This window comes from Neolamprologus multifasciatus, chromosome 4 (genome assembly GCF_963576455.1).
Source record: "Neolamprologus multifasciatus chromosome 4, fNeoMul1.2, whole genome shotgun sequence".
Taxonomy (NCBI): Eukaryota; Metazoa; Chordata; class Actinopteri; order Cichliformes; family Cichlidae; genus Neolamprologus; species Neolamprologus multifasciatus.
In genome coordinates, this window is record NC_140442.1 from 20360313 (window position 1) to 20482208 (window position 121896).

Here is a 121896-nt window from a genome sequence, read left to right on the forward strand (position 1 = left end):
CTCTCATCTCTGTCCCCTGGGATTCTTGCTCTTCCCTCGTCTCAGCCACACTCAGTTTCCTCCCATGTTCATCCTCTTTACTTGCTTCTTCTTCACTTGCCTTGTTCTCTACCTCCCTAGTTTCCACTTTTTTTCCAAGTAAAGAAGAATTGGGGACTTTAGCGGCCCCAGTCAAAGTCTGTGTTTCACTGTGTGCCGTACCTAATGTAGCATCACTTGAGCTGTAATTTATGTGTGCAGGACCGGTGCCAGTGGCGGGAGAATTTAGACTACTTGTGTGTGCAAAATTAATGTGATCCGCTATCATCCCCTGGCCACGAGAAGCCATGTGGTCAAAAACAGGCTCGTTAAAAAGCGAGTCGCTACATTCATAATACTCTTCAGAGGTGGTGGAGAGAGCTGAGTCCTCTCGTGAGGAGATATAACCATCAAAAATGTCTGGCGATAGAGAATCCAAGGCTGGCGTGCGTGGAGAAAATCCATCAGGAGTGGGAGTGTGTGCTTTAAGCGACTGTGATTGGTGCACAGGTGTTTGTGAACGGAAGTCCGGCAGGTGTGTTTCGGTGAGGTGTAGACGCAGGGCTTTTTCGGGCGTGTGTGTGCCAACACGTCCTGTAGAAGTTTGTTCTTGAAAGGTGCTGTGCGTGTTGTGATTTGCAGTATTTCGCATATTAACCTCATTGTCTACATGTGTGAGTCTTACTAGTTCACCTTGCTGACTGTAGGTGTCTGCAGCAGATGTGTGTGCGCCATCGGCGTTATGAGGTTGCAGACATGAGGTCGAGAACACTGGCGCTGTCAAAGAATTCAGAGCCTCCATCTGATCCATGTCCTGTGGTTTAGAAAATGATATCCTCTGGGGTTCATGTACTCTTGCGAGAAATGTTCTGCACTGTGTCATATTTTCACCTTTTTTGTCTGACACATCACCAGATTCAGAGCCTGTCAGAGTCCTTTCAGGGCTCGCTGTAGCTGCCTGCGCTGTGGCTACACAGCGTGCGTCCATCTTCCCAATAATCCTGCAATCTTCGGAAGTTTCGAGGTCAACATCTTTTGGAATGATTTCTTGAATTTTCAATGCAGCTGCCTTTGGTGCATCATTAATCAAAGCGTCTGACTTGTGCAGCTCGCTTCCAGCGACCGTCTGGGATGCTGCTCCGTCATCGTCTTGCTCATCTGCTTCCACACTTGTCTCTTTAGATTCTTGCTTTGAAGTTTCTTCAGGATTCCCTGTGTTCTCTGTGTCTTTTTGTGCCCCTGCCTTACTGGTACTGCCGTCCTGCAGCTCAGGGACAGTTTGACACTCTTTTACCAGAGATGTCTGCTCAACAGCTGCCACATCAAACGCACTGTGGGCCACGAGTGGCCCTGTGCTGGCCTCGGGCCTCCTAACAAGACGGATCTCCGGCAGTTTCTGCCCATTGCTGGTGCTGCTGTCACTCATAACTATCTGTATGGTACGAGGTTTAGGGATAGGGGGAGCTGGGGTCAAAGAAGAGGATGCAGGGAGGGGTGGATTTGGTGTTGTAACGGAAGAAGTAAGAGGGGGAAGGGCAGAGGAGCTGGTGGAGGGAACAGAAGCACTAGAAGATGTGCTTGAGTGCACTGTAGTAATAGGAATGTGGTTATTTTTAGACTGTGTGGCAGAAACCAGGGAGGTGGAAATGTTGCTGTGGACAGTTGGAGTCTGGATGCTAGAAGCCACTTCAGTAGAGATTTGCAGTTGCTTGTGAACAGCTCGTGTTTGTGAATCCGCCTGTGGTGGTGCGGTCTCTTCTTTCGAATCTTGTTCTGTGTTTAATTCTGGGGAGTCGGGAATCTGAGGGATGTGTGCACCGTTTGGTGTTGGGGTGTGTGTCCTGTGCACAGCAGAACTTTGTGTGCTCAATCTACTTGTAGGTTCTGCTTCCTTTTCTGTGTTTAATTCTGGGAGCGAGCCTGACTCAGCGTGACTGTTTGATGAGACGGGTTGTTCTGCGTGGGAAATCTTCCCCTCGTCAGAAGCGGGTGCTTCGCTGCTGGATTGGGGAAATGTTTGTGCACTGAAGGGAGTCTCAAGGCGTGCCTCTTGGTTAGTGGTTGTGCTTAAATCAAATTTATTCTTGGCGCTGACAGAATTAGCGGCGTCTGACTGCAGGTCAGACTTTTCCACAGATGCAGGTGATTTCTGTTCAGATGCCTCTTTGTTATGTGTGACATCACTGAGTTGTGCTTGCTGTGCTTTTTCTACAGCATCATCAACCATGCATTTAGCCTGTGCTGGTTGGAGTGCATTCACCTCCTCTTGTTTAGAAGTCGCCTGTGTGGGCTTGGCGACTTCTTCCTTGGATTCCTTTGTGCTGCTGAACGGACTGCTAAACCTGATCGCCTGGCTGGTTTCAAACATCTCTGAACGCTGCAAGTGGACTTGAGTTGGTTTTTTGGCATCCCGAACGTTAATGAACCCTATGACATCACTGGGGGGGTCAGGTTCTGGCCATGTGGGCAGGTATGTGACTAAGCATGCTTTTTCTAGATTTATTAATCCAGGATGGAGAGGATGAGATTCTTTTGTCAATTCTTCACTAGCCTTGCCTCGCCTCTTCTTCTTGGAGTTCTCTGGATTTTGGGGTTCTTTGGGGCTTTCTTGGTTAACAGAGGTGGTGGGGCCGGGGTTGGTCAAAGCAACCAGGGCATATTTTGGGCTGTACAACTTCCTCGCAATGTCAGCAGAAGGGGGTATGACAGGGGCGGGCTGTGGGAGGGGTTCCGGCTCAGGTTCAGGCTCTGTGATGGTCTGCCGGAGGTCAACAGAACTGGAGGACAGATAGAGGAAGCGAAACAGTCGGTCGAAGCCATCCACAGCCTGCCCTGTAACCACGGTGATGAGATTCCTATCCAGACGTGAGGCCATCCAAGTGAAGCTGCACAAAAAACAAATATGAACAAATAAAAAAATGCAAATTCAGACTTATTTAAACTGCACCACGATACCACAAAACAAACTACACTACACTGCAAGCATAATGAAGTAATCAGAAATGACTGCAAACGTAAAAGTATAATGATCCAGTCACTTAGGAACTGCACGGTTACTATGGTAGATTGGATACATTTACAACCTGTTTGTCTGCTATGTCGACAAGGCATTGTTTATTTATCTCTCATGCCAAGTTGGCAGTTTCAAAAGCAGGTGGAGCACAAGGCGATAATCTTTTTCTGACACATTCTCCCTCTTTCTCACACACGTAATGCGCACTGACCTGTACGACCCAGACACAGCTTTGTCTCCATCAACGAACATGAATCTGTGACCCATTCGCCCTCTGACCTTGGTGCAGGACCTCGTGTAGAACTCCGCTCCTTCTGAGCAGCGGACACGAAGGTGCTGAAACACAAACAAACACGCAATTTTTGTACATATTAAAGACCCAAAACTGCCTTCATAACCTGTGACCTGCATTACAGAATAAAAGGCTGCCAACAATGTGAGTAGAGACCGTGAGTCACACTACGTCAGCTAAAGAACAATAACATCCACAAATAATAGTAATATCAAACATTTACAACTCAAATGTAGCCAATGTAGAATTTTCTTTTTTTGCTAACAAACAACTGTTTGCCTGGCATTTTGGTACTTCTTAATAATAATCCCTAAAACATAGATACAGAAGTCCTTAGCAGTCATTTTCCACTTACTGCCTTAATCTAAGGTAATTGCTCCATGTGTTCAAACATCTGAGCAATTACACAAACTACAGCCAGTGTAAACACTCTGCTTAAAACTTACACAACCCACATTATGATGTCTGGCTTGTCTTTACTTGATTTGAAAGCCTATATTCCCCACCTTTGTTGGAAACTGTCTGTTTTTTCATGCCTCTTAAAAGCACAGCATATGTGTTATAAAATAAGCCTTCTGAGTCAATTTTCCTGCACCTGCTTTTGCCTATAATGTGTTAAGGCTCAAAGCCTATAATGAAAATAATTATTCCTTTCAACAGAAAACATGTTTTCCTTCCATCTGTCCATTGTCATTAGCCATTTCTGGGTCCAATAACTTCTTCTGATCTCAAAATCAAACAAATGTTGAAATACCACTTAGGCTATGTTCACACTGCAGGTCTTAATGCTCAATTCCGAATTTTTGGATCAAATCCAAATTTTTGGTCTGCTTGTTCACACTACAAATAAAATGTGACAGCAAAGGCGCTCTAGTCTGAATACTCAAAGCGGCCCGCATGCGCAAAAGACGACGTCTCACACACTGCACTCTGTTTAGATCCAGACCAAGCACTATGGTTTGACTGATGGCCGTTAATATAAAGACTTGTTTTGGACTTTACGTTTCCCAATTTTTGCTTTAAGTTATTTTGTAAAATCTAATAATTATCTTTATTGCTGTTTTAGAGAGGAGCAGTGCTTCAAAGGATTATACAGTACAAAATAAAATTAAAATTTTCACGTTTCTCCAACGTTTCTCCAACGTCGTCTTCTCACCAGTTTCACTAACATCTACACTGGATAACCAGGAAGAGTTTGCGATGTCTTCTTGGTGCTTGTCCAGAGCTGATAATTGGTGTCTGTCTTGTGTCCGTGACGTAAAAGATGGATTTAATGCGACATGACCGTTCAAACAGCAGTCGCTTTCTAAAACATCGGATATGTATCGGATTCAGTACCACATACGAAAGTGACCCAGATCGGATTTAAAAATATCAGATTTGTGCCATTCACACTGTCATAGCATGATCGGATATGGGTCGCATAGGGTCAAAAAAGTCGTATTTGATGCGCTTTCGCCTGCAGTGTGAATGTAGCCTTAGTGTTAAAAAAACAGTCTGTACTGTTTTTAGGTTAAAACAAAATGATCCATGCGTTTATTCTCCCAGATGTTACAATAAAGTTTAACGTTCAGGTATCCATGACAAGAGGATTTATAAGGTTAGCTCTGTTATAAGCTAGCACAACATTAGCTAGCTAGTTTCTAAAGATGTTCGACCATGTTTTGACAGAGACAGAAAACTAAATAGTAGCAACATTTGGAGGGTTAGTGAAGTTGTGCTAGTTGGCACACAATTATGTCCTACCTTTGTGGCTAGCTACAGTGAAGAGGATTAGGCCCACAGGGGGGGCGGGAGTGGCCACATCTTTTTCTTTTCTTTTCCAGAATTCTGAGATTAAAGTCAGAATTCTGGAAAAGAAAAAAAAAAAATACATGTCCACTTTTTTTTCTTTGTTTCTCCTGTGGCCCTAATCCTCTTCCATACTACAGAGTTATGGTTAGGATAATATAAAACATTAGCACAGGGAAGATGGAGGATGAGAGTTAAACTGTTTTCAGTAAAAGTTCACGGTTCCAGTTAGTAGAGACAAACATCATAATATGGCAAATAGAAGATGACGAAAATTAATGAAATTATTCATCCCCAACAAGAGGTTAGCCGTTAATATCCCAAACACATTGAATAGCCATCAACTTTTTCTCAGCAGCTAGTGGTGGCTGAAAATAAAATAAAAAATTCCAAAATAAAAGTTGAACTGATGCCTTGGTTTAAGGTGCTTCTTAAACAATATCTGGATGTCCTTGTTAGACTTTCTATCAACAGTAATTTTGTGTTCAAGGATAGTTTTCTAAAACCTCTTTATCAATTAAAATTAAATTAACAAAATTAAAAAATGAAATGAATGAGAACTATATATATTTACACAGACTGCTGTGGTGACTGAAACCTGTGACCTCATCACTTATCCTACTAGCTAAATGGCACATTTGAATAATATCATTCCTGACTGTATGATGCTAACATCGTGGAAAGAGCCTGATGTTAGGTTCACCATGCAACAAATGAAATACAACAGAGGTATACAAAACTGTGACTACCTTAAAAGTGTCTATTTCTTAAAAACAGGTTGCGGTAATACTAGTTTGTGTACATGGAGAAGACCAAGTTGCATTAAAGTCTCTTCACAATCATGTACTAAAAAAAACAAAACAGAGACAAATGCCTTTCATTTCTTCTTTGCAGTAATCTGATCTACATTTCTCACTTTGTAAGAGATGGGCTGACGCAACAACTATTCTACGTGACACAACATCAACATCCATATATGTACGGTTCAGTTTCTGGCATCAATCATTGACAAGTTTTGACCAAGGAGATGACGCCGCAGTTTCAATCATGTTTGATGGGTGTTGCTGCACGGTTTGGATTACTCACTAAAACAAATGTCTGATCCTGAGCTTACTTTCACTTTGAAATTGTGTTCAGACTGAAAGTGATTCATTTCTGAAATGTTCAAATATTTGGAGTCTGGGACACCGTGAAGCCTGTGAGCTTTTAGAAACAGCTTAAAAACATGCTGTACATGAACAGTGCTAACAGAAAAACTGGAGCGCTTGAAAGTAACCACAGTAACTGAATCCTCACATCATCATCTAACCCAATGCACTTTCAGAAAGCAAAAGACAAATAGATACCAACTAAGCCTATGCAGTCATTGTGCATATGCATGTGCAAACATGACCTCTGTGAAAAGCCTGTTCTCAACTATACCCCAAACATATAAAATAATGTATGTTGCAATGCTAACATTTAACCACTGTAAGGTTCATAATAACTGAATGGTGCAATATCATTGTTGCAATCATAAACTGATATTAGAAAGTCTGACTCAGTCAAACTTTTTAGAGTTAAATGTTGCAAATATTTTTTATCGTAATACTTGCGTGGTGATATTGTATCAATACGGGAACACTAAATATTGATATTTTATTAAAGAAATTAAAATATGGTGGAAACGCTGTGAACAAAAGGCACATGCACCACTACCACCCTAAAAACACCCCAAAAGGTGCATTTAGGGTGTTTTTCTTCATTGTCTGTAGTGTTTAAGAGCTAAAAGTCTGTATAAAACTAGTTTAAAAAACATGGTTTCCTTCCATCACTTTTCTATATCACTAGCTGCTTGCCAACTCTGTTGTCATTGACCATTTATAGGTCCAATCAATCTCCTTGCATCTACAAAAAAAGGGGGGAAAAGTGTGGCTTCCTGGTGACAATATTGAATTTTTTCACATTTTGCGACCGAGTGCAACTCGTGGTGACTCAGTGGTTGCCCAGAGATTGAGGGTGTTGCACTCATGACCACGTGGACTGACTGAAGTCACTCTCAGAGAGATTGTTGGAGGTTTGCAAAGAATTGCTGTCTAATTTATAAATGCAGACAGATTGCCAGCATGTTGCCATCAGTCTGATTGAGTTTTTGTCAATGAGCGCAACTTGAGGGACTCGACTCAACAGGCTGCCAGCTGGTTGTATTCTGGTTATATTCATGTAGAAGAAGAAATGTTCATGTAATAGTTAAATGTGAATTTCAATCTATGTAGACAGCAACACATATATATTCATGGATGATTTATCACGGTTAATTGTTGCATTATCCAAAAAAGAATGCATGGAAGTATTAGACTAACAATATAATTTTACAAACATAATACAGTAACGTTGGAGAGAGAAAAAAAAATCACACCATTACACCATATTGACCGTAGGTTGTGTGGTTCTTGTTGTCGTTACTCAGCATTACATAAATAAGCTCCATAAGCCCAGAGAGGTGTGTAACAGACCCTCAAGTCACCTTGACACACTAGTCCTTTGGTTTGTTGTAAGTGTAGACTTACACTGTCTGACCTGGGGATTTTCAGCCTGCCCTTCCGGATGCCTTGACACAACTTTGAGTGCTAAGTCTGTCTGAAAGTGACATGATGCAGCCAAAACATTATGCAGTCAGTCTTCTTGTTTCAGCTCCTCCTCTTTTCTTTTTTTCTGGCATGCTTTGTCTCACAGTAGAAACACTTGTTTTCCTCCTTCGTTTAGGCACACCCTAAACTTTCTCCTTCCCCCAGTGCATTCCTTTGGTTAACCGATTCGATAAATTGCATTGCATGCTCCAAGTTCATGACGACGAGCACTTGAGCTGTTGTTCAATGCATTTTATGCGGAAATAAAACCACCTCCGAGTGCACTGTGGTTTCAACAGTCTCTACAGTCAATGTGCACACTTTGCTAAACTACTTAAATTAAGCTCTGTCAGCTTGAAGTGTGGCAGTTGGATATTTTCCTAGAAAACCTTCCTGAATAACTGATGAGTAAGAAGAATTTGGTACCTTATTGCCCACTCAGGTGCCAGATTCCACTTACTCTCACTCACTTGGCAACTCATCTCACCACTCATCTGCTCCTCCTCCCATCCCTCCCTTCCAGCCGCTCTATCTCGTCACTTACGGCTTGTGGTAAATTCCCAAACTATCACCTGTTTCCTGCAAGTCATCCTCTCATTGTCTTTCTTGACAGACTTGTCACTTTTAGAGATGTTTGTGTTAGCTGCTCATCGTCGTCACGTACTCCTGTCTCCTGGCTCTTCCGATTTTCCACATAGATGAGCATCTATTGGTGCACAGAGGGCTGTTAATGTCATAAATGGCTATGTAGTTTTACTTGGTAAAATAGGCCCCACGCCAAAGGTTGCCTGCCAGTATAACAAAGCAGCAGTATATGACACATCAGGGAGCAAGCCCCTCCAGTGCACTTCATAGGAGAACCTAACAGAGTCGCAGTGTATGACTAAGAGAAAGGAAGCACGCTGGCTGTCAAACAAACAAGATTGTGTCTTACTACACTGGATCCATCTCTTAACAGCGTTGTTTTACTTGCTGCAGAGCCACCGTGGATTAAACAGAATAGCAGCTTTGCATGTCATTTTAAAACTCTCTCTCAGGTGTACAGTGTACGCTGCTGTTGGCTAAACCCAGAGAGTGACCTACCTGAAGGAGATACACTTGTCTCTCCATAAATATTAGAAGAAACTGTGGCACAGAATGTTTTTTCTTCATACAGAGCCACTGTGCTATCAAATATTTAATTTACTTCAGCCTGTGTGTCTACTGTGAAGCAAGTAGGAGTAAATCTGTTAAAGACAGATTCTCAGTGCTTATGAATCTAAAGCAAGAAAAAGGTCTGGGATGTCTTAGTAGGAACTAATAACGTGGCATTTAATTCAAAAGGCAAATGCAGCGAGTATGAATCGCATATGAAAAACTCATTAAACCGAGCAACCGCTTTCACTTATCATGTATCATGTCATGTGCCACACAAACATGTGCTTTTGTCGACAAAGCAAACACTGCTGCTATTGAATTTCTTGTTGTTTTGTTGGCAAATTTGATCCAGATGGTACTGAAAGACTGTCAAGCCTGTTTAACTTTAGTTACTCTGAGGCATAAAGTGACAAGTGTGAGTGTTTGTGCATCTTTTCTTATCTGCATGATCTGCACGCATGCATGCTACTTTAGATATTTTGAAATATTTCTGCAGTATTACAGGGACCACTAAGCACACAGGTCAAGCCAATGAGGTACGGCTAATGCTGCAGACGGTAGGCATGATCAAAACATAGCTCAAGTAAATACCCTAAAAAAAAATTATTCTTCAATTTCAATTTCAAATTATTCTTTCAATTTTGACCAAAATGTAAGTGAAATACATGAAATCAAAGGTTTATTCGATCAAATAAAGAGCTGTTGAGGACAATGTGCTTGGTGTAAACTGTAAGAATCAGGTAAATTTCATTTTGCCAATTTCATGGAAAATTTCCATTAATTTTTCTTCTGTACTCATGGAAAATTTCAATCCTTTACAGTTGAACCAAACACTCCAACTGGAAACACCTTGCGTTGGATGATTTCAGCTCCTTCTTCCACCTGTCAAGCAAAACTGTGTCCAAGTGAAACAAGCAGACCTTGTGAGAGGCCCCATCTAATGCTGACTAAGCCATTAAAAAACACTACACAGTGAACTAATATGTGAGAACATTAATCCTGCACAGCGACAGTTTAACCAGTAATCTATCCTAAACTGTTCTTGGGAAATGATCACACCTAACAGAAAGAGATTGCTTCTTTTGGTTGACTTGAGTTAAAGTGACTGTGTTTGCTTTGGCAGCTTTCTATTAAAGATTTATACCCCAAGAAAACAGTTCAATGAAAACGCATTTTTATATTCCATGCAACTCCCTTTTAACATGTCCCGGCATGAGAAAGATCTGTTTCATATCTGTGTTTTGATCGTAGCTAGCTATTTACAATATGTAACAATAAAGGTAGGCAGAGTGGGATTTATCTGCGTTGCAGTACCAGCTGGGTGGATCTACTGGTGGTTGTGTGGACTCTAGCATGTGTGCGTGTGAGGGAGACAGCGAGAGACAAAAGAGAGAGGGGAAGCCGGCATGTGCTTCTGTTTATCCGTGCATAACAGAAGTCTCTTGACTTCAGTTGCTTATTTTGCGAGATAATCTGTCCTTGTTTTCTACATCAACGGCCTTACAAAGTTATTTCAGGCTCAAAAACACGGCAAGACTTTCCGTTTTGTCCCAAAGGTTTCAATGCACGTGCGTTTGGAGCCAAAAAGCAAAGACACTCAACTTGTCAGTGAAACATTTACCCTGTAACACTTTGACCTCACATGTCACACAATGAAATTTCACTTTCTATCTCATTATCATTTGAGTCGTAATCACCTTTTATTGCCTAAGACGGCGCTTTGAATGGCGACGTCTGTCCAACAGCGTGCTGTGGGAAAACTGAACGGCTGACTTTTATGACTGTTTTCAGCTTTACTTAGAATTTGGACTCACTCTTTGATGATAAGATTCAAATTGCTATGCAAAATGACAAAGTGGGTGGTTCCGCCTCACCTTGAGGTGTCCGGCGTGCATGTTGGCCCTCCGACACATGGCCAAGAAATGAGGCAGTGTTGCGCGTTCCAGCAGGATGTAAACAGAAACTCTCTTTTTGAAACCAGCACCAAGCAAATCTCTGAAGATGTCGACATCAGTGAAGACGTCCATCACCACTGCGATTACCTGGAGACGCAGAAGCACAGGCACAGGCACAGAACCTAGATCAACCTCAGATGCTCTTATGTAGTTCATGCATGAAAATGAAAACAAAATTCATTACAGAGCAGAAGGATAAAAGCCTCAGCCTTAAGGTTACTGTGCGAACACATTTTTATGCCAAAACAAATAACACTCAAGTTGTTTTTCAGGTTTAAGTAAAATATGTGTTTCCTATGCAGAGGGAAAGTTCTCCCAGCTCTCACAGCTACTTATACAACCGATAACTCGTTTTCCGTCTGAAGCTCTTGAGGAAAATGATCCAGCGAGCTCGTTTCAGGCAAATAACACGACACAGAGAAGTGATGCTAAGAAATAAGACATGTCATAAATTTCTACCTCCAGATGACTCAGCCGCATAAACAGACACAAACACTGACTGATAGGCATAAGCGCTGCAATATACCCATGCAAATACCCCACCTAGCACACATAGTCCACTGTTAGTGGCATAGCTGATAATGGCCATAAATCAAGCTGCACTTTACTCATTTGGTCAGCAGTCTATAGTCTGACCATACTGACTCCTTTAGACTTTATGCCAGCACTGTGGGTAATTTCTGGACTATGCACAGCTGATTAAAGAAAAAAAAGTTAGGATGGCTAGAAATCAATATTTTCGGATTTTTATTCAGTCATTGAATGAACTCAGAAGAGTAAACATTAGCATGCTTTGAAGATGAACCAACACACAAGTCATCCAGGAAGCTTAAACACACATAAATATTGATGAGAAAACAAAGTTTTCATCCGCACTTAAACATGGTTATTTTTATATATTATTTAATGCACAATGTGATGATGAATAGTGCCATTTAAAATTATCATAACTGTATTGGCCCACCTACCTTTTGCGCCTGTGCGATCATTTTTCTGACAACCTCTTTGATGTGAGCGTGACCATCCAGCGGCGGCTGCGTGTACACCGTAGTACGCGTCACCCCCCGGTACGCATCGCTGTCGGGCCAGCCCAGGTCCATCTGCGGGATGGATGTGTCCGACAGCTCTGGCCAGTAGTGAAGCGACAGCGGGGTCTGCACGTCTTCGGCATCCCCCGAGAACAGCTCCAAGCCCGGGTCATAGGGTTCGACGGCGCCGGTGAGAGCTTCCAGCTCCGGGTCTGAGAGGAAACCCCGGAGGCCGCGAGCCTCCAGGTATTTAAAGAACGCCTCGCGACCATCCCGCAGGAGAGCCTCCAGCGCGAGCCGCTGGTCCTCACAGTAGAAGAACTCGGGCTTGGACTCGTGCGTCCGCGGGTTCACGTGGTTATCATCCAGGCACTGAAGCTGGGATAGAGCCATGTCGCGAGCCCGAAATAGTTAACTGAAAAATAGCAATACAACTTTCATGAACCACCCAGTTCTACGAGGCAGTTCTCCAAAACGTCTCCAGACTTTGGCTGAAGACAGACGCACCTGTGTGCTTTAATTCCTCGCGTTTCTTTAAAAGAGCTGAGCAGCTTAGCTCGAGGTCTGGTAAATATCTTTCATCTTGTCGCCTGCTTCGGTCAGCGCTATAATTCCGCTGGTCAGCCATAATGCATTAACACTGAGCCATTGTTACTACCAAGCTGAAAGGCTACCCGGCAAGAGAGAAAGTAAATAATGAGCGACATGCTGCCTGCGGCACCGCCCGACAGGTGTGACCCTAACAGGCAAAACACACCTACCCACACGCTTTCAGAAAAAGGCAGACCTTTATCACGTGACCTTCAGGGCTTCCCAGTTTTATGAAGTGTTGCAGCGCTGGCAGCAGGAAGATGTCCATCCCTCGATTTGTCCATTAAATCATTTAGATGGCACCTCATGTGAAAACCATCAGCGGATCATCATCTGTTTTACCTGTTCTGTCATGTTTTTTTTTTCTTTTCTTATTTAACTTCCTGCCAGGATGGAAAAGCCCCAGCTTGTGTTTTGTAAAGATCAAATTGAAGCACATAATTACTTCAAAGAAAGACTAAAATATGACGGTGAGATCAAATAATAATAAGATGGGATAGGGATTAATAAGATGTAAAATATTACCTGGGGGGCGGGGCGGGGCGGCAATAGGTACATGCACCATTAAGTTTTTGTTTTTGGTTTGTTTGGGGTTTTTTCTCCTGATGTCTGTGTTTTTAACCACAAACTTCAGCGTCTCCTGCCTTGTGCACTATGTTTCTGACCTCTGACCTGCACAGAACATGTTGAATAAGAGTTGCAAATTAATTCCCGCATACGATAATTAAAACATTTAGATTTACGCAACCCTTTACAAAACAAAGAACAAGTCTTCACAACCACCGCCAATCAAATGTGTTGCCTCAAGACTTTTATGATCATTATATCTCTTTTATCAAATAATAACCTAATTTGAACTGCATCTAATACCAGAAACATAGTACCTCGTTGTCAGTAGATTATAGTGACAGGGCAGCCCAGTTACATCTATAAGCATGCATGTGATGTTATTAGTGTGTAAGAACAAAGAGATTGCAGTCAAGGCTGAAATTTACTTTTCAGCAGGGAGGTGTTCTCGCCTACAGCTCACTGTTTCTGTTTTTAATGCAGAGCAGGCCTGATGCAGGTGCTCAAACTAGAAGTCTACAGATTGCCACCCAAAGAACAATGACGCTAAGAATCAGGCAATGGCGGTATCGCAACATTTCTGGGCCCGAAATTGAAACCACTGCTTGTGGTTTTGGGAGGGGCTATACCGTGAGAAATTTAGCAATGATTTGTTGATAGCGCTCAGATTCCACACACACAACTTTACTCCAACTCTGGCTAATGATAAGTTCTCAAACCTCTAAAGGCTTTATTATTTTAGTGAGCTAAAATGAAATAAAATTGAAAGATTGGACAGATGGATAAACTAAACAGTGTTTTTCACGCCTAGTTTTAGTTTTTAGTTTGGTTAACTGCAATAACATCGATGCAGTCAGAAAAAGAAAGTACACCCTCTGTCAATTTTAGTATCAGGACACAATAAAGTCAAGAGTTAATTTTTTTTTTTTAAACGGATCTAAAATGTTGCAATAATGTGTGAAAAAACAAATGCGCCCCACGATTCAGTAGCTTCTATAACCAAATTCAGCAATAACTTGAAATAATGGTTTCCTGTATGATTTTATCAGTGTCTTGCTGTGCAAGTCCACTTTTGTTTACAGCATTGCTTCAATTCAGTAACCTCATGTTGACATTTGAACTTTGAGTGGGTCATTGCAACACTGTAAGTAGAGAAATAGCCTCATTTGACTCTAGAATACCCTGGTATACAAACAAGTTCATGGAGTTCATGGTCTGCAACGTCCCAAATCATCACCCCTCCACCACCATGCTTGACACAGTTCATTTGTGCTGTTTGTGCTGATATGCTATGTTTACTTTTCTCCATACACAATGCTGTGTATTACAGTCAAACAGCTTCATTTTAATCATGTTGTGATTTCTAACTTTGCAAACCTAAGCTGCACTGCCATGTTGATTTTAGAGAAAAGAGGCTTTCTTTTGGCATCTCTTCCAAACAAGTCATACTTTTTCAGTCTTTTTCTAATTGTCCTGTCATGAACTTTAACATTTAACATGCTAACTGAGGCCAGTAGAGTCTGAGTGGTACTCTTAGGCTTTTTTGCAGTTTCTCTGAGCATTGCATGGTTTGACCTTGGGGTGAACATGTTGGGATGTGCACTCCTGAGAAGACTGGCAATGCTCTTGAATGATTTCCACTTGTGAATAATCTTTCTCACTGTAGACTTCAAATTGGAACCCTTTCCCGATTGATGTCTAAGATCATCACTGATGTGTCAGTGCAGCACCTGAAAAACTGCCCGAACTTCTGCTTTCATAGGTGGGCTCACACTTGCTGGCGATCAGTCGATCAAAAGTGTATTTTAAGACCTTTAAGGACAGGATGATTATTAATTATTTCCTACATTGGATTTTGCTCTGAATTGCAGTAATTTTAACTGACATGGACTCTCCAGGTGTGTATAAAGCCTGACATTATCCCTGCGTGATTTGGCTTTTCCAAAGAGCTCTGAGTCATCCACTGTGAAACGCCCGTCTGTCTTCTGGTTCATTGTGGCTGAGGTCACGTGACTATGGAGGAAAATCAGCAACAGTCAGCACTCCTTGGTCTTCGTTGGTCTCAAAGTTGGAGTGCAAACCAGGCATTAGAGCATGTCTCAGAAGAATGGACAGCTACTTCTTCTGGGTCAAATTTCAGAGTATAGTACAAAAAAACCTGCAGACTTGAATATCATTCACTGCAGAGTAGATATGCTTCATTCTCTCCCCTTTACCGATCCATCAGTCAATACAACATTACAACATCCACTGTGAAACGCTTGCCTGCTTATCATTCCTTCCTTTCTTACTTCATGAGATAAATATTACATTGCATTCACACTTCTATCAGTGTTTTCATATAAAGACGGTCTCACAGGTTTTTTTATTCTTTTCAGAGGTGGGATTTAATCCTGGACAGCATTTTAAAAAGGCAATTTGTAGCAGAACAGCTGTGTTACGGCTTGGTTGGGTCACTAAAGAAACCTTATACGGTATAATCCAAGCTTTCTTTATGCCTGAATGTCAGGTGGATGTCAGGTGTAAAGGTGAGTATAGTGAGTGATGACTCATCTCATCTTTCACTCCCAGACTGGCTGCATTTGACCCATTAATTTAGTAAATAGTTTTTCTGGTTCGCAGGATGTTTGACCAGTTTCCCTTCACTCCGTGGTCTAACCAGCCAGGGGCCAGTAAGTCAGTCAAACTGGTTCCTCTGTTTCAGTGTTTTTACTGTTCACACCTGTAAATAGCTTTGATGTAAGAGCTCACACGCCTTCCTCAGCCGTTTGCTGTTTAACCATCAACCTCGACTGAGAGACCGACACACTTTCCCCTCACACTGCCTCCTCATCTTTCATCAGTAATCTGGTTCATCCTGGGTTCTTTTCTACCATCTATCTTGTCCCGTTTCACCGCCGTCTCATAAGGTTTTGCATTTTTATTCTGTGTCACCGTGACACAAATATGTCATTATAGAAATCTTGGCATCTCTCTCACACACGCATACACACAAACCTTATCCCTTCATCCACAACTCAGACACTTCAAAGTGACTCAGCAGTTTTAAAAAAGATCAGAGGGAAAAAACAGCAGTGCTATTTCTGGTACACCTTTAACTCCTTTTCTTCTTTCCCCCCATTGGATTGCGGTAGCTTATTGACTAACTGTCAGTGACAAGCCGGAGGTGACTCTGTCAGGAAGAATGAAAATAGTGTTTTTTTTAGAACAAAAGCAGAGACAAGAGAGTGAAAGGCAACAGAAGTGATTGAGAGCAGGGGAATGGTCAAACGTAACCCAGTTTACCAGCTTCATGTCAAACATTACAGTGTGGTGAGAGAAGCGGCTCTGCATTCCTCACATAACAGCGGCCAAATGTCAGCGCAAAACTGTCCTCAATATCGGTGACGTGATGCGTTATCGCACAGATCTATTATTATGTTGACAGAATTACATGCCAGTGAGGCGTCTCCTGGCACAGGATACAATAAGACCATAAAATGAGCAAGTGTTGTAAAACTCTAATTACCATATAAGTAACATGTACATATTTGTTGACACTTTTATAAAATACACCTAAAAGACAAGTGACAACTCTTTTAACTTGACTAGAATTTTGTGTTTAGGTTGTGTGGATATATACATGGATATGTTTTCCTCTTTAAGAGAGTTTTAGACACGTCTAAATTCTAGCCCAAAGAAAAACTAAAGTGTTTGTGTTTTTTAGTTCCCTTTTGTTAACCAGGGTTTGATTTACTCAATCATAATACAGAATTTTTGTTTAATCAGAGAGATCAAGCTTTATTGTATTTGCCCGTTGTGCTCAGTGTTCACTCAAAAATGTATTAAGATCCATGAAAAACTAGTAGATTGGCACGCTACAGTAGCTTTTCCTGTTGAGCATTTCCATAATTTTTAAGTGTGGAGGCACAGGGCAGACCAACAATGGTGCTTGGAGGTAGCAGGGAGGATCCAAATGCTTAGTATTTAATATTGTTTAGAAGAAGTTTAGAAAATTTGTGTACAAACCACAGTTTTCAAGCTCATATGTGGCCTTGCCTCCAGATTTATTATGTAAAAAGTGGAGCTGCATCAGAATTTAAACCTAATCTTTTGATGGATAGCTGAAAAAAAAAAGTTATAAAATTATAATTTTACTTGCATGGCATAATAATTCACTGGTTACATATTCAAACATGTTTAAAGTACCTAATACCTAAAGTCATGTGAAATAAAAACAAATCAGAATCATATACATGATATTATTAGATTTTAATTATTGATTTATTCATGTGTATGTTCCTTTAATGTTGCTCAGCAGCTTGGGCTATAAAACTGAAGTTAATCTGTAAAATAATAAGTAACTAAAACTTTAAATTATATAGTGTTGGGTACAAAGTGCAATAATTGCATTCAAAATATGGAGTAATCTGAAGTAAAAGCCGAAAGTAGCATAACATGGAAATACTCAAAGTACAAGTACATTAAATCTGTTAAATTTAATTGACCATTTAATTAAATGGTTTGGGGGATTGTAAGCTTAGCAGTGCTCCAATGGCTTTGGTACAGGGAACTTCAGGATAAAACTGATTATATTAAAAAAAAAAAAAGGGGGGGGGGGGGGGGGGAATAGCACCAACAAAACTCAAGATCACAGCAAATTATGGCACATGTGACCTTTTCATTAAAAAGAACACAAGATCATTGTAAAATACACACTAAAAGCAGATACAGTAAATACCAAATAAAGTCCAAGCTTCAGGGCTCAAAGATGTAAATGTATCACTTTATTTCAAAGATTTTGTTACAGGATAAGGAAGACCGATCCAAGTTCTTGCTGTCAGTCACATGAAGTTTGTTCCCCTTAAGCAACTGCAACAGTTTCAACAGAAGCAAAACGTTTATACAATGTTTAAATTCACTTGCAGTATATGTATTTAAGATCACACGTGGATAAGAATAAATACTCAGGAACAAACAAATGATCAGTAAATTGAGTTGAGCATGTTACATTTTAAGCAGCGCGTTTTTCTTTTTTTGTATTAACAAAGCGATGTCTGGGCAGTGTTCGTCTTACTGTCACACTGTAACACAGTAACTCCTTTCACTGGTCCACTGAGCACGCTCAAACACTCACACGCAGACACACACACATATATACGCGCACACAGATACAATCAACACAATCAACACACTTCTCACTCCCTCATCGTCACACAACATGCATATATGTATGTAAAGACTGCAGCTTTACATCTGCACAGACCCCCCCCCCCCCACACACACACACACACACCAGCTCAGCGAGAGAGGGATCTGCTGTGTCAGTATCGTCTAAGTGTTCACACTCACAATGACTTTCTGTGTCTTTCTTTCCAGCTTCCGGTGAAAAGGATGGCAAAATACTGGAGTAAATGACCCAGAGAGCAAGCCTGCCCTTCCTTCAGGAGTTTTCATGGGCCACACACTTTTCCCCTCAGTTTAGTGTTTATGTGTGTTACTTTTATACTAGAGCTGGTAAGCTGTAATAAATGATTATAACTGGGAGTATGTATGACTTTGAATATATGTGAGAGTTCTCCACAGTGTAAAGGTCCATGTCTGGATCGGAGGAGAAAGTGGAGACTTCAGGATCAGATGATCAGATGAGCCTGCAGCAAAGGCTGATTTGAAGGGCGACATCACAGGGGGGCATTGGGAGGAATCAGTTTAGGGAACGGGTCGTTCGGTGGTAGCTCCGTCGTTTGCTCCAGGAAGTTGACGGGCGAGTGCAGAGCGGGGGAGCAGCGTGAGTGTCTTTCAGGATGGCTCGTCGGTGAACCCGAAGGAATGGCCGTGCGCTTGTTTGACACGAGGTCAGGTCACTGGCAGTGATAAATGGGCTGGACGTACTCTGGAGGGAAGTAGCCCACGCGTCCATGGCAACGGCCCCTCCAGCGCACCGAATCAGAGCAGTCAATGAGTTCAATGACATCACCACGCAGGAAGCGTAGCTGGGACGGGTGGTGCGGGGTGAAGTCGAAGACAGCTTGGGCATGATGGGAACGCTGTGGGTCAGGAGGGAGAGAGGGAACAGGAGGGAGGGGAGGAGGAAAAGAAAAGAGAGTTAATCACACATTTTCATCACAACAGTAAGTTAATACCCAGTTAATAGCGTCAAAGAAAATACTAAAAGTAACCCACCCCTGTGATGGAGACAGCTATCAAGCTATATAAGATTTACATATTAGTCCAGGGAAGTGAACCTTAAAGCCAGAATTGGCCCAACAAAGACTCCAGTATAAAGTATAAATGCAAATATTATAAAAAAATTTAAAATGAAAGAATTTCGGTATTCTGAATTTTTTAAAGATTTTTTTGTATATTTTTCTTCAACCACACATTTGCCATTTACAGAAGCATTTGTTAAAAAACAGGTAGAAAATTACTGGGTTTTTTTTTGTTGTTTTGTTGTTGTTTTTTTTACATTTTTTATAGTATGGACAAGTGTGTGAGCTACCAGAACTCTTTCTGTCAGTTTACACTTTAAAGTCCAAAGAGTCATAATGACAGTGTTCTTTCACTGAAATAACAAACTATTATGACTGAACTTCTTTTTCTTAAATTAAAATATCTCTAGGATTAAATGTGCAGTTAAACTTCTGTACAGTCACAGAAAGGGGAGTTTCACTGGCCTGCTTAAGTAGGCTGCATGTGGCCCACGATGTAAAATGAGTTTGACATCCCTGTATTAGAAAATGAGAGATGAGGCCTTTTCATCGCACAATATAAAGACATCACATGTCAAATGTCAATGAAGCTCTTTTTTACCATTTCAATCCAGAAACAAAGCACATGAATGCTACTTTTCTTTTTTTTAAAAACTGGAAAGGAGGCAGTAAGCTTCTGTAATCCAACATCTCCCACATAAAATGAGTCATAACGCACCGGTGCAATGTGTGTAGTATTCAGTGGGGTTACGCTGTAGCAGCATGGTGTTATTTGCATGTGACGGTCAAATATGTTACTCGTCAAATCAGGGGGTTGTAGAGTTATTAACATGTTTATCTCGCTACGTTTAGATGGCTGCAGAAACCAAATCAACTTAATATCCTGCAAAAGACAGATTTTTCATGCTGATTTAATATCACAGCCAGTTTTGGGTTACTTTTGTTTTTTTTATCAGTGACTCCCAAAAATATGTCTTTCTTTATGTTCAAGTAATATTTATACATACCAGTGCGTTTTCTGCTTATCATCAGGATATAAGATTATAGAAATTAATTTTGCACTTTTTTCCAGTCACTGAATACTCATTAAAAAAAATAGAGCACACAGTTTGCAAGGGCTAGCTTGGAAATTTCTCCTTAAAATGAATGTTGGTCAATAAGGTTCGCTGGTCTTATCTCCTAAAGGCTTTGAGAGGTATTATTTAATTCATCAGCCACAATCTAGACGGTGAATTTTTAAAGTGAGCGCACTTTCTTTGAAGCAGGAGGCCAAACAAAACAAGAAAAAGAATACGAGCTCCAAAGAGATTAAATAAGTCTTGGTCAATATGAAAAAGCAGTCTATGTATTCACACATTCATACAGAGCACGCACTTGGTGACAGCAGGAAGGAAAAACTCCCTTTTAACAGGAGAAACCTCCACCAGAAGAAGGCTAAGGGAGGGACAGCCATCTGCTACGACCGGCTGGTGTTGAGGGGTGAGAGATTAATAATAACTAATGATTACATGTACAGTAGTGTGTAAGCACCTAGAGAGTGAAAAGAATTGAATGAAGAAGAAACACTGTCCATCATGGGAAGTACCCATCAACCTAGGCCTATTGCAGTGTATCTAAGTGAGGATTAAGGGGTAGCTGAGCCAGCCCTGATTATGAGAGCTTTGTATCCTGAATCCAATCTGGGAGCTGAATTCTCTGCTCCCCATTCTACTTTTAAGTATCCTAGAAGCTGTTAGTAAGCCTGCAGTACTATCAGGACCAGGGAAACAACTAGATCTGTCCAAGAGTAGCATATGCTAATGGACAGATACTTATATAGCACCTTCCACTACAGCTACAACTACACTACAACAACTCACCCAATCACACACACTACTTCTGGTACTTCAGCTTCCTCCCACAGTCCAAAGATATGCATGGGGTTAGGATAAATGGCTAAATTGGACATATGCGTGAATGTGATGTGACTTGTTGACTTGTTGTTTGTCTCTCAGTGTTGTTCCTGTGTTAGACTGGAGTACAGTCCAAGGTGTACTCCCTCTCTTGTCCTATGATAGCTGGGATAGGACGGTGAACTGAAGGTGAAACTGATGAAAATGAATGGGTGGCTGGTTTTGTTTCGAGGGCTTCAAGGACTTGTGATACTGAGAAAGTGATGGAATCTGTAAAGAAAACCATGCGTGTAGAGCATATTTTCAAGGGGAGAGCGAGTACAGACACACAGCGATGTTAGAAAGGACCTAACAGACAGAAAAACAAAGAACATGCTGCTTACTCCCACTCCAGACACACCCCTAATCTGGCCCTGTTGGGTTTAAAGTTACCATTCTGACACATTCCACTTTCTTTACCCTTCGATTCTCAGACTGTCCTTACCTGACAGCAGCTTAAAGTAAATATCAATGAGGCAAGATATTTTAGATTGCTGTGACACTTTTATGGTGATGAACATCATGTGCTTTGCATAAAATTCTCCTTATGTGCACCTTCGTGAAGCATGAAAATCACCTCGCGCCACTCTTCTCCTCAAAAGCCTTGTTTAGCGTTGGGTTTTATCCAATATTTAAATCGAGTAAATGGTAGATTTTAGTTTTTCTTGGTCATAAAAGAGAAACACAGAGGGATGGGTATGCAACGGAGAGGTGCTATAAGTCCAGAATGATGAGTGTAATAAACACACATGCCCACTAAAAATAACAACCACAAACAACGCTTATAATGCTTGTCGCTGTGATGTTTGATGGGAATCCAGGGCAAGTGGGGCCGCTTTAAATTCAGCCCTCAGATTCTGCTCTCTCTTCCTGACTATGTTTTTCTTTGAGTTCACAAAAGTACTGTTTTTCTTCTCCCTCGATCGCCGGCCTCCTCTGATCGCTGCTGACTCGTGAAGTAAAAGCAGTTTAAGAGTGGCAGAACAAAAGTGGCTATTTTAAGGAGAGAGGCTCGAACTTAACTAACCCGGCTGTCACTGGCGCTCCCACAGAAGAAGGTGGATGTGATGTGAACTGCGAGGGAGCGGGGAGGCTGCAATGAATACCAATATTGTTTTTTATATGTAGGTGCGTAGATATCTATGTTGCAATTCTGGGATTTATTATTCTGGACTGCTTTATCTTAGAGTAAGGCCCAATAAAATGGCATCCAAGTAGTGGTAGGCACACAAAACATGTACACAGTTACAAACAAGTACATGCACTAACTAGACAGCAGGATTAGGATCAAGAAACCCAGACAGAATCCATCAGGCCTGCAAATCTATAAAATCCTCACAGTCTTATGATTTATTGTTTCACTGATCTAGTTGAGACTTCTAGTTTGTGTGGGTTGCACAAGAAGAACCCTTTCATTCTTGTTCTCTCTTGTAAAGACAAATACAATCTATGTATCCTTGTGATTAGGGTTGACTCTACCGCCTAAGAGAGCACTGACAGTACAGCTTTTTGCTAGTTCCCTTGTACACAGAATGCAACGAAAATTCCTCCAATACTGCTTGTTTGCCCCTTTGCACAAGGTCCAAGTTTTCCAGGGTAAAAGGGAAGGCTTTGCAACACAAGGACATGAGGATATTAAGGGATGTGTTAGGAGAATTATTTCCTATTCTGCCATACTGAGATAAGAAGCTATCAAGAGCCATGTAATGAGCTGATGTGGAATTAGTTTGGGAAGACAAACCAAACAATAGGAGGGTCAACACACACACACACACACACACACACACACACACACACACACACACACACATACATACAAAAAAAACACCATGGTGCAACATGATTCAAGGACTCACAAGTGCTCAACACACTTGGTTCACGTCTGTGAAACTGACCTATTTAGTCAAACACAAAAAGTAAGAGAAACACTGAACACAGTCTTTTCATAACCTCGTCTTTCTTTATAATCTAAATGGTTAAATCGAGGGATTGAACAGTTTTTTTCTTTGTATTCTTATTTCTTTTATGAAAGAAAAAGAAGTGATGCTGTGAAGAAGTGGATACTGAATACTGTTAATATTTCAGAGCTTTGAGCGTGCACATCAAGCTCACAAAGAAGAAAGAGCTGCTGAGCAAATACACAAGAGTGTAGTGCCAGACTGTTTATTTGCCAGTTTGCCATAGTGTTGTCTGGTTAAGTGGTCTTTAGGGCAAATTTCTTTCATTTAGTATTTCTTTGGGGGTTTTTTCTTCTCCAAAAATGGCACAGAGGATTTTGTAGCTCACACAATTCTGTCCACAGTGGCACCTCGGAGATGCTTAAGAGTCCTTCTCATGATCAAAACCCAAATAGAAGCCCTAAATATGGTTTTGCCATAACCAGGTTAAGTCATTCATCAAACAATCTTTTCTCCAAGAGAAGTAAAGCGCGAGTTGTATGACCGTGTGCAAACGCTGCCAGTGGAAGACGCTGGGTGTTGGAGCTTTGTTGATGCCCAAGGCCAAGACAAAACCCCGCAGACGCGAAGACCAGCTGATTGTGATTTTATATAGCTTGACGGTGAAAAAGCCAGATGGGTCCAAAGCTAATATCAATGTTTCATGTGTGCTTTTAATCTGCGCATCTACCTACTGGGAAACCAAGCCCACTGATGTGAATTGAAGATAACTGGATACGCATGGAGCCAGTGCAGAAATGATCAGCTGGTGTTTACATGATTGCATCTCTCATTTTTTTCCCCACCTTTGATCCTCTCCCAGATTAAATTGTAAAGCAGTAGAAGGCTGTAGAAATACATTATGTTTATGGAGATTCAATGCTAAGGAAAGCTCTCAACAGACAGGCACAGAAAATACACCTTAAAGCTCAAATTAAAACAGTAAACACATATGGAGACATAAAGAACTGACTAAGCTGCTGTGATCTCATGTGGAAAGACAGAAAGGCTGCATAGCCATGTAAGGAAAGCACGGCACCTTCGGCTCTGGGGCATGATGTGATTCAGATTCAAAGTGACCTACAGTGCAACAACATCACAGCCAGTGTGCTAAACACAGAATGATACAAAGATACTGTATATGACCAGCAGCTGACACTTCACTGTAGTTAATTTCACTTATTTTTTCTCAAAACAAAGTCACACTGTTGCTGTATGTGGGCGAAACTCCACAGCAATGGATATAGAATTAATTTGTCATGTCTTAAAGGTACAGTGTGTAAAAGATGTCTAGATGTCTGTGGACTGCAGACAACGGAAGTTTGTTTTCTTACTCTTCCTAATTCAAGTGCATAATCCTAGCTAAGTGGCCACTATAGGATAAACAACTCTATTTATATCTATCTATATTTATCTGTAGTGAGCATAGGTTTGCTGTTTAAGTCAGCTGGTGTCTACGTCTGTTTACTCTGGAGGAGGCTGTAAAACATTCTGATAAGTGAATGAAACTTACTTCTGTCAGATGACAGAGGAGGAAAGCATAATGAGAAACAGATCATGAAAATATACATGTACAAATGTTCAATAGTCATATGAGTACAACATATTTTTCTATTACATATGTTAAAAAACAAGTGACTGTATTTTTAAGGTTAGCCATATATGTAAACAACCAACACATGCCACATTTTATATACATTTTATTATTATTATTATGATCACATGTTTCAGGAAGATAATTACATAACACTGTCCTAGTGGACCCTTAATAAGCTTGCTTCTGATGGGGCAACTTTCTGACCTGAGACTAATGATGCTGCGTAATATAAAGACAATCAGAATTTGGTTCTGTGCCTGGGACTCATGTCACTGATGAATGGAACAGATATGATATAATATCATAGAACCAGGAAATTAAGCAGAACCAAATGAAAGAAAAAACAAAATTAAACAAAACAACAACAACAGTATTTGGTAAAACAGAAACAGTCTTTTATGGTACTTGAGGACCATAAAAGCCATATTTAGTTTTTCTTTTTTTATTCTAATGCACGTATGTGAGCAAATTTAAAATACACTTTAAGTAATATTGAAGGTCCTGCTAAATGCTGATAGCAGAGTGGAAGTGGCCTGAAGATAAGAGCTGAAATAATCGATCATGAGTAAATGAATCTGCAGCGACTTTAATCATGTCCATCACTGTAAAATGAATTTCTTTTGGGTGTTGAACCATTAAATTAGAGCTTGTAGATGCATTTTCAAAACTATGGGAATTTTACATTTGCTTCTTTTGTTTTTAAAGAACAATTTTCTTAATTTCCTTAAATCGGCTCTGTGGCGTTGTGATTAACACATTTGCTTTACATGCAAATGATTGATGGTGGAAGGGTAAGAAGAGTTAGGGTTAGGATTATCTTAAAGTGCTTTTACAGATCCTTAAATGTACAATATGTAGAAACTCCACTGATCATGAAAGTAATGCTGCTCTACTAATACTTAGACGCTGGGTGAACAGTGGCGGTTTCCATAAGCCCTATTATTTCTTAAGTTTAACCATATTCTTAAAAGTAACAGAAGAGTCACAGCTGACCTCTAATACCTGCATATTCATTGAGAATTCAGGGCAAATTTCCTGTGTCATCATAGTAAAATATGAGACAGAATAAATGGGGTGTAAAAAGCAATGAAATTAACAACCATAAACATCTTGTTAAAGCCTCCAGGCTGTTTTCTAGCAGTAAGTGCCAATAAAAGAATACAAGAATGCAGCATCTGTCCTAGTTTTGTTTCTCCTGTGTTCGTATTCCACTTCAGCTTGAGTTTGTCAGAAGTCACTGCACACAAGTAGATCCAAAAGTGTGTTTTTGAATGAGCCGTTTGAGCAGATGGAGAGAGGACAGTCATCCTTTTTGTGCTATTTCTGCCCAAACCACAAAGCCAGAAGTCATAACATAACACCACCTCCTCTGTAGTGGTGTCGTTGGTGTAGCCTTAAGCTTCCTGTGCATGAGCATGAGAAATTCTCAAAAAACTGAAATATTCAGAAACAAAACCTGGTGTTGTTTTCATGTGCTATTCACTCGCATTAAAGATAATTCAATTATCACAGTATTTAGGTCACACAGTTTATTAGTCTCCCGCGGGATGGCTGTAGCCATCTTCCGTTTAAGTAGCTGCCTAAAGCTAAATTCATCACTTCACACCTGCTCCAGCTGCATTTGCACAGAGAGACGAATGCACTGCGCATCATAACGAGTGATTTGGAGCATGCTCTGAACGGTTTTATGACCAGCCATGATGCAACTAATCAGGAGCTAAATTTGCAAAAAAAATACTTTTTTTTAGGATGAAAAAAAAATCCACTGAAGGTTTCCTGTTCCACGAAACAAACTACAACACCAGCCTGCTTGCTCTGCAAACCCTTTCTAAACAAGTAAGATCAACGGTACTTTTTTTCTTAACAAATTTGACGAAAAGTGTCAATCTAGAAGCAGCTACTCCAAAAGCACATCATCACAACGATCAAATGCATCATCTTCATGACTCAGATATGCTTACATTTTGTAAATTTTGGCTTTTTGTTTGCGCTTTTTTGCCTGTGTTAAATGGTTCATTCAGAAGGATTTTGGATTACATAATTTTTCTACTGAATGCCCAGCTGCTTTCCTGTTGGGTGATGTCAGCTGCTCTTGCTAAATGTCTTTAATAAAATGCCCCACAATTGGACAATGGACATCCACTTTTTAACCTTTTGTTAAACAGTAAGTAAGTCAAAGTATTATTCTTTATCAGAGCAAATAGCCCTTACAGGTTACCCTAGCCTATTAAAAAAATCTTTCCTTGGAGCTTGCTGTCCAGGCAGCTAAAGTCATGTTAACAAGTGCCACGATCAATAGGGGAGCTACCGTTAGCATGTGGGACTGATAGGACACTCAGGTTTCTTCATATCAGAGTAAGCATGGCAGACACCTGGATGATTCTGAGGTAGTACTGGGCGGGTCCTCTCATCCACATCGGCTCCAAATTTGGAGGGGTGGCCATGCACATGAGCTCAGTTAACCTTCGTATAGCTAAGGCACTGAGTCTGAGTTAGCTTTTACACAGAAGTCAGTGCATTTTAGTGTCAATCCTGTAAGTTATAAGTGCAAAGGTTTATTTTATTCTTTAGTAAACAGACATTTCCTTTTTTTAAAGTTGGTTTAAAATAATTTAGTGACGATTCTGGTGGTTTTACTTTGGGTTAAGGCTAATAATCGTTTTTCCTCTTTTTATATATATTACTATATGTATATTACTGCAGGCGTTCTTCTCCGGGCTGGATCAGTAAGGATGCTTTTATTACTTCAAGCAGAACATAAAAGGAACGTGGAGAAAGGAGGGCGAGAACTACAATGTGCTGCTACCTTGCCTGAAATACATTCGTGCATGTGTGTCTGTTTATTCCTTGCCTCCCTTTAGCTGTAATAACAGCACTGACTCATTGGCCACTAACATCACTTCTTCTCTGATCATCTGCAAAACACCACAGAGCAGCAGTGACTGGCTATCTGCAGGCCACCACCTCGGATGTCAGCGCCTCTCTGCTTCTTTTTTGGCACTTCAGAGAGCTGATTGTTAGGCGAAAGGTTTGATTCCAAAGGTGAACCGAACCAAGGCAGTGGTCGCAAACAGATCCCATCTGCAAGGGTGCTTTGAAAACAGATGGCAGCATTAAGGATGAAGCTTGGATGTAATTCTAAGCTGCTCCAGAGTTGCTTTAGGATCATATCTTCTTATTTTGGGGTATTAAAAACATTATTAAGTCAATAAAGAAAACATGAGACAGCTCTATGGCAAACTTTGTCTGTGCATGTACTGTAAACACAGAGTACGAGGGAGCTCTTGCATTTTCTAACATAAAAACTGCATCCCACAATTAAACCTTCATCACCACTATCATCTACAATCAAAAGAAAACATGCAGCGAGTGTCTGATAACTGAAAAATCCAACTTCTTCAGGTTAAACGATCCAAACTTCAACATCATCTGTAGGCAATTTGAAGCACTGATTCTTAACTGATACTCAGTTGAGCTGTGGGCTAAGTAATCACATATGATGAGATCCATTTCAATGAGTGATGTGAGCAAAATTTACCCTGTCACATTCTGTTAATCCTCGACTCAAAGCGATCCCAAAATGAGAAAAGTGTAAAGTGCTCATGTTAATGACTTAAGATCAAGCCCATCTTGATTGTGACTCTTTTATTTTAAATATATAGGATCTGGAAATTACACTGCGCTGATATTACTCTTATGATGTTACGGCTCCCTAGCTGGAATAAGTAAGAAAGTCTGTGCTAAAAATCCAGCTGAGAAATTTATTCAGGGCACCTTAAGCTTCTCCCTTTGGCTTCTTCTGTGCTTCATATGATTGTAAAATTCGGACTCCATTCAGAAGTCTGAGTGAGTTACATGTTATGCATTTTGCAGGACTTTTTGTGTAACATAATTTTGCACAAATTAAGAAAAACAGCAAACCCTATTTATTTAAAATAACATATAGTACTGCGCAAAAGTCTCAAACTAGCCCTCATTTCTTCAGAGTTTATTAGGAAAATGACAAATAGGTGCAGGCATTTAATTAAAACATGCGACATGCACGATAATACAACATAAAACACCAAATTCTGACATTGTCTTAAGCAGCTTAACAAGCAAATGAAAATGATAAGATACAAGACTTTTGCACAGTACTGTAAATGATTTTTTGTTTGTTTAAAAGAAACCGGGGACTTTGTGATGTACAATAACAGCCACCTGCCAGCGTAGCAGGAGTAAACCATGAAGACAGGAGGCTGACTAAAAGAACGACTTAAGACAAAAACCACGCGATCCAGCAATGCCAGACATTCCTCGGTTTCATTTTGAGAATTATAATTTTTGTCAGTGTAGTAAATGAAACATGATCTCCATGTGACAGCTAACACTGGCAGATGACTGCACTCCATTGATCGTTCTGTTCCCCGATGAATCGAGGTCAAATCTCGGGGCTGAAACCACAGAATTGAATATGATGTTATATGAATTATTAGCTTGTGGTTTGTGTTACAGTGACACAAACATGCTGTCACGTCGGGATTGCTGTGGATCAAATCCCTTCGGTGCAACTGGGTTCGCCTGCAGGTGCGGCACTGCCTGCCGCTCCCAGGAGTAGTTACTGTGCAATACGAGCTTGTCTACATAATGACAACAACAACAGCAGCTTTTCCCATGATGACGCCTTTTCAGGAACTAACTGTCATTTCTCGTACTAAAAATCAAATAAAGTACTACTAATGCTTGGGCTATGCTTCTGGTTTACAGCTGTAGTATATTACTATCGTGTGCAGTCTTTTGGAGTCTACATATCACACTCTACATAGAGTGTGATCCACCTAAGACTGATCAGGTGATTGAATTATGGAGTAAAGTAATCATATGCCCAAATGTGATATGTAGCTACCTCATGACTAATGCGTAGAATTGCCTTTTAGAAAATCAGTTTCCTTTAACACTGCTGTGCTCAGTCCGTCTGGCACGCTGTCTAAGATGACTGATTTGATTTTGCTCCAAACTGGCGGCTGCTCTGTGATGTTTCATTACAAGCTGCACCTCTACGTCAAACGTCAAACTCCGCCGACACAGTTGCAGCTCCAGAAATTCCACATATGGAGTTTTTCCCATAGTTATCAGCTACATTAGATTGACAGGTTATGCCTTCGAGTCAAATGAAAAATGAATACTCGGCTTGTTATGTCTGTCTAGGCGTACTGATTTGATAAGCACCGGATAATTTACTGTGTCTCGCCTGATAGTTAACATGATGTATGGGAGTACGGCGGAGGGAAGAGGAACGAGACAGAGACAGATGACAGCAAGAGCAGATGTGTCTTAAATGGTTTGGTGAGGACACTCATAAGGATAATGGGATTAAAAAATGCATAGGGATTTTTTTATAAAAAAGATGAGGATTTAGGTGATTTAGGTACATTTAATTGTTTTTAATTTGATATATTCCATTTCAAATAAATTATATTCAGGTTGCTTTTAAAAACTGGAGTTTAAAGGGAGACTTTTGTGTACATTTTTACTTCTACTGTATATTTTGGTCCTAGGACTCCACTGGAACACATTTGCATTAGACACAGTTTTAGCTCCTGCCTCTTTAAGGCCACCCCTCCCTTAAAGCACAGTTTAATCTGATTGGTAGCTCCTCACCTGGCTTTCACAAACAGAATCCAGTGCTAGCAAGCTAGACCTCCTTATCTCACCTGAAATGACCATAGAAGGAGACCTACAATGAGCAGATTGAGCTGAAACTTGATTGATTAGATCAGTTTAGAGGGTTTACTTTGTTACAGTACAAATACGAAAGAAAAAAAAATCAGGTTAAAGCTTCCCCCAATGTTATTTTAGATTGCTTTAAGAAAACCATGAAATCAAAAGAAACTCACCCTGGCGAAGTGCTCGGGGTCTCTCAGAAAGACCGTCCTCTCCTTGGCGATGCTGTTGCTATGGTAGAAGTCCACCAGCTCGTTCAGAGAGGAGAACGCCTCGTCCCACACGTAGTACTGACTACAGCGATCCTGCAGTACCTTGAAATGCTGAACATGATCCCCATAACTGCAAAGCAGGTAAACAAAGAGACGCAAACAATCATAAAACTGAGTATCTATGAGGATATGTGCTTCCTCGCAGTAGCATAACTTAACTAATGAGTTCCATTTTTTTGCCATTTTGTTAGCTAACAATAAAAAAATACAAAATCATGAGAAAATCCTTATTTTGTTCCTCTTGATAAATCTTAATTTTGCTCATTTCTTTCTCCCCTAGTCATCCACAACACCACCCTGCAGTGGCTCCATGCTCACAAACACTGAGAATCACTGCCACAGCCAGTTTCCCTTTATTGGATTAAACTTCATGGAAATGAAATCTATAAAACACACTGGGCAAAATTCCCAAATCTCATTAAAAGTTTGAATATTTACTATTGTTTATATGGGACAAATTGCATATATATATATATATATATATATCTGCAACAACACAGATCATTTACTCTCAGAAATAATTTGGAAACAAAACGATGACTTGTTAACTGTGTTGACGGTGCTTGGGCTCAATTTAAGGTCTATTGTAGGAATCATGGCTGAATAATCCTGCTTTTTAATCATGTACTCTATTGTCAATCTCAAGGTCTCTTTATTTTTCATTTAGTTTATTTCTTTATGTCTTACAGTACATCTGGACCAACTATTTCTTAATAGTCTTAATGTTTAGCCTGCAAAGCCTCCTCCCAGATGTCAGCTGCTGATTGGACAATGGATTTAGTGCATTTCAATTTGCCTCTAAAATCAGTGCAGTGACCTCTGCTTGGTGTTATACTTATTGAAGTTTTATTTTTGGTCAGACTTTATTTAACGAGCAAGAGAAACGCTTGAGATTACAAGTCTCTTCCGTAAGAGTATCGTGTCCTCGCACAGGCAGAATTAACCTGGTGTGTTTTTCATTTTGAGCCGGAAGCTGTGCCCGAGTCCAAACCCAGGACCCTGGGTTGACTTAAAGCTGTTGAAATAATGTGAAAACAGACAAGCTGTTACAAAGAGAAACCCAAACTACTGTGGAAATATCTAACACAGTCAGTTTCTCAGAATTCATAAAAGCAGACAATGACATTTTCACAGACTGCTCTGTGGGTCTCATGTCAAACAAACCCAATACCCTTTAAATTTAAATAAATGTGGTTTAGATGCTTTGTAGCACAAAATCAGCAACATTTTTAGACAGATTCTGATCAAAGCCAAGCAAAGCAAATGACAAATAATAATAAAATAAAGCCATAAGTGGCACGAACAAAAATAGCCTAGGTGTTGAAGAGCTTTGCCTTGTTGTTATAATTAGAAGAGTTTGGCCAGCATTCATTGACAATCATACCTGCTCCCCTTGTCCTGGTCTGCGGTGGTTGCTAAGTAACTTCCCAGCTTATCTTTAGAAATCTGGACATCTCACTGTGATTACATGGTTACATAACTGCATCTAACATGCAGCGGAAATCAGTGCAACACCCCCATATTTCTAAACACATCGCAGAGTAGGTGTGTGTGTTAATGTTATGTTAATGATTGCTAAAATATCATGTCGGTGGTTAAAGAGAGAGCCAAAATTCTCTCTCCCGTTTCTCTTCTAGCGCAACGTCATCAGTGCGGATGGAAATACCGCCATTGAATGATGCATCCTAATAAGCGAAAAAGCACAATGTGGGATCTCTTTTTGGGGGGATTTGTGGTTTAACCTTGCTCGGCTCCTTCTGAATCGCGTCTGATTGGCTGTGCTCCAGGCTCGCGGAAAGTAAATGAGCATCGGCTTTTTTTCACCCAGAATTCCTTTCTCTATTCAGACACTGTGCTCCTGTGAACAAGCAGAGCTGGCTCCCTTATGACTGGATGGCATTCAGCTACACCTCCACCCTGCCCTTCTTTCTCTGCCTTCTCTTTTTCTCCAGCCTGTGTGTCCTTGTTTCTCTCCTCTCACAATCTGACACCCAAAACTGAGGATTTTATTTTGCAGGAATATTAAATTAATCAAATGTATCTTTCTAAAATGACAGCCTACCAGCATGTGAATATTAACTCGTTCTGTATGACCAACTTTTATTTTGCCCACAGGTCTGGCTGGCTTCAGCTATTTTGGTACCCTGTGCGAGGGTTTGAGGTTTGGTGAATAAACTCTGAGGAAAATTTCCGAACAGCCAGAAGCAACAAACACAACTTCACCTTGAATTAATGTTTAATTAGGTCTTAATTACATTTAATTTACAAACAGATCTGTCTGTGCCCCTCTGGTAACACACGAACACTGTGTTTTATGCTGTAGTGTTCCTAGACCAATGCTGGGGTGGTAATGTTCATGAATTGCTACTTAAAGGCCACAATTTTTTTATTATTGTCATATTGTTGCCATATCATTGCTGTCAGTGCAGACAATCACCTCTTAATCTCAGTTCTTTCTAACTTTTCTCTCTTTATCTCACTTTGTATCCATTGCCTCTCTTAATTCAGCTTTACACACACACACACACGCACACACACACACACACACAAAGCACAAAAACTGTGGTCTTCTGTCAGAGTAATCTTCATCGGCCCCAATTATCTCCCAAGGTGTCTGGCGCCCTCTGCTGCACCCTACTGGTGGGGCTCTGTAACTGCCACCAGCTCTGCAACTGTGCAGCAGCTGCTTGTCTGAGGGAGCAAATCACACAATAAGCCCCTGCTGGATAACGAAGTCAAAATAAGTAAGGGGTGCTGTGAGAGGTGAAAAGAGACGAGAAGATTTTAAAACAGGATGTGAGCTCAACACGGACTTTCCCTCGAGGGGATTCACAACAATGTAAAGCACAATTAAACACATAAAACAGATGGAAGAAAATAAGAAAATAAGGTAATATTTGAAGTTATTCTGCACCCTCTACATCCTTCTCAGTGGTAGTTTGAAATTTGAAAGAGAACATTTATTTTCAGGAAATTTTAAAAAAAAAGTATTTTCAGGAAAAAGAAATCAATAGAAAACGAAAAAAAAAAAAAAACTAATTTCAGTTTAGCTTTGGAATATTAATGTGAAACTGGCATCTATCATTAATGTTTGACATGCCCAGCCCCCACCGGAAAAAGTGCCCATGCAAGTGACCAGAAGCTAGCTAAATACTGGCTGAACATTAAACCACGCTTGATGCTAAATTTACCCTGCCATGCAAAACACAACCATACATCAGTATCAGGAAAGAGGTAAAAATAATAATAACGCAGTTTGAGACCTACTTTGAACACAAATCATGAGAAAACTAGCCTTAAAAACTATTTAAATACTATTTTTTGCTGTATCGCAATGGCAACACACCTTATTCAGAATGAAATAAACCATAATCTAGAGTTAAATACTTGTATGTAATCAAGAGGAGAATGCATGAGTAATGTACAATATTCGGCGATGCCATACTGATGGTTTTATCAATTATGACGGTGAAGTAGAGACAGTAGGGAAGCAGTTTGCTGTAAGAGCGCAGACAGCATCTGTCTCAGCTGGATCGCTCTCTCGCACACACACATACACAAAGCAGTCTCTCCAAGTGCCCTCTCATCTCTCTGATCCAGTGTAATTAAGGCCCACAGCGATTGAGAGATTATGCTCTGTTTCCGAGTAAAAGGAAATGAGAACGAGAGCAAGAATCTAAGAATGAGAGTGAGAAAGATTGAAAGACAGAAAATGAAATAGATTTAGAGACAGAACTCAGAGTCAGATATACTGTAGATGAGGACAGCAGTTACATTTCAGACTTTTGCTCTGCGCCAGCGCTATTGTGGGTGCTCAAAGGTCGTCCGACCATCTTTCTCTCAACTTCCCCATCAATCTATTCTCACTTCCTTGTTCTTGCTGTCTCTCTCATTCTGCCAGCCCCCTTGTCTAATCTGCTGTTCAGTTTCTAAACCGCTGCAGATGTCTGGACTACTTTACACAGTCACACTAACACCTCCGGTCGACAGTTTTTAACTCTGTGTGTGTTTGTGTGTCCATGTGATGCAAATTGCTGATTATATCATGTTTTTGTGCCAGCTAGCGTGCATAACCGTCTGCCGTATTACATGCGTTGTAGGCCGCCATGCACACACATTTTGACCACCAGTGCGTGCACGTTTTAAAGGAGCGTCCTTGCATGTCAACCAGGCATGTCAGTGAGTGTGTGTGTGTGTGTGGGGGGGGGGGGGTGTCAAACCGCTTGTGGCATTAATAAAGCATAGCCAGTTTTGATAGATGGCTGAGGAGATAGGAAGGAAGTGTGACCGTCTGTGCTCTGAGGGTGCAGAGCGAGAGATGTGATGAAGCAGAGAGGGGGAGGAATGATAAAATATGTTTTGATGGAGGCACTTTAATCAAAACTGTGTTGACTTAGTGGGCTGAATATTTCTGCTGCATATTTAAGTCATTCGCGTCCACCTGAAACTTTGGGAAAGCGCTCATACCCATGACTTCAATCAATTTTTTAAAAATCAAGTTCAAACTGTTTACTTTCAATTTTTTTTGTCTGTGTGCAAAGTGGAACAATGCAAGCATACAAAATAAAATCAGGATTGTTGGAAAAGCAGCGCTAAAAATTCCATGCTATGCCTAAAAGCAGTTGGGCAATACTAACGATGCTTTTCTCATTTTGGATGTTTGTTAAACGTGTATTCTTTTTTTGGCTTCCTTTTTTGTTTTGACCTTCTACATGAATAATTAAAAACAGCAGAACTTGCCATCCTAAGGTGACAGAAACTGTCAGCAAGCACTTCTGCTGAATGAGTCATGTTGGTCACAGGAAAAGTCTCCAACGAGCAGGCCTCTTTAAGCAGAAAGCTCAAATGACACCACTGTCATGATGCAGTCAATAGATTTACAGATCTATGTCATGTCTTCACTTTTCATTAACTTTGTTCACCTTAAATTCAATAACATTTTAAAATTCTTAAGTAATGAAACTTTTACGATGCTCTGTGATTTCTTGAGTTCAAGCTTTTTTGTGGTACATTTATGTTATGATTTAAAATCTTTTCAATTGGAGTGTTTGGAACTTGGGGAATAAATTTAATCTAACTTTTTGTATCTGCTTTTTCTCAGAGTAAACTCGGTCTAAGCCTTGAGAGAGAGTGAGAGACAGAGCGAGTTTGGATTAATTAAAATGAGAAACAAATGAATACATAAATAAGGAGGAGGAGACCCTCTGGAGCTTCTATCTCACAGAGCACATGATGGTCGTACTTGACCGTGAGAAAACACAACAGAAGGAAATATAAAGTCCTGTCCTTCTCTGACACTGTTCTTGCTTTGCCTCTTTCTCTCTTCCCCGTGTTTACGTTCACTGAACTGTGGTATTAAACTGTGCCAGTATGAGTTATGGTTTAGGCTATGAAAACCTGACTTTCTACTGAAAATTTATGAGAAGCTCTTACTTGGGTTTGAATACAATATCCTCTCTCTAACCAGGCTGCGGTTTTTGGTATCTGACAATGTTTTCCTGGTCTCAGTCATGTTGGCTGTGGAACTCTTGACCAAACATGTCTATCAATGCCAGGTTTACACATATATATTGCAAGTAAACAACCTAAAGGAGAATTTCACAGAACAAACATTATTGTGCCGTGCACCACACATACAATCGCCAGTTACTTTATTAGGTACATCTGTACTTTTGCAACAGAGGTGGCAAAAGTACAGACATTCTGTACTTAAGTAGAAGTACAGATACTAGTGTACTCTACGCAGACAGTTTACTGTTTAGGCTGTCCCTATATTAGACAGTATAAAGTTAGTATGAAGGTGGAATTCAGTCAGCAGATCAAAGCATCATCAGCTTAACTTAAAATTCATCTCTGCTACACCCAATGTAACCTAACTCTGACCATGAGAACCACAGCCACTGTGCACCAGCCCAACACAGTGCTTTACTTTAAATCAACCACATTATTTATCCTGCACAAACTTGCAGAGTATTTTCATGCAACCTTTAAATAACAGTTAGTCTACCTCAGGTTTTTTGTTGTTTTTTTTTGCAGCACGTTTCACAACATGGAAAAAACTTATTGTCACATGTACAGGCACAATATATGATTTAAAAACATGAGGTTTATCAAACACCACTGAGCAGTCTTTACCTTTACATCTAACCTCTCTTCCTCCTCTCCTGCCCTGTCTTTCTTATCTTTCTCCATCTCTGAGTAAAGTTAGCTCTCTTTCTTTTCTCTCCTTGTTAAATACAGCAGCTGGACCTTTAGTTAGCAACACACTGTGTGACAAACTGCACACAAACAGTTTGCTTCTTGACACATGAATAGGATTGCCTTTCGTGCATTAATGCTGAGCCTCAAATCGGTTTCATGTTTGAAGGCAGTGATAATAACTCCCCTCAAATGCGTTAAACCAAAAGTAAAAACCCTGTTTTGAAACCGTAAGGAGTAGAAAGTACAGATATTCGTTTCAAAATGTAGGAAGTAAAAATTAAAAAATTGTCAGAAAAATAAATACTCAAGTAAAGATACCTGAAAATTCTACTGAAGTACAGTAACAAAGTATTCGTACTTCGTTGCTTCCCACCTCTGCTCATTAATGTAACAAACAGCCAATCACGTGGCAGCAACTCAGGGCACTTAGATATGCAGACATGGATGTCCTGCTGAAGTGCAAACTGAGCATCACAATGGAAAGAAAGTTGATTGAGGTGATTTTGAAGGTGGCATGTTAAACTTGTCTGACTTGTACTTACATAGTGCTTTTCTACTCTATTTGAGCATCTGAAGCACTTTCTTACCTCACACACAAATTCACACAAGCACTCTTTTCTGGATCAAAGTGTGTTTACATTCACAAACTCACATTCTGATGGATACATCGGGGGCAACTCAGGATACTAAAAGCAGACTAAAAGAGCTGGAGATCGAACCATCAACCTTCCGATTAGTAGACAACTGTCCATCAGCTGGTTGTTGATGACAGACTGATCTGAGTATTTTAGAAACTGCTAATCTACTGGGATTTTCCCACGCAGCCATCTCGAGGGATTACAGCAGCAGCTGTCGGAGTAAAAATGCTCCGTAGATTCCAGAGATCAGATGAGAATCCCGAGACTACTTTGAGATGACTCAAATAACCACTCATTACATGTCAGTACAACACACTGAACCTAAGGCAGATGGGCTAGAGCAGCAGAAGACTGTACCAGGTGTCACTGCTGTAATCTCAGAACAGGAAACTGAGGCTGCAATTTGGACAGACTCGCCAAAATTGGGCAACAGCAAATTGGAAAAAAGTTCATCTGATGAGACTCAGTTTCTGTTGCGACATTCAGATTACAGGATAAGAATTTGTTGTAAACAGCATAGAAACCTTGGTCCATTCTGCCTTGTATGGATGGTTCACAGTAGTGGTGGTGTACCCAATATACCACAGCCTACATGAGTGTTATTGCTAATTATGTCCAACCCTTTATGACCAAAGAACAAACACCTTAAAAATGACAGTTCACTGAGTTTGCTGCATTCAAATGGCCTACACAATCACCAGATCTCAATCCAACAGAGCACATTTAGGATGTGGTGGAACAGGATATTCACATCATGAAAGTGCAGTTGAGAAATCTGAAGGATATGTGTGACCCCGTCACCTCAATATGGACCAAAATCTCTCAGGAATGCTTTCAGCACCTAGTTGAGTCGACACCATGAAGATATTTCTGAAGGCAAAAGGAGTTTGTCCAAGTAGTAGCAGGTATACCAAATAACGTGATGGCCTAATTAATATTTTAGAGTCATGTTACATAACTTTACTGAGTCACTTCTTCATTTTGGCAGGCGTTTTTTGACACACTCTTTTTTATTGTATCAAATAAACTAAAGCACGTTTTTTTTCCTGATGTTCACGAAGTGTGAAATTGTCCCCCAAATGATGACATTCACAGGACACTGAACCCACTCTGCGTTACTTAAATCTCTGAGCGGATTATGTAGCTGTAAAATAAGCATCACCCACAGGGTTAGTTCCCTTTAATGGTTTCCCTTTGTAGAAATGTCCCTGAAAAGAGGCTGATGATAAATGATGACTAGGAAGCCGAATGAACAGCCAGAATCAGCGATTACTGTATGAGCCATCAGTCAGTGTAGCGTGAGTCAGTGATACGTGAGGCCGTGTCAAAAACAACAGCATCCACACTGAAATGGTAGCGCAGTGGGCAAATTGCCTAGTTGCCCTGTCTATATAATTTTCATCTACCGTTAATGGTATTTACAGTCTCCATGGAAGGCGAGTTAATCACTATAGATGTCCATGTTAAAAATGAGCAACTTTACAGAAGCACTGCATTTTAATCTAACCTATGCTTTTTAAACTTTCTTGAAGCAGATTTTGTTTTTAAGTAAACCCAAATTTTACTATATTATTTACATGTTGGTACTAATTCACAGGCATCTGTTTCTATGTACTCTTTGATGAGTCAAGCTAGAGAAACTAGCAAAGTTAGCTGAAAACTGTGAAAAAAAAGCCATCATAATTCAAGCTTCGAGTTAATAAGTCAAAATTTTGAGCAAATACCTAAATTTTCAAGCTGGATCAGACAATCAGGGGCTCTGTGAAGTTATGCCATTACCTTGTCACCTGAAAGTAGATTGCAGAAGACATCAGCTGTCCAACAATTCCACATGAACACCTTTTATGAATTATCATTATCATTCGCTAGAAGGCATTTAAGTGGAAATGAGGTCCTTCAGGGCCCTTTCTGAATACCAGAGCTAACTGAAACTTTCAACTTACTAACTCAAATTTTCTAGTTTTTTGATGTCCTTAAAACAAGGACATAAAATGCTAAACTCAAGGCTTCAAAAACATCCGAGCCCACAAATCAAAGAGTGAAATCAGATAGCCAACCCTTTTTCAGGGTGGTGATCGCTCTTGGCAAGACATGCAATAGACCTCAGTCCTTATTGTTCAGAGCACAACGCAATTGACAAATCATTATCTTGAGACTATGAGTCATCTTCTGAGTGGGGTGGGTGGGCGTTCTGAGGCTGAGAATGTGGATTCACTGGTCAAGAAGACATAAGGCTAGACAAGTTGTTGGTGAGCTTCTATCAGACTGTTACATCAAAGAAATGGTGTTTGTATGACCTCCAGGTGATACGGGACAGATGCAACAGGAAAACCAACTGTGTACGTGTCTTTGTGCACGTGTGCGTCTGCGTGCAACACCAGACTATAGTCTAAACAAACACTGGGTCAAGCAGAAAGAAAATATCTAATGGAACAGATTTAGGTCTTTTCAAAAGAAAAAGGAAGGAAGTGATGTTGACTCTTTGGATGTGGGAAACATGTTAAACAAAACCTTGATAACCACAACCACAATGCTACTCCTGCCTGTCTAAAAAATTTCAAGTGAACTGCACCTTCGAGACAGGTGTAGCTACTTTTGCTAAGGCACTCAATCAAATTTTTGCTTCAATTACTCATTTCCTGAAGTGTCTTTTGGTGACTGCGCACACTTTTTTTTAGTTTGAGGGAGTTTGGGAGTTGGCCGCAAGGACTTGCAGTTATAGCAGCTGTTGAAAAGTCTGAAAAAGGAAGTGAGATTTTCCACCAGACTGTGAGAAAAGTGATGTTGTCTCCCTGCAAGCATCTAAAAAGTAAACTATAGAACTGGATTAGGTATTGCTGAAAGTATTAAATCTAAGTTGTGCCACTGTAGCGCTGCAGGAGAAGACCAAATATATCCTTTGGGTGCATCTGCTGCTGAGTCAAAGAGAACTGTGAAACCACCCGGCATGGCAAAATAGATTTCTCTCTGTCTCTCTGTGTCTAAAGTCTATCTTGGCATCACTTTATATTCCAAAAATAAGCTACTAAATAACCCACCGGGATAGTTTTGCTGGCGTAGTCTGAAACTACAGTCTTCTGCCACATATTTTGCCTGTTCAAAGAAATTTTGAAGCAATTACTGTTTTAAAAAAGGTCCCTTGCATTATGGCTGGAGTCATTAAATTACTGATTTTAGGCCATAAAAACGCTTTTAAGACTGATTTTATGGTGAAGAACGATAGCGAACAGGACGCTGAGATCACGTCAGTTCTTTATTCCCCTCTGCAGATGTTTGTGTTCCACATTTGTGGCTATTTTACACTTTTGTGCACAGTTTCATTCACTTGGCATCTTATATTAAGCACAATTTTAGTTCTCTAGCTGTACCAAACTACCAGCACATTCTTTTAATGTTGTTTTTTATATTTGCTTACATCTTGCTTTTACGGAAGTCCTTCATGTCAGAATCCTTACTATATTTTAAGATTGAGACGTTTTTTCCCCCGACAGTTCAGATTAACTCTGACACAGTTTTGGTTTATGTGTTTGGTTTACTGTAGGTTGACATGGGTATAACTGTGGCTCACTTCTGACTCAGATCTGTTGGTCATTGGCACAGTATATTTGCTTAATGAAAATGTCAGGATTTTTGATCAATTTAAAAATCCTCCTCACATACAAGGCCTTGAATATTCAGGCCCCATCTTAACTTAAAGACCTCATAGTACCATAATACCCCAATAAGGCACTATCAGAGGCTTTCTTGTGGTTCCTAGGATATTTAAAAGTGGGGAGACATTAGCCTTCAGCTTTCAGGCCCCTTTTCTGTGGTGCCAGCTACTAGTTTGGAGTTGGGAGACAGTCAACCTCTGTACTTTTAAATATAGACTTTTCTTCATTTTAAAAAGGAGTTTTTCCTCCCCACTGTCTCCAAGTGCTTGTTCATAGGGGGCCATTTGATTGTTGGGTTTTTCTCATATTATTGTGAGGTGTTTACCTTATAATATAAAGCTTTAGAGGCAACTATTGTTGTGATTTGATGCTATATAAATCCCATTTTTAGATATTGTACATTGTTGTTTGCGATATAAAATCTAATGACTGCAATATTTGATAACAAAGCAATGCATGTTTTGTTGTTTGATTTTTTTGCGGAAACAAGAACAAAGATAGTAACATTGTTTGCATTTATCAAGTACAACAGGGACAGATGTAGATGACCAACAAATTAGAGGATAAAGAACTAACCACTTTATGTTGGTTTTTCCTTTAGTAGGTCACCCACATATATTTATGTTAGAATTACTTACCACAAGACCAATATTTCAAAGAGATCAACACAGTGGAAATATTTATATTCACATCTTTACACATGACTTTAACTATTTTCATAATGGACTAAAGTGGTTTTAAAGTTAGATTTAGATCTGCCATCCCTGCCTTCCTAAAACAAAGTTGCTAATTAGCCAATTTTATCGTACATCACACTTGGAGGATTTCTGTCTCCACCAGAATTTTTTTTTTATGACAAAAAGAGCCACAACGTCTCTTCTAGGATTCATTCATGGCTGTGAAAGTGGATCGGATTTTTCACAGACTGACGTCAAAGCTGGACCGAGCTAAACTGAGACTGAAGTCTCTGCAGTTACTGATGTCCTGTCTCCTCTGACAGGAGCGGTGTCGGCACACAAGAACCACACACGCACACTGGCAAACTCACACAAACACCTGACCCACTTTTCAAGCTGGTACACCATCCAGCAACAACAGCCAGAAAGACATCAATAAACAGCCAAAAAAAACAAAAAAACAAGAAGCATCAGATTCCACTCTGTCCCCTCTTGGCAAATCTATTTTACACGCAGCGTATCGCTTCTCTTCCATCCCTTGTGTCTAATTTTGTATTTTAGCTTTTTTTTAAACACAGGCAACCTAATTTTTTCCTTTCCCTTCCAAAGGACTATCCTAAGACAAATCCACTGAGAGTGACATTGTGCCCAGGCGATTTAACAGCCAAACACAAAACAATCCCCAGATCTAATTCTTAACCCCTGTCTTGAGTTAAGTAGGAGCACAGTGAAGGGCCAAACCTCCATTCCAGGTCTGTCCTTTATCAGCACCAAAACTCAGACCCCAGACCTCCCACACTCCAATATCCACACAGCCCCTCAAGGCACAACACCAAGTCTCAGCTGCACCCTTCACCGCCACGCACTGACAAGACAACCCATCAGCCCCATCAGCAGCTCCAGATGCCGTGGTGTGCTAGACAGGATTAACTCACATCAGGCCAGAGGGCCCGCAGATCCCCCCCTCACCCCTCTTAGCCTCCACCCCATACCTTATCCTCTAACCCTCCTTCTCTGCCTGCTTCTCTAATCCCCAGCCAGCATGACAAATATATCGAGCACACGCACGCTCGCACGCTCGCCCGCTCGCCCGCGCGCATCCAAAATACATTAATGAAGAGATACAGGGAAATAATGTAGCGTTTTCAGAGGTGTGTACTTATAGGTCTGCTAATTCAATTCTGTGGCATTAGATGAGATGCAATGAAACTTCAGTTATGGCTGTGGAGCAACCCTGCAGCTGCAGTAATGAGAAGTTACGCAGGGTAATATGAAGAAATACATATGAGATCAGAGAGGTGTATGAAATCCCACTGCAAGGAGCACGACAAAAAAAGCAACTGTGCAGAATATAGTGCAAATCTTTAGTAATTTTCTCCTACCTGACAGACATGGAAAACTCGCCAGGAGCACTCTCGCTCTCTCTGACCAGGAAGGCGCCGCACTCTCTGTTTCTGAGTCGACTTTCTGCCACGCCACGAGATATGCGACCGGCGAACCAGCTGCAGGCCAGTCAAGCAAAAACAAAAACAGACAAAAGAAAGCAAGTGAGCAAACAAAGAAAGAAAGGGGTCACCGGTGTTACCGCTTTATGCAGGTGAACTCTCCTGATCTGAGCATCTCCTCCAGACGTTTGCACACACACTCAAATTTAAGAAAAGAAGTTTGTGGATATCTGCTAACTCTGAAAGAAACTGAGAAGAGAGCAGCTCACAAAAGCACGGATCAAAGAGCTGAGAGAGAGAATGAAAGAAGTGAATTTTCCACACGCTGCTAAGTTTGCACATGAAACAAATCCCACAAATCCAGCAATTCAGTTGTCAGCTGTGGAGCGGAAGTAAAGGTGTCATTATTCATTTCTTTTCTCTTTCTTTTTTTTTGCACTTGCTTAGTAGTGCGCTTTGCTTGGAGGCTGTGAGCACAGTCAGTTTGATGACTCATGAATAGTGAGCATCTATCCAATATGGTGGAGAAACTAGGACCCTCGTGGATAACTTCATGCAGTCAGATTTCAGGGATTTTTAAAAAAAAAAAAATCAAAGCCACGCAAAGAAATTTGGAGGAAAAAAGACACACACATATATACACACACATATCCTACACTCCCAGGGGTATCCACAGACTTAACTAGGCAATTCCAACTGGGCTGTACATCAGGGTTCATTAATGAGCCAGAGCTGCTGTAACGTCTGTGTTGTCAGTTTAGAGTTTGTCACAGCAAACCAGCTGGTGCATGACCATCTGATGGAGATACAGGGTGTACCAGCAGCTTCACTGTAAACACACACACACACACACACACACACACACACACACACACACACACACACACACACACAGGGCTGTATCATGTGTGATTACATAAGTTAGCGAATGAGTGTGTCCCTTTGGGTAGACCGCCTTATGCCAGAGTGCAGATGTCCAAAGCAGAGCAGAAAATGCCCGGGGCAGCAAACTGCTCACATCCTCGCTGATGAGATGTTTAAATGGACCGGTGGTAGGTAGATGTGTGAAACGCTTTATACAGATGAGCTAAAGATGCACATGTGTGCGTGAGTGTGCGCATACTTACGCGTGTGGACGCAGGTTGATGTAGTTTTTCGGCACGAACCCTTTTCGGTTGTGGAGTTCGGCCGTGTACCAGTTAGGATCATCCTCCATGTTGGTGATCTAAGAGCAAGCGCACACAAAAACACAGAGTGAGATGAAAAGCTGCCCGTAATGATGTTGGTGCTGGATTTTGTCCTCACACTGTTTTATCAACCTCCTCACAGGCATCTCTGCTTCTACTATCCGCAACCGTCAACTCGCACAAGTTTGAAAAGATTACTGGGCGAGTTTTAAATGCCACATGAAGCCTTTCGCAATTTCACCATGGCTGGCAAATCTACATATTTCTTCAAAATTGATCATCCTCGAGTTAGCTGACGTGAGTCAGTCGGTCTGCGCGTGTCATCACGCCGAATGCGGAAACCACCATACATCACAGATGTGTAGCGGAGATAAAAATGAAGTTTGATGGTATTTGCCAAATGCTTGTTGCCCTTTACTGCCCTTTATCGCACTTTAATATGTAATGTATTCCTAACACCCCATAATAGGTGTCTTTTTCCATCAGTAAAGCCCAAAAGATCAAAGTAATTAAAAAGAATAAATACTGTAAACTTAATTCTTCTTAAAAAAAACATTTTTTCTTATTAATTCAGATTTTCTGTCACATTTTCATCCCTATAGTATAGTCAGAATAACTACAGTCTATTCAGTGCTATATTCTGCATTATGGAGTACAAAACATGTGTGTAAGGGAGGCTCTGTGTTTACACTAATTATAGGTAAAATATAATGCATGCGCTATAATGTTGAGTGATTTGTTTGTTTCTATTACACTTACAGGTCAGATGATCAGGTTGTGTTTTATAGCAGAGCTGTAACACCATGAGCAAAGTGGGTAGTGTAATGGAAATCATGACGACACCAGGTTTTACCTTGCACAGATGCTCCAGGCGATCCAGAGGAATAATATTAAATATACATATATTTACTGTGGAATTTCACATGATATCGACAAGTAAAGATGAGCGCGTCTCAGCAGGCGTTGTCATTACAATCCGAAGTTGTAATCTCACACTGAGTTTCATCTACCTGCTCCTGCGTGTACTCTATAGATAAGGAAACACAGCTTGTCACAACAAGCAGCCAGACTGCCCTCGCAGCCCGTTACAGAGCCAAAACACCCACCCCACCGACACCAGCCTTTTTCCATAAACACAGACATCTCACCAAAAATACAGGAAACGCCAAAAGAAAAATCCTGTGCAGGTGATACACTTGGAATGAGCTTTTTTGCAAGAGAAGATTACATTTATATATCAGTAATTTGACTTTTTTTCTCCTCTTTACATTTAGTGACAAATGTTGATCTCAGTATCAACACAGACAGACAGAAACCACTGGGCTCAGAAAAGAGCTTCTAGGAGCCTTTTAAGGGGCAAAGAGTTAATAATCAAAATTACACCGCTTTGGTGTAAGTAAAAACAAATTAATTACATAAATAAAATAAATTGAACCCTTGTTTTTTTATCGCTTGATAAATAAGCCATAACTGAAAATATTTCAGTTGACTTTTTAAAGACTATAGATACTATAGTTAGTCGCTTGCCTTAAGAAAGTCTGAAATGTCACACAAGAGCCTGCTATCAAGTTCACATTAGCTGGCGTCATTAGCATTCGCAGGATGTGTAATCTGACAGTGGGGTGTGCAAAGTAAAATGAAAAGAAATTCAAGCACAAATGATATTAATGATAGTCATTTAAAAACTCTTGCAAACATGTCTTATTTCTGCTGGCTACAGTAGGTAATAAACAAGGCCAGAGCTCCATCATGATGATGATAATAAAGGACAGTCTGTTATTTTGACTCCTGATATGTTCCTGCTTTAAACCTTATCTGTTTTATCCCGTCCCCTTTCATTGCTTCATCTCTGTTCATGCTCTTTTTCAAAATCTTTTTTACATTCAGTCTCCTAACCCAGCTGTGACATGGCTTGTCATTTTGATATTTTAAGATGATTTTTATTTTGCTCTGCCTGCCTCGCACTGCCACATTTCTTCCTTATCTCCCTTACAGCTTGGGTTTATCACTTTTTGGGCTTTCGTCACGTTGCCTCTGTGTTTGATCAGCGGCTGTACCCAGCAAAGTACCGCGTGTCATGTACTGTAGTTAAAACATCCTCCCTCACCTCAAGTTTCACGCGACATCCTGCCAGCAAGGACTTGAAGGCCACTGTGATGAAGAACACCTTGGGCAGTAATGCCCATCTGCCAGGAAATAGATAAATAAAAAAAAGTTGCCCTGTCCCCTCACTGCCTTTAGAAACTTCATTTCATGCATCAGCTGCTTGTAATGGCTACAGTGCACATTTGTACGTGCATTTTTTAAATGCGTCGCAGGCTACGAAATGATTTACTGCTCATAGCGTCAGTCATTCATCGAGCTGAAAGCTTGCCCTTTCAAGAGGCTGGAGGTTTCGGTGTCCCTCCTAAACAACCTCTTCCTATATTTCCCACAGTTTAAAACAACACGCCGGACTGTCTCTCATGAAACCCAGTGAGCCATCTCTGCATCAGTCTGACTCAGAGACTAACCCCCCCCCCCCCCCCCCACCACCACCACCACCACCACAATTTCAATCAAAAAGTTTCCACTTCCTGTACAGCTTCACCTGTTAATTTAATTTTTCCTGCTTGTACATCATAATAACGAGTAACTACAGGAGTTCTGTGGAGAAACCAAATCTTTTTTTTGTCATATGTATTGTGTTCATAAAGCCTCTTAAGAGGTAACACTGGCAGTTTAAGAACTTTTCCTTATTTCTATTTCATAGATCGCTACTTTAATTTTATTAATAATGCAACAATGCCAGTAAGTACTAGCACATCAATACAAATATCAACAGTATTAATATAGTAAAGTTCAACATGCAGCCCATATTGTTGTTGTTGTGTTTTGGAAAGGAAAATACACACCTCAAACACGCACTATGAAAATATTTATAGCCTGTAGCACATTTAAACAGAAGCTGACACAAAAAGACGAGCGTATCTACATCCCAGGTCTCCAAACAACCCCACTTTCAAATTACATGAAATGCTCAAATGTGTGCTTTGTTGGGTTAACTAATGACTGTGGAAAGTAAAAGTAAGTTATTTGGTTCAGCTCATAAGTCATAAAGGCTGCCTTTACTAATCAAAAGTATCAGTATTAGTATTAGTAACTCTGGCCCTGTTTTTACTTGGTATCACATGCATACCAAAATTTGCATTATCACTCACCACTAGTAGCTACTAAGTAAGTAAACAATTGTACTGAATGTTGACCGTGTACAGCAGCGGTTTCCAACCCCCGGGCCATGGACCGGTACCATGGCCCGTACCCGGGCGGGCCATGCGGGGGTCCATCGCCCGGGGGGATCATTTGGTACCCGAGCCTAAGAGATTAGACTCGGGTGTGAAATTTATGGTTTTCAGGGTTTTTATCGTTAACGCTGTCTTTTTCCGTGCTGTAGTTGTGTGTCTTATTTTGAAAGAAATATTTACGTGTTAACATAGCAATCTGAGAGGATTAAGGGGCAGAGAGGAGGATGTTACTCTCAATATTGTTGGCGCATTTCAAGAGGACGCTGCTAATAAAGTTACACAATTACACAGTGAATTTGTGTTTATTATTATATTTACAAAATACCACAGTTTTTGTCTTTGTCTGTATCATTTTATTTTGTTGTATTTATCCACGACACCTTAAAGGCCGGTCCGTGAAAGTATTGTCTGACATTAAACCGGTCAGTGGCGCAAAAAAGGTTGGGGACCGCTGATGTACAGTGTTTATCATATATATATGTAGAGAGAGACCATATATAGCCAATAATAGCTGATTATCTAGCTAGACCCTGTTAATTCAGCTGTGACTAACAGCTCCTTCCAGACCACTCCAGAGAGTTTACTCATTACATAATTAACCCTTAACAAAAGAGCATTAAACAAACAAAATCCGACAACGTGAACATCTGACATGGCAGTAGACTGAAAAGACCGCACACAAAGCTCTTAATGAGGCTTAAAAACAGGTCAGGTATGGTTGACCGCACCTGACTGCTGTGGTCAGACACACGAAACTGTTGGAGAAATGAAGCAAATAAATACAGCAATATTTTTATTTCCAAGGATAGTTAACTATTTTCTAAAGAAATGAAGTTATTTCATTTTGTGATTAGAATGTAGTGCGTACTCTCTGGGTGCTTTGGAGGTTTTCAGTTCCAGCCAGAGTTGTTGCATTTTTTGTGACGGTATCTGGAGAACTAAAGCACGGCTTTTGTGTCCCTCGTGTTAAACTTGGCAGCACGGTCTCCCAGCTTTACACATAATGCCAGAGCCACTTCTTTTTTTTACAAATTTTTCTATGAAGCTATTTTTATAACTTCTTTATGAGTCAACACTCTGCTCAGCTCAATCGATCCAGTTCCACATGGAAAACGCACAATGCGTTCGCATTGGCAACAAGGTGTGAAAAGAAGCAGAAGTAGGCTTTAAAGCAGCATAAGGGCAATAAATGAGCACCAGTGAGCAGCTGTGGGGAAAGCAACTATCTCGTTGGTATTTTTGTAACTAAATTATAGAGTTTCTTTTTTCTTTTTCCGCACAAATTGTCTTGATGTTGTAAAGCTCAGGCCATCTGGTGCATCATGCAGAAACGAACAAATGTGGAGAATTATTTAAAAGTACTGCTTGACCCGAGTGTGAACCAAAGCTTTTTGGCAAAGACAAGACAGTCGCTTAGCCCTGCACAAGTAAAGAAACAAACTCAACAGTGGTTTAAGTGATGGTGCTGTTTTAGCTACTGTAAATTCATCACTGTGGCCAGACAACACGAGTACGCATCAAAGACTGCTGTAACTATCTGTCATAGTGTCGGAACTAAATGCCATTGCATCTTAGCTGCAACATGCTGTGACACTCGACTTCTAACAAATGACTTTAAAGACAGCAGGAATAAGAGGCCTTTTTATTCATGTTTAGTACTGGAATGAAGTCAGTATGGGAAGAATAGTACACCAACTATCTTCAAGCAACAAAATTCACCCTCAAAGAAAAGCCTCAAATTGGCAGAGAAATATTCCAGTGAAAGGAAAAAATAAAGGATTTAACTAGTAAGAAAAGTTGGACCTGCAGCACCGACGCCCACTGGTTAACTGAGACAAAATCCAGAAGACAAATTGATCTCACTGTGTCTTCCATCTTGCCTGATTTGCCTGCGTCTGAGTGTCAAACAGATGGTGCCAAAGCACCAGTGTTAGAAAGAAGCACTTGGCTCTTTAATTCTGAGGTTTGCTGTTGATGTCTTAGAGGGACGATTTTCTACTACACTAATTTCCAGCTGTGCCGGAGCTATTTCAGCATGGTGTTTGACACAAATAAAAAGCTGCAGATTAAAAAAAAGATTGTTAGGCAACCTAGAGCAAAATTAAATTAGAGGAGTAGAATTTAATATGCCTATTTACTTTCTGTAAAATGATAAGAAGATTCAGCATTCCCATTTTATACTGTAAATATTAAGTTGTAGCCTGTGACGTTAGCTTAGCTTGGAAAAAAAAAGGTTTAAAATAGCGGGAACCTGTTAGCCATGTAGCCATGTGAAAATAACAACTTCCCATTTTAAAATGTGAAGATTTAGACTACACAGCCACCTGTGCTACCACTCATTAGTTTGTAAAGCTACATTTTAAAGCATTTTGTTTGTTGCCATGTTCCTTTTTTTGCAAAAACTCAAATCATTTGTTGAGACAGTGGAGTGCTAAGTTCTGAGCTAATGTTAGCAAACATGACTGTACGGTACACAGATAGCATATGTGCCTTTTTACTAATAAAAATATAACTAAAAATCTATATTTCACTCACAAAACTGAAACACAAACTTCTTAAATGGGCTGTTTGTACAATAAATAGTCTGTATAATTAGCTAACAGCAGAAAGAACACTGTTGTGAGGTCTAGCTCTGTAACTTTATACATGCTACAGCATTTTAGTGTCCAGCTCTCAAAGTGGCCAAACCACTTTCTTTAGTCCTTAAGGAAAATTTGCACAGTTATCAAATATGTGTTTAGCTTCATAGACATAAAAAATGTTTTATCTTGAGTTTTTCTGCTGTTAAGTAAGCCTTTTCAATAAATAAACACGATAGGGAGTGACTTTATTGGTGGCCACTGAGGAAGTACAGATTTGGCACTTCTACAAGCTAAGGACTATTTGCCCTGTAGTCAGCAGACGCTCCAGGAAACCACTGGTTCAAGCCAAAAAAGTCCTCTAGCATACTCTACATGATTGTTTTGACACTTTTGTGTAAAGATTAACAAATTAAATATAAAAAATAAGTAACTTTTTGCTCTTTTTAAGAACCAGGCTAGCTACTTCAAACTGTTTCCTGCCTTTATGGTAAGCTAAGCTAACTCAATGCTGTCTAGCACATTACCACACATACAGGTGAGTGCTATCATCCAAAACAGGTTTTAGCCACTTCTAATACTTTATCTTTCTTTATACTATTCTTTCTTTAGGAAGCACCTGCAGCACTTGAAATATAATTTCAATGGCTTCTGACAGTAAAGTTTTAATTGCTGTAATTATCACAGTGTAGGCAGACGGAACGAGAGAGAAGACAGAGGTGCTGTGCCAGTTTTACTCTTCAGACAGACAAAGATGAAAAATTCTTTTTCTTACCTTGAGCAAGTCTCCCTTGTTGAAACTGAGCTCATCACCCTCTGTGGCACGAAACGTGTACAATGCCACCGCTTCCATGCTGAAAACAGTACCAGCACGCTCTCACATAAACACACGCACACACACACACACACAGTCAAAAAGACACGCCGGGACCCCCACTAATGCCCCTGGCACCCAGGTGGTAGTGGTAGTGGGCAGGGGGGCAGACAGGGATGAAGAAGAAATGTGATGAAGAAACAGATAAAAGAAGAGGATAGAGCAGACTTAAGGGGTAGCAGAAGAGAAGAAGAAGTGGAGAGGAGAGGTCTGGTCTGTTCACTGAGCAACAGAGCGTTTGAGAGCCGGAGCAGAGGATGAGAGAGAGAGTGAGCTCAGCGAGGGGAAAAACACGACTGGCTGCTGCTCAGCAACACACTGCCATCAGAAACATTCAGAGAGAAAGAGAGAGAGAGAGAGCAAGTGACTAGGGGCAAAGGAGTGGGAGGCACTTCCTGTGTATATATTTGTCTTACACACTCAGTGCGGCTTCTGTGGAGTGTGTGTGTGCTTCAGCTTTTTCCATTATGTTCCGTGTGGTTTGTCGTTGCACTTCTGTCATCGTGCGAATTCAGCTTTAGTTTCACACCTTTGAAGTGAAAGGTGAGCTCACGTTTGCCGTTCCTATATTTAATATCTGTGAATGCTGAAAACTTCCGGATGGTCCAGTCAAGTCAGGCATTTCAAAACGTGAAAAAAAAGAGTTATCACACTATGCCACAGAACAAGCTGAGAGATTACCGCATCGACACCCTCTTCCTTTCATCCTACTGACCATACACATACACCATGTGCTACATTTCAATTCTTGAGTAGCTTTGGTTGAGATTTCCAAAGCATCTGCGTGACAGTGAAGGTGTGTCTGATGCAACATCTGTGCCAAAAATGATAACTGGGCAGCTGAGTGAACCTTTTCAAGATTTATTATTAAAGAAAAAAAAAAGATTATAGCATGGATGATAAAACCAGCTATGAGGTTTTACATCATATCGTAGGTATTCATCATCTATGGACTGACAGCAGCAGCGGGCTGCCAGCTTCATCTGTCTCAATTTATGTCACATACTGAGTTAAATTCATTGTTCCAGCAACTTCTCTGGATTGATGCTAGAAATAGTGGACGGTTAAAAGCAATAGCTTTTTAATTCTGGAGGCCTGTTCTAGGGGTTTGCTCAGATTCGTATGTGGTGGATCAGAAGCCCTGTATACACTGTATGCTTTGGGCTACACTGTAGGAAATAAAACATTGGGAATCAGTGGCTGTGGAGATCTCAGCTTGATTTGCCTATTCAGGACGATTTTGTAATTAATTACTAATAAAGATCACTTGTTTGCCTTGAGAAACTCTTGGGTTGCTTTTGCAGTTTGCTTTGGGTTATTATCCATTTGCACTGCAAAGCTCTGTCTAATTCATTTTGCAGCGTTTGGACGAATATGAGCAGACAGTGTAGCCCTGCACACTTCACAGATCACCCTGCTATTTCTATCAGCGGTCACATCATCAGTAAACAATAATGACCCGACTCCACCATACAAATACTTTTAATCATGACTTTTCTCAGTAAGTAAATCTTGGTTTCATGCATCCAAGATGTGTCTTTAAACCGTGCAGGCCCTTTAAAATGTTTTCTGGCTAATCTGGCCTTCGTGGTCTCAAGTGTAATCAGTGGTTTGCACTTTGTTGTAGACTCCCCCCAACCACCCCCCAACCATACATGACATATGGTCATGAAGGCATCTCTTGATTGTAGACCTTGACAAAGTTACTGCTACCTTCCTGAAAGTGTTAATGGTTTGGTTGGATGGTGTGAAGTTGTTTTTTGTAACCATGTAAATAATTCTGTCATCATCTATGTTAGTTGTCTTTTGTGGAGGTTTTTTTTTTTTTTTTTTTTTTTTGGGGGGGGGGGGGGGGGGGGGGGGGGGGTTGTGTCGCTGAGATGGCCAGTGCAGTCATTTTATCTTTCTAAGAATGATCAGATTATATGTTTAGCCACTCCTAACGTTTTTATTGTCACTCTGAGAGCACTATGCAAGTGGAGAAGAAGTGGCCTCCTTTACTTGCATTGACATTTCTTTGAATCTCACATTGGGAGTTCAAATGAAAATCTACCAAATGCATATTCAATACTTGGAATCAACTCAGGATATTTTTAGCTGCTTAGTTTGTCATAGAATAACCAATAACATGCCTCCTCAGCCCATAAAACTGCCTGTCAGTCAATTGGCATCTTATTTTACACAACACATTTCATTACACGTAAACATCATGTGCATTACATAAACAATGTAAACATTAAAAAACTAAACCTACAATACACACACACACACACACACAGAGTTATTAACTGCAGGCCTGCAAGAACAAAAAGGTTTTGTGTCTGTTTTTGAATGCAGACAGATTTGATTGACCTCAGGTCAGCAGACAGCTTGGATCAGAGATCAGGAGCGCAGTAACTGAAAGCACCCTTAGCACACTTAGATCTAATTCTGGGGACAGTTAAAAGATCTGAACCTTATAGCCCGAGACGTCTGATTGGGTTATACACACTGAGCAAGTCAGAGATGTATTGAGAGGCCAAGCCATTGAGAGCTTTATGAACTAGTAGGAGGATTTTAAAGGTAATTTTGTATTGAACTTGTAGACAGTGTCTGTGTACTTGTAAGGATCTTCACCGTATTTTGTATTATCAAGTCCTCTTTCTGATGCTTTTGGATAACCCTTCAAATAGAGCATTACAGTAGTCTAACCTTAATATGAATTTTCTAACTTTTAGGGGTTTTTTATGGTAGAAAGGAGCCCTGGTGACCTTATTGGTATGATTATCAGTTATCAATTGAGACCACGGTCCACAAGAGTTCTGAGATTCCTGCCTTGCTCTAGACCAGGGGTGTCGAACTCAAGGCCTCAAGGGCTGGTGTCCTGCAGGTTTTAGATCTCACCTTGGGTCAACATACCTGAATCAAATGATTAGTTCATTACTAGGCCTCTGGAGAACTTCATGACATGTTGAGGGGGTCATTAAGCCATTTAAATCAGCTGTGTTCAAGGACACATCTAAAACCTGCAGGACACTGGCACTCAAGGCCTGGAGTTCAATACCTGTGCTCTAGACTCTCTAGACTGTGTGGACCAACAACAAGTATTTCTGGCTCATCTCTGTTTGGCTCTAAAAAGTTTGTAGACATACAGCAGTTAATGTCATTGTTTACAAAATACAGAATTGAACTCAAGATTTTAACTGATAAATGACTTCTTCAGGATTTCATCTGGACATTGACCTCATGGCAGTAGTTTGGTAAGAATGTGAGGCAATGCTAGATAAAATAATCAAAGATATTACTTTTAATAAAAGAAATTCAGAGGGAATGGTTTTGGAAGCATTGGGTAGTTTATCAATGGCTGGGAATAAAAGAAGTGGAATTACCCTGAGTATTGTTAGTCAGTTTGGAGATATAGGATTGCCTGCCTAATTTTATTCCATTGTTGCAGTAACAAAGTGTGTTTTTAATGATTTCAAAGACTCTTTTTGCCATATTTACATTCTCACTGTAGACTGCATACATTAACAGTTCTGACAGGTGCGATATGATCGATAAACTGAGAAATGTCATCACATGACAACAGTACCAGTAATGTGTATTTTGAAAATTCACTACTAAATGCACTTGCACTGATGTAACGGCTGTTGATAAATCAGTTGGTGTTAGTTTTGTCAGACGACCAAAACACTTCTGGAAATATGCAATAACGACCCGAGACAGTAACAGCCAGAACATTTGTCACTGTGACATCAAGACCTCTGGAACCAATTAGATCAAACATGTGACCTTTAGTATGAGTGGGTGGCGTCGCATGTTGTTAAACATTAACATTAAAATAAGCTGATGAAATATTTTGAATCAGAGTTGCGGCTGATATCAGTGTGAATATGAAATGAATTAAAATAAAGAATAATGCATTAAAAAAAATTATAATTTCAGAAAAAAAGTTCATTAATTCTTTCCATAAAATCACATCTCAGTTTAGTCAGTTGGCATTTATTAAGGAGTAATCCAGCCGGAGATACGGAATTATTTACTAAAAATAAATATTCAAAACTTAGATAACTGACAGAGATTTACAACTAAAAATGTTTTTATATATAACAGCGACCAGATCGCCTCTCTGTGTGGTGTAAAGGTTCAAAGCTGTAATTACTGGGCGATGTTTCAGCCAGCTCTGTGTTAGCAGTATTATCAAGCCAGGTTTCAGTTAGAATCACAAAATCCAGTTTATTACCATTATCCATCCATCCTCTTCCGCTTATCCTTTTAGAGCCAATCCCAGTTGTCTTAGGGCAAAATGCAGGGCACACCCTGGACGAGTCGCCAGTCTGTCTAACACATAGACACAGACAACCAATTTAGAGTTCCCAATTAATCTATTCCCACTAACTGCATGTCTTTAGACTCTGGGAGGAAGCCAGAGTACCCGGAGAACCCATGCAAACACGGGAAGAACATGCAAACTCAACACAGAAAGACGCCGGCCTGATGGTGGAGTTGAACTCAGGACCTTGCTTTAAGGCGACAGTGCTGCCCAGTTTATCACTAATAATGATATAACTAATAATCAAAGTCTTATTTGGAAAGTCCTTTTTGCCGCATTCTACAAGCAGCCAATCAAACTCCCTCCCAAATGAGCCTCCAAGCTTCATGATCTGTAGATATCGTCTGGATGGACTTAGAAAGAAGAAGAGACAGAGAGTAAAACATAAAAGAGGAAATGCAAAGTAAAAATACAAACGGCTCTAACTACAATGAGATACAACAACAGGGAAGTTGTAGCTGTTTCTTTAGCGTGACCTGTCCAGGAAATCCCCGGTCAGCTGCGTCACTTGACTGTGCCACCAGAAGGAGGAGTGCGGGATGTGAAGGCTAGATGTGAGGTGATGGAAGAATAGAAGAGGAAGAGAAGGAGAGGAAGTGGAACTGCCTGCTGCTCTAGGGCCGTAGCAACACCCTTGTTCTTAAGTCTACCTTCCTGTGTGATGATGTCTTGTGCGTTTGAAATGCTGGAGGTGAATTAAAAAAATTTAAGGATCAACATAGTCTACAGCCAGACATTTTTTTCCTATATTTTAATGTGTGGTACACCCCGCTGTGTTTCTGTGTACAGCTCTCTGGCCTCACTCATCACATAAACGTTGTGGGTGATCCTATTTTTTTTATTTTTTTTTTTTGCATTTTTTTTCTGTTGGTTGAGTTTGTGTGTCCGTAGGTGGTTCTCTTCTTTGTCTCAGGCACTGTGCTGTTCACTGCTCTTTTCTTTTGTTTAGGCCCCTCAGCTGACACAATGACATCACTTCCTGTGTCCTTTTCCAGGAAAGCGCCGGATGTTTTAAACACCAAGTTAAAACTTACATAAACAGCTGCCCGTACACAGTGGTGTGTTTTCTGTTAACAGTGATGAATCCTTCATGCAATGTGACTGATAGGCCATTTTTAACAGCCCTGCAGTACACTGTGTATGTGTTACCCACAACACAGGCAGCACGTAGTATGTACACCCAGTGCTTTTCTGCTTGGGTGACGTTTTCATCATTTTCATCAACATTTTTATCCTGCCGGGGGCACTAATGCAGGGGGGCTTGAAATGGGTGAACAGGTTTGCGTGTTTGAGTGAGCTGGCGGAAGTCAGTGGGCAATGGCGGAAAAAGCAGGTGGGCACAAAATCACTCAACTTCCCCTCAAACAAATAAACAATGCCTCTCAGGATCTGTGCATTCTCAGGCCACATTTGTCTACAGCTCGTTCCTACCCTCAATTTTCTTTTGCACCTATATGCTTGTAATCCCCCCTCCCCCACCCACCCACCTGCAATAGCTGTCATTATATTGTACTGCATTGTCCCCACGATGCTTTTTAATCTCTGTTCCTCTCTTAGCCCCCACCCCCACTCCCATTCTCTCGCTTGCTTTTTTTTTTTTGTCTCTACCTTGCTTCCTCTCTCACACACTTACTGAACAACATGTGGCAGGAAGGGCATCTGAGCTCAAGTTTTGTGAAGCCAATTAGAGAACTGCCTCCTTTATTTGCTGCCCAGGGTCAACATTACTCTACACTTTCTGTCAGTGTAAATTTGTGTCATTGCCCAAACTGTCCTGTGAATGTTTATATGAAAAAAAAAGTTTTTGTTCATTTAGAAGAAAATTATCTTTTTTAACTTAGAAATTTCTTAATTAGATAGTGAAAAAACAGGCACTTTTCTGGCATTTAATTGTTTAGTTATCACTTAAATACATTGGGGAGGTGTTCATCATCAGAACAAAGTCGCAAAACCTGTGAAAATACAGTGAAAAGTTCAAAATGTACACCCTCCTTCACATTTTCCGAAGCAGCCCAACAGGCCGGATTTGACTATGCCTGGTTGTTCTGGCCCTCTGGCCTTATGTTTGACCCTTCTGACTTAAAGGGCACGTGTAACTAAAGTGGTTAGGTTTGTAAGAGTGAAAACATGATTCACCTCTGTCTGCAGGAGTGGTTTCACAAGGATATGTCTGTAGGAATGTGTGAACAGGTGGGTGAAAAGTGAATTTTTCAGCCACAATGGTCAAGAAAATGTCAAACTGGTAAGAGGTCATGTATGGATTTGCATCTCTGCAGCTGAGGAAGGCTGACTATATGGATTAAAAAGTTGCCTTTATAATGAAGGGGGTTTTTTTTTGTTTATTTTTTTACTAAAAAGAAAAAAAGTCTGCTCTCACAGTAGAGGAGTTGATCAGGTAAGTTCTTTATGCTAAAAATGTGTAAATAACAACTGCTGGGGCTGTTTTTCTTCCACTTACCTTCCTTCTCCAGGTATAATCTACAAGAGCTCCTCACAAGCACTCTACCATTTGCATATGAAAAGATTTAGCTAATAAGCTGGCAGGAGTGGCAAAAATTATACGCTATCCTGTTTCATGCTTTCTGCCCCCCCTTTCTGCTGATTTAGGCTCCATCTGGAACCAAGTGCGCTACTTCAGGCCAAAAACTGACTCCTGCCAGTCTTTCCTCCTTTCCCTCCACGTTACATAAGTTTTGCAGGCTTCTCAAAGTGATGCACCAGTTATATTCATGCTTGAGCTTCCTTAGGTGAACCTCGTGTGTTTGCACATCCTGCTGAATAAAATTCAAATTAATATGACTCACATGCACCGCTTGCCTTTGTAACTGAGATTTACTGCATTTGGTGGCTGAATTTCTGGTGTGTGATAAACACCGCTCGGTTATATAATAATGGTGTAAGATATGGTAAGCTGCTAACAACTAATGATCATCATGAGCTTCACCTGACTGTTGTTCATGTGTCACGCATGGTGGCATCTAGACTCAACGAATCATGTGTTAGTGACTGCAATACTCATTCTGCATGAGTAAAACTATGCTGGGTCAGTGCATCTGACCATGGATGGTGCAAGACAAGCTAATGGCCCAGTGAGTCTCTAATACGGCATGAGTGTTGAGAATGAGGGTGATTATTTTGTGGAGGGTGATTTTGTAGGGGGTCACATATGGTGATTACATATTAAAGGTCACACATGTCTGCAGGGGGTTCTAGACAGCCCTCCCAAGTTTAGTTTGTGCTCACATTACAGACACGCTCTCTGACTGTTTTAAAAATGGGACGCTCCTGACCTCTACTGGCTGACACTGGACCTGCATGTACTTTAAAAGGGCACATGCTCAACACATAGCACACTTCACTTTTTTGTTTGCACAGACTGACCAATCAGAATTTAGTTTAACTTTCAAAGTTTGGCTGATAAGAGGAGATAGTAAATGCCAAGGTGACATTTTCTTGTTGTTTGTTTGCAAAATAACTGCTTGAGGTAGCTTTCTCACCCGACCGTGAATGTCACCTTCAAGCTTCTCTTTGATACCTGTTGCAGAAGAACAAATGATTTGCCACAGTTGCCACAATTACACCTATTTTGCACAAAGGTTTTGCATTTTTGTGTTGGATTATGGAGAAATACAGCCATGGTTAAACTAAAAGAAAGTACATCCTCTTTCAATTATGAGGTTTTAAAATAATATAGTCTTAAACTTCAGTAAAAACAACCTCAGGATAAACAACAACACATGACATATTACACCGTGTCATTATTTATTTAAGCAAAACTGAGCCAAAATGCAGAAGCAGGGTGCAAAAAAAGTGAACCTTTATTACTTCCATAGGAATTCAGAGAGTAGCAGCCAGATGCTGATAATCAAATGCACTCCATTAACTGATCCTCACCAAGTGTGAGCACGCCTATAACAAGCAGAGGTTTTGGCAGTTTGCTGGTCTGGTGTGCTCAGGTCTGTGTGTGGCCATCAGTCCTGAGAAGAAAAGGCATCAGGTATGAGCTTGTTACTGCCCGCCAATCTGACAAGAGTTAAGGCCATTTCCAAACAATTTGAAAGTCCATTCTGCAGTAGCTGAGGTCGCCAGTCTGTGGCAGGGCTAACAAATCGAGACAGACAATCTTTCACACTCACTTTCTGATCTATGGTTTGTTTAGAATCAGCAATTAACCTTACTCCCTGTGTGAAGATGAACTATTTGGAGAGAACATTAAAGTCGGCACAAGAAGGTTTCAGACTAGAATTGAAGCCGGGACCTCCTAGTGAGGCGACAGCACTAACCACCACGCCTCCAAGCTCCCCTCAAAGACAGCATAACAACACAAATGCCTCATATCATCTGTCAGTGGTCGTGGTTTGGGCTCATTTTGCAGTTGCAGGACCTTGCAGTCATTAACTTGACCATGAACTCCTTGGTATACCAAAGTATACCTAAGGACAGCAGTAAACTGAAAACCTAAAACTGATCAAAATGTTACAGTGGGACATTAAGAGAGCTGTGTATACAAAAAAACCAACAATCTTCAATGAACTGTAGGAACATTATAAAGAAGAGTGGGCCAAAAGTCCTCCACAACAATGTGGATGACTGATAAAGTCACAAGGGAAACCATTTCTTCATGTTATTGCTGCTAAAGGTGGTTCTACAAGCTAGTGAATCATGGTAGCTTCTGCATTTTGGCTTAGTTTAGTTTATGACACGGTATAATATGTCATGAGGTTGTACTTTGTGAATTTTAAGACCTGGTGAGGATTAAATCATGTATATTTGAGTAACACAAAGATATCTCTTTGACAAGATACCTCTTGCCATGTACCAAACCTTCTTTGGTACACAATCCTCTTGTTAGCAGGCTCCCATCAGGAGGGGCTTTGCTTTATATAGTGGATGTTGGCAGTCTAGTAAGATGAATCATCAACTTGAAATACTCCCCTAAAAACACCAACATAGGTCTTCTTGTTAAAGGTCTTGAGTTAGTAAGTAGTGTGTAGTACAATTTGTTTTTCTCGCACTCTGACTTGCTCTGTTCTGTTCAGGCAATAGCTTTAGAGCAGGCCAATTACACAATTTAAAAAACCTGTTTGCACAAAGAGTCTATTTTTTTTTTTATCACTCTCTCAAGCAGAGAGCAGCGAGTGCCAAAAACATCTCAATCAGCTTGGCTTGGGCTTCATTTAATTGGCTTATCCTTTCCGCTGAATATGCAGCAGGAGGACACAAAAGCATCAGTGAACTTTAAAGGTGGCACTCCCAGCCAGATTTAGCACTTTACTAGAAAGCAGAGCCGGGTGGCTCGATTCAAATATCGACAGTATCGATACCAATGCTGGCATCTGTATTGGATCGATACTAGCGTGATAGGATCAATACTTTATTTCTATCCCCAAAGTTCACTATCTATCTGACTGAACTGTGTCTTATATTTAAGAACTGAAAAATAATCTCAGACGTACTATGAAAAAATGTCTTAAACTTTTTGTGTTGACTGTCACGTCTATTTTATTTATAGCCTAAAGCACATTTAATAATCGAAGTTCACAAGTTCACAAGTTTAGAGACAGGTGCATTTACATTCTAGGTCCCCAAAAAACCCAGTTACAAAAAGCTAAAAGATGTGCTTTTTTGAGAAAGTAAAAGAAAAACATCACAGTAATTTGGTGGTCATTAAAATGTGTTCAGAATTTGCAAATTGATGATAATTTTAAATGTCATGACACACCGCTCTCCCATACATTAGCTGTCCTTATAAGTTAAAAATACCGATATTGGTATCGGGATGCTGGCCCTGTATTTATTTGGTATAACAAAATTTGCAGTGCGGCACAGCACTAAAAACAGCCAAAGGACATCACATCGGTCATACTGACGTTTGGCTGTTGTCAGCGTTGCAGATTCGTGGCATTTTGATCCCTTTCTATTTTTAACTTTAAGATCTCGGTTTGAAAAAAAAGATAAAGCGTGTTGTGCCACGTGTGTCTGGGACGTGTGACGTGTTGTCCCCCTCCCTCTATTTAAATACCTGTGAAAGAAAACGCGGTTGCGCAGAGACTGTGGGGTGGAAAAAATTAGAGCGATGGAATGCGGTCCTACAAAGTTTGCGCTTTGTAATGACACACCTGCAGCGGACAATCCCTGGCAGTGACAAATCATGACATGCACGTACTTGTGCATACTCCGTTTATTTCCTTTTGGCTGCTAACTTTCTTTGACGAAATTGGAAAATGGCTCCTCAAAACTAGATTTACCAGAGAGGACTGTTCGGTTACTAAAACAAAAAAGCTATCCCACAAAAAAAATAAAATAAAATAAAAGTAGTCCAGCACTTTAATATAACCATTCTTATAGTCACGCATGTCCACGATGTTGTAAATCGTTCATGTGAAAACTTGAAAATTATAATTATCACTTTACAGTCACTTGCTCAGGGACGCGCCTTTTCCCCCTCGAGGGTTTTCACGAGGGATGAAGGGTCTGTCTCTATCCCTGCCAAGTCAAGCCCACTTGGTCACACCCTTCCCGGCCAACCCCCAACCCCTACACCCCACCTCCTGCTCTGCCCGCCATGTTCTGTAGGAGGAGGAGATACGTGTAGTCCTGGCTTTAGCTGGTTTAGCACTAGCAGCATATAGCTAGGCGGAGGCGCAACAAGCTCCTTGAACGCCCAAATAAGTACTCCTGTCTCGGTTTCCCCCTTCTCTTTTTGGAATTAGCTACGTTTGTTTATTGGTTTGACCTCCACTTGGAGTGACACGAGTACCTAAAGTATCCCTCTCAAAAATTCTGGTAAGTTACCTTCGGTTTTCAACACAGTCGCGTTGTTTTGTTTTTCTGGGGTGTCCTGTAATCCAGTTTGCTATGGTGATGTCTCCACTGAGCTCCCGTCTTGGATGCTAGCTTGAAGGATCGCTAACTAGCTTTACATGCTAGTTGATTGTCCTAACATAGAAAGTACTTTATGAAGCTAACGCGAACGATTGTGCGTTACAGTATAGAAGTGGTCATAAAACCGGTAAATAGTAAATTGTGTTACATCTAGATGGTGAGTGATCAACAGTTGTGTTGTTAGTAGGGTGCTGGAGGGGATGGTGTGTGAACTGGCTGTTCTAACACAAGCTCTGCTAGCTTTGATTCAACTTTTCTCAAAACCAGGATTTGAAATCGTCTTGTAAATTGACGCTAGGCGGTGGTTGGTATCTCGGGTGCAAATAGCTGTAAGTGGAAAAAGTGATTGCTGCAGTGTATTTTTAAGCTACAGCAAACTTTTCCGGGTTATGTACTTTTCCAGTGAGCTGAAATGTGTAGTCACCGCTAACTCAATCAATGCTAAGGACTAGAACTTGCCGCAAGTTTGCACTCAACTAGCTGCAAACCCCTTAGTAGCAAGTGTGGTCGCTATTCTATGTTAGAGTAAGCTCGCACTATTTTATATACATACTGATTTCACCTCTATCACCTGGATTTTTTGACTGAACGGATTATGAATAACATTAAGGTAGTTTACTAGCACCAAACGAATGTTAGCTAAAGCTACTTTAGCTTATGTGCTAACTATCAATCACGTCAGTTCAAGGAGGCGCCGTGATTTAAAAAAAAAAAAGAGCCACTTAAATTATTTTTATTTTCTCTACCGAAACGCATGTGCTTTTATAGAGGCGAGGGCTAGACGAGAGCTTACTACAGTGACTCAGCAGTCCAAAACTTAACGTACTTATTGATATTTTTAGGGAGACTCGTTACGACGTGGGCGCTGTCTGTTTACTCGCTTGGTTTCCGACAAGCAGCGAGTAAAGTGTTTGGTTTTTAGATCATTAATACTGGCAAGGTTTTCTTTTCTATTTTCAACATAGTCAAAGATGTTTGAGTAAAACCTCTCTTTTCATAGTTGCACTGAACCCGTATTGATGTGGCCTGAGAAGAGGGGCAGCGCTTCCTTTATTGTCAGGATGGGCAGTCAGTTACGGGGGTGACAGATGCATCATCACGGTCCTCCTCCCGTCCCTGTCTTGGCTGGCTTTGTCTCTCTCGGCTAGCAAGATAGGACAAAAGGTGGGGTGATGCGTCGATCAGATGGTGGCCTCTCCTCCTGTCTCACTGTCTCAGAGTGCACGGTTGTAATAGCTCACTTAAACCCACTTTAGTACTGTTTGAACAAGTGTTAGTGCTTATTTGACGCGAGTTTGGCTTTTGGGAGCTTAATCCTTGTGTCTAGGAGAAGATGATGATTAATTACTTATGAATGTTGCTCTTGGTTGTACCAGACTTTAAAGGGATGGTTAAGGAACTGGCTAGATGCCATTACACAGCCTATTATACACAATGTCATTCTGAACAGACAAACATAGTCTTGTCACATTCACACACAGGCGCCCGGTTGTGCAAGCCTACTATCTCGAGATCAGCTTTACTCATTCTGTGTGACAAGGTGGACCTGTTCTCAATGCGCTGCTTCTGAGCCCTTAATGCTAATCACAGTTTACCTAGCTTTTGCCAAAACACACACAAGATAAGTTGAACTTGTTATGATCTAAGGTGACTCACTTAAGTCAAGTGTTCTACGTGTTTCTTTGGGATATATTCATTCAGATATTTTTTAGGACATGAAAAACCCATTCACCTTCACCAGGCAATATGAACAGGTTTGGCTGAAAAACATGAATCATTCTTTGATCTAATGATTGGGGTGATTTTGTAAAACAAGGGTTAATTTTTTACCCTCTTACAGTTAAATCCTATACATGTGGTTTGAGAAGATACCTTAGTGGGTTCTCTCTTGATGCACAATGACATTCAGATTCTGTGAAATCTGGTGAAGTGGAGCCCCTGGGTGATGTGAATGAAGCTGAAAAATTAAGTTCGCATGAAGCGGGATTGCCCTGTACATTGTGGATTCTTCTTCAGGTGAAAGTGAGAATCAGAAATGAAGGACAGGTGTATTGATGCTGTTTGAGGGCTACAGGGCCTCTTTGCTTCTATGTCACTTTTATGTAGAGAAAGGGGGGGTAGAACACGTGGAGAAAAGTGAGTGAAAATGTAAGTTAGGAAATTATATTTCTGTAACTTGATTCCAACTGTCAATTATACACATCTATATCCTATTGCCGGGCAGGAGTGAACATTTATGGGTTTCCTCATGCAAGCAACATGAGGCAGAACTTCTCATTGCGTTTGATGTGAACTAACCGTAATGAAGGGGACATCATTCTTGTTCCCTTATTTGGTTATTTCCTTGTCCGGGGTAGATTTCTCTCTAGAGATAATAGCAGTGCACAGAAGCTTGTTGAAAGCTATAGCTGAACTCTAACCTCAGGAACAGATTGGGCTTGGGTCTATAATGTTGTATCTCCTCCATGATTTTGTTCTGTTCTCCTCTGCTTCATCCTGCACCAGGAGTAATTTGTGTGCACACAGTGTAGGATGATTTTAAAAATTGCCCAATTGCCCTCTTTGCCGTACCCATGACTGACTTCCTGCCTGCCTCGTCCACCACCCATTGTTTAACTTCCATCGTCTCGCTACATTAGTGGACGAAAGAACTGCTCCTGAAATGTGCTGTGGTGCATCTAGTGGAATTGCCTTAAGTTGCTGTGACGTGTGGCATGAGTGGCTGTGATATGGGCACCCCAGTGGGAATTGAAGGGTAGTGTTTGGCCATTACTCATCGTCTGCCTAAACGGGGGAGGAAGGAGCTTAAGAGACGCACCCACTCTGGGTTGCAATCTTTCCGTTGAGAGCGGGCACACTGGTGCACGGAGAGAAGATGGACCCATTCATAGAGCAAGGCATGCTGGGATGTTTCTGCTACTAGTGTCACCTGGTTTTGGGAGACCTGCACCACAAACTGGAGTGTAAAAGAACTCCTGTCTTATGGAGGTTCCCTGACTGCCTGTTCTAAATGAATGAATTGATGTAACTCTTTGGTCCTTTGCGTGTGCTGTGTGCACTAATATATACAGGACTCGTTAGTTGTGGGTAAATTATCTCAAACTTCCCTTTCAGTTTATTCACAGAAAAGTCAGAAAGGTGCAGTTTGTTTTTTTTCTGTGGTCTGAAAGAGAAAGAAAGTTGTAGTTGTGTTCAGCCTAATGTGTCTTACTTCATGCTGATGATGTTGATACTGAAACGACATATTGCGCATTCCTGCACTGCCGGCACAGCAACAACTTCTGAGCATTTCCTGCCAAGCCAAGATTAAAGCTTTTGTAATGATGGACCTCTGGTGCACAGAGATTAATGTCTCAGTCACACGTTTCTTTCCCCGTCTGTATCTTTAGATATTCGTAGTTTGGCGATACTGATTGTCAAATACATGACAAATAATTTCATTTTATTTAAGATGAACACTCATTGCGCGCAGGTCGTTTGTTTACAGTTGGTCAAAGCCGGAAGATTTTATAAGTAAGCGGCATTACAGTATTATTATTAAATACTGTTGATGGAATTCATAGAAAGTTGTAGGTATCTGTGACTTGATTTGCAATTCAAAAAGGGAATTTCTCATGATGCGCTACTACATCACTGCTGCTAGTTCATGCTGTCGAGACCAATCGTTATTCCTGTCAGGTGATACACATATTTATTTATTTATTTTTTGGGGGAAATTTATCACAACTGTTCTGTGTATATTAGTCCATCAGTTCACTGGTATCTTATTTGGATTTTTAAAAAACTGTTTTCCACAGTAAGGCCTCCTTTGTTTTTTTGTTTTTTCTGCTTTTGACCTTTGCATGTAACAGTAAATGGCACTTTGTCCCATTTGACTATGATGGTAGTGCGGTTCAGTGTTTTTCTCAGCCTGTATTTAATGGGTTATTTCTGTTCCTCTTCCTCCTTCAAAATTAGTCCAACTCTATGGCCATAATAAATGCATATTTGGTCTGTTGTTTGGCTGCAGGGCACAAGCACTCTTTTGCCTTTGCCTTCTGTCGCATTCTAAGGAATGATCGCTGGGTATTTTTACTTATTTACTTCATTTATTACTTTGTCTTCCAAAAGCGAAAATCGCCAAGGATTAGACAATTGTTGCATGAAAAACCAGGCGATATTAAAACATCACATATTTAAATATATTATAAATGGCTTTGTGTTGAAATAGAGAACAGGGTGGACTAACAGCTCATCTTTAATGTGTGGGAGTCAGATACAGACAGGCCAGAAAGAAAAGACGGAAGAGACTGAATGGGCGGCGACAGATGTGTTCGAGTTCATCTGGTGCGGTTAAAAAGCACACCCTGGACTCAATTATTTCACGCTTAAACTGCTACCCCGCATTGTGTGCTGGCAGTTTGATGGGATGATGACATGCTTAATGATTTTTGACATATAACCTGCACTGTCAGCATGGACACATATTTCTTTAGACACGAACACAAACACAAGTCTTGTGTGCAGTCTTCTTTTGGGATTGGCGTGAACTAAGCACAGAAGGACTGAGTGAAGGCAGGCTGGGGATATCTACTGGCTCTTGTGTGTCAAGGGTGGGGTGGGGGGTTTGTTCCGGGATGTGAATGGGGGTTGCAGGAGGGTGGGATGGACAAGACAGACTCTCCTCTCTTCCTCCTGTCTGCTACGGGTGAATAGGTGATTATAGCAGCAGATGTGTCATTAGGTCTGAGCAGTATTCATGCGGATGCAGAGTGAGGAGGAGGGTGAGGAGGGAATGTTCAGAGTGTGTGTGTGTGTGTGTGTGTGTGTGTGTGTGTGTGTGTGTGTGTGTGTGTGTGTGTGTGTGTGTGTGTGTGTGTGTGTGTGTGTGTGTGTGTGTGTGTGTGTCGGAGTCATGCTCTACAGGAATCACGTTTCATTGGCGTTAAGTGAATTTATGGGATGTGCCAAGTTGTTTTCTTATGCTCGTTTCTTCACCCCCGTCCCCTCCAGCTGTCTTTCCATGACATTGCTAGACAGGAAGCTCCCTGAAACAGATGCATGCACAAGTTGTCTGTATTTAACTTCTACATACATTGAAAAAAAACGCATTCTTGTGCTTAATAAAGTCCACAAAGACTTGCACTTATGTCTATGAAAGAACTTTGTTGAGCTTGCCTGCGCACGCCTGGCATTGAGCTCTGATCAATGAAGAGGATAAGTCATCATAGGTTTGCCTAGAAGGCATCGAGGCAGGCAAAATAATGGGCACGACATCCCAAACTGCAGTTTATTACTGATAACAGTAATAACTGCATTTGCAGTCCAAGCACAACTTTGTTAATGGGGGCTTGCTGTTCTTTTCCAGCACCAGCAGCAGATTTAAACGTGTTATGTAAGCCTTAGGTGTTGCATACTTAAGCGAGTTTTCACGGTCAAGAGTTTTTCACATGGCACTTGGGTGTGTACGTTACGCCGCTGTGAGTCTCCGCCCACTATCCATACTTGTCTCTGTGTCAGGCAGGAAGTGATTAGTGGCTGCTTTGCTGATCTTTTAGAAACAAGTACTGAGGCATCATCAGTCACTTCTGTGGTATTCATCTGACTGGAAATGGATTATCTCCCCTGCCACCCACCAGAGGGTGGAAACTCATTCTTACTGTTAATGCTGTGAAGATAAAGGCGTCTCATTCTCAGACTTGTTAGAGAATTGTGCTTGAATATATTGGGGAATTAAAAAAGCAAAGCTCTTATTTTATATATACAGTGCTTATTAGACCACCTGTTGTTTAAAAAAAAAATGTTTTAAAAAATGTCACAAACTAAATGTTATTGAATTTAAGTTTTTATTCCCAGAATTTAAGCCGACACCCTGGACTTTTCTGAGAACTCAGAAATTACTGCTTTTTCTGCTCAGCTGTAATTTGGCATCCTAATCAAAAAATAATAATATGCTTCAATATTTTTTTCTGCTTTTGAAAAACGGTAAATTCCAAAACAATAATTTTATATTTTAGCATTAAAAATCAAAATTTGATTAAAGAGCTTGTGCACACTGATGGATTAACCATTCAGTGATTGCCAATACTGTTAATTTAAATCTTTGCAAATAAAGTTTAAAAAAAAAACAACAACCCAAAAAGCATAAAAGCAAAACTTAAAATTCAGCTCTGCTAAAAATTAGTTAACTGTTTTGTGCCTGCTGTGGTCAAGTTACTGCTGGTCAGCTGCTATCAAAGTGAATTAGCTTGATAACTTCTATGATCTTAGAGCAATATTATACATACACGCTGCTCGCTGTGTTATATTTACACCTTATCAGGTTTTTAAAAAAAATCCCTGAACAATATTTTAAGGATTTATTTGTACCTGGTGCTCAAGATTAAAATGTTAGATCATTGCAGAGCTCTTTATATGGCATGTTGTTTCAATGTAATTGTCTTCACATTGTCCTCCAAGCTCACACAAAGAATATGCACCTGAAGCAGTCTTGGAAGTGCTTGGGAATGGTGTGACCACACAGATTTGTGTTTAGTTTAACAAAAATCTCCACCATCCGTCCTAGTAATTTGCCATCGTGTCAAAGTTACTGTAAACTTAAGTGAAATGATAAAAGTGGAAACAATTCTTGTTCACAGCACCGTGACTTTGTATGATATGGAGGGGGCATGCATGGAAATTGCTTATCTAAGTGTGAAAGTATGAAACATGTTTGTCTAGTTTCAAAAGGCGCTTACAGCTGCTCTTGTGATTACACATTGATGTGAGCTCACTGTTTAGCTGTGGATCTTCATGAAAGACATTCAGATTAGCGTGTGACTTCAGCTGTTCAGAAATCTGAAATATAGCAACGCGTAGGTTTTTCTTGGGCTATTGAGGTTTTGATTTGTTATTGCTGGCATGTGACATTACTTTAGGGGTGTGAAACTTATTAAAGAAGATGCATATTAAGCTGATGTTGTGTTTAAGACACTCTGAGTGATTGCAAGTATTGTAGAGTGTGCTTGGTTTTTTTTGGTTTCTGGCCCTTGCCTATATTTGTTTTTCATATTGTTCTGTAAACTAACCTGTTATTTGTCGTCTTGGTCTAGGTGATGGCATGGTCATGTGTTCAGCCGGCACTGTGGGTGTGGAAATGGTTTTAACAGACGCTGTGTTGGAGGACTCGGGAACACTGCACTGGCCTGGAGGAGCCTCATAAACAACCGCGTACATCCACAAATCACTTTGTTACACGAAAACATTAACAAAACACCGCCGTGACAAAGGACACAGAAACGCGGGCAAACAACACAAGCTTCACCTGAAGGGCACGTTTGTAACTTCTGGGTGTGTGTAACCCAAATATTGTTGGTGTCCCAGCTGCTCTCCTTGTGTGAGAGTGTACGTTTGATTTCTTCTCGTCTGTCCCATCTTAACCGCCACCATGCCAAGCACCATCCGCCGGCAGATGAAGAACATGGTTAACAACTACTCCGAAGCGGAGAAGAAAGTCAGAGAGGCCACGTCCAACGACCCCTGGGGGCCGTCATCTTCACTCATGTCGGACATCGCCGACCTCACTTACAACGTGGTGGCCTTCAGCGAGATCATGAACATGATCTGGAAACGACTCAACGACCACGGCAAGAACTGGCGCCACGTCTACAAGGCGCTCACCTTGCTCGACTACCTGATCAAGACGGGCTCAGAGAGAGTAGCGCTGCAGTGCAAAGAAAACATCTTCGCTATCCAGACTCTGAAGGACTTCCAGTACATCGACAGAGATGGCAAGGACCAGGGCATCAACGTCAGGGAGAAGAGCAAGCAGCTAGTGGTCCTACTCAAAGACGAAGACCGCCTCAAAGGAGAGAGGTGAGACCTTTTTTTTTTTTTTAATTATTATTTTCTTGCAGCAGAGTGTATCGCCATCCTTTCTGCACTTCTGCTCTTCTGCTTGCAGCACAGTCATCAAATCTTAGAGAGGTCAAACTAACCACGACCTTTAATACAGAGGAAGCAACAAAGTTCAAAAGGCTTTCTTAGTCTATGTGACTAGATCAAAACATCTGTATTACGCGAGAGATTCTTATGTGTAGTTTGAGAGCTCCATGCCTTCTTACTAAAACAGTTAATCCTTGGAAATAACTCTGTAACACTTCTTATCTTTATCACTTGTAATGTGTGCAAAGAATGTTGCTGGCTACAGATTTAATACATTTCCTGTCTTAACAGTCTGGCATGACTTTGTTCTTTCAGTGATTTTTATTTTATTTATTTTTCCCCCCCTTCCTCCACTTCAACTCAGTGGCGTATTTAGAAATATGTGATCATTCCAAGACTTGCAGTTTTGACACCTGCCTTTTCATCACACTCTCTCTCTCTCTCTCACACACACACACACACACACACACACACACACACACACACACACACACACACACACAGTCTCAAACTGTACACAGAACAGAGAAAATGTTTTGGTTGCAACTGTAGTGTTTCCAGTATTATCTTAATTGGTCTGTGGGGATTTGTTTGACAGCATGTTTAATCTAAAATAATCATTTTGGCACTTTAGGATTGAAACCACTTGAAACCCTGATTCTCGTAATAATTCTGCTATTAGATGTTCTCGCTTTGTTTGGTTTCATGGCTCCATCGTCGTGTCACCCTAGTATCTCATTCTTATTCGTTCTGTTAGACCTAAAACTAGAGTTTCTTAGCTTAAGTCAAGATGATTGATCACAGATATTGATCATATATTATCCCTTTTGTCCTGCTAGGTCTCAGGCTTTGAAGACCAAAGAGCGTATGGCCCAGGTGTCCACAGGGAGCAGTCATATGGGATTTGGCCGAGGCTCATCTCAACCCAACCTCTCCACTTCCTACAGTGAAGAGTATGGCAGATCAGAGGGATCACCTGCTTCCTACCATGGCTGTGAGTACTGGATTATAATTACCAGTCGGCTTAACACATAGAAAGGTGTCACGCCATATGTTTAAGCCAAAAAAAAAAAATCATGCAGTGTACTCGATTATGGTTACTGTATCACAGTTGGTGTAACTTTGGCCTACATCCTGAAATCTGCCCCTCCCCCTGTCCTATCTCTGGCTAGCGCTCCTGCATTCCTTAATTCTCTCTTTCCCACACACACACACACACACACACACAGAGAAGAGGAAGAAGACCCCCCAATCATCTTTTATCCACATGGCAAAGGAATCTGCTTCCCTTTATAGTGATGCACTCGTTTCTCTAGAGACGCATGACAGTGACAATGTAGCAGAGTGCATGGAAACCACTAAGGGTCAGTTTTATAATATTTCAGACCTCTTGTCAAAGCATGAAATAATATCCCTTTCATTCCGTGATGTAGAGTAAATACAATACAGGGTTGTTCATACTTGGTGACATCTTTAGGTGATTTTGCTGGAGTTTCTAAACTGAACTCTTTTCCTTTCACACTCTGACCTCCCACCCAGTTCTTTGTACACAGCAGGATGACTTTGTGTCTGTGTGTGTGCGTGTACACCTATGGATGTGGGTTTGTTGCCATGGATTTGGTTTCAGGCTGCCCAGACTTGTCTAGCATCCTTATGGAGTGTACACCAAGCTCTCATTTATGATCCACATTCCTGTGTGTACATTGTGTTTGAGTGCGTGGCTCAGAGGCGGAAGCTACAGCAGCTGAGTCATCAGTGCAGAAACTGATGGAGGATCTGGCCAATAGGCGTTAGGCTGTGGGAGTTGCTAGGGGAGATTTTTGGGATTCCAGCCGAACTTTCCGAGTATTGTTATCCAGACAGGGTGTGAATAAATGGCCGTGTGAGACTGTAGGTGTAAAGCCGGCCCCCAGTTACCAAAATTGACCTCACCCTGGGCCTAAAAATCTCTACATTTTATCTTTTATCTTCTGTGGTTGATTCTTATACATTTGGATAATGGCTGCCTTTTTGTTTCAGCATTTTAACAAGTAAAATGCATAAAAATAATCGGAAAATATCTAATCTAAAACATCTAGTAATTACTGTCCAGTAATTAAAACAAAAAAATATTTGGAAGATTTTATAGAAATAGTTTTATAGTGTCACATACAGCCAGGTTGGAAACCTTGTCTCTTTTGCCACTTATCTAGGTCACAGAAGCAGTCTAATGGGTCAAATTTTGGTTAAGTGAAGGTAGCGCGTAGGCAGCTGCATAGAGCATCTATTGTCAGATGGGGTTGGTATCAGAAATAAGTGGCACAACTGGTTTGTGGGCTACTCTGTGTCGTTGCTGGTCCATCAGCCAGCTACAGAGAAGAGTGTAGTTCTAGCATACAAGTTCAACAGTGTGTTTAAAAACATGCTGGATGCCAGTACACGTTTCAACCAGTATGCATTTGACTAACACACAGCATCATCCACATTGCACACTGCACATGTGGATGCATACAAAAACACCAAAAAAAGAGGTCATATGTACGCACCATATGTTTGATACCCCTGATGTACAAAGACAAGAGACTGTGTCTGCAAGAATGGTGGCTGCTCATGGTTCTCACACATGAAAAAAATCTCGTGTGCCATTAGCACCACATAAATCCACGCAAGATGACATAAGTGGCCATCGGCCCATTTCAGCACAAAAACCCAGCCTCCTTCTCTTCATAGCTGGAATTGCATGGTGCTCATGCAGCCTTAATGTACTTGGATGCCTTAGCTTTTGTGGAATTGGAATATCATTAAAGACAGCATGAACCAAAGTGGAGATGCCAAGATAAGAAATTATTTAACTAGCGTCTTATCAGCTCTTTAAAGATTGAAAACTAAAGATGTTGAAATGTTTTCTGAAACCAGGCAGAGATATGTCTGTAACATGTGCCAGAAGACTTGATTATCCATATATGGTTCATTCCCACACTGGTGGGTAAGGAACTGGTGTGTTTTAGTTGGCTTTCAGTTTTTGTTTATTTGCCTTTCTGTTTTGTGGCAGCTCAGTATGTCTTCAGGCTCAGTGGTCTCTTTAAATCTAACAAGAGTATTTTTCTTCTGCTAGATGACTGCATAGCGTGTGTGTGTGTTTATGACATAATGGTAAATTTACTAGGGAGTCAGCACGTGTTCTTCAAGAGCCAAAGCTTTTTTTTCCCCCCTCTGATTTGTCAGACATAATTGTGTTTGTATGGTTACACTGCGCCTGTTTTAGCTTTAGTACAGTTCAGTACAGTTTAGTACAGTTCAAGGCAGGCATAGATGAGGTTGAAGCCATAGCTCACTGTTCCAGCTAAACAAACACACCTTTTACCTCAGTTACTTTCTCAGGAAATGCATAGTCTGGAGTCGGAGCAGCAGAGACATGGGTTTGATTAGGAGCAAGGAAAGGAAGAATATCAGAAATATGGAGACAAATCTAAAGCTAGCGCTGCCACAAACGATTATTTTGGTAGTCGACTAGTCACTGATTGTTTTTGCGATTAGTTGACTAATCAGATCATGCATCATTGGACGTAAAATGTACAGCTTATTCCACTATTCCACATGCATCTGCTTTTATATAACTATCATTGGCTTACAGCTTGAAGTGTTTAAGGTATGTGCTAACTAAAAATAAAGACAAAGATCACAGTTTATTAAACTTTTAATGAAATTTGCAGATTGTCTCGGTGGAGTTTAATAAACTCAGCCGTCTGCTCCTTGCTATCTAAAATATAACAGGACACTGGAGTAAACTCTCGACCATCTCACACTTCTGTTTAATCAGTTGTCTGCTTGACGTTTATTCAGCTGCATGAAAACTATAACTTTAATCTCAGCCAAACCGATTTACTCAGGAACAAATAAAACGCTGAAAAAGCCAAATAATAACATTTTTAAATTATCTAAGTGACTTGTATATCATGTTAAACCTGAGTAGCGAAAGACCGCGGGGGGTTTGAAAACAATGTGCCGGGAGTTGAACCTTGACCTCACGGCCAGCTCATCTCCAAAAATGTTGGAGCACTTTTGTAAATATGTGATGTCTTGATAAATCAACCAGATATTTGATGTTTACACAGCTACATTCCCGCCTAAAAATATCCGAAAACTTTATTTTGTGACCCAAAAAGAGTAATATTAAAACTAAGTAGCTGCCGCCATCGTTGGAAACTGGAATTGGCTGAGCCACGCTATGAATTCTGGGATAGGTTGGGTCACGAAGTATACACCCGACCCATACTTCAAATCTGGGGAAATTAAGGACGCATTTGTCAGCTGCATTTGGAGAAGTCTTCGAGTTTGGACAGCCTTCATCGCGTCGCTGTAACGTAATCGGCCTACAAATGCAGCCCCTGAATTTGGACACAGCTACGATACCGGACACAGCTTCTTCTTCTACTGTGTTTAACAGCAGCTGGCATCCTTGTAGATGTAGTGCTGCCATCTTCTGTTTCAGTCCGTTATTACACTTTTAAATCCTAATGTTTATTCCTGCGTCTTTCAGGATCTTACAAAGCTTCAAACGACACGTCGACTATTGAATTAGTTGTCCACGATTTTGATAGTCACTGTAATCGTGACTAGTCGACGAATCGTGGCAGCCCTATCTGAAGCCAATGCCTAGAAAACCTGCACAGGTGTGGTTGTTGCTGTCGTTGTTTACAACACTTTTTGTACTTGCATTTTGAATATGCACATTTCTCTGAGTCTGCAGACTTTAACTGAAGACTTTTGACTGTTTTTTGGCTAAACAAAAACCTGTTTTCGTTTTTTGACTAACCTAAAACGGTAAAGGTACAGTAAGCAGTGGAAAGAAATGTAGTTCTGCAGTTTATTGTTATGTGACAGTATCTGCTCTTGTGGTCATTTATTGCATGGTTTTAGAGTTTCACTCAAATAAAACACATGCTTGACTTTTGGTACTCTCTTGAATGAAACGATTTGACTTTTGCGACCATTCATCGGATTATTTCTTGAAGCATCCAGAGTTGACAGTGGTGAAGCTTTTTAGACACTTTTGTTAATGGTGATCTTCTATGTAATGGATAAATGAGGCTTTTGTTTCTGCAGAGCACGGGCTACATATGAGCTGTTTTTGTGTTACTGGCTATCAGGTTTCTTTAACCATTTCAAAGAAGGCCGGGCCTCTTCATTTTAAGGGAAATGTCTTTATTTGTACCATCTTCTTATAACGGAAACATTTAATCGGGCAAATTGTCTGTGTACGTTTACAGATAACTTGCTGATGTAATATGTATTTTCAAAAATGTCTTTTCAGGGTAGGAGGATGTTAGTCAAAGTGAAGTTTCAAAGTTAGTCGCCTCAAAGAGTGAAACTAACATTTAGTCTTTCCGCACGTCATATTTGTGTTACTTGGGTTTTTTGGCCTTGGGATTCTACAGCTGCTCAGGGTTAGACGTATATTTAAAAAGAAATGAAGCATGATTATGATCATGAAAAAATAAGTGTGCATATTTGTAGCCAAATTGGCAGTAGAAAAAAAATAATGGCTGGCGTGTTTGTGTGAAAGAGAGAGGCGAACAAACGAAAAACAAAAGTACCCCAAAGGAAAAATTTGATCAGTACTTCCTCTTTTTTTAGTAAAAAAAGAAAAGAAAAACAAGTAACAGGTTAAAAGAAAAAAAAATGTGTGTGTGTGTGTATATGTATATGAAAAACTATCATTCCATAGAAAAGCACACGTTAAGTAGAAAATCCAGGTCATTATACATATATTCTTTGCACACCCACAACATTCACAGAGAAATAAAGTTGAAAGAATGACATGGCAAGAAAAGACAAAGATGATGATGGCCTCTGTTTCCCATGGAAATGAGTTTCTGTTTCCACACTGAGACACAGTCACACTTTCAGTTCAGTTGAAGCCGCCATAGTGAGTGTCTCTCTACGCTCTTTCTTATTATGTTCAAGCCAGCTGGCGTGTATGTTTGTTTGTTTGCCACGTGCGATGTCTGCGTGTTTTGTGCTGCCACATGGCCCGACTTAATCCAATAAGCTGAACGGACCTATCGTCTCCCACGGGCCTGCAGTGAAGACCTATGATCACACACACACACACACACACACACACACACACACTGTGCTTTCTGTGCAGGCTAATAAAATACTAAATGTGTCTTGCATTACTACTGGATATTGTGTGATTGCATCTGTTGTGACAGAAGTTGTCTTAAAGTACCAGTTAGTGTATAATGAACTGTGACGTCTTGCCCTGTGGCAGTAACATTAACATACATTCTGAATTTGCTGCTTAGCTACGTCTCCTAACGCCGGTTCAGAACTGGAACAGGCCAGACCTCAGACCAGCGGAGAGGAAGAACTGCAGCTGCAACTTGCCTTGGCCATGAGCAGAGAGGCCGCAGAGCAGGTATGCACACTTTGTCGCACATGCGTATGCTAACATCCAGACATGGCTGTTTCAAGTCGAGGTGGGCAGATTGATTTGAATATCGAATATATGTCAGAATACTTTAATAATCCCTAAGGAAACTGGATAGCAGCATTGGTGTCAGTATCAGTTTCTATCATTAAAGTTGTTTTTTTTTTTTTTTTTTTTTTTTTTTTTAATGAAAAGGAGGGGAAAAATACCTTAAACTTCCACTAAAAATGTCTGAAACCTTTTGTTTAACTGTCATGTCAACTATAGGACATTGAGTTGACTTGTGTTGTTTAAAATTGCTTCATGGCATTCTCACACCAATAGTTTGTTTTCTCTGGTCCGTATCAGCTTTTGCCCCATGGTTTGTGCATCACTGCCAACAACATGAGAATGTTCAATTCACTTTTTGGCCTGATGTGTCTGGCCAATAAGCGGAAGGAAAAAAGAAAAAAAAGGTGGTGTGTTCTGGACTTTTGGAGAATATGGAGAAACTACGTTAATTTAACGTAAAGTTTCTAGCTCATAAAGACATTTGCGGACCTCTAGTACCGTACCACATCCTAAAGAACAAAGCATATGTGGCAGTGGCAAGTTGTTGAGCTCAGAATTGCCATATACTTCTGGTAGTTGGATAGGATTGGGGGCCAAAGGGGAAAATGAACCAGAGTTTGATTAAAGCTGACTAAACGCAGCAGGTGTGAAAACAACCTTAGAGAAAGGCACACTTATGTTCTAGGTCTTCAAAAAGCCCATATTCAAAAACAGCTGAAAGGAGTGTTTTGTTGTGTTAACTAATTATTTATATAGGAAAAAAATCAATCAGTGATTTAGTGGTCATTAAAATGTCTTCAGAGTCATGAGCTTTGTATGTAAGCTACCCTTCTAAGTCCACAATTGGCATTATTGGCCCTGTATTTATTTGCATTAGCTTGATGTCAATATTTTCAGTATTGCACAGCGCTAGTTTTCAGTAAACATACAATAAATGAGCCTATTTTGCAGTAAAAATAAGATTAGTAGTACAAAAACATATCTTTAATTGAACACCACTTTGAAAAATGTCATGTTGAGAAGAATGAGATAAGTTATACATGAGTTGGTCTTTCTGTGTGTGTGCAGGAGGAGCGCATACGCCGAGGAGATGACCTTAGACTACAAATGGCCTTAGAGGAGAGTAAGAAAGAAGGCCCAGGCTCTGCAAAAGTTGCCAAGAAGAAAAAAGAGGTAAAAAGCACATAAGCGTAGTGGTTGCGGTGACTCAGTTATTCCATTATCTCAAACACGCTCCTGAAATAGTCTTGTCTCTCCCCATCTCATTTTTCTGCCTCACCCTGTCTGCTCCCTTCAGTAGTCGTAATGAAGCCCCTAACTGGCAGCAGACTGCCGAGTTTATTTGTCATTATTCTGCCTGAATAAGTGCCCGGCTGCAGTTTGAGGCCACGGAGAGATAAAGAGTTGAAGATGTACGGTTGCACGACAGTGACTCATGTTGTTCTCAATGCGTAATGACATAACTACCCTCTCTATGTTTGAACAGTATTCATGTGCAGGATAATGGCCAACAGATTGTCTTTCCTACTTTTTTCCCCATTTCATATATTCCGTGTATATCTTCAGTCACCCCCTTTGTATATTTCCTCTTTTGTCTCCATGCTTAATTTTCCTTTTATCTCCTGTCGTTTTGTTATTTTCTAACCCACGGGTCTCTCTTTGTAGCCACAGTCCACTTTGATGGATCTAATGGATGTCCCCGAGCCTGGTGTCAGTGCTGACCCCTGGGGCGCAGGAGCTGGGGCCGGAGCTGCTGCTGCATCAGCTGACCCATGGCAGCCTTATGGTATATACATACACACACTCTTGCTCTCTTGAAAGTTGTTACATCATGTGATATCTACATGCTAGGGCTGGGCCATATTATACCGTTCACGGTAATATCGGTACAAAGCTAGGCAACGATAAGAAAATGACATATCGCGATAGAATATGGGTAAAACGCGCATGCGCAGTGCCGAAAAAGCGCGGAGAATGCACGGTAACGGAGAATGTGAATGGGGAAGTAGATTGTTGAGTGAAAATGATGAGCCGGAATTGTTTTGTAAAAATGGTGCAGCTTAACTGGTTTGGTGTTTGTCCGTCAGATACACAACAAAGCACTTTTTTTTGTAGAACATGCAAGCCGCTGTATTTGTCCACTAAGGTGCTTGTAAATCTGGAAGTAATCTGGGTCCTAAACTCAGTCCTTTAAAGTCCCGAAGTCAAACAAACGTCACTGAGAGTTTAAAACTGTCTAAATTCTTTCACCTTTAATGAAATGATCAGCATTGCTGCTTCACCAGGTGTAACTATGAAGTTTAACATCCAGGCATCCATGAAAACAGAATTCGGATTTAGAAGTTAGCGGAAGTTAGCTCGCTAGTTTCGCTAGTTACCTTAACATGATATAGCATGTTCTGACTGAGATTTCTGAAAAAATTCAAACGTACAGCTCTGCTATCACTTCCAACATAAATGAAGACAGGAAACTAAACAGCAGTGACATTTGTAAGGTTACTGAAGTTGGGCTAGCTGGTTTATAATGATGTGCTACGTGATCGCTAGCGACACAGCTGTGTTAGCATAACATAAACAGTGAAGCTCGAGGATAAACGCTAACACTTTTCCACTCGATAAAAGTTAATGTGAAGGTTCCTGATGGTTAGAGACAAATGCAATCGCATGGCAGGATGCTGTAAACGGACCAAACTTCAGTCAGGAGAACAACTGAGACAATCCATCCACAATAGAAGGTTAGTCATTAATATACTGCAACAACATATGAATAGAGCAGCTGTGATAGAATAGAGCATTAATGAATCAATGGTACAGAAGTGGAAGAAGCAAGAAGAATGAGTTGAATAAAGTTTGATTTATCTGACTGCTTTGTTTCGCTTAATGTGCCTTATAATCCCGTGCACCTTATGGTTTGAGAAATACTTATTTGACTTTTTTATTTGGCACACTGAAGTATAATGTTGCAAAGCGCCTCTTTTTAACTTCAGTGGATATTATACATGGTTATGCTCAGGATATGTCAGCCCATTTCTACTGGAAATGCCTTTTGGTTAAACTTTAAGCAAGGAATTTGCATTTGCACTGTTAAATGTTTATATAGCTTTAATGCATATAAAAACAACTACTTGTTTAAGTAAAATGAATGGATCAGGGTTTTTTGCGCTGTGTGGAGTGGAGTTGCATTTTGTCTAGCAGAAATTATATTGTCAGTTATATCGTTTCAAAATATATATCGTGATATATATTTTTGACCATATTGCCCTGCCCTACTACATACTATCACTGAAAAGTTTGTGCATGTGTGTGAAAGAGATTCCTGCTCTCCACCTGCAGCTTGCAGGACTGTGACTCTTTGTTACACAGGAATGCTGCTCCACTGGCTCAGTAGCATTACTGCACTGAGGGTGAGGGTGAGAGTTAGTGGAAGACATTGTGAAGGAAGGGGGCATGATGCTGGGAGAAAAGCAGGCTCGGGGAGTCAGATATGTAATAGTCCTCTGTCATGATGAGGTTGGTGTGTGAGAGGGAGTGTCTATGTGGATAGAACTGAAATGAACTATGCAGTAATTACTCAGTTTATTTCAGTATTTGTTAGTCTCGGGTTTACAGAAAATTTGTTTAAATGTTTGATCAAGGAAGGGCATGATAGTTTCTGTTGCAGCATAATCACAGACGGAATCACATATGTGAGATTTTTAGATAACTATAACACAGATTCTTTGGAGTCCTAAATGAAATCACATGATCCCTCGCACTGTTTGCTCTCTGTACTCTGTGAAATGTACCTAATAATAAAATTTGAGGATGTTGAAAGAGCGGCAGCCCAGAAATGAGGGAGCTTACTGCGTTTTTATCCCTTATCTGTCGTGTGTTTGGTTGACCGTTCATTCTGGATTCTGTGCTGTAATTCAGTAACATAAATAATTTTTCAAGGATAAGGTGCTTGTTGGTTTTCCTTCCTCAACTCAAGGTTGGACTGATGTATTAAGTGAGGCCCAGGGGGGCTCAGCACATTAAATTAACCCTGCTTTTCACCAATTCACTCCCCTCTCTTTACCTGTATTTACCTTTAATCCCTCACCCACAGAACATTGAATGTCTCCCCCTCTCTCCAGGATCTGCCCCTAAGCCAGCAACCTCAGTGGACCCATGGGGCACTTCTACTGTCCCACCCATCAAGAGCAGCGATCCCTGGGCGCCCAACTCCATTCCTGCTTCTGACCCATGGGGTTCTGCAGCAGCCCGCCCCAAACCCTCCAACACAGGTAACCTTCTCTCTCGCGCTCTCTCTCTCGCGCGCTCTCTCTCGCTCTCTCTAGCTCTCTCTAGCTCTAGCTAGCTCTAGCTCTAAACATAGCCAGCTTTGCTACCAACTAAGTACCAAGGTGACCTGTCATGTTGCTTCTTACATTGTGATTAATAAATTAAAGTTGCAAGTACACAATGTTTTAAAAAGAATCATCCGATTTCAAAAAGCTTTTTAAAAATCTTGCGGTGACTTTTAGAATACATGGCTGAATTTAAGTTTCACATAGAGAGCTTACAATGTTTACAACTGTGCAGTGTGTTTACCTCCTGACACACAGTATGTGTCCGTGTGATTGTCTGGAGTCGGTGCATCCACTGCTGTCGTTATGTTACCCACTGGCAATCATGTGAAACTCACGAACCCCTCTGTGTTTCGATTGTTACCGTTGAACAGAATTAAAGCACTCTGAAATTGGATGATTCTTGGTTATACTTTTTTGTATTGTATAATTTTCCAAGGTTTTAATGAAAATGCAGTCGACTTGAAGACTCAAACTCACAACAGAGCAACACAACACAAAGTATTCATTGTCATTCATACTCATATTGTATTCCATTTGTCTTTTTATGTATTTGCTCTGTGTTTATGTGAACTTTTGTCTACTTTGTGTATTGTCTTGTATTCTTGCATTTGTGTATGCATTTTCTCCTTTCAGGTAGCTTTGACCTGTTGAGCGCATCCAATGGTACATCCAAAGAAGACTTCTCAGAGTTTGATAGCCTGCGCTCTTCCTCCTCTGTCCCCACTGGTACTCACCCTGTCTTTGTCTCTCTAATGACATGGAGTCTGTGTTGTTGTTTTTGTTTTTTTGTTTTTCTCGTTTTTCTCAGTGTCTGTCTGTGCAGATGCGTTGCTTCTGCATGGCAGAGACACACACATGTCTTGTGTTTATATGTCAGTATCACCAGACTGGAGCAAAGGCAGCATTATAACCACTAAAATTAGGTTTTTAAGCTGATTTGGCAGTAATTGTATCAAATTGTGGCCGGGAAACAGCTCTTTGCTCCAGTCTGGTTCCATTTCACTGTGGTGTAATCTGGGGCAGCTTTTGAAGGTACATTATTAAATAAATTATCAGACTCAGTTTAGGGAAACCCTCTCAGATATGACCTGATTCTTGTTAAATCTCGATTTGGGAATTTACATCTAAATTTAAACTAATCCTATTCACAGCTCCATTCAGGTCTGTGTCTGATAAGGTTCCAGTGAACAGTTTGGATGGTGTTATTCTCTAGTCCGAGTGGGGGAGGATGATGACTTTTGCTCTAGCTCAACACTAACACAGCACTAATGCAGTCCAAGAGGTGGTGAGGAAAAGAATAAAGTGAAGCGACCTTCTACGGAGCGGATTTGAGCTCCAGCTGAAATCTACAAGATTTATGGGGCATTGTAGGCCTATCTCATCTTACCATGGCTGTTTCTAAGATCTGCTACACTTCATTTCTTATTTTGTGGCAGCAGTTTTCATCTTTGACATTTCCGTTTGTGTGTGTTTGTGTGTGTGTGCATGCGCGTGCTGTTGCTAGTAAGCTGGGTTTATGAGTGCATCAGTGAATGTCTCTACTGCTATCTGACTGCTGCCACAACAAACAGCCAGGCTGTCTGCCTCTGATGTCCTCTCATAATAGCGTCTTCTGATCATTTTATGGCATCAACTCAGTTTCGTTTTACACTCAGTCTGAATCTGGTTTGCTCATGTGCTGATAAAGATGTCCGCTAGTAGGTCGGCGACTCTGAGAAATCCAAATGGACAGCAAGTTTAGAGAACAAAACAAAAACAAAATAGAATACCACAGTAAATCAGTCCTTTTTGTTCAAATACTACGCTTCGGTATTGTAGATGCCCTCAATTATTTGCCGTACCCGACTGGAGTAGGCATTAAATCCATAATGCTTTGCCCAATTCTGAAAGCAGCTCGTTCAGCTGTAAAATACGACTACCTCTACTTTTGTTCTTCAGGTGATATGGGCATTGCATCTTCTGTCCCCTCCCAACTCAGCCTGGCCAGCAGTAGCAGCCTGGACATATTTGATCCCCTTCCCACCTCAGCATCTACTTCCATCATCACAAACCCAACTAGAAAGACTCCTGAGTCCTTCCTGGGTCCCAATGCTGCCCTGGTCAATTTAGACTCTCTGGTGACCAAACCGGCCCAGCCTGCGCCAGTTGTCAACCCATTCTTGGCTTCAACAGGTGGGAGAGCAAAGAGAATGTGAAATCTAATATTTTATATATTTATTATTATTATTTATTTATTTTCTAACAATCTTAGTGGGATGGGTGAAGAAAGTGTTAGCTTTGAAGTATTTTAGCGAGTACTTTATATAATGTCCAATTGACATAGCCCAACTAAACACAATGTACTGTTGTACTAATGTGTTTTCTTCCTTTGTTTGTTATCCCCTCACTTTATTTAGGTGGCTCTGCTCCAACCCCAGCCCCAGCCAACCCCTTCCAAGTGAGCCAGCCAGCTCCCCCCACCCTCAACCAGATGCGCGTCAGCCCGATGCCCTCTGGCTTTGGCAGCATGGCAGAGCCCATAGGCCTTTCCTCCATGCCTCCTCAGCCCGTCCCCATGGTCCCTCTGACAGGTATGGCCCCCATTGGCCACTCGATGCCTGGAGTGGGTGCTGTGGGAGGCATAGGGATGAGCGCAGGGATTCCATCCTCCATGTCCATGCCCCAGCCCCTGATGAGCATGCCCCCCCAGGCTGGGACTCAAAACACCGGAACCACCAACCCGTTCCTTTTGTGAGAGGATGACCGGGAGAGGGACATCATGGAGTAACCCTTCCGTTTACTCTTCAACTTTAGCCCCTCAAGAAGCTTCAAAACGAACAAGGAGACGTCTTATCTCAATTATCCATTTATAACCAACTCCAAGCCAGAGTCCCAGCAGGACCCTCTCCTACCTTACCACACTCCCTAACTCCTTTCTTCTCTCTTTCTTTCTCTCCTACAAGCTGCCTAGTCCTGTGTTCCATGCTGATCTAATGATAATGTTGATGACCACAAAGAGTTTGCATCAGTCCACAGACTTTTAAGAGTAGCGTCAGTGTTTACAGTTTTTCCACTGAGGCAGGACTTGGCCACAGTCTCTCCTCCTTGTCCTTTTCTCAATCATTTCTCCCTTACCTCTTCCCTTTAGGACCGCTCCTCTCCTCTTCTGTAGTGGAGTGACAGGAGAGTCTGACTGTTCTAATGCCAGGATCTTATCTCTTCACTAGAGCTAATCTTTTATAAGCCCTGTCAGCTGGTGTGTGTGTGTGAGAGAGTGCACATCTCAGTACTTTTACACTGTGTATTTTCCAGCGAGTCAACTTCCACTCACTGGAGTAAAGATGAGAGATGGTTAGATGTGTTTATACTCTGTGTGTGTGAGTGTGTGTGTGTTACAAAGCAGGAATTTTGCACAATTGTTTGCTTTTTTCTTCTTCTTTGTTTATTTTTTTTTCTGCGACTGTTGGGCTCACCGTTACACCTTAGCTTAGGGAGGACATCCAGCCGCTTAAAACAGCCGAGTCGACACACACACACAAACACAAAAACACAGTGCCTCGGCTCATGGTCACAACTCTCATCTGGTCACTTCTCCTAACCTCTGAACTTTTTTCAGACCCTTCAGATGACCTTTGACCTCAGTGGTTCACAGGAATAACAATGAAAGCTTCTCAGAGGAGATGTTTTGTTTGTTTGTTTTTAAATATCTGTGTTTTTGCTCACATGCAAGTGTACTGATACTAACTACTACATGTTGAGCCCCCCCAAAATGTTTGTAGTGAAAAAGACATGAACTGTGGTGGCATCAGTATTTTTTTGTTTTTTTTGCTATATAAATAGGATGCAGTGAGGCATCATGGGACAGTTTTTTGTTTTTTTTTCTTTAAGTTTGTTTCAAGGCTCAAAGGGATACGTGTGGAAGGAGGGTTGTGTGTGTGTGTGTGTGTATGTGCGTGTTTGCAGGAGAAATGCATTTAGTTTCCAAGTGTACTTTCATGAACAAGTTTTCCCATTTCTCAGTCTGAAACTGTGGAAACTGATTTGGAATTAGTTTCTGAAGTGGAACTCAAACAAGAGGCAACTTAGGCATCAACAACCTTAAGTGTGTGTGTGCGTGTGCGTGCCCGCATGTTTGCAGCAGATATCAGTGATTGTTGCTTTAACAAAAAATAAATAAATTTTAAAGCATATGACAGACACTTGGCATTGTGGGAAGAGTTTACCTCTGACTGGATTTGCTGGTGTTAATCTATCTACAGGATTACATTACCTAGTGGGAACACACTCACTCACACACACATTTTCAAAGGGGGTTGTTCCAGGATCAGTCTATTGATAGCACAGGGAATCCCACAGCAAACAACAGCGAGTCATGTTACGTAAACGTGCGGTTGTTTTCTTGTGTTGGTTACTTTATTTTGTTTTTCTTTGTGTTAGGTGTAAATCCATAGCCAAGCTTATCAGAGTTTTGGAGCTGTGTACCTAGCTAAGCCATGTGTCATCTTTATTTTATTTTTTATTTTTTTCCTGTTACTCTAGTTTGTGTCACCCTATGGGTAGGCTATGTAATTCTCTTCTCTTAGAAGCACAACTATTACCAAAGTCATAGCGACTGTGATTTCAGAGGATGCCGTACTCTGATTACTTTGAACAGTAGAGTCACCGCTTACTGACATTTTTCCCCCCCTTCTCTTTCTGTTTATTGACGCTCTTGAGATCAGAGACTCCATTGTTAAAATGTTTTATATTTCAGAGCTGTTTTACATTTTGTTCAGAGTTTTGTGTAAGAAAGTGTTACTGTTGGCTGAACATCAGCACATTTACTGACAGCGAGCTGAGTGTCTTGTCTTTCGTCATTTTGGTTGTGAAAGGTGGGTTGATGACATTCAGCTATGGATGAATTGCACCTGGTGTACAGACCCTTTTTTGTGTAAGTCAGAATAGTTTCTTCAGTTCTTTCTCAATAACTGCCAATGTGACTGTGGAAAGCTTGTTTTTCCTTCCTTGTTAATTTTTCTTTTGATATGGATTGGCGCCCCCTCGTGGTCTGCTCTGGTATGATAGCTACTCTGCAGGACCGTGGTGACATCCACTTAAAGCAGACCTTCATTTCTCTCAGGCAAAAACAAAAGGAGGGGCAGCTCCGACCGTACGTGTGCGTATGCTTTTCACGAGGGTGGCGGTGGTGATTGCTTTTTACGTTTGGGGGTCCTGAATGAATGGATGGATGCAACCCCTGCAGACCAGCAAGCATTTTTAAATTTTTTTAATCTCAACTAAATATATGCAAAAATAAAAGAAGGAAAAAGTGAACGAGATAAAAACAGACTTAACGCTTGATGTGTTTTGCAGGATAAAATTTGCTAACTAAGTCTTGTTCATGGAAACACTACTATGATATTCTAGCTCAAGATGTGTCACCTTCTCACCGGCCTTGTCTTTCACTGCGGGCCTGACCTTAAACTTCACTCTCAGCAATTGCAGGAAAGTTTATAGAGGCGTCGAAAAGAGAACAAAGGCTTCGAGCCGTTGCGCTCAAACAGTCTGAGAACGCTGCAGCCGGAAAACGTTTTTTCTTGAATCCCTGGCAGCGTTGTTCACAGTCGTGACTATGGTGCAGTGAAAATGTGGCCTGTGTGTAGCGAGCTCCTCTGTGTTACATTATGTATTCACTATGCTTTTATCAAGAGGACTAACTGACCTTACAGGCTGTCTGTCTTTGTATGCATAAACAGCCTCCTTTATTCTTTTCTTTTTGTGTCCATTTACCTTTCTCATAGTACTGGGAGCAGGCTGCGTTTTCTTTTTTTTTTTTTTTCTCTTCTTTTTTTTCTTTATTGGATACGTGCTCAACCTGTTGGCATTATAACTGTATAATATAATTTATCATTTGTACTATTGTAACATACTGTTCTTCTGTATACCTTATTATTCTGTGTAATGGGTTTTTGTAGGAAAAGTCATTGTGGTATTTTAACGGCATCTAAACAAATGAACGCAGCAGGCTCCGCACCCCTGTCGGATGAGGACAACTGTAGCTGCAACTGGTTCAAAATAAACTGTGTATCACTTCAGCTCTGTCCGCTCTGTCTCTCCTTGCATGTTGTTTTTAGGGCTGGGGATGTTTTGACCACAGACTACAACAATCTGTGCTCAACATGTGTAGTTTATTTGTGTTAGAAAAGTTAAAAAAAACATACAGTAACAGTGAAAAAAATTCAAAAATGGTACAAAATGTATAACTGAAAGCACATTAGTATAATTCCATCTCTACACAATATTTCCATATGCGCACATTGTTGCTGGTGTCTCATTTGAACACGTGATTGTCACTGTGAGGGGAAAAAATGTCACCTTAATGAGGAGACGTGTCATTTGGCCCAAATTTCCTTCAGTCTGTTAATGTTACCACATGTTTTATGGTTGTTCCTCTGTTGACCAGCCAGATGTGGCGGAGGGCTTGTTTGCTGATGGTCCCGTGTCATAGTCCATCTTCTTCATGTCTTTAGTCATGATGAGAAAGGAGACTGAGACAAAGCCTTGCGAATGAACTCTAGTCACTGCAACATTAAATATAAGACAGAGTTTCTGTTTTAGTCCAGAGCCTGGAAAATACGCTGCAGAGTAATGAGTAACTTGTGTGATTTGATCTGTTGCGAATCTAAAGGCTCAGTCACTAGAATAAGAACTGCGATAGGAGAAACAACTATTTCAACAGCAACAAGAAGTTAATCGCACTAGACTGGACTCCTTTCGGGTTCCCTGATGTGACTTTAGCACAGCATGCTAGTTTTGGGACAGTAAAGAAATACAGACAAGAGCCACACACCTTCTCTGCCCTCACCCTGGGCCACCACTTTAGGATCTGTGTATTCAGGCCGTCGTCCCGTCAACCACCTGAACAGGAGAGGAAAAAATTTGTGAACCTTTCTGTGTACGACAAACTGGCTTAAGAATATGGATTTAGCTTGAGATAAACTCAGTTTTCTCAGTCTACTCTGGAAGGCTTTTTAAGGCAAGTTAACCTTAACTTGATACTTTGATACAAGTGGCTAAAACAAGAGGAAGAAAAGCCCTTAAAAACGTGTGCTGCTGCTGTTTTATTTCAGTTACACTGTCAGGACAACAAATGACATAACTTTGGCATGCCACCAAAGTTACGCGACCTTAGGTTGTCAGGAGATAACGTGGGAATGCCTTTGTTTGTGTTTTTCCGCATACTGATCACAGAGGCAGGAAAACAATGTTAATTATTCTCACCACACAGGTAATAAGAGCCTATCTTTAGCTCAGGTGTTGCGCAGTTTGTACTGCTCTGAGATCATAAGCCACCCGAGCTGCTGGCAGAGAGATGAGAAGACCGCACACTGAGCACACATCTCACCCTGTGAACTTCTGAAGTCTCCATGTGGGCTCAGGAACAAACATGGGAATGGTTTTCGTATGCCTGAAGAATAAAAATAACATTATTTTCTGTTTCACGCTCTTCCTGCTGAAAGAAGCAGGTGGTGTCTACATGCTGACATGGCTCAAAGGTGAGCACGAGTCATTTGAAAATGGTACTTGTGTAGGGCAACCCACCCCCCAAAAAAACCTAATAAGTAAATGAAAGCAGTACTGACTGTCCTGGTGTGAAGGGGATGTGTGTTGCTCCGTAGCCTCTGACCACATCGTTGCCAAAAACATCTGGACCATAAACACTCACCACGAGCTGAGGCCCTGGAAAATGAACCCATTAATTAATACATAAATTCTCTGTCTACAATAAGTTTTAGATATTATTTCTATTTTCAGAGCAGATCATCTGCCTCAATCTCACCTATCTAACATTTTCCTCTGTGGTCTTCCTCTTTTCCTCCTGCCTAACAGCTCCATATTCAGCATCCTTTGTCCAACATTTCCACTTTCCCCCCCTCCATGCCAAACTCTGTCTCCAAACTGCTCAACCTGAGTGATCCTTCTAATATTTTAATTTCCAGTCCCATACATCCTGATCACTCCCAGACTCCAAACCATACATCATAACAGATCACACCACCATCCTTTAAACCTTCCCTTTCACTCATGCTGCTATCCTTCTTTCACAAATCGCCCCTGACACTTGTCTCCACCCAGCCTGCACTCTCTTTTTCACCTCTCTTGTGCACTTTGGGCGGTTGACTCTCACATACTTGGTTGGCTGTCTGTCAGTACTACAATTCATCTCTTGTCACTCTATCATATACTTTCTCTTGATCTGGAAAGACAGCACAACTAATTTACCCTTCTCCTTCTAAAGGATCTAATATTTTTGTCAACAGAGGGCAACTGTTTGTAATTAACCACGTGTTTTTGAGTGTGTTTGTGTAATGCTCACATCCAGATGGATTTGTGCTCTTAAATGTTGTTGCCAGTGGGAAGTTCCATATCAATCTGTGCGAAGCTTGGCTGCTTTTACTAGCAATTTGCGTGATGCCTTCCTCCAACCCCTATAGGACGAAAACAAACAAACACACGAAATTTCAGTAGGGGCTGGACTTTAACCATTTGTTATTTAGTAAAGACTTCATGACCCCTTTTCAGGCTAATTGTTCTTTTACTATGCATAAAACTAATTTTATATTGAATCTCGAGATGCAGAAAAAGACTTGACAGCTACTCACCGTAGTGGGAGCCCAGTCGTGGCCGTAGACAAAACAATATTTGCAGTACAAGTTGTCATACTCTGGAAACTGAAATACAACAAAGATAATATCAGCTTTACACCTGTACACAAGGGTAAACGAACTGAGAAATGAGACGAATCCATGGCACAAGTTACCTCAAAGGGTGCTAATGCTAGCTGAACAATCAGCTGCTAGGCTAGGCTAAAACACAGAAAGGCCACTCACGTTCGCTCCCTCAATATGTCCGTTCACCGTGAGAAGAAACACGGATGGGTTGCTTGCAGCCATTACGGCTTTAGTTAGTAAACCAGAAGCTGAATGCGTTTCTCTTTCATGAAAGATTCAATCCGCTGCAGAAGAATCCTGCTGCTGATCATTCCGTTGCTAGGGCGACGCTTTTCCTCCTCTACGGAAACCTGCTACATCCAAACTGAACGGTCGCGTCAACGCGATGAGGAAATGTTAACACTGTCCACAAGATGACGCCACTGTACCAAACACCGAGTAACAGGAGAGCATCCTGGAGCTTTACATAAACAGTGAACACTATCAGGCTCCTCACACTATTAGGAGACGGTAATGCGCGCGGTCACATAGTGTACTAAGTGGGGCCACGAGTCACAACATATGATCAAGAAGCAGAGGAAGTGTTGAATGGAGGAGCACAGCATTACCACATTAGTGTTCAGTGGCTTCGATTTATGGGTAGGATTTATTACCATGTCCATTCTTGGGAACAGAAGATGGCAGAACTTAATATGTTGTTTGTCTGCCATTGTTTAAAAACCAGTGAGGAAGAGGAGAAGCCTTCCAGCACATAGGGAAAGTAGAGGATAGTGGGAGCAGCTGTAATACACTTCTGCATAAACTCTCAGGGACAGAACTGATTTTGACGTAAAAATTTTCTGGATCTGCACTATTTTTTTCTTCTTCTACTGTTTAAAATTGACATCACAGTAAATTTGAACTTGCATCAATTTAAACTTACAAACTTACTTGTTTTTAATTTACATCAGTTTTAAAGATAATTTTGAACAATCATGTAGGCGCTACTAGATAGAATATAAGATTGTAACGCTGATGTCGGGGTTAATTTCAACATTTAGGACTGCAGGCGCCTTGCTTCTCTGTGTTGATGACTGACTTTACTGTTAAAGATGACATATTGCAATAATTCTACATTTAAAATGACTCCCTAAAATAAAAATACATCTTTTGTATAAAATAGTGCTTACATGTTGACAGAAGGTGTCAGTTTGAAGGTATCATAGCAAATCTTGCATTATTCTCTTAAAATCTCTTATGTCATATGGTAATATCTTAAAAAAATCAGTCAGTATCTGTTGTCTATATTGATGTAAGTTACCTTAAAAACAGTTTTAAATTGTAACTTATACTCAGTTCATAGGATTATATTATAGTTACCTCTAGAATAGTTAGGCTTTCTGGGAAAATGCCTTGAATCCACAGACTAACATACCTCCGAGAGCTAAACCTTTCTATGTATGTTTTTAGATTTGAGAAATAGTGTTATTTGCTTCATTTTTACAGTCTTGCCATCATAAGTGAAAATGTACAAATTGTACTATTAGTGCACATATGTAGTGCTTAATAAATGTATTAGACTATATATCATAAAAAGAAGAAAACACAAATCGTTTAGAAATCTGTCAAAAACTTGTTTCTAAAATAAAAATGGCATTATTATTTATTAGGTAATTAACAGACTGGATTCACATTTTTCCAGACTTCTCTGATGTGTCAGAATTGATGAATAAATCAAGCATAAGATTCAAGCACTGAACCAATTTTTCTGTTCAGAAATGCAAGTAAATAACTGTAATTTGGTGCTTTAATTAAAAAAGATTAACATGATTTATTTTTTCAGCTTTTTTATAGAACAGTTCATTTGAAAGTTCACGGATACAAGAATAATTATATTTTAACATTAAAAATGTCATTTTGATTAAAGAGCTTGCACAGACTGGTGGATTAACCATCGCAGAAACAGAAGAAATTATTTTGGCAATTCAGGACAGCATAAAACTTACACTGGGTGGTGTTCTAGTAATTTATAAAGTACTGTATTGTTCCTTTTCTTAAAAATGACTAGTGTGCTTGAAGTAGTCTTTGAATTATGAGGGAAAATGTAAAAAGTTACAATTACCCCCAGTCTCCCCTGATGCTTTCTCTCTAAGGATATTTGAAAGGGTGCATTTTCACAAAAATTATGATATTTTTCTAAATCTAACCACATAGTTTAATTGCCTCAACAGCACCAGAAAAGTGAAAAGTATATAGAAATATTAAACTACATGGCAGAAAGCTTTTCTGGGAGCAAATCCTGAGAGCAAACCACGTACGATCAAACTACATCAAGGACCTAGTTGTTGCATGGTTGGGAGCTTTAAATGAAACCCAACGAGTCCCATTTCCAAATGTCAGGTCTGCCCTTCCATTAATCAAAGTGCATGACAACGACAAGCATACACTGTATAAACAGCATATATGTGATGAACACATTGGTAACCCTAAGTGCACGAACATCGTGTTCTTTGTCAAGCAAATGGCACTCTTATTTCTGCATACAAAGATGGAAATGTGCAATTGTGGTTTGCCTCGCGTTTAAATGCATTATATGGCAAACACACATAAACAGAGTGCAGTGTTTCCACTATGTTCAACTGCGTAATGTTCAAATATGAGACAAATATAACAGGTAAGTAGTGTGGGATTATAATATTATTTTATGCCATGTTAGACCCCTAATTAAAGACTGTGAATTATTATGTAGTTTTAGTTTGCATTATTCTCCTGAATTAGAAGAAGGTGATAACTATTACATTTGTTAAACTGATTTGCATTACATTAGACTGCTGATTTATTGTGAATGAATGATATTGTTTTATGATGCATTATACTGCTGAGTTATAAGAAATACTGTTCGCAGAAAGTCATCGCCTTATTTGTCTGATTAGAAGAGAACAGAACATACTGGAGAGGTTTTCTGCCCCATCTCAGCAGGAGCAGATAAACAGGGAGCCAAGGTCGTAGCTTAGGCGCCGTGTGAGAGAAAGAATGTGAATGTTTAGGCTTTTATGACTAGGTGGGGGCCACTAGAGGCTATAAGAGTTTGATCAATGCTCCACCATTTGGAGATCTGATGCTGTCTGCGCACAATGTCCATCTCCCACGCGTGTATTCATTAAATCATCGTTTGACTCAACCCGGCCGGACCAGTGTTGTTATTTTGGTTTTCCTCTTGTATCCATCCCCAATATTTGAATCTGTGACAGTAGTATTTAGTTAAATTAAGTGGAAATGTGCTCACCACTTTTCCAAATTAACATTAAATTGTACAACATTATGGTAACAGCTGGGTTTGTAATGCAGTTCCACTGAGTTTATTCAGGTGCTACTACTTTTAATTGGAAAACATCATCCACTATATTTTCTCTGTTTGCAACATGCTGCCACATTTTCAGTCAGGAGGATGTGCATTCATGTTCACGTTAAGAAGAAGGTACAACGTTTTGCTTAAGACATAATACAAATCTGTTCTTTTAAAGATCTTAAAATGAGATACATACACCCTCAGATGAACTAAAAACAGGACAGAAACCAGCATGTTGCCGCTTATTTAACAAATATTCCATATGAATCAAGTAGTTAAGTAGCAGACAATCAAATGCACTTGATTAACTCATTATCAGCAAGTGTGATGTGATGACTTGAGCTTGTTTTGCACCGCAGGACCTGGGCACTTTGCATTCATTGTGTCCACCATGAAAAAAATGTTTTCTCGTGTTAAATGTGAGACCATCTGTCTGACGGCTAAAGCTTGGCCCAAACTGGGTCATGAAACAGGACAATGATCCCAAACGCAGCAGCAAATCTAGTGCAGAATGGCTGAAAAGGAAAGGAATCAAGGAGCTGCAATGGTCCAGTCAAAGTCCAGGTCTCAAACCTGTTGAAATGCTATGTTGGGACTTTCAGAGAGCTGTGCATGAGTGAATTCCCGCAAACCTCAATGAACGAATGTAAGGAAGATTACCGATTACTACAAGCTACTAAATCAATCAACAAAAATCATCAAAGATGTTGTTTGGGCCAGCCGTGGCCCAGTTGCTACAACACACCTGCCATCTGCCCTTAATATGGTTGGGTTAGCTGAGTTGTGGCGGTCAAATATGGGCCATACAGTCATTGCTATCTGTGGTAACCTACAATGATTGATGGGAACTACAACTTTTAGGGGTTAAGAGAAACCAAAAGAGCAAAAGGCAAATTAACAGAATATTCATATTCACCTGAACAAAATCCAGAACTTGACAAGATCACTGGATCGTCTCAGTTGCAGAAAGAACAAAGACTCCAAACACGTTTGGCGAGTCACTTCAAGAATATACCTGATGGATAGAAGTTTGTAAAGGTTAAGTTAAGATACAATTTTACTGTCTAGCTGAAGTCCAATCTCAATGTGGAGCTAATTGCTGTAAAAACATAACTAGTAATATAGGGCAGCTGGGCTAAATATGTATGAAACTGTTTCACGATGAACCACACTGTAACTGCGCATTTCTTTTTAACTAACAGCTGAAACTGCATCAAACAAAGCCTCCCAGGTGCAGCTGCACCTTATAATCTGGGCTTGCCCACCAACCCTTACCAAATTAGAGCATGGCAAGTGTTTTAAGGGGACTAAGTCTGCAGTGTGAAAATATTTTGCGATCATGCAAAAAGAAAACTGCTGCAAAAGGGAGTAACGCTTCGAATCCACCAGAGACTACTTTGTAGCAAATCTAAGGTAAGTCTGATTTATAGTTTTTCTCCTGCTCTGTTGTTTCTCTGTAGCCTCGATGCACTCTTTGCACTCTTTGCACTCTTTCCACATTACAATATGTTCTGTGGTTTAACCACTCAACCGGTTTTGTTCATCGAAAATCCAGCAGTTCTCAAACTGCTTTTGAAAATGTTCAAAAGGAAGAAACACTGTAGTCCATCCCATAGATGGAAACGCATACAGAAGATCAACCGATTGCGTGTTTGAGAATGGAAAACTAGGCATTCAGCAGCGAAACCCTGTAATATTAGTGGTCCTATGTCCTCATCCACAGTGACACAGACAGTGGTAAAAGACAGGCTGCTCATTCTCTTCAAAATAATACTCAAGACCTCACTGCAACCATTCCTTTTTACATTTCAAAGGACTGGATGCCATTTCAAATTGTCCAAAGGTCTGGCTTTGTGAAGGTGATGAAGGTTGCCATGCCTCCCTACAAAGTGCCATCACAAACATTATTTTTCAAGACTGAAATCCCAACCTGTACAAGCAGATTAAAGCTGCTGCTACACAAAATAAAACTTTAGTTCAAGGTACATGCTTTGAAGCAAGTGCGGGGCTGATCTACCACAAAATCAAACTTTTCAGTCTCTGTTACCTCAGAACAAGCTGGCAGCTGGAATCAACCCTGGAAACACTGTTTCCACAATATTACATGAGTTTTGTTTCTCTGGGTTTTTTCAGTATGCTAGAAAAATACCTGAGCTGCATAACAACAGAGAACGCCAAAATATGTCTAAGGCTTTCAAGGAGTCTTGTGACTTGTGGCGTTTTGGCCGTTACTTGAACCTTGCTTTTAGCTGACAATACTTGATGCTTGCAGTTATTTAGTCAACGGCTTCTTGCTGGAAAAAGGAGCACAGAATGCAAAACAAAATACAGATAGAGTGACCCAGTGGGGATGATCCCCACTGGGATCTTCCGCACTTTCTTAACTTATAAATGTGACAAATGGCAGTTGTTTAGGGTGGAAAAAAGAAGAAAAAAAAAAGCTATTGTGCGATTTTTGGGGGAAGTTGGTATGTTTGAACTATTTGATCCAATAAAACTAACTACTAACTAGAACTACAGTGGGGCAAAAAAGTATTTAGTCAGCCACCGATTGTGCAAGTTCCCCCACTTAAAATGATGACAGAGGTCAGTAATTTGCACCAGAGGTACACTTCAACTGTGAGAGACAGAATGTGAAAAAAAAATCCATGAATTCACATGGTAGGATTTGTAAAGAATTTATTCGTAAATCAGGGTGGATCACAGTAGCTGGTATTTTGGCCCATTCCTCCATGCAGATCTTCTCAAGAGCAGTGATGTTTTGGGGCTGTCGCCGAGCAACATGGACTTTCAACTCCCGCCACAGATTTTCTATGGGGTTGAGGTCTGGAGACTGGCTAGGCCACTCCAGGACTTTCAAATGCTTCTTACGGAGCCACTCCTTTGTTGCCCGGGCGGTGTGTTTTGGATCATTGTCATGTTGGAAGACCCAGCCTCGTTTCATCTTCAAAGTTCTCACTGATGGAAGGAGGTTTTGGCTCAAAATCTCACGATACTTGGCCCCATTCATTCTGTCCTTAACACGGATCAGTCGTCCTGTCCCCTTGGCAGAAAAACAGCCCCATAGCATGATGTTTCCACCCCCATGCTTCACAGTAGGTATGGTGTTCTTGGGCTGCAACTCAGTATTCTTCTTCCTCCAAACACGACGAGTTGAGTTTATACCAAAAAGTTCTACTTTGGTTTCATCTGACCACATGACATTCTCCCAATCCTCTGCTGTATCATCCATGTGCTCTCTGGCAAACTTCAGATGGGCCTGGACATGCACTGGCTTCAGCAGCGGAACACGTCTGGCACTGCGGGATTTGATTCCCTGCCGTTGTAGTGTGTTACTGATGGTGACCTTTGTTACTTTGGTCCCAGCTCTCTGCAGGTCATTCACCAGGTCCCCCCGTGTGGTTCTGGGATCTTTGCTCACCGTTCTCATGATCATTTTGACCCCACGGGATGAGATCTTGCGTGGAGCCCCAGATCGAGGGAGATTATCAGTGGTCTTGTGACATACAAGACCACTGATAATCTCCATTTTCTGATGATTGCTCCCACAGTTGATTTTTTCACACCAAGCTGCTTGCCTATTGTAGATTCACTCTTCCCAGTCTGGTGCAGGTCTACAATTCTTTTCCTGGTGTCCTTCGAAAGCTCTTTGGTCTTGGCCATGGCGGAGTTTGGAGTCTGACTGGTTGAGGCTGTGGACAGGTGTCTTTTATACAGATGATGAGGTCAAACAGGTGCCATTCATACAGGTAACGAGTGGGGGACAGAAAAGCTTCTTACAGAAGACGTTACAGGTCTGTGAGAGCCAGGGATTTTCCTTGTTTGAGGTGACCAAATACTTATTTTCCACCCTGATTTACGAATAAATTCTTTACAAATCCTACCATGTGAATTCATGGATTTTTTTTTCACATTCTGTCTCTCACAGTTGAAGTGTACCTCTGGTGCAAATTACTGACCTCTGTCATCATTTTAAGTGGGGGAACTTGCACAATCGGTGGCTGACTAAATACTTTTTTGCCCCACTGTACAAGACAAAGATTTTTTTGAACTCATTTTACTCAAAGTTCGGCATTTAACATGTTGATTTATGCAAAGTGGCTACAAAGTTGCCTTTTAATTGCAAGTTAATTTTTCTATATTTCAAATTTTTACCTCTTATAAGGTAATGTGTTGATACTCTTTGTTCCTATTATGCATTTATTATCATCATTATTTTTATTATTTTAATAAAAGTCCATGTTGTCTGGTGGCTTTTGCAATAAACACGACACATTTATATCTTTTGTTTCTTTTTTCAGAATTGCCCTTAAAGCCAGGACAAATTTATTTCTATTTGCTAAACAGAAAAATACTTGATTCACATTTTTTTACATTTTAAATCCAGTTATGCCATCAGTTCAGTTCAACCAAATCACAACAACAGTTGCTTCAAGGTGCTTTATATTGTAATGTGAACACCCTACAACAGGGGCACGCGTGCCACTGGCACGGGAAGGGTTAACTGATGGCACGACCATAGCTGGACTGGCCATCGGGCAAATTTCGTTTTTACTGCCGATAGTTGGGTTTTTTTGTTTGTTTGTTTGTTTTTGTAACGGTATAAACAGTGACAGGTGATGGATTGGCCAGATGTTGGCAGTGTGTAAAAATAACTGGTGGTGGCTGTGGGGGAGCTTCCACCTAGGCCAGCAGGTGGATGAGGGAAAGGGGAGGCAGAAGGAGGAGAGACCCGAGGCGGCTGCCGGTCCAAGTGTGAACTGAACTTCAGGTAAGAAGTTAGGACCTGCAGTCTATCTGGGTCAGATATAAACCAAGTTTAGGTGGATTTTATTTTTGTTGTGCTGAGTTTTTACAGTCAGTTACAATAACTCGTACTGCGTACTAGCTAGCATGACGGAGTTTCTATACAGCTGGGCGGGTGCTATGATGTTACTGATAGTGAACTTTATTTTATTCATAAGGTTAGTTAGTAGAGTTGCCAACCGTCCCGTTAAAATGAAATATTTTAACGGGACGGTTAAAATAGTCCCATATTCAGAGAAAATATTACGCGTTTCGTATTGAGCTGAAAAGGAACACAGTTTGTCCCGTACTTCAGCTGGAATGGAAAAGAGACACAAAGCTGGATTTATTCTGTCTTTACGCTGCACAGCTGCCTCTTCTTCTCTCATTCTCTCCCCCTCCCTCTCCTGTCTCTACTTCAATCATGAAACTGATCAATGATCAGCTGATCGGCTTTTCTCTCTTGTTTGTTTATCGCCCACTTTGCGCCAGAACGGGGAAGCCGGCGGATGTCGCGCTAAACAACAGCAACACGTTTAAGCTTGATCAGCTGTTGTTAGAATTTATCTAATATTAATTTCTAGTATCAGCTGATGTTTGCTGGGGCCACAGCTGTAAAAGCTGCTGGTCATGATGGTTTGGATATGTGGTGAGAGGGAAACATGAGGATGAAACCAGGAGATGTCCTTACTGAATCATCAGAGCTGAACAGGTGATGGAGAAACAGGTTTACCTTTAAGATGACATGAATGAGTTGAAGGGAAGCTATGAACTGTTTCTGAGAGACAAATAATACCAGGATCCTTTTCTATGTAGCTGACAGCTGGTAACTGTGCAGGGGCAGGTCTAGCAAAGTTTTGTCAGGGGGCCAGGTAGGGCATCAACAGGGAGAGGGGGGCACAAAGAAATACTTTTCTTTCTTATTCTCATTTAAAATGTCTGGCTGTTATTAAATAATTATCTGAATCTTACAACCAAAGTTTTTATCTGATGTAAAATGTATAGAAAGCATGCATATACCAACAAGACTGTACATCACTGTCACAACAGCATTTGTTTTCATTCAAAGACTTTATGGTTTTTCCTATAATACGTGGTGGGCCGGTCTCTGCGTGCGTGTTCATGGAGCTTGTCTTTTCACCTGCTGGACATCACTACCTGACAAGTTTAACTGTCTTCAGAACATTGCAGAGGCCTTATTGACAGTGTGCGGCTCTACATATCTGTGTGAGCAGATTTTCTCTCACACATGAAGAGCGTCCTCAGGTAGCCGTCTGAATGCTGGACACTCGGAGACAAGAGATCACATTAACATGTGTATCTCTGTATTAACAAGCATGCCACGTTGGCCCAGTTTATTTTTCTTATCATTGTTGTGAGGAGACCATAAATAGCATTTGCATTTTCTGTTGTACAGTTCATTTGCTTTATGGAGTTCTTGTTATGGATAAAAAGTGTCTTTTTTGTTTCAAAATAGCTGATAACTATTCGCTGATAGCTGCCAACATCTGCAAACAAATATAATTCTATAAAGTTGTTCTATATAGTGTGTTACTGTTAATATAGAGTGTTATTAAATTTATTGCTAATGCAATCATATGGCACATTGACTTATGAGGAAATTTTAGATGGCACTCATCATCAGAAAGGTTGCCGACCCCTGCCCCACAATAATGTAGAAAAAACAGCTAAAATCCCAACAATCATACGAGCAAGCGCCTTGGCAACAGTGGGAAGGAAAAACTCCTTTACAATGGGAAGAAACCTCCAGCAGACACAGGACCAGGGAGGTGCAGCCATCTGCCTGACCGGTTGGCAGTGAATGAAGGAAGACCGGACAAAGACATGCAGTGAGATTAATAATAACTAATGATTAAATGTCAATCCTAAATCACTGACCATTTAGCCATTCATAGAACTAGCTACATTAAGAGTAGACTACTTAACTCGCTACTTAATAGAGAGCTTTTTAAAGAACTTAGAAAGTGGAGAATATCCACATCTGCCAGGTTTCACGAAACAAAAAGTGCAATTTAAAATTGCTCCGCTATTATCAGCATGATTTATTCCTTTAGTGCTGTTCAGAATCAAAGATGGCCCCTCTTGTCTTTCTCGAGAGATGAAACATTATTATTACTCCACAAGAATTAAGCTCTGTGTTATTACAGAGAAGGCTTTGACACTAATTTATTTTGAAGCCACTGCGTTAACATTTATTATTCATAACACATTTATAATTTAGCAGTATCTAAATGATGGAGAAGTCAAATTTTACAGACTTTTCAAACCCTACACCTTGAATTCACCGCAATGACGGTGGGGTTGGGTTCAGTGGGATGTATCCTGGAACGCTATCAGAAAGGACTTTGGCCTCAGAATAGTGAATAGGACAATAATTAGGCTACATAGTTATTAGCTGCTGTTGTTCACATAATTAGCCGTATTTTAGTTTCGGCGTAGAAAATCAGCTGTTTCTATCCGCATTTTTTTCTTTCTGTCTGATAGGCGTTTGTGTATTCTGCTGTCAGATAGTCTGACTGAATGCTGAATGCTGTCTCCATTCTATTTTTTCCACTTCAACACCATCATCCCCACTACAATGGAAACCTCCTTTCCTCTCACCTACTGCATCCCACATCTCCCGAACCATTCCCTCAATTGATGAAGCTCAACAATGAAGCAGCTGGCAAACATTTCTCCCTTTTACTTACAAACCCCATGCATCACTTCTCATCTTTTTCCCAGCATCTCCCTAAACCTCCTTCCCATCCTCCCACCACCTCACTGTCCCTCCTTCCTCTCCTTCTGCTACATTTTGTCTCTATTTGTTTCTCCACCTTCCATATTCCTTCTCTAATATTCATCATTTCCCCATTGCTTTTAACCTCCGCCCACCTCCATGTCCCCAGCAGCTTTCCTGTTTTCCTCTCTCCTCATCTGAACCAGTTACATTCTTATTCTTTCTCCCCTCAGTCATCCTTCTTCCTGCCAACTGCCTGATTTAGAGGCAGACAGCTTTATGACTGACAGCCCATTTAAAGTTGCAGCCAGTTCGAAGGGGTCAGCTGGCCTGTATGGGATTTTATTTTTCCCCCTTTTACCTAAAAACTGGATAAACTGTAAAAACTGGAGTGCTGTACACAATGCCAATGTTCATATTTTGAAAAATAACCTCTATAAATCATCATACACCATTCATCTTGTCACTTAATAGTTGCTTGGAAATGCCTATTGCTTACATGTCTGGATGAAGTGCCCTTCACAGATGAGTGTGAGCTATCCGGGACAAGGGGGGGCGGAAAATAGAAACAAATGGAGAGAGCAAAAGAATGAGAGGAAAAAGAGGGTTGCGCCATATTTCCGACTTCCTCGTATAAACACACACTGTCTCTAACAAGCTGTCACAAAACATTACTTATGACAAGCAAACAACAGGAGCGAGACATGCTGATAGACTTCAGTATCTCAAGCTGTGATTAATGGTTTATGACCACTGGCGAAGCTCATAGGAGGAGACCTTCACACTTAACCTGCTGCTGAAGTGTATGCAGGGCTGAGCAGCTGTGGGGGGGGTCAGCCACAGAGAAAGTGACATAACCAGGAAGTAAAAGAGAGAGAGAGAGGTGAATAAGCAAAGTGGACCGGGGGTTGGGGGATTGGCAGAGGTAATGTTGATGGAAATGGAGAATAATAAATAGAGAAGAGAGGGAGAAAAGAAATTGAAAAGGGGCTGGGGGAAGTGCGAGAGACAGCCTGCTGAGAAAATATTAAAAGAATGAGAAATGATTAGCAAATTGGCAGGTTAAAAAAATCTGAATAATAATAAAAGCACTCCTCAGCTATGGTTCCCAAATCCGGGTGTTTTCACTGTATGCCTAATAAGAGCCGTTCTGGACTGTGTGGGTGTGTACATACAGCTTGACATCTTTTTCAGCCTTGCTGCGCCTGCTGGGCTGAGACCGCTTACACTTTTATCACTTTTACAGGTTGTTTTCATGGTAAATGTTTCTATTCGTCATTGTAGGAGAAGCGCAGTGTTGCTAATAACATTAACTGCGGCTCTCCGCCCTCGTGAGCCAGCATGCGCGGCATCAGGACCCTGAAAACAAAGCGGTGAAATGGAATTCAGCCATCTTCAAATGTAATATTTATACCCATGCTTTTTACTGTGACATTTCAAAATGTCTTTTGTGAAAAGGCTTACTGCATTCTTAATAGAAGTTGCCCTTCAGAGAGCTCATACAACCTCAAGAAGAGCCCTGCTCATCTTTAAAAAGACCCTATTAAGCTGATTTTGATCATATCTTTTTTTGTAGGGATATGTTCTAAAACCACATAGTTTTTCTTATATTACAGATTTCAGCAATCCTTTTCACGCTGCTTTTAGCTGCTAGCTAAAACTCCTATTGATAAGTCTACTTATATTCTTCTAGCTTTCTCTCTAAGTGGTCATTTTACATGTTAATGCTTTGAAATCACAGCAAATCTATTATATTCAAGTTAAATGAATGATGATTTTTCTAGAATATGTTTATGTAATAATATTGTTTGTAATGTAAAATAGCTTCAAAGTGGTAGCTGGTTTGCGCTGTTTACTTTTAAACTGCTGCTTTTTTTTGGTCACTTTTTAATGCTTGTTCTGTGTGACAAAGGTTAACAGGGAAATATTTAGAAACGTGTGAGAATTTGCCTTAATTAAAGAACAGTATGTGATAATAAAAAGACACTAACAGATAATGTTAGCCACATTAGCTGACCAACATGCTAACATTTGACTCCTTTTTAATGATGTTGCTGTTGTTTTAAGGACAAACAGAATTCACCGGGTGTTCATTCCATCTCTGTTTATTTACAGTCATGTGACTCCTTGCAGTCCTCTGAGAAATTAAGTACACCCCATAATTCACTGGCTCATAGAACCACTTTTAGCAGCAATAGCAAAAAAAATTTTTTTTTTCTGCATAACTTTATCAGTATCTTTCGTTTTGGAGGAATTTTGGCCCTTTATTCTTCACAATGACATTCATTTGCGCACAATTCTCTTCAGGTTCAGCCACAGCATTTCAAACAGGTTTATCTGTTGACTGGACCATTGCATCTTGATTATTTTTTTCTTTTTCAGTTATTTTATCCATGTTGTAGATTTGCTGTCATGCTTGAGATCGTTGTACTGTTGTATGGCCCAATTTGGGCCAAGCTTTAGATGTCAGACAGATTTAACCACATTTAACTCTAGAATACTTTGGTACACAGAGAAGTTCAAGGTCGATAGAATTACTAGAAGGTGCTCATTTCCTGTGGCTGCAAAGCAACCCCATCACACCTGCACCACCGCACTTGACAGTTGGTGTGAGGTGTGTGTGCCATTTTAATTTGTACTGTCATAAACTTTAACATTATCATGCTAACTGGGGCCCAAAGAGTTGCTTTAGAGCTCTTGATCTTTTTGGGTTTTTTTATAGTTTGTCTGAGTTTTGCTTGGTTTTCTGGGATACCTAGTCCTTTTTTGGCTCAAAAGATCACGGCATTGTGTTGATGGACAGATTAATTTGTAGTCAAACCAAGAATGTTCATAATAGCATCTCCACTGCCAGAGAAACATCCATAGTTTCCATCCCTAGAAGTTGAGTCACTGGCTAAAATAAGCTGTCTTCATGCCGTCCTAACAAGACAGATTGTGTTATATTATCCCTATATTGACTAGATGTCCATTAATTCATAAAGTAGCTTTTTATGAAGACAGCTACCTGTGCAATACTCAATATATTCTACCTGTCCAAAAAAAGAGAAGAAAAAACACTCCAAACTGTCAGCTGTAGTCATTCACATTCGGTTTAATGAGATGTTTCCGTATCTGTCTTCTCCTAAGTCGAGCTTCTCCAGCTCGTTCTCTGTTACTGGCTAAACTATCTGCAGTTTCTTGTCTGCGTCATCTTCTTGTCTGCCTGACCTGGACTGCTTTATAGGGTAGCTGAATTTTACAGTTTGGCATGCTCGTGTGTTTGTGCATGTGTGGGGCAACCCAGATAGCAAAGACTATTTTTCCCAAATGTGGCCCACGTCTTCTGTTTTGTTTTTTTACTTGGGTTGAGTGTAGCTGCCACTACCCACCCACAGGTCTACCATATACGGGCTAAATGTCATTCAGACGACATCTGGCCTAGCCAGCACCTGCTGTAACCCATTTCAACCCAATCTTGTCAGTTTTTTAGCCACACCGGCTCACCATAATTGATAGCAAGCGTAACTTTGGACTACACCAGGCCCATACGACATTAGCTGGTGCCTTCACTGGTGCCAAAAGTAGCCCAGATTAGGCCCTAATGAATCTTCTATCTGGGAAGTGAGTGAGTGAGTGAGTGAGTGAGTGAGTGAGTGAGTGAGTGAGTGCCCGTGTGTGTCTGTATGTGTGTGTGGTCTGTCTTTGGCCCAGTTTGAATGTTGTATTCCCTGTGGGAAAGGTACCAAAACTCCACATCATATTTTTAAACTGCCCTCCCCTATCTCTCCCTAAATGTCTCTCTGCCTAAGACTCTGAGTCCTTTTTGCTCCCATGGGCCTATCTGTCCAGAATGAGGCTGGTCTCTTTGGGCTGAAGGGTTCTTTTCAGCTGTTGTGCACATTGGTACATATTTTCTCGTTAAAACAAACAAACAAACAAACAAAAAAACCCAGACACTATTCACACCTTAAAAAACTAATTTGACAGTATGGGAAATAGTTCTTCTTGCTGACAGATGAGAAAACAAATACAATATGTTCATGAAGGTGAGGCTACTACCAGCAAACAGCTAAAGACAGACAATAACGTGGTTAAGTAGGCTTGTAACAAAAGAACAAAATCTGCATTTACATGTAAATGTGATATCTTAGAGGGTTGGTGATGGCAGTGGGATCTGTTTCACTTTAGTGAGCCAAATCCTTGAGATATGTATCAGAATCCAGTATGCGGGAATAAAAAGTTAGAAATCTAAGCATAGTCGTCACCTATTCAGCTGGATAAAAACTGTCTATTCAAGAAGGTTGCTTTCTTTCCATATCTACTGCTGAAAGGCTAAAATAACACTCTGGTACTGATACCCCAAGCAGCTTTCGCCTCATCTCCCCTTCTCTGAGAGCTTGTACTGCCCGTAGGCTACCATCCAGCTCTGTAACCTCTACTGTCCTTCACTGAGGAGCCGATCATAAGAGGCAGAGGAGAGGGAGTGAACAAGGTGGTACGAGAGAAAGTTATAGGGACAAAAAAAAGATAAAGAGATGAGGCTACTGGTTGTAAAAGGTTGCCGCTTTCAAGTACCATCAAGAACTTAGCAGGGGAGAAAATCAAGCAGCTGTTGAGGAGGGGATGGGGAAAGGACAGATAGATCTGAAGAACTCAGAGGGGAGGTAATTTAGATATTCATCACCAGAGTGAGTCTTTAAGGTCAGCCTGGTCTACTGAGTGCACCAGTGGTGGAGTAATAACTCTTGATGTTGTTGGCTCAGGTTGGAAAAAGGGGCAAGTGGGAGTTGGGGGAAGGGTGAGGGAGGGGTTTTTTTGCATTCCAGACTGCCAGATAGGAGCTGATTTATATAATGATTTATATAACACAGTTACATTTCTGTTGCTCTGATTCTTTTACCTTGAATTGCAACTCAATTTCTTGTTCATGTTCTTCCACTTCCATGTGTCTGTAAAGGTTCTCTGTCATCCAGGTCGTCATAGTCTAAGGAGCTTGGAAAGAAAAGAGTCTGGACTTCTTTAAGTAGCTTGAAGACGTTTCACCTCTCATCCAAGAAGCTTCTTCAGTTCTAGGGTAAAATGGTGGAGAGTCCCGTGATTTAAACCCCGTGGGAGTAACCCCCCCAAAGAGGGACAAAAGGACCCCCTGATGATCCGCTACTAGGACTGGGCGATATGACCCAAAATTCATATCTCGATGTTCTTTAGCTGGATGGCGATATACGATATATATCTCGATATTTTTTTAAAGCCATAAAGTAAGAACACAAAGACAGTTTTTAATCAAAGCTGTGTCCCAAATCTCACACAGGCACTTTTATTATCATACAATGCAGATGTAAAAGGAAAAAAATATTCAGAAATAAATTATCAGCATTTATTAAATAATAATGTTCCATAAATAAAATAAAACAATATTGTTTTTGTACATAACAAAAAGCTCACAATTGTGCAGTCAAAATGTAAACTAAGACAGATTTCGCAGCTACTCTGTTCCCAAGTTCTGCTGCGTGACTGACAGCCTGGAGTTTGAAATCCTCTTTGTAACCACGTCTCTGAACAGGTGCCATTTGTGGTCCTTATGCACACACAGTACGGTAATATTACGTAGCAGAGTACGTATCACTCCGCGAGGCCCCTCGGTAGCCGTAATGCTACAACAATCCATCAAGCAGTGCAGCTTCGTAGCTTACCAAAGTCGTACCAAAACATTTTTTGAAAGGTTTCTGAGCACTGTGTACCACATAAAATTGGTTCGAGGTCAGTAAGCACAACCAGAATTCATACATAAGGTGCACTGTCAATTTTTGAGAAAATGAAAGGATTTTAGGCCGTGCGTCAACGCGTTAGCCCAGTTAGCTCGTTAACGCCTTCCAGCCCCACGCACGGGGTGATCCATGGTATCTCGTTAACGGAGATTTGCCCCGTTAATGCAGTTATGGCGTTAACGTTACGCTGACAGCACTAAAATAGTAATCTTCAAATGTTTTGTCTTTACTGACCAGCTCCTCTTTGATAGCTGCCGTGTCCATCTTGTTGCCAGCAAGTGAAGCGATGGGGGAGGGGGAGTTGTGTTCAGTGAAGGAGAGAGCTGAGGCGGACCAACGTTGCGTAGAGACAAAAGTGGATGAAAGAGAGGCAAACTTGCAGCTCCACAAGTATAATTATAATGTAACATAGACTATATCGATATAAACGATATTGTCACATCTCATATCTCGTATAAAAATATATCGATATATTTAAAAACTCGATATATCGCTGAGTCCTATCCTCTACCTAATCTCATGAGCCAAGGTGTGAAAACGGGTGTTGGTCACAATCAGACAGGGTTTCGGGTGAGCTCATTGTGAAACCCATCCCCACCCTATCATGTGATTTCCTGAGGTCAGATGGCCCAGGGTGTGAGTGGGCATCAAGGTGTCTGGGAAGGCATCTCCAAACTGGATTATAGATGGCAGACAGTTGGTGTCGTAAGCCACCGCCTCTGTTCAAAGATGGTCGCTCACAGTGGACATAAATGGCTTCTTTCACTGCTCTTTCAAACCATCTGTCTTCTCTGTCCAAAATGTGAACATTGGCATCTTTGAAAGAGTGACCTTTGTCTTTTAGAAACAGATGGACAGCTGAGTCTTGTCCTGTGGAGGTGGCTCTTCTATGTTGTGCCATGCGCTTGTGAAGTGGCTGTTTGGTCTCTCCAATGTAGAGGTCTGGGCATTCCTCACTATACTGTACAGCATACACCACATTGTTAAGTTTGTAAAAATCTGCAGAGGTGAAACGTCTTCAAGCGACTTAAAGAAGTCCAGACGCTTTTCTTTCCAAGCTCCTTCCACTTCCATCCTTGACAACTGGTACAGTGTTCTAAGGTTTGAAAGCCTCACCTTTATTCTTCCCATTGTGACCAAATAGCTCAATCTCTGTCTCATCTGACCATAAAACTCTTCTCCAGAAGGCATTTTGCCTATCCAAGTGGGCAACTGCAAATTTCAAAACAGGTTGAAAGTGTGGATTTTGGACCTGGGGCTTCTTTCTTGGTCTGCATCCTCTCAGTCCATGGCCAGCATTTTCCAGTTCATGGCAGACTTGAGTCTTGGTGGATTCTGGGTTGTCCTGAACATCTTATACAATTTCCTCTCATTTGAGAGCAACAGTTTGTGTCTCCTTCCAGGCATTAGCAAAACATGCACTTGTTGTTTGAAGTGATGATCTTGGAATCTGAAGTTGTTGATGGCTCAAAGAGACCTTCCCAGGAGGAGAATTCTGTAAATTTCAGTCCGTTGTTCTAAATTTCAAATTGTTTTGAGTATTTTTCAATTCGATAAGTGCTGTCCAACAAATCCTTTTTATATTAGCAAAGAGAAACTACCAGTTCTAGTGAATTATTATCACTAACAGGAGGTTCATAGGCTTTGGTCTTCTCAGGTTAAGCAGTCTAGAACCTTCAGCATTATTTATTAAAACATTCAAGTGAGTGCTTGAATATATATATATATATATATATATATATATATATATATATATTTGAGCCTATATATACTTTTGACACCGTATAGATTAGAAAAATATCCTAAATAAATTCAAACTTGTGCACTTAATTCTTGTTTTTTTTAAGTAATTAAACATGTATGCTGCACAATCATTCAACCCTGGAAAACAAACAGTTCAAAGAAATCATTAAAAGACCAAAATTATCATGACATTCGTGCCCACGATGAGTGTATGAAAAATTCTCAACACAACTGTATTTACAGGATAAGAAAAAATATCCTGTTATCATCTAGCTTGATAACATAATTATCTGCATAAAGTCATAAAATGAGAACATTAAAGTAACATTAAAGTACATGAAGTACATGAAGATACGTCACTGTACGTTTCTATTCTTCAGAACAGCCTGTAACAGCTTTTGTGAAGGAGCACACACAGAAAGCCGTTGCATCCCATATCGCTACTCTAATTTCACCTCGTTATTTGTACACACAGAGATTACAGGAAGGCTCAAGATGCCGTGATCTACTTGTTCGTTTTCCAACTGATAACCTCCTATATCTGTTCCAACACCTGGCATTTCTGGAGCACAGCTGAATTTGCTGATTAAACAGCGTTGCACCTGGTGGATGACACAATGAAGAATCATCATTATGTTGCTTTGATGGTCTCCAGTAGCTTAATGTCTGCAGTGAACTAGAAGTGTAACTCATCAGATTTGTCAAGTGCAACACTTATGTGGCCAGAAGCCCAATACACTTACTGTAAGTTTCAACCAGAGGCCATGCTTTTCAGCTTGGTATGAGCGTGCTTGTTAAGTAGCTTATGTCTCAGCTTCAAAAAGAGCATCTGAATTTCATCTGATTTATTTTTCATCTGGGCAGTATAATCTAAAATAGGCTCCAGTCAAGCTGCAGTAACCTAATTTGAAAAATGTGTTGTCAAATTGTCAACAACTGCCTCAAATAACCTATTGAACCTGGTAAATCATAGATAACATAGTATCCCATGTTATTATGCCCGGTGCTAGATTAAAAATAGACATGTTTTAGTGTGCCAAAAACATGTTTAGAGATACTCAAACACAGCACATCAGCACAGACACCTCATACCAACTGTGGTGGAAGGGTGATGATTTGAGCTTCTTTTACACCACAGGACCTGGGCACCTTGCAGTCAGAAAGTCTACCATGAACTCTTCTGTTTAGCCAAAGCTTGTCCCAAATTGTGTCATGTAAGAGGCCAGTGAGCTTCATGACAGCAGGAAATCTACAACAGAAAGTCTTAAAAAGAAAAGAATCAAAGTGTTTTGTTAGTCAGAGTTCAGATTTCAGCCTGACTGAGATGCTGTAGAGAGACTTTAATGAGACCTGTGCATGCAAACTTCAATTAACTGAACATATAAAGAAGAGTGGGCCAAAATTCCTCCACTACAATGTGAGAGAGCGATAAAGTTATTAATAAAATTAATGCTTCCCATTGTTGCTGCTAAAGCTGGCTCTACAAGTGGCTGAAACATGGAGTGTACACTGCTTCTGCAGTTAAGGACTAGCAGGTCTTAAAGCAGCTAGCAGGTAAAACTCTAGAATTTAAACTGGGTGTACTTTCTTTTTAGCATGATAATATGACTGCATGCTCCTGCGGGCCACAAAACTTTATGACACAGTAACTGTGCTAATGGGATGATCTTGATATGGTTAGAGAAATAACCAGGAAGCAGACATGCTAATATGATTTATATCACATTTTAGCTCAAAGGAGTCTCGCAGAGATCGATAGAGAAATTGGCTTTATAGTAGCTGTCAGCCAGTGCATTTCAATTTTACAATATTACGCCCAGGTTGTTTCGACATTCTGGGCTTCTTTTAAAGTCATCAACATCTTATGTAATCTGCATGCATCTTGTGAACATAGTTTCACTGTAAGGGCTCTAAACCTGTAGCCTACTTTGCCTGAAACTTGATCTGATATGAAGCTTTTCATTTAATCACGTATACGTGAACATGAATCTATGCAATATAAGTGTTTGCTTAAAGATTTTGTATACTTTGTGAGTGTTTTGGGGAGCTTTTTGATCCTGTATTTACAGTTAGTTCACCCAAGTATGTATTCTCCATCCATCAATTGCTCCATTTTTCTTCAACTGCTTTTCAATATTGCCAGTCAATCGAAGGGCTATCGCAGTCAGATACATTCACACTTGCAAGTTATCCTCGAGGTTATGTTTCTCTTTGAATTTGGGGCGGGTGGGTGGATGATAAGTAACATGTAAGTTGAGTGGCACACAAACACACTAGCTGATTCCATTTATCCATCATCAATTCATCATGCATCTGTCCTCCTCTCTGTTATCTTATCTCGTACTGACATGTCTGACATCTGACTTCCATTATCACAAATATCAGCCGGCCAGTGCTCTGCAAGGACATGCACACACACACACATATTCTCATCTGCCTTATACAGCCAGAGAGACTCCAATACAGGCATGTTCAGACACACAAGCTGGTGGTAAAAACAAAAGAAATCCAAAAAACTGGAACACGCATAGAGGTATGAAATTGAGCGTGGAAACATACGCGTCCCAAATATACAAGCATAGTTCCTGTTTAATGTTTTTACAGCTGGCTTTTTATCATGCATCTCTGGTAGCATTTCCCTGAAAAGAAAGAAAATCATTACATGAAGTCTGCATTTTTTTGCTTACAGAAAATAACAATATGGCTTCAATAAAATTTTGATCGATAGCAGAAATGAGTCAAGTAAACAAAACCCCCGTGTCTCCGCCTGTGCGACTGTGTCTGAGTGAGCATCTGCAAATGAGTAAAAGAAGAGAGGTCAGGTACAAGTGTCACTGATTTATAGCTGGCATCTGAAGGCTCAAGAATTTATTATGGAAGACTACTAGTAATGTAAGCATAACTGTATATAAAAAAAAGAAAAGAAAACGAGGGTGTGGGGCAGAGCATCATCATTAATATGGCTCCTCCATTAGCTTGAGTGCTTCTGTGACAACATAATGGCCGTCGCCCAGACAACAGGGTCGTCACAGTTATGAACACGCCCGGCAACTGCTAGTGTCGACATAGCAAAGTGGGTCCCGAAGTTCTATGTGGCTGGAGCAGTCTCTTCAACTAAGATGTGTACAGATACTTAGCTTGGGCAGGGCAATTCCTTGGGATTCAAGAGGTTTTCAAGCTAATTAATAATAAAAGTGGGGATGATGGGAAATGAAAGAGAAAAAAAGCTCGAACAAGCAAGAGAGCAAGAAGGACTGCAGGGGAAACAGCTAGTGGATGAAAATGAGAGAGTGCAATGGAGGAGCCTTCCTGTGAGAGTTGCTTCCGAGTCAGCGTGGCTACAATGGAGTTATACTGGTCCATTTTCCCAAAAAGCATCTTAGTGGTAAGATGAGCTGTTCCATTATGAACCGATGGACAAAGAAGCGCTTAAGATGGTTTCATAATTCACCGTCCATTAAAGGTGATTTGAATGTAATAGATTCTTGGAAGGATGAGAAAGGGAGGAGATGATGTAGACGAAGAAAAAAAACAACCGACAAAACAAAAGTCAGCATTATGATTTAGTATATAGAGGTTTTCCAAACTATGCCCATTTGTTGGGAGCAGGTTAACTGAGGCAATCTCGAAACCCTCCTCACTTGTAGATGTTTACATCTCCCCCTATGGGATCCTGAGGCATTCCCAGGCAATCAGCTGCACAATCCTATCCGGCCTGTCCTGGGTGTACCCCAGGGTCTTCTGTCGGTTGGTGTTCCATCTTCTACACCAGGGGTCGGCAACCCTGGGCACGCGTGCCACTGGCACGGGAAGGGTTAACTGATGGCACAACCATAGCTGGACTGGCCATCGGGCCCACTGGGAAAATTTTGTTTTTATGGGCCGATGCTTGTTTTGTTTGTTTGTTTGTTTTTGTAACGGTATAAACAATGACAGGTGATGGATTGGCCAGATGCTGGCAGATGTGTAACAATAACTGTTTGGTGGTGGCTATGGCAGAGCTCCCACAGAGGCCAGCAGGTGGATGAGGGAAAGGTGAGGCAGGAGGAGGAGAGACCTGAGGCGGCCAAGTGTCAGGTGAACTGAACATCAGGTAAGAAGTTATGACCTGCAGTCTATCTGGGTCAGATATAAACCAAGTTTAGGTGGAGTTTATTTTCGTTGTGCTGACTTTTTACAGTCAGTTACAATAACTCGTACTGCATACTAGCTAGCATGATGGAGTTTCTATACAGCTGGGTGGGTGCTATGATGTTACTGATAGTGAACTTTATTTTATTCATAAGGTTAGTTAGTAGAGTTGCCAACCGTCCCGTAAAAATGAAATTGTCCTGTATTCAGAGAAAACATTACACGTTTTGTATTGAGCTGAAAAGGAAGACAGTTTGTCCCGGACTTAAGCTAGAATGAAAAAGACACAAAGCTGGAGTTATTCTGTCTTTATGCTGCACAGCTGCCTCTTCTTCTCTCATTCTCTCCCCTCCCTCTCCTGTCGCTACTTCAATCAATGATCAATGATCAGCTGATCGGCTTTTCTCTCTTGTTTGTTTATCGCCCATTGTGCGCCAAAACAAGGAAGCCAGTGGATGTCGCGCTAAACAACAGCAACACGTTTAAGCTTGATCAGCTGTTGTTAGAATTTATTTAATATTAATTTCTAGTATCAGCTGATGTTTGCTGGAGCCACAGCTGTAAAAGCTGCTGGTCATGATATCGGTTTGGATATGTGTTGAGAGGGAAACATGAAGATGAAACCAGGAGACGTCCTTACTGAATCATCAGAGCTGAACAGGTGATGGAGAAACAGGTTTACCTTTAAGGTGACATGAATGAGTTGAAGGGAAGTTATGAACTATTTCTGAGAGACAAATAACACCAGGATCCTTTTCTATGTAGCTGACAGCTGGTAACTGCAGGGGCGGGTCTAGCAAAGTTTTGTCAGGGGGCCAGGTAGGGCATTAACAGGGAGCGGGGGGCACAAAGAACTACTTTTCTTTCTTATTCTCATTTAAAATGTCTGGCTGTTATTAAATAATTATCTGAATCTTACAACCAAAGTTTTTATCTGATGTAAAATGTATAGAAATCATACATATACCAACAAGACTGTACATCACTGTCACAACAGCGTTTGTTTTCATTCAAAGACTTTATGGTTTTTCTTATAATACCTGGTGGGCCGGTCTCTGCGTGCGTGTTCATGGAGCTTGCCTTTTCACCTGCTGGACATCACTACCTGACAAGTTTAACTGTCTTCAGAACATTGCAGAGGCCTTAGTGACACTGTGTGGTTCTACATATCTGTGTGAGCAGATTTTCTCTCACACAAAGAGTGTCCTCAGGTAGCCGTCTGAATGCTGGACACTCGCAGACAAGAGATCACATTAACATGTGCATCTCTGTATTAACAAATATGCCACGTTATCATTGTTGTGAGGAGACCATAAATAGCATTTGCATTTTCTGTTGTACAGTTCATTTGCTGTTATGGAGTTCTTGTTATGGATAAAAAGTGTCTTTTTTGTTTCAAAATAGCTGATAACTATTCGCTGATAGCTGCCAACATCTGCAAAAAAATATAATTCTATAAAGTTGTTCTATATAGTGTGTAACTGTTAATATAGAGTGTTATTAAATTTATTGCTAATGCAATCATATGGCACATTGACTTCTGAGGAAATTTTAGATGGCACTCATCATCAGAAAGATTGCCGACCCCTGTTCTACACCAACAACCAAGTATAGGTGGCGAACGTAAATCAACCCTCCTCCCTTTAAAAAAATGGAAACAAAAGAAAAACAGAAACCAAACTCACATTTTCCATGTCATGTTTCTTTAATTAGGAGAAACCAGAGCCCCCGCCGATTATATTGCCCCATTTGATGTCTTTAAATTTCCGTCCCGACTCATCCGTGTGCTCGAATGTCGATTGCTTTTGACAAGTTAAAGTTAAAATATCTCAAAAACTATGGACTGCCAGTGCGGTGCATCTCAGAAAGCATTTCTCTACCTAAATACAGCCTCACAGGAGTGATAACATGGCTTTAGACTCACATTATTAACACCAGAGGTCGACAAATAGGTGATACAAAGAAGACTGGTGAAGATGAGAGAGATGATAGAAAAAACTGTGGAGTGGCCGATCGCCTCAAACCACTGCAAGAGTACAAACCTTACTACAAAAGGGCATATAGAGGTTTGAAATACGTTCTAAGCAAGATTACTATGTTCACAAACCCGTGAGCAAAGCAGCACATACAGTTCCATCACAGTGTGTGTGTTTTTACATTTGAAACTTACAGAGTAGCAGGCAGCGTCCCAGAGGCCATAAAATCTATATTTCAAGAGCTGCAGAGCTGCTGTAGGCTTCTGCTGGGTGCTTTGAAGACCAAAGCGGGGTGGGTGAGGAAGGGGGAGCTGGGTGCGGTGGGGTGAGGAAGGGTGAGAAATGTGGTGGTGGGTGAAAGAGACAAGGCTGGAAGTAAAGTCTAGAGGCAGGGAAGGAAGGACTCTAACACACATGACACATGTAGTTAACAGCTGATGGGAATTGAAGGAAAACTGAACTAATCATAAAGACCTATTGGAGCAATTTTTCCAAATACTATGAAAAATAAAACACTTTGAGCATCTCTAAAGGCACAGATTATGGACAGGGTTTATAAAAGATCATTCCCAATATGTCCATGACTCTGTCCATAACATTTTTTTTAAATAAATTGGTCTAATAGGACAGAAAATACTTCCAGTGTCTTATCGTGTGTCTCATTCCAAGTAGTAAAAATAATCAAATAAGAGTTAGTCACTGAGTTATGAGAATAATAATATTTGGATTACTACGCTTTGATGCAATGTCGTGATAGCTAATTCTAGCCTTTTATGGTTAGCATACTTCTTTGGCCTCACAGCAAGTAGCAACTTTGTTTTTCCAGTATGGGAAACATGTTAAACCTGTATGTTGCATGCAAGAGTTAAAAGGCCAGGAATGGTGGCCTTTATCACCAAGAAGCCTTGCCATTTTATGATGCACAATAGGACCTCAACTGTTTTCTCACTATCTTCCTTTTAAAGGACTCAATGATTACAGTGGCAGAGGTTGTGTTAAAGCAGTAGTCAAAGAAGTTTCAGGAATGTGCTGGTGATGTAATGGTGTGGGGATATTTTCTTTGCCAAGAGTTGCAGAAACACCACAGGCTACCTGAATACATCCATCGCTTTATGACCCCAGTGTGCTTCCAGCAGGATAACACACCATGCCACAAAGCTCAGATCATCTCAGACTGGTTTCTTGAACATGACAGTGAGTTCATTGTACTCAAATGGCCTTCAGATCTCAGTCCAATGGAGGTTTCTCATGTTGTTCGTCATATTGGATGAGATCCAACCATCGGTTGCTCGGAGAAACATGTTTTCCTCCACTTAAAGAAGGCCCTGAACCAAAAACCTCCTAGTGGTTGCTTTGTTTGCCAGCACATTACCACAGTTGCCTGTAGTTTTTCATGTATATGTACATACTTGCTAACTACTAGCCGAGTGTTAGTAAAACTAGAAAAAATGCAAAAGAAAGAAGATTCTGTTAAGCTGTGAAAAGTTCAGAGAAGGTTTTCCGCCAAAGTTGTACCTCAACAATGCAGCCAATATGTTTCAAAGGGCGTTGAAGGAAAGCCTACTCCATTTCAAATTGTCCAGTGTTTGTCCATCACTTCAAACCACGACCAAAGCAATCATAATTAAAAAAAATATGTATCAATCTTGGTCAATAGTGGAATAAGGACTGCTTGGGGACTGGTTGCTAACTGGTTGGGGAATACACATTCTGTTTAGTTACCAGTGGTTGCCAATGGATCACTGACTTATCTGTGGTTTCATATGACTGGGACTTTAGTGTCATTTTCCCAGTGATTGCCATAAACTTCCAGCAACCACTCACAGTCAGTAGGGGAATACAAATTTTTTGACTGGTGGTTGGATACCAGTCTCTGACCAGTTCAGAAGCAAAGGTCACTGTACCTAACAAAGTGGCAAGTGAATGTATATTAAAGTTAGACCTAACAGTCTCTGTCACACCAATGGCTGAGTGAATGGCTTTAATTAGTATTTGTAATGTCAAACACTTATTAATTCATATTAATTATTAACATCACAATGACGAAGCAGGTGGCCTTTAGCATTCATAGCGCGTTAGCTCTGCTTATGCAGAATGCACTGAGGGCTGGTGGGGATATAGATGTGAGCTGATATGTGAGATATTTTCAGGTGATATTCTTACTGACAATGTACCTTCCTTAAACAAACATAGCGTGGAAAAAATAGGCAGCATGGAACATGGAGTAAATAAGGAAGTAAGTAATGGCAGGTATTTATATATTTATGTGATTTCCCAAATGACATTCTTTTTTAGTCTACTCAGTTATTTAGCTTCTTTTTCAGACTTGAACTGCAATCCAGAAAAGGATTTTGATATTATCCTGCGAGAAGGGCATTTTCTGACCACTTACGGTAGTAGATCTCTTATAGCCAATCAGAATATAAGCCAATGATTGTATTAATATGCACATATATCAGAAAGAGAATGACTAAGAAACATGTATATTATTATCAATCCTACTGCACTTCATGTGCATATAAAAAAAAAAGAAAAATCCTGGTGTACATATATAGATTTTTGGCTTTTTGTGCACTATTTTTATTCTTTTTTCCTATTTTTTCATTTTCTAATATATATCTGTAACTCACCTCCTGTAAAAAGTGAGTTTCCCCAGTGTGGAATTAAATAAAGTCTTTGTCTATGTCAAAGATGATGATGATGAACACGTTGAAGTTCAGCCGAAGGGTTGTTCGCGTCTGTGTCTCTCTGCAGAATTCCCACACTTTCTGCATGCGCGTGGGCGCGTACACGTTTGCATGCACGAGCGCGTGTGCTCACAAGCATTAACTCGTCGCAGAGAGGATGCTTTACACTCTCAAACAGTGCAGTCTGGTCGCATAGCAACAACATCAGCCCCCTCCCCTCCTCTCCCCTCCGTCCCCTGCTCCTCCTCTTCTTCTTCTTCTTCTGTTCTGTGCGAGCATTTGAACTATAGCGTAACCTGAAAACATCCTTAACGGTTTCGCACGTTCACCTCTGAGAGTGCTGCTCCCATTCAAACCCCAACATGGCACACTTGTGTGCATTCGAATCTCTGTCTCTTTGTGTCCCTTCTCTCTGTAGATTTCATAGAGCCGAACACATGAAAGCAGAAGATAGAGGAATAAGTCCTCCTTCCAGCTCTGCGGTATTACTGAGAGAGAGAGCGAGAGAGTCACACAGGAAACCAAAATCAAGACTGCAGTTCAGCTTTATACTGTGTGTAAATTTGATGTTTTTACTCTTAATATCAGTGTGGGGCTTTAAAATCTGGCTTTAGAGTTTTCTCCTTCAGAGTGGCTTCCTTTTTTTAATATATATATATTCTTCAATTTCTGTCTTTTTTCCCTCCTTCATCTTTCTTTTCTACATAGATCACCTCAGCTCTTGTTTCAAATTGGGATTTCTGCATGTCTTGACAATCAAATTACACCCCCCTCAGCCACCCCTGCTTTCTCCCCGCTTTCCCTTGTGGCCTAGTTAGAGAAATATGCATAACTTCTTCATTTACCCCTGCAGCAAAAGCAGTACACTAGATAATTCACTGTACTAACAGATGCTGCAAAACTGCCTTTTATTATCTACTTGACTGCTGTGATATCCTCCTGATGCTGTGCCACTGCCACAACTGTCACCGGATGAGATGCTGCTTTGATGTACTGATGCATGTAACGCATGAAGCCTAGAGCCATCGTCTCCATATTGAACAGTAATCATTACAACAGAGTATGCAATGGACGCAATTCAAAAAACCGAGCAAAGCTGTAGCTCCAGATTAGCCCTCGTATCTGGGGTGTAATTGTGTGTTTACAGATGTGACTCCGCATGCATTTGTTTGGATTGCAGTGCGGAAATGCCCTGTGCGGGCTGTGGCAGGGTGCGTACAGTTTTGTGCATTCAACAATAGGCGAAGATTGGATTTGAATAAACATGACTGTAATGTGGTATCTCACTGCGCAGCCAGCAGAGAGGTTTGTTATGACCCAGTAATCCAAACATTAATAAAAAAAAAAAAAGTTAAATTCTGCCAGAGGAAGGCAAAACAAAGCAGCAGTGTCAGTTACATTACTTCGCATAAAGACCGGATTTTTAGATGGAAAACACATCATAACATTTATAATAAAGACTGCCGTTGTTGTTGTTTTAATGGCTCAACATATTGCTTGAAGTGGTGAAAGCCTGTCTTGGATTTCTGATATTATGTCCTCCCACCACAGATAACACGCTGAGGCATGATGATAAATGCCTTTCGCGGTGTTTCTGCAACACGCCAAAGACTTTAATGAAGTTAACGGTTGAAGATATAAACAGAACAAATGAAAAGGCAAACTTTATCTTGTGTTCAATTTTTAAAGTTTGGCATGTATTTGACTATAAACTTGTGATGGTTTTAGATTTTGTAGTTTTGTTCTGGTCATCATCCAAGGATGGGGGCAATCGTGGCTCAAGAGTTGGGAGTTCGCCTTGTAATCGGAAGGTTGCTGGTTCGAGTCCCGGCTTGGACCTTCTCGGTCGTTGTGTCCTTGGGCAAGACACTTTACCCATTCCCTACTGGTGGTGGTCAGAGGGCCCGGTGGCGCCAGTGTCCGGCAGCCTGTCAGTCCTGTCAGTGCGCCCCAGGGTGGCTGTGGCTACAATGTAGCTTGCCATCACCCGTGTGTGAATGTGTGTGTGAATGGGTGGATGACTGGATGTGTAAAGTGCTTTGGGGTCCTTAGGGACTAGTAAAGCACTATATAAATACAGGCCATTTTACTTGCCTGTGTCTCCTTTTTTTTCCACTTTTCTTTTTGTGTCTTTTACATAGACTCCATAAAATGATAGATGTACTCTAGCCTTCAAGTCAAAAAGGTGAAAGCAGCATCTTTAACTGGCATTCCTTTATTGACCAGCAGGGGGCGACTACAATGATTTTTTAGTTTTTGTACTCGCCATAGCCATACACCATTGCACACCTCTTAGATTTTGCAACTCATGCTGGCCTGGTTGTAGACCTAAGTATGTGGTTGTACTGCCATTTCAATCTTAGTTACATTATACAGAGTGAGATGCTGCAACAGCTTGAAAAGATTTCCTGGAAAAATAAAAACCTCCAAAATTTCTTTGGAGGTTTTTTTTTGAAAGTCAAGGTTTCAGCTTCCTTGACTTTCATACCAGCACTAATCAAAAGATTTAGGTTTTGTCTTAGTGACGACACCTATTATTCAAGAGAGCACTGTAACCAGAAGAAGAAGAAGAACCCGCACTCTCAGCACCAGTATAAATTGTGACTGGGCTGTGGTCCTAAAGATAAAGTTTCACTAGCTGGGCCCACATCCTCATTTGAGGTTTGACAGGTTTTAGTAGATAAAGGTGTGGCGTTGACGTGAATCGATCTGCGGTTTGGGGAAGGCCTCTAAGGGGACTGGCGGGGCCTCCCGGGTCTAGCAGATCCCCATGTACTAAACAGAAGTGAAGAAGTTAAAGAATTTAAAAGGGTAGGGAGGGTGAGACTGAACCGCTTGTAGAACTGGAAGAACATATATAGATAAGAACCAGAAGGAGCCTATTTGGAGGCGTGGTCCCGCTCCTGAAATTCTGATACTTTGTCTCCAATAAAGATTGTGTCCTTTGTGGTTGGCATACCTTGTGACCTACAATTCACAACTGAGTGTGCGGTGTCCCTCAGTTTCTCAGTTTCCTCCACCCTTCATTCATAACATCTTCTTTTGAGAAGCTCAGATTGGCCCAGGGCTTCAGAAACAGCCTTTGTGGTCCATGTCCATCTTTGACAAACAGTCTTTTACTGCTTTACGTTTTGTTTCAGTCCTCTGTCTTCCCCATGTCCTCATTAAAGTGGACTTACACTACATGTTTTAAAGCTAATTTACAGCATGGAGACCGACTCTAAAACACTGTCATACATTTAAGTCTGTGAAGGTCTCAGTCATCCAGGTCATGGTAATCTTAATAACTTGAAAAAACAACTTCTTTAACTTTGTGAAGATGAACTGAAGAAGTCTCTTGGATGAGAGCTGAAACTTCTTCACATACTTAAAGAAGTCCAGTTGCTTTGTTCAGTCTAGCTCTTAAGACTGTCGTCGATTTAACACAATCTGTGAGGCTGGGTTAAAAAAACATATCAGCTTCGTCATCTGACAGGCTCACCTTTGTACTTGCTTGTTTTTGACTTGTTTTATGACTATGCCTTTGGTCCTCCTGACAAAACCATAACAAATCCACGTTTTAATATTCACAGACGGTCACCTTTTGACCTCATTAATATAAACAGTCATCTGCGGTGATGAACACAAAGACACTACTTTCCAGTACCTTCAAGTTAAGCATGTTAGCTTATTGTTTTGGGCTTGCAGCCATTTATTCTTATGACTCTTGTTATGTTTCCAGCTGCAGCAGGTGGTTGTTTTCAGTGAGTTTAAAAAACAACAACAAAGCACTCCACTGCACACTTCCTGCCAGGCAGCAAGCAGAATGTACTGTATCTAAATTATAGCAGCAGATAACCGAACGTACTCGAGCAGTTAGTAGCTAAGGAAACATATTTTTCTCTGAGGTTGAAAGAAAGAGCAAAACAGAGCTCTTAAAAATCAATCAGGGTCATTTGAAAGTACTCTGACTGTAAGCTGAGGCTTCTAGTTCTTTTTTTATAATTAAGTAATTTTATGTACTGAGATTGATGAGTTCGCTCTGCATGGAGGTTAAATGTGGACGTGGACTTGTGCAGGAAGACATTGACAACGTCACTAAATTACTTGAGAATCAGCTGAGGCGTCGTTGTATCGGATTTCCTAACTTGCTGATGTCCACTCAGGAACCCCCCCCCCCCAAAAAAAAATGAACGTTTAGGGGAGACAGGGCTATATCTAGTGAGTGGTGTGAAGATGTTTCCACATCTAAAATATATGACATCACAAAGCGATTGTTCACTATGAATATTGAACCTGGAACACTTTATGCTTTACGAGGTAAAGCAAGTCCGTCTGAAGTCATTACACCCCGTGTCAAAACTAATGCAAAATGACACGTATAAGCAGGATGCTACCACCACTGGCATAAGCACGCATACTTTTTTTGTCACGGCAATAAATCTGAGGGAAATTTAGATGCCTGTTTAAACCCGGATGATGAACGACAGAAAAAAACTGAAATGACTCCACAACAAAAACCACATCTTCTCTCTGATAGGGGTTTATGAAGGATGGATAGAGAATATGGAATGGATTGTGGGGAGGAAAGCAAGAGATGTGCAGACAGAATATGGTACACCTGAGCATCTAAATCTTCTCGGTGTGGCTGACAGGCCTGGGCGGACTTTTTCTGTCACCGCTCTGCCTGTGAACAGCTCACACTGTCACAGCAGCCACCTTGCGAGCAACTTGAACTGAAGTAACAAGACAGTTTTGGGGCTCGAGGGTTTCTTCACTGCACTGTCCAGAGACCATTTGTCAAACTCTGCCCTGAATGGTGACTCAAATCTCTTAGGGCAGCAGTCTTTTTGTTTTCTCTCTCTGCAGTTTTTAAAAAAAATATATAGCCAATCTTTGGATAAAATTCACATATTTTGTTTAGGATATTTTAAACTCGTCTGGATAAAGGTGATTGCACTAGCACCATGTCGTGACTTGTTTAAGACTTCCTGGTAGAAACCTTTGAGAGAGCAGTCTGAGAA

General features: G+C 40.8%; 4 protein-coding genes and 1 long non-coding RNA gene across 9 annotated transcripts in view; 2 read left to right on the forward strand and 3 right to left on the reverse strand.

Moving 5' to 3' along the window:
* LOC146520362 (uncharacterized) overlaps window positions 1-12692 on the reverse strand; it is a 17558-nt gene extending 4866 nt beyond the window's left edge. Inside the window, exons 1-5 of one of the 2 annotated variants that reach the window (XM_085157032.1) lie at window positions 12351-12692; window positions 11784-12258; window positions 10735-10902; window positions 3243-3367; window positions 1-2903 (exon numbers count right to left, since the gene is read on the reverse strand). The exon at window positions 1-2903 is cut by the window's left edge and continues 338 nt beyond it. In XM_085157032.1, the coding sequence (XP_085013158.1) occupies window positions 1-2903; window positions 3243-3367; window positions 10735-10902; window positions 11784-12236 (3649 nt within the window). In that variant the 5' untranslated portion in view covers window positions 12237-12258; window positions 12351-12692. Of the gene's footprint in view, window positions 2904-3242; window positions 3368-10734; window positions 10903-11783 lie in introns of both variants that reach the window. The other variant, XM_085157031.1, reaches the window with a different exon arrangement.
* A 5045-nt stretch (window positions 12693-17737) lies between these two features.
* On the reverse strand, window positions 17738-51490 carry grapa (GRB2 related adaptor protein a). Its single transcript, XM_085157033.1, has 5 exons — window positions 51069-51490; window positions 44371-44468; window positions 43181-43300; window positions 30531-30699; window positions 17738-19027 (listed from the first exon to the last, which is right to left on the reverse strand). The coding sequence occupies exons 1-5, from the start codon at window positions 51144-51146 to the stop codon at window positions 18842-18844; spliced, it is 651 nt and encodes a 216-aa protein (XP_085013159.1). The 5' UTR covers window positions 51147-51490; the 3' UTR covers window positions 17738-18841.
* Window positions 51491-62011: 10521 nt separating this feature from the next.
* On the forward strand, window positions 62012-87116 carry epn2 (epsin 2). 3 transcript variants are annotated; one of them, XM_085158163.1, is made up of 10 exons: window positions 62012-62265; window positions 69435-70197; window positions 71106-71260; window positions 76557-76669; window positions 77801-77905; window positions 78398-78518; window positions 80848-80997; window positions 81697-81789; window positions 83002-83235; window positions 83460-87116. In XM_085158163.1, exons 2-10 carry the CDS (start codon window positions 69770-69772, stop codon window positions 83795-83797), a joined length of 1737 nt encoding a protein of 578 aa, XP_085014289.1. In that variant the 5' UTR covers window positions 62012-62265; window positions 69435-69769; the 3' UTR covers window positions 83798-87116. The 3 variants fall into 3 exon arrangements, with proteins under 3 accessions (XP_085014289.1, XP_085014291.1, XP_085014290.1); XM_085158164.1 differs by lacking the exon at window positions 62012-62265 and adding an exon at window positions 62277-62521; XM_085158165.1 differs by lacking the exon at window positions 81697-81789 and having other exon boundaries at window positions 62014-62265.
* b9d1 (B9 protein domain 1) lies at window positions 85546-90107 on the reverse strand. 2 transcript variants are annotated; one of them, XM_085158167.1, is made up of 7 exons: window positions 89913-90107; window positions 89685-89753; window positions 89399-89510; window positions 88665-88761; window positions 88427-88489; window positions 87872-87939; window positions 85546-87545 (listed from the first exon to the last, which is right to left on the reverse strand). In XM_085158167.1, exons 1-7 carry the CDS (start codon window positions 89973-89975, stop codon window positions 87460-87462), a joined length of 558 nt encoding a protein of 185 aa, XP_085014293.1. In that variant the 5' UTR covers window positions 89976-90107; the 3' UTR covers window positions 85546-87459. The 2 variants fall into 2 exon arrangements, with proteins under 2 accessions (XP_085014293.1, XP_085014292.1); XM_085158166.1 differs by having other exon boundaries at window positions 85546-87602.
* Window positions 90108-97275: 7168 nt separating this feature from the next.
* LOC146520366 (uncharacterized) lies at window positions 97276-117119 on the forward strand. Its single transcript, XR_014873888.1, has 2 exons — window positions 97276-99238; window positions 113540-117119. It is a non-coding gene; the product is annotated as an uncharacterized LOC146520366 (long non-coding RNA).
* Window positions 117120-121896: the final 4777 nt, after the last annotated feature.

Coding starts and splice junctions, on each gene's coding strand:
- grapa (XM_085157033.1), bottom strand. CDS start 51,146: ATGGAAGCGGTGGCATTGTACACGTTTCGTGCCACAGAGGGTGATGAG. Junction 30,700..43,180: donor GAGTTTTCCATGTCTGTCAG/GTAGGAGAAAAT, acceptor CCTGCTTTGCAG/TTATGGGGATCATGTTCAGC. Junction 19,028..30,530: donor ACCCCGAGCACTTCGCCAGG/GTGAGTTTCTTT, acceptor CCTGACCCACAG/CGTTCCCATCATGCCCAAGC.
- epn2 (XM_085158163.1), top strand. CDS start 69,770: ATGCCAAGCACCATCCGCCGGCAGATGAAGAACATGGTTAACAACTAC. Junction 76,670..77,800: donor GCAGAGAGGCCGCAGAGCAG/GTATGCACACTT, acceptor GTGTGTGTGCAG/GAGGAGCGCATACGCCGAGG. Junction 78,519..80,847: donor TGACCCATGGCAGCCTTATG/GTATATACATAC, acceptor CCCTCTCTCCAG/GATCTGCCCCTAAGCCAGCA.
- b9d1 (XM_085158166.1), bottom strand. CDS start 89,975: ATGGCTGCAAGCAACCCATCCGTGTTTCTTCTCACGGTGAACGGACAT. Junction 89,511..89,684: donor ACGACTGGGCTCCCACTACG/GTGAGTAGCTGT, acceptor TTCGTCCTATAG/GGGTTGGAGGAAGGCATCAC. Junction 87,940..88,426: donor AGACTTCAGAAGTTCACAGG/GTGAGATGTGTG, acceptor TCTCCTGTTCAG/GTGGTTGACGGGACGACGGC.